General features: G+C 43.4%; 1 protein-coding gene across 5 annotated transcripts; it reads left to right on the top strand.

The window, feature by feature from the left end:
- Nucleotides 1-15132: 15132 nt before the first annotated feature.
- Nucleotides 15133-130860, top strand: RIPOR3 (RIPOR family member 3). Of its 5 annotated transcripts, none has more exons than XM_063146236.1 (24): nucleotides 15133-15390; nucleotides 49949-50055; nucleotides 52545-52632; nucleotides 66343-66470; nucleotides 75295-75441; nucleotides 81205-81283; nucleotides 83585-83608; nucleotides 84448-84501; nucleotides 85714-85863; nucleotides 86971-87034; nucleotides 90106-90149; nucleotides 91985-92110; nucleotides 98336-98481; nucleotides 107878-108007; nucleotides 110427-111029; nucleotides 114913-115052; nucleotides 116292-116430; nucleotides 120248-120383; nucleotides 121347-121508; nucleotides 123379-123537; nucleotides 124004-124206; nucleotides 125642-125725; nucleotides 127578-127668; nucleotides 129384-130860. In XM_063146236.1, the coding sequence occupies exons 4-24, from the start codon at nucleotides 66370-66372 to the stop codon at nucleotides 129482-129484; spliced, it is 2883 nt and encodes a 960-aa protein (XP_063002306.1). In that variant the 5' UTR covers nucleotides 15133-15390; nucleotides 49949-50055; nucleotides 52545-52632; nucleotides 66343-66369; the 3' UTR covers nucleotides 129485-130860. The 5 variants fall into 5 exon arrangements, with proteins under 5 accessions (XP_063002306.1, XP_063002314.1, XP_063002321.1 ...); XM_063146244.1 differs by having other exon boundaries at nucleotides 52545-52679; XM_063146251.1 differs by lacking the exon at nucleotides 52545-52632 and adding an exon at nucleotides 35196-35280.
- Nucleotides 130861-134200: the final 3340 nt, after the last annotated feature.

Below are 134200 nucleotides of genomic sequence, written 5' to 3'. Positions count from 1 at the left end.
AAGGCTGTTCTTATGTTCATATGCTCCTGCTGTCTGAATTGATGTATGAAACTGGTGTGTTAGTTCTTGTTCACTCTTGAATTTTGCTTGTGACCTGCAATTTGGGTATATCTACATTAAGGAAAAAACTCCACACCCTTACCAAGGTTTCTTCATCTGGAGTCTTTCCGTGTTTGCAACTCGCTCCTTTAAATGGTGACCGCATGATTTTGAATTGAAAACTTCCCCTCTCAGTAATGCTATTCTGTTAAATGAAACTGTGATCTCTTGTGGCAGAATTAAAGCAGAATGCCAGTTTTGCACACTGCCAATTTCATGCTGTTAAGGTTTATTTCACCTTATGTCTGAACTTTTTCAAAGTGGGATAATTGGGGGAAGCATAGGAGACATACTGGAGGTTTACAGTGTCATGTAAAGAACAAGAAAACTTTCATAAGTGGCCTATCATGAGTATGCAATAAATCACTCATGTACAGAAACTCTTTTTTTCTGGGCAATGTTGTCCATACACTTGTCTTTTTTTAAAAAGAAATTCCTTTGGTGATAAAATGTTAAACTGCACATAAGAGATACTGCCATTGACATTTTTCAGTAATCGTAACTTCCTCCCTCTTTCCCCAATAACCACAGTTTCTTCTCTTTCTTCTTATTGGTCTTCTAGTCTAGTGGTTTTTAGGAGCACCTTGCATTTTCTGGTATATAGTGCTTTTCAGACTGGTTCTGAATCACTGTTAAAAGAGCTCATATTTTTACTGTTGGGGAATTTCATATTTTCAAGATGGCATTAATGGCATCTGTTGGAACAGGAACAACAACATAATTTAGCTCCTACAAGAGCTAGGACAATAATTTGTGTGTATAATTGTAGGTTTGGGGGGCATAATGAGTCCTTTTCTGAAACCTTCCAAAATATGGAGTAACTCATTAAGCAAGAATGAAATATAGTTTGTAAAACGTATGATTAAATATCATGCTGTAAATGCTGTGATTCCAAGCCTTCCTGCCATGATGCAAGACAATAAAGAGGTCTACTGTGTAATTCACAAAGCTTTATTCTGCAAATAAATATCTCTTCACACCTGATAGGAGTGTGAATGCTAGGAGTTATCCTCTAAGCTTTGTTAGCCTAACAAAGCTAGGAAGTTGCTTTTCAACTAAAAAGGAGAGTTTCCCCGCAGTCCAAGTGGCACAATACCTCAGGGAGGGTTTTTTTGGAGAGATTTCTAGTGAGTGGCTACCCTAAGGGTCCACCACCCAACTCCAATTAACTCCGCCTGCTTGACCCTGTGGCGGACTCTAGGATCTGTCAACTCTGAAGTGGGAGGATGGTCTCTGAGCCTTCAGCATCTGTCTGATAAGCTCCTGGGAAGATTCATCTTTGACTCCTGAAGAGTCTTGGAGAATCTCCTCCCCATTTCCTGTTTTGGGTAGTATACTGTTCCTTCTTCAGATTCTGAATCCAATTCAGGCCCTGAAACCCCTTCCCCCACACTAGGAGAGCAAGCCTGATCCTGACAGTAAATGAGGTAAAATATTTAATAATCATATATTGAAAAGAAAGTAGTTGTTGGCAAATACACAGAAAGCAACCAATACAAAAATACCAAGAGAAACATCTGAGAAAAAAGGCAGGCTAACTGAGATACACCAAAGCAACATCTTCCACTCAGCCATAGCTGTTCAATTGCAGTTACAATTCACCATCTTCGAGACTTCATTTAGGGTGACCATATGGAAAGGAGGACCGGGCTCCTGCATCTTTAACAGTTGTATAGAAAAGGGAATTTCAGTAGGTGTTATTTGCATGCATGCAGCACCTGGTGAAATTCCCTCTTCATCACAAAAGTTAAAGCTGCAGGAGCCCTGCCCTCTTTTGTATGTGGTTACTCTAGCTATACTGGTCACTCTAGCTGATACAAAAGAGGGCAGGGCTCTGTGTTGAAGAGGGAATTTCACCAGGTGCTGCATGAATATAAATGACACCTGCTGAAATTCCCTTTTCTATACAACTGTTAAAGGTACAGAAGCCCTGTCCTCCTTTCCATATGGTCACCCTATTTCATTGCCTGCTGGTTCAGTCCTTGGTTGTATCAAAATAAGATTTTGTTTATCTCTCCCCTGCTCCATCCATATCAGGAGGAGCTTGGTTCAACACTACTCTTGAAATACATGATTGAGTGGGTGTCTTTTAACTTTTTCCAGGAAGGCAAATGAAGCTGGCAAAAAAGATGCCAGTATTAGTGCTGTACTGCTAGGACTGGATTATGGGCAGCAGTTTGAGGTGAGCTGGAAGCAGAATCCAGGAGCCATGGGACAATGCCATAGTCAATAATGAAGAGCAAGGCAGGAGCAAGCCAGAAATTAAGATGAGAGAATGGGTCAGGATCGACAAGCAAGCCAGAAACGTGGACCAAAGGAAAACCAAAGGATACAGAAACACACCAGAGCACAAGACACTCTTGTTGCTCATGCAGGGATTAACTGAAACAGGAAGTGCTTTTATAGTTCTTCCTTCCCAGAAGGATCCATTGGCCAGCCTGGGTATACTAAACTGCCTATGAAGAAACTCTGTTTTCATCTTTTTGCTTACATTTTGTTAAGTTTATATACTTTGTGTGACCTCTGTGATGTTATAATGTGACTGAGTAGGCCAGAGGCCTAGCTTTGTACCGTGTAGTCAGCCTAAAGCAGTTGTGGTTGACTTTGGTTACAGTAGCTCATGAAGAGAAGCTTCAGGCTGAGTTTAAAATGTCTAGGAGGAGGAGGAGATACCCTTTGTTTAGATTGGTCAAGTGGCTCAACAAAGGTGATTGTCAGTTAGGAGTTCCATAAATAACAGGATTGGCCAGAAGAATTGAAAACTTCACTTTACTTCAGACTTATTGGTCTTGACTTTGCTTCAGTACATTCACCAATAATTTCTTTCATACTGGCATTAATCTCCCCAATGCTAGGTTTCAGACCTTTAGTACTTTGACAATTATCATTTTTCTAGGACCGTAGAATCACAACTTACCAAAGTAGAAAGCACAGAACAATGACCTGGTTTGCACGTAATAACAATTCAGAGTTCAGGTTGAGTATGGGTTGTTGTTGAAACATGGGTTGTGGTTACATGCAAACCCTGCAGTATGGTTTTGGTATGGGTTGTTAACCACAACCCAGAGTTCACAACCCAACAGCAAAACATGGGTTCTCTTCCTGAGTTGGCAATAACAACCCACAGTTCAATGATAACACATACTCAGGGTTGTCATTATATGAGAACCAGGCCAATGGTTTTATTCTTCATTGTTCATAGGCCAATATTGATAACTGATTGTTGAAATTTGAACCTCCTAAGTCCGAATATATGAAAACCACAGTAAGCTGCTATGCACCACTCTCTGCAATGTTAGAGCCAAAGTCTGCTTTTGGTTGCCAGACTGTTCCCACAGCCAAACTATGATTCCTTCCATCTATCTTCCTACCCAGCCCATAATTTACCAGCCCTCCCCCCCCACTTTGGCTATGTCTGGATTGTGCTGCTGTCACCACTAAGTTATCCAGATATATCCTGTTATGTTGCTCGGGTAAAGAGAGAGAGGCCAGGTCTCTGGTCACTGGCGCTCATACACAAGGAATGCCTTTTAATTCCTTTCCACATGCCTTTCAGCATTTCTTCTAACCTGCTTTTGTAGCTCGGAATGACTCCTGAACTGTTCAGAACCATGCGTGAGAGCTGGTGATGGTGTAGCCTAGTTGTTAACTGTGGGCCTGTTCAAACAACACGCTAAGCCATGGTTAGGCCGCTAACCCCCTTGCAGAAAATAGTTAGTGAGCGTGTTTAAATCATGGTTATGTAGCCACCATGGTTAGGAATGGATCACACGACACACTTATTTATTTTATTATTTTATTTAAAACATTTATATCCCACCCTATATCATTAAGATCTCAAAGCAGCATACAGATAAAAACATATAGTATAAAACAATAAATATGCACAGTTAAAAACAAATCAAACCACTTAGACATGGTTCACACGACATGCTAAGCCATAATGCTTAGTTCAAAATGCTTAACCACTGTGGCTCAGTGTGTCATCTGAACAGGGTCTATGAACTAGGAAAACCCTGGTTCAGGTCTTCAGCAGCAAAGTTAGACAGCCTTTCTGTGATCCTATAGGCCATGGAAAGTTAAAGTACACTGATATCTGTATAGGAAAGGGGTAATTTGCTTGGCTCAGCATGCACCCAGCCAGGACTGCCTCCCTGTCTGGTGGTGGGTTTTTTTTTTGTTTGTTTTTTGCTTTTGGGGCTCTTTCTAACTCAATAGACTCCCCAGGCAGGCTAACCTTGGGGTGGCAGCAGCACACTGATGGAACCGTCATTTTCATTTCCCATGATGCCCTGGAGCAATGGAATGCTGGGACAGTGTAGGAAATTTAAACAGCTTTCAACCGTCTGCGTGCCAGAAAGAAACTGATTTCAAAACTGCTTTAATTGAAAATAAATAACGGGGCTCCTGCTGGGGTTTGGCATCTGCTGGTGCCTGAAGGGGCCATTTGCTGATGCCATGCCAGCACCCAGCTCACAATGGTTTGAATTTCAGGTGCTTTTGTGTATATGCTCCGGTTCCGCAGTGGTGCAGCTAAGATTAAAATATGTCCGTCTCTCCTTAATTGAACTCTTCTGTGCCTGAGCTAGGGTATACCTGATACGAGCTTCCACAGGCGATTAAAGATGGAATGCGTTTTGTCTCGTGTCAGCCACAGGCTTGCGATTTTAAATGCCTCCCAGAGATGCGAAGCCAAAACTTTCTGGAAAGAATCATTCTGCTTCTAAACCTACCTTGAGATTTAGTGCAAAGTTTGGATTCCTTGCTACAGATGAAACTTGGCAGGAAGTTATTTAACAATAATACAAAACAACATAGAAAATTAAAGCAAAAATCCAGCAGAGGGTGCTATGTATTTTACACAAGCCTTCTGGAATTTTTAAACAGATTTACTAGGATGAAATCATTCAAGCAATAAATTCAAGCATGAATCTTAAATAATGTCGGATTATGTAGGTAGTTATTGTGCCAGATGTTGAATGTCACCCATTTCCTCTGCAATAATAGCATTAATCTACACAAAACTTACAAATCTCATAGTACGTTCACTAACTGCTGTATAAAGCCTGCTGCTGTTTAAAGCAGAAGGCAATAAATTTTTGAGCTTACGTAAAAAAAAAAAAATGCAAGTTAATACTTTCACAGTTCAAATTTACTACTTGGGGGAGAGACTGTGTCTTACTACATTTTATAAAGAGACAGCAGAGGGTTACACCCATCATTTTCCAACAAGGAATGTGAAATATTAAGGCACAAGGAACTTAAAAAAAAAGAAAGGGGGGGGACTTCAGGTATTGTCCTAACTTATTCTTGGTAGATTTTCAGTTCTTTCCAAATCCATAGCCTTCAAATATTGAGTTTGTTCTGACTCTATACTGTTAGCTTCACCCTACCCGGTGCCTGTTTACACTTCCCTGTGCCTGTTTGCATTCTCCTTCCCTCTTTATTGTTTACTACAACTTATTAGATTGTAAGCCTATGCGGCAGGGTCTTGTTATTTACTGTGTTATCTGTACAGCACCATGTACATTGATGGTGCTATATAAATAATAATAATAATAATAATAATAATAATAATAATAATAATAATAATAATTCTAATATTATATGGTGATAATGCTTGATTCATTTGCCAAGTTGGCTTGGATTTGAATTCCAAGTTCCATGAGCAGTGTTTGTTAATTTTAACTAGTTAATACTTGCTTGGATGCCATGGACTAGGGTGACCATATGAAAAGGAGGACAGGGCTCCTGTATCTTTAACAGTTGCATAGAAAAGGGAATTTCAGCAGGTGTCATTTGTATATATGGAGAACTTGGTGAAATTCCCTCTTCATCACCACAGTTAAAGCTGCAGGAGCTATACTAGAGTGACCAGATTTAAAAGAGGGCAGAGCACCTGCAGCTTTAATTGTTGTGATCAAGAAGAAATTTCCCCAGATTCCCCATATATACAAATGACACCTGCTGAAATTTCCTTTTCAATACTACAGTTAAAGATACAGGAGCTCTGTCCTCCTTTTCATCATATGGTCACCTACCATGGACATTTGGAAATTGCAGATTACTTGAATAGTACTGGAGCTTTTTCATGGAAATAGTTGCTGTTGTATGTACTTATTTATGAAAAACAACAACATAGAATCCCCACAAAACTATGCTTCCAACTTTATTTATGTATTTATTTATTTTCTATACTGCCCAATAGCTGAAGCTCTCTGGTTGGTTCATAAAAAATTACAAATAGGACTGTTGTTTTCATCTTTCTTATGAGTGGCACATCTCAAGTGGGTACTGGAAGACTCACTGGCTCATCAATACATTACTTATTTTGTCCTCTATCTCAGCCGCGAAAATAAGCCTACAGAAATTGCTAGCCTGCAGAAAAAAATACTAGATTGTTGAGGGCTGGCAGAGCAAGGACAAAGATCTTTGTCCATCCTGCATTTCTACACCCACCATGGATTAGGGTGCTTCTGCTTTTATGTTTCTGATGGTTTTTTAAATCTTGTATACTTTTTAATGTTTACTATTTTTAACTGTTGTAAACCGCCCAGAGAGCTTCGGCTGTGGGGCGGCATATAAATGTAATAAATAAATAAATAAATAAATAAATATTTCTAACCTGGCTGGGTGCGGAGTAGGGACAAAGCAGTCCATTCTTCTTCCACTAGCCCATTCATCATTCACCTGTATAGAATTCCATATACTCACCTGCATCAAATTCCTTGTCACCTACTAGATTAGTGCTTAAATCAGGGTGTGTGTTTTAGGAAAACTGTGGGCCTGCAGATGATGTTAGGTTCCAATTCCCATCAGGCTCAGCCATTTAGTGATGGGAGTTGGAGTCCCAACAACCTCTAGAGGGCCACAGCTTTCCCACCCCTGTTTAAATACTATTTATTTATTTATTTATTTATTTATTGCATTTCTATACCGCCCAATAGCTGGAGCTCTCTGGGCGGTTCACAAAATACAAGGGTGCTCTATATAGGAATGGGGGGGGAGGGCTAGATAGAGGGGTTTATTCGATTTTGGTTTCTTCTTCTCCAGAATTGCACAATTCTGGAAGTCCAACAGTTCACTGATGGTTTCCCCCCTCAAGATTCCACATGTACTCGACAGGGTGGAGTGTTTTTAAAAAGTAAGTACTCATTCACTTTTTTAAAAATCCTTTGGAGGGGAGGGGATTTCAGGGGGAAAACTGTGGTGTGGGGGAGGGAAGGTTGAACCCTCTCCTCCCGGAATGCCATGGTCTTGATCCAAATCAGGGCCACATGTGCTTACACCGGAGTAAACATGCAACAGCAAACCTTTTGACTTTCGGAATTGCACGATTCCAGAGAAAAAGAAACTAAACAAAAAACACCTTGGTATAAATGTTACTAGTTGCCTCACATGTACACCACCCTTCATTTTGTTGCTAAAACAGACGCTCATTTGGGGTTTTGTGGGAAGGGGGGATGAAGGAAAGAGCAGCAGCAGCACAGAGAGAGGTGTAATTGGCTTCCTGAGTGAGGGGAAAACGCAATTGTCTGGCCAGCCTAAAGCCATAAAACATGCTCCCAGCAACATCACCTTATATGTCACACAGCCACATCTCTGCAAAACACCACAAGCTCCTGAAATCAAGCAGCCAGACCACTGGGTTATTTTTTGTTTTGCTGAACATGGTGCACCAGAAAATAATTAATTGATTTTCTCATTGTGAGAAAGAACTAGAGAAGCAGGGTGGGGGATGGGGGATGGGGGACGACATAGGATCACTTCAGGAGACTAACTGTTTTGGGGGCAGCCACCAAGATTCTGCAAACAATTCATGCTGATAGCACTTTAACCCCCTGGCAGAATCTTATTGGAAGGTGGCAGGCCAGAACAGTCAATCATACAGAGATGCAGTACAAAGCCCCCCTCTATATTTAGATGCTTTAATCTTACAGGAGGCTTTCTTTCTTCCCTTTTGTTCTTTTTCTTTAGACCACAAACAAAACAAAACCTAAGACTGAGAACCAAAGAATCACAGGCATAACCAAAGTGTTCTTTGTGCTTAGAAGGGTTGCTAACTTTCCCTTTTTGTAGCAGTCACATATAGTACACAGAATGATACTTTGGACAGCCCGCCCCGACCTTTGGGTGTAGTTTTTCAGTGGTGGTGTTCCAGGGGACTGCCCCTGGAAAGAGGCTGAAAACATCCCATACCCATTCAATCCTTGGTTGATCTTGGCCCAGGTGTGCATAGAGATCTGGAACATGAGCATCAGTGACTGTGCTGCAGGATAACATACTTCTGTATAGTGCAGTGGTGGTTACAGTGGCCACAGCTAGACCAAAGTTTATCCCTGGATTGTCCAGGAGTCAAACCATCTAGGTGACACACAGGGGATCCAGTGCTCAGGCAGGGGCACCCTGGATGATCCCAGGATAAACCTTAAGTCTAGCTGTGGCCAGTGACTGTGTGCCTTGCATGCATAGGATTCGCCTGCTGGATTGTAGGCATAGCCTATAACTTAACAGTGACTTGTGCTTTCTTGCAAAAATGAGTGAATTTTAGTGAAGTTCTTTGAGAGAGTTGGATGAATCAACTTTGCTCTATATAAGTGCACCCTGATATATAACAGGATTAAAGTATTTCTTTTCAGTGTAAGAATCTTAAAGATTCTAAAAAAGCATCTCAATGATGAAGTGTTCAGTGCTTGTTCATAACCCAAGAAAACTAAACATATGCAGCCTTTTAAAAGCAGATTCCAAATAGGCGAAATCAGCCAGGAACGATAAATTGCAGCTTCACGGCCTTTTCTTTTCCAAAACATCCATTGGATCATGGAATTCCTTTCCAATGCCCTATGAGTACCTAATTAAGGGATTTGAGCACCAGCTTGAATTTGGATGATTTAAGGCTGAGCGTATTATTAGAGTTTGTGGGAAGAGCATGAACACACACCCCACCCCACCCAATAATGCAGGGAGGCCATTAAAATAATGAAAACCAATAACAGGCATCAGACATATGCCAAAGGAAGATACAGCTCCAAGTTGTACATCATAAACAGATACGTCTTGATGAGTGCAAGAATACCATACAAGGCCAATGTCTCACCATGAAGAATAGGAAGTTCTCGTCTACACATTCTGAGAACCCAGACACATATTATTGAAAGAAGGGTTGATAGTTCCTTTTGTTTACTAAGAGCAGGAAATGGCCCAGTACAGGGCCAAATAGATGTGTGGGGCAACCGTATGAATGTTAATCGTATATATGCTCCATTCACATGTAAATTAGGGGTGAGTGAGAGCATTTTCTCTACCCTTTGCATCAAAAGACATGTACTAAGAGGGGGGAAGCAAAATGGAGCCCCCTTCCTAACACCACTGAGCTCTACTGCTTTTAAGTAACTTTCCCCAGACTGCATCTAATACCATTAATAAGGTGGGCAAGGAGAAAAATACTTGAAGCTGCAAAACACTGGTAAGGCGAGAAAAGAACCAAAACAACTGAGACCTTTTCTACATGAGGCATTGATTATGCACTCATGATTCCTTATTCATGGTTGTATATGGTTCTTTAGGCCTACGCAGTCAAATTTTAAGATGTCTGGCTGTTATTTCAATAATGTATTAGTTTTATATGTTTTTAATCAGTTTTATGTATTTTATAGTATTTTTGTATTTGATGTTATCTCCGCCTCGATCCAGAGGGAGAGGTGGGTAAGAAATAAATATATTATACATTATTATTATTATCATCATCATTATCATCATAATTTTTATTATCCTCAGTTTCCCTTCTGATTTTTCAGAGCGCTTTGGATATTATTTCTGAAAGCACTTTTTAACTGACGTATCTGCACTCTTCAACGAAGAGTTATTCCGCCCCGCACACTCAGGTCCTCTTGTGAAGAATTTACTCCAGCCAACAAAAACAAGGCTGACAACTATTACCCAGAGGACCTTTTCTTCTGCCGCTCCCAGTTTGTGGAATGGCTTGCCGGGAGGGATTTGTCAACTTAATAGTCTTCCAGAATTTAAGGAAGCCATAAAGACTGATCTCTTCCGGCAGGCCTACCCATCTGAATTTTAAATTTGCTTTTTAATAATATGCTGCTTTTAGTGATGTATTGGTTTAAAATGTTTTAATTAGTTGTATGATGTTGCATTTGTGTTGTGTCCTGCCTCGATCTAAAGGGAGAGGCGGGTTATTATTATTATTATTATTATTATTATTATTATCATTATCATTATCATTATCATTATCATTATCATTATTATTATTCCACATCTGGGGACCAGATCTAGATTGCAGGTCCCCAATTAGTCTACCATTTCTGTCAAGCAGTAAAGGAAGAGGACCAGTAGGAACACTTTGTAACAATTCCATAAGATTTGTTTTATCCCCTCTGTATTGTAATGACACTTTTAAAAAAGATTGACTATGCAGAAGCTCTCATGTTTTACATGCCACATGCAGTGCAATTCCAGACTCAGAACTGTTTGAGACACATCCTCTGCCCTAATGTCATATGCAGTGTAATTTGATGAACTCCATCAAGCAGCACATGTACAAACAGGGTTGCCAACTGACCTGAAAAAAATGGGCTAGTGTGCTCTTGGACCTTTTACAACAGCTTGATCTATAAAAAGTGTCTGGTGAAATTTTTCACTGCATGGAGATAATTATTATTACAATGCTTATCTAGTATCTGCAGGTCAAGTTGCTTTTAACGAAACAGGACACGGGCCTGGTTAATAGTTGGTAACTCTCTATACAAAATGATAAATAACTGCACCTTTTGATAGAGGAAGACCTCAGCAGAAAGGCAATGGAGGTTGCGTTTTTCAAACAAATTAGGTAATTTATGTCAGAGGCAGATTGTGACAAATGCTAGCTTTTTTGTTTTTGTTTGTATTTTCAAAGGGGGGGGAGGGCTTCATTGCTATTCTGTCCCAGCATATCTCTGTATAACCTAAGTTTTTGTTTTTTTATAGGTATAGGTCAAACCTAATTAGTCTTCACAGGGCTTTGTCCATTAAAATCTTAAGGATGACACAGTTCTTAATACTAAACTCTTCAAAAACCTTTTGTCTCCCACCACTTCTTTTTTTTAAACAAAAATCACATCCAGAAGAGTACTGTGTAACTTGAAAGCAAACTACACTGTACATTTTGTTTGATCCTAAATATTGTGTTTACTACCCTACTAATAAAAACGTAATTACATATTGCTGCCAATGGGTGGCAGCAATGGGTTCCGTTGAATTAACAAATGGTCCGTACAGTTAGGGGAAACTTCTTAACAAGAAAATCAAAACGTAAGATGTTTAGATGATATAAAGAAGCATAGGAAGTACATAGGGAGAAATTATGAATGGAATGTAAATGGTTTAAGATAGAACAAAGTGTGCACTAAAAGGGGGAAATGGGAAAAGAAGTGGAGAGGGAGTCAATTGACTTATAGTTAAGACGATTCAAGAAGAGGCATTGCCCCATCCTCTGAAATGTGACATTTCTGTATAAATAAACATTTACGCCCAACAATTTAGTGCATTCATCATCATCATCGTCGTCATCATACAATTGGGTTAAAGATTTGTTTGTCTAATATAATTACAGTGAATATTCAAAATGCTAAGATTGTAGAGCAGAAATCACAAGGTGACATATTTGTCGACCCCATCAAATATGATGAATGGAAGTTCTTATGGAATTATACACAATTAGTGATAGTGGTGGGAGGGATGGTCAACTTTCCTGCCTTTCATGAGCATCCCAGTCTTTGAAACTAGCCAAAGGAGGGGCTGCTGGATCTTATCTCTTAAAGCAGTGGAGCAAATGGGATACTGGAGCTTCAGGAGCAGAGAGTTGGCGTTGTTCGGCATGTGCTGGAATTTCACGTCCAGAAGAGTACTGTGTGACTTGAAAACACACTACACTGTACATTTTGGTTGCTCCTAAATATTGTGTTTGTTTACTACCCCACTAATAAAAATGTAATTACATCATAAAAAGATAATTACATAATTACACACCCTGTCAAGGGCAACTCAGGCCATAGCTAGACCTAAGGTTTATCCCAGGATCATCCCGGGTTCATCTCTGCCTGAGCGCTAGATGCCCTGTATGGCACTTAGATGAACAGGTTTGACCCCAGGACAATCCTGGGATAAACCTTAGGTCTAGCTATGGCCTCACTGCCAATGTTCAGAGCTCCTGACCCTTTTACTCATTGTTCTCACTGTCTATTCACCTGCTCTCTCCAAATGTGTGAGCAGCAACTGGAGCAAAGAAAATGAGCAGCAGCCTCCACTCACCTTGCTCTCTGCCTCTTGGCCAGGAGCAGGCAAGGAGCCACAATGCAAGCCTTTCTTGGCACCTGTCAAGGTGTCCTCCCTCTCCCTCCCTCCCTCCCTCTTTTTAAAAATAAAAACACTGATACATTTTCTAACAGGCCACTGGGATTACTGTAAAATAGATTTCTGTTGGTGCTGAGAACTGTGGCTTCAAAGGGTTTTTTGAGCATATAGGTACAGTGCAAGCAAAATGGGAAGCTCTAACAGTGATCAGGAGGCAATGGGGTTCAGAGAGCCTCCCCACCCCACTGTATTTTGCTCAACACACACACCAAAAGCTCCATCACACTCAGGGTTAACACGCTCCCTACCTTTGCTTCTCCACCAGTGTTTTCATTCCTCAATTATTTCCTCTTTTCAAAAGAGGAAGTACGCAACGAGCATGAGGCCCATTGAGTCTGCTGTTCTAATGGCGCTGCTTACCCTGCACACAGCAGGAGAGCGTATCAATTCCAAGTTTAAAAAAACATCGGGATTTTTTGTCGCGCAAGGAAGCCCAGAATGAGTGAGTGCCCAGTAACGAGCGTGCAATAAAATGCTCTTCGGATGGAGCTTACACACACCCCGCCCCAAACCTGGAGCAGACCCTGTACAGACAACATAGAATCATGGAATAGTAGAGTTTGAAGGGACCTATAAGGCCATCGAGTCCATGCCCTTGCTCAATGCAGAAATGCTAAGTCATGGTGGTTAAGCATTTTGAGCTAAATATTATGGCTTAGCATATTGTGTGAATCATGACTTAGCGTGTCATGTGTACCATTTCTAACCATGGTGGCTGCATAACCACAGTTTAAAGACACTCAGTAATCAGTTGCTGCAAAATGGTTAGAGGCCTAGCGATTGCTTAGTGCAGTGGTTCTTAACCTTTTTGGTGTCACACCTCCCTTGTGAAAAATCTTATGAACCACGCCTCCCATGTGTTAACGGCCCAAAATTTAGGCTTAGGCAGGACGAGTTTGCATTTTTTACTTCTCTCTCTGGACTAAAAAAATGCATATTCAATGAAATGAACACAAGCAGTGAACAGTTTTGTGGAAATAAAACCTGTATTTAAAGAAAGTATTTCTAATAGCTACACACATAAAAGAAGGATAATTTCAAAATAACTTCAATGTGATCGCTGTTGCTGTTTGTGCTCAGCAAGAGTAGTTATTCGAGGGACAATGTTACACAATGCTAGGTGCATATCATCTCTGGCATCCAACCGATTTCTAGCTTTGGTTTTTATGCTGACAAGAGTTGAAAATCCAGATTCACACAGATAGGTGGTTGGAAGTGGAATTAATGATGAAATAGCTTTCTTTGCCAGAACAGGATATGCAGCCATTTGAGAGCACCAAAATTCATCAAGATTTTGAATGAAGAAATTTTGCTTGAACAAGGCTTTGCTCTGCAACTCAATAAGGTCATCTTTTTGTATATCAGCATCATCCATAATGTCCAAATTAAATGTGAAAGGATTTCAAACCCACAATAGCTTCGGCTATTGGGCGGTATAGAAATGCATTTTTTAAAAAACTTTTTGCAATAAACCGGAAAAAAGTGACTTAGAACAAAGCAGTCCCTTACCTTGAAAGATTGATCGTTCTTCATGAACGCTAACGCATGTATAGCATTGAACGATAACTACGGTAATGCACGTGGTGTACAAATGAGCTACATCGTAGCTCGCAAGATTAGTAGAAAGAAATAAGGTTGGTCCAAGCTGCACTGCTATGTACTTGTAAAATAAACTATATATAGTTGAGAGGCTACTCTCACACCTCCCCTGGATTCAGTCCAAACCTCCCCTGGGGAGGCGTACCCCACCCGTTAAGAACCCCTGGCTTAGTGTGTCATCTGAACAGCCACCCTTGGGAAAACTGATTTGAATTGTTACTGAAGCTGAAATGGTTTTGAATAGTGTCTTTAAATGTGATTTTTAATATTTACATGTGAACTGCTTAGAGATGTTATTGTATGAAGTATTGTATACGTATTGTATGCGTTAATAATAAAGAATAAATAAAAGAAAGCAGAAGGGTGAGTCCACACCTGCGTGCTCACAAAGTGATGACTGCAACCTCAAGTGAAGGGTCGCCACAGATGGAACATTGCTTCTTTCCTGTATGCACGTGTGAACCCGATGAGTGAATGAATGAATCCCGTGTCTATTCGCTTCTCTCTTGTACCCAAACTTTTTTTTTTAATCTTGCCCCACTCACTTCTAGCCCCAACTTTGCAAGGTTGTGCTTGCCGTTTTAGGTGGCTAGTAGAAAAACGTGATCCCCCCCCCCCCCATGATAAACTGGCAAGGGGACCGAAAGAGGTTGGGGATGCCCCCCGAGAAATAATAGAAAGGCCGGGCCCGTGACCGCAGAATAGCTCGGTATGTCCTGGAGCCTCCCTTCCCCCCCACCGAGCCCCCCCCCGCCCGCGGGCACGGGAGGGGGGTCGCGGTGGAAGGAGGGAGGGAAGGAGAAACAGCAGCAACAGGGAAGGGAACCCGGGACAGGAGGCAGGGAGGGAGGAGGGAGGCCGCCAGGCGGGAGGGGAGGGGAGAGGACCGACCTTCCTCCTCCAAGGCAGCGCTGCACGCGTCTTCCTGGAAGAGGCGCCCAGTTTGCGTGACAGGCGGCAGCGGCGATAAGGCGTCCCCTATCGGGACCTTGCAGGCACCGGTTGTAGCGAGCAGCGGTAGCCGAGAGAGGCTGAACGCCGTGCAAAGCGCGGCGAGGAGGCGCTGCCGGGGGAGGCGAGCAGCGGAAGCATCCCCGGAGCCTGGAAGGAGGCAGGCGACGAGGGAGGCAGGCGTAAGAGTCCGTGGCTCCCTCCAGCCGCGTTAGAAGCGGGTCGAAGGTTCGACGACGCGGCCGGCCGGGCGGGGGGCGTTGACGGACCCCGCGGCGGGAGAGAAGTCCTCTCCCCTACCCACGTGTGACTTCTGGAGGAGATGTAGCAAAGGTAGGTGGTGGAGGGATGGGGACGATGGGCGTGGGGCACGGGAAGAAGACCGCGGATTTGGGCAGAAAGAAGTGGGCATCTAGGGAGGAGGGCGGAAAGGATTGGAGAAGGTTAAAGGGTTAAGACTCGCTGGAGCCATCCTTTCTGACCTGGGGGAGGGTGAATAGACACCTATACCGAGAAAGGTGCCGCAAACCCTGGAGAGCTAGACGCAGTTATAGCAGTTCGTTTAAAGGAGATGTGCAATGCAAGGAGGCGAAATAGTTCTTATTTTTACGGATTTCCAAGGCATGTTTTGAGGACCGTTTTTCTGCCCGATTAAGAGTCCAGTGTGACTCGAAAGTTTGCACGTGGTCCGGCAAAAGCTTTCTTGCATGTTTTCTGGCTCTCTCTGGAACGGAGCCCTAAAAACACATCCTAATCAGCAAGCCCTGATGTGAACACTGCGGGTATAAGTTACTTCCCAGTAAATGTGCGTAAGATTGCGCTACACATGTTTTGGCCCGCTCTCCCCAGGCTTAGCTGAAGGTGTGCTGACTTCCGGGCGTGCGGAGGAATGTACCGATTCCGGGAAAATATCGCAGCAATCATCATAATAATAATTATTATGTTTACAATATGCAGAGTGCTTTATAGTTTTTATCCTGTTTGAGCTCAACAAACAGGTCGGTTAAATTAGTATTCCCCGATTTTTAAATTGGGGAAATGATGTTAAAAGGTAGCTAAGTGAGTTGCCCAAGGGTGTATAGCAAGTCTGTGGCACTGTAGGGATTTCAACTAGAGCTGCGTGCAAATGGCCTCTCAAAATTCTCCACCTTATTCGTGGGCAGAGAACTTGGAGGGACCATTTCATCGAATTTCTCCAAGGGGAATGAGAAATTCTCCAACAGTTTCTCAGGGGTTCAGCTCACCATTAAGAAGTGGTTGTACATAGCTTCTCTGTCTGTATTTTTCCTAGGACTTTTGTTTTTGTTTTCTTCTTCCACTGCAAGTGACATACTACTGCTACTGGCCCCCGTTTTGCATCCTCCACAATGCCCCGTGCCTAGCGTCATTCTGGGACATTTCAGGAGTGTGCTTGCATGTGTGTATGAAGGGGGACAGAAATGAGAAGGTGGACAATACCAAAAAATAAACAAATCCCTAAGACAGCCTTCCTCAACCTGGGGCGCTCCAGATGTGTTGGACTACAACTCCCAGAATGCCCCAGCCAGCTGGCTGGGGCATTCTGGGAGATGCAGTCCAACACATCTGGAGCGCCCCAGGTTGAGGAAGGCTGCCCTAAGAGGTGTGTAACTGGTGTGCAAATGGATGGTGGGAGCCGTAGTATGACCAGCTCTGGAGAAGAGGTAGAGCTACTGCTTTAGCAAAATCTGTCCTCAAGTTTCCTAAAAACTTTCTTACCCCATGAAAGAGGTTTCTGTTTTTCTGCCTCATCCTTAAGGCACTTTTGAGTTTCTTTAGAATTTGGTTTGGTGGTGTCTTTGAGCTACCTTATCACTGTGAGTTGGATGGTATGTGTCTTTTTTCTTTCTATTACACTTGTCTCCATCACTCTGCAGTCTCCTTGGCTTCCCACAAGCTACCTGGCCTGAAAAAAAGCCCCATGGAGAAGGAGTTATTTTTTAAAAAATATTATTATTTATTACATGTATATACTGTCCCCGTAGCCGAAGCTCTCTGGGCGGTTTACAAAGATTAAAGACAGTGAACATTAAAAACAAATATACAAAATTTAAAACCATAAAAAGCATGAAAACAGACAATATTCATTTAAAAATAACTATTCTGGGGTCAGTTAAGTAAAACAACTCAGCATATGCTGTTAAATGCCTAGGAGAACAGAAAAGTCTTGACCTGGCGCAAAAAGATAACAATGTTGGTGCCAGGCGAGCCTTGTCGGGGAGGTCGCTCCATAATTGGGGGGCCACCACTGAAAAAGCCCTCTCTCTTGTTGCCATCCTCTGAGCCTCCATCCGAATAGGTACGCAGAAGAGGACCTTAGATGTTGAGTGCAGTGTACGGGTAGGTTCATGTTGAGAGAGGCGTTCTGTCAGGTATTGTGGTCCCAAGCCATGTAAGGCTTCATAGGTTAAAACCAGTACCCTGAATCGGGTTCGGAAAAGTACAGGCAGCCAAAAGTACAGGCAGCCAACTCAAGCGGGCCAGAGTTGGTCTTATATGTTCAAACCTTCTGGTTCTGGTTATCAATCTGGTTGCTGCATTTTGCAGAAGCTGCAGCTTCCGAACCGTCTTCAAAGGCAGCCCCACATAGAGTGCATTGCGCATTACCACATGGCATTCTTCCCTTGGGCTTTAACTGAATTGTGGGAAGTTGGGGGCGATACAAGCTACCAGAGAGATGATTGTACAGTGAAAGACAGGACACTCTCACACACTCATAAGTAAGCCACTTCATAAGTAAGGTAAGCAAAAGAGCCTCCAAGCGCATTTCTTTTCTATCAAATTGAATGAGAATAATCGGAAATGAATAATTTTTCAGCACAGCACTAATTCCAACCTAGTTGTCTTTATAACAGGGTTTTGAGCAGTGAAATATACCTGATGATCATCCAAATCTCCATCCAAAGAGCATTTTATTGCACGCTCATTACTGGGCACTCTCAGAGTTTGCTCAGGTCCCTCACATGACGTCGTCTGCCTCCCAAGCGCCTTTCGCAACTTTTGGCCTTCCTTGCATGACAAAAAACCCTCATTCAGTCTGATTTTTTTTTTAATCTTGGAATTGCTGCTCTCTGCTGCTTTGTACATGAGACGCAGCGCCATTAGAATAGCAGACTCAATGGGCTTCGTGCTGGTTCTGTACTTCCTCTTTTGAAAAGAGGAAGTAACTGAGGAACAAAAACACGGGCGGAGAAGTGAAGGTAGGGAACGTGTTAATCCCGGTGTGATGGAGCTTTTAGTTTAGTTTCCCCCTAGAAGGCAGAGACCTTCCAATATAATCCAACATCCATGATTGACTTTTAACTGGATTGACTTTTAACAGCCATCATGACAAATGGGAACAATGGATATTGTAATCCGACACATCTAGGGGGCACCTGGTTGGAGAAGACTGCTGTAGAGACAGGTCCCGATACAAGAAACCAGGTGTAAAGGAACGGCAGATGTACAGGCCTGATAACAGCACAGCAGTAGTTCTCAAACTGCGGGGAAGGTCCTCTGGGGGTGGAACATAAATCACCTGAAGGGAGAGACCTGAACTTTCAGGGAGGAAGGTGAGATCCTGCCACAGGCGGAAGCAGATCATTGCTCTAAAGCAGAAGGAGTTTAGCACTTCAGCCACCCAAATTGATATGCTAAGCATGGAAGTTGCAGAGAGGCAGGAAAGGTATGGGAGCGCCTTCTTGAAATGGTTTTGGGGAGGGGTTTTAAGGACTGAACCACAGGTCACATGGGAAGAGAGGACTATAATAGGGCATGTAGTGTTCTGAGTAGATTTTCCGTGGGAGATCCGTAAACTAGGCTTATTTATACAAATTTATTTTTCATATCAATAAGTTAACATGTTTAATATAATGCATTGAAAGGACAGTACATTTTAATGAAGCACTGATAATGTCCTGGGACCTGGGGGATGTCCTCACAGTGCTGGCTTGGTGCCGCATCCCTTGAAAACCCCATGCTTTCCCTCCTTCGGGGTGGCGTCGGGTAATCCTAGAGCATCATCACACGGGGAAATCGCGTTTGCTTACCCTTGCTTCTCTGCCCTCTTGTTTGTCCCTCATTACTTCCTCTTTTGAAAGAGGAAGTAAACAACCTGCTGTTCTGACCCCCCTGCTTCTCCAGAACACAGCAGGAGATAGCGGCTACTTCCATCTTTAAAAATAAGTCAGACTTACCAGGGTGGGTTTTTTGTGGCACGAAGAAGGGGCAGGAGATGCGCAGGAGGCAGACGACATTGTGAGCGGGAACTGTGAAAATCCATGAGTGCCCAGTAATAAGCGTGTAATAAAACGCTCATCTGATGGAGCTCCTAATGCCGAGGAGAGCGTGTGGGGTTTCTGGGCAGACAACTGGGGACCGGAGCTGACCCTGCCCTCTTCCTGGTGGAAGGTGACCAATCGCAGGTCGCCTTATTTATTTATTTATTTATTACATTTATATACTGCCCCATAGTCAAAGCTCTCTGGATGGTTTACAAAAGTTAAAAACAGTAAACATTAAGAAAGTATACAAAATTTTAAAAACATCAGAAACATAAAAACAACAGTATAAAAACAACATTCATTTAAAAACAACGGTTCTGGGGTCCGTTAGAAAACAAACTTAGCGTTGTTAAATGCTGTTAAATGCCTGGGAGAAGAGAAAAGCCTGGCGCCTGAAAGATAACAGTGTTGGTGCCAGGCGAGCCTCATCAGGGAGATCATTCCACAGTCGGGGGGGGCCACCACCGAAAAGGCCCTCTCCCTTGTTGCCATCCTCCACCTTCCACAATGCACTGCCTGGCCATGCCTCTGCTGTGACTCTAGAGGGAGGCTTTGGGGCTGTGATGATGCTGGTTTGTGCGTCCTTGCCTCATTCTGGAGAAAAAAGTTGTGGTAAGTCCCTGACTTTTTCTCTGCAGCTTTGGCGGAAAGCCCCGGGGTGAATGTGCGATTGCAACGGTGTCATAATTGATGACGCGCCACTGCGCACCCACCCCTAGGCTTTCCAAGCGTTTAGACGTCCCCATGTACAGTTTTTAATGGTTATTTTCTTGTGGACTGTCATTTTCTTACCATCTCACAATGTGAGCTTTTTAGGTGGAAACCTTAGTGTGAATTGCAATATTATTCTGATAATAGCAGTGGTGGGAGGCTGCAGGGAGGAGGAGGGGAGGTCTAACTCTTCCACCCCCTTTCAGCTGCTACTACCTGCGGAGAGAAAACATACAAGCACAATATGGGAATCTGGTACTGGCATGGAGGGGTGTGTAGATTTGGATCTGGAACCCCCATAACGTGGTTGAGGAAATAGTTAGATCTCTCTTGCATCACCTCCTCAATTGAAGTCTCATTGCAGCTGGTTTTATAAGAAAGTTATGGTAGGCAAGCCAATCTCAGAATCCCTCTATAATATAAAATGCACCTTATAACCCCCCTTTTTTGCTTCAATGTATTTTTTTTTATTCAAAATCAATTTTCTGCCAATTTAAGGGATTAATCTGCAGTTGTACACACCAGCCTTTCACCAACCTTGAACCCCCATTTATTGTTGGATTATAATTCCTATTATCCCCAGCCAGCATGCCCATTTGTAGTGGGGAGTTGTAGTCCAACAACATCTGGGGACAAAAGGTTAGGGAACACCTTGTAGTAAGTCCCATTGAATTTAATGAGACTTACTTCTGGGTAGACATGCATAGGATTGAGATGTAAAACTGATAGAATGAAGGCACAATCCTATGCATGTTTAGATGGAAAAAGGCATATAACTCCCAGCATGATCCTGCTAGCATGGCTGGTTGGGGCATGCTGGGAATTGTGAGTGAGCTTTTGGTGAGCCTTTGAGCTTTTCTACCCAAGGCATTTTCTACACAAGGCATTCCTTATTCACGGTTGTTCATGGATTCTTTAGATGCCGCTGTGATCCTCCAGTTTTGCTTTTGGTTTTTTTAAGGGCACTTTCCCATTTTCTTTGAAGTGGGTAAAATTGGGTATTATTTCTGAAAGCGAAAGAAAAGGTGTTTTCCTACTTGTAATTGCAATATTCCACTGTAGCACACTGCCACCTAGAGGTTATGGAAAAGTAGGAAAGGAAAAGATCTTTGTATCATGCTCGGATCTGAATTCTGCACTGAAACTGAAAGTAGATACAGCGATCAACAGCCTCGTGTAGAAAAGCTCTTTTTGACACAATCTAATTTTTATTGATGAAAAAAGTGGGTTGTCGTTGAACCGGTGGTTGTTGTTGAACTGTGGGTTATCGTATTTTCTGAACCCAGCTCCACAGCTCCACATGGATTGTTTGTTAACCACAAACAATCCATGGTGCCTATGATGCCTACACTAACATCAGCTGCCTAAAACTATGGAAAAGACTGTTTGTTTCAGTCCACCCATTGATTGGGAACAGTCTTTTTCCATCGTTTCAGGCATTTGATGTTATCATAGGCCTTCTCAGGACATACAGGAGAATTCCAACTCATGGAGCTGTTAGCTGTGAGAAGTAACAATCATTGTCACTTCTTCTCATACTGGCCCATTGTTCCACAATTTGACCACAGCTGCATCATCAGCATGCCTGTCTGAATCTTGGACCTGAGGCAGCAAAATCTTTCTGCTCTCAAGGAAAGACTGTTTGTGAACCAAAGTTTTACTCCCATTCCATTCCATTCCATGGCTTCCTTATAAGCCCTCTGTTCCCAGCACTTGAACCCCCAAAATGACCTGAGTAATACAAGCCACTTTGAAACTAGCAAGTCTAACAAACTAGCCAACAAACTACCATGGGTTGTTGTGTTGTGTGAACCTGGTTGATGTGCCTGCTCAGTCAGCTGCTAACTGTTGATGGGTAACATCAAGGGCCCTGCTCTTCTGGCTTCTTCTGGTTCTTTTCTTTATCTTTAAACTGGACTTGGCGTGGACAGTCCTTCAAATAGAGGACTGCCTTGTGATGATGGCCCTTCACATAGAGTTCTGGAAAGTAGTACACATGACCACCCTAATGGGGCGGTGGGGAAGGAGGCTTGGGGTGGTGATGATTGGACCACATTGTGCTTCTGATGCTGTCATCAGGCGCGTAGCAGCATCAGGATTTGGATTGGAACAAACAGAGTGATTTTCTGAGTTTTTTGGGGGGTAGGTGGGTGAAATCACTTGGGATTGCTGAGCCAATTCCAAAATGATCACTTGTAGTAGCTAAGGGAGCCATTTTTTTTCCTTACTTTGCAGTTGCCTCATTTTTTCTAGTCATGAAGATATTAGGACTTGAAACAATGTTTTAAATTACAGAAGGAATAGAATGACGCTAAATGTTAGGAAGAGCCTAGAGGGAAAAGTAAAGTAAAGTGCTGCAGGCTGGCAGCTGGGCCTGGGTGGCAGGGACTGGAAAGACTTCATTTTTTAAAAGGAGATGGATGGATGGAAATGCTGGGAGTAGACTGTGAGATGTGGGTTTCAGACATAGTGATCTCTGGCTCTGAAAATCCCCTGCCAGAACACTCATCATGTGCTTCCTTGGGGGATCATACCTTCGCCAATTCTTCAAGGGCTGATATTAGGCAAGGAATCAGCAACAGAAAAATGACCCTTTGAAGGCAATTAATCAAGTGTTGCTTTTGGAGGAATGGCATATAGGAAGGATTGGAAGAAGACCTGTATATACAGTAGAGTTGTTTATACTGTGTATGTAGTCGTTACAAACGTGATTTTAGCCAAAAGCCAAGAGGAAGTGAGCTGGCAGAATGTAACTAATCAAGCTGTAATTTGGCCCATACTGAACTTTGGAATGAAAAGTAGCTGATGGTGACAGCCTAATATCCCACAGGGAACAACTCTTGTAATAAGCAAATTTCAGGCTAGCAAGTACAGGGCACAAGGATCTTGCTTTTAATCTATTTATGGAGATGGTGTACACAGTTCATTGAGCATTTCTTCTCCCGTGCCCAGTTGAAATGAATGGGGAGACAGGCAAGAGAGTACTTTGCTGATCTCCTTTTCAGTGGAATTGGATTACACTTGGAGCTTCAAGTAGCACAAGGACAGGCAAATCCATTTCTGATGTGCCATTTTTCCAAATTGATTTCTGTTGCCAACTAACTCTCTGCAAGCAGGCTTTTTTGTATTGGAAACTTTCAGTGTGGCTTCAGAGACAGAAGGCCCACAGTCATGATTTCTATGGCAACAATGAAAAAAGAAAAGAAATTCAGCTCAACCAGCCATTCAGGCTTGAGTTTAGTATGGTTAACAAATGATAGTTTAGATTTTGACACTTCGATTGGAAATGTTATAAAAACCCAAAGTTCTCCGTGCAGAGTGACAGAGACCATGCTAAGTGGTCTCTAACTTTTTCTTTTTATATTTAGTGAAAGAAGAGGAAGAGGAGGAGGAGGCACAGATTAGTTTTTAAAACTGTAATGTGATATAGGAATCCTTGTCCACCATTTTGAAGTCGTTCCATCTCAAGGCGGATAGAAGTCCAGAATTATATTTTGTATAGAAGTGACGAGGACAGGAGGTGCTTCCAGATGAGACTTTTATTGTGGCATCACCCTGCCTCATTCATGGAATTTTAGTGGTGTGTATGTGTGTCCTGATAATGCCATCTTCCACTTGCTGTCCTCCTGTCTTTTTGCACCACTTATGAGCATAAGAAGAACCATGCTGGATCAGACCAAGGGTCCAACTAGTCCAGCTGTTGACCAGGAACCCACATGGAGGGCATGGGTGCGATAGCACCCTCACACCCATGTTCCCCAGCAACTCGTGTATATAGGCTTACTTCTTCCATCTTTTTTCTTACTGCAGATAATCTGTTAAGGAAAGATGGAGTAGCTGCACAATCCTGGAGGAGGAAGGCTACTGGCTATGTGCTGCCTCCAGTATCAGAGGCCGTAAACCTGTATATACTAGTTGCTGGAGAACTTAGGTGGGAGGATACTGTTGCACCATGTCTTGCTTGAAGGCTCCTGATCGACAGCTGGTTGGCCACTGTGTGAACAGAGTGCTGGACTACATGAATCCTTGGTCTGATCCATCATGGCTCTTCTTATGTTCTTTCGGACTGTTAGTGCTAGGACTCCTCCGTCTGGAAGCACCCACAAGGTCCAGCAGTCTGCTATGGATAGGAAACTGGGTTCCCTTTTGTACAACTAGGAGGGTTGCTTGGGTGACTGCCATGTCCTCTCCATCACACACAAGATACTACAGTAGTTCTAGTAGCAATTTCCTGGAATCCCACACAATGCCCTGGCAGAGCCGTTACCTGAGCATGAGTTAGTCAAGGAGGCATGGTCTTATGCTGGCATGAGTGTTTCTGTGGGTGGGAGCAGTGCCAAGACAGCAGAGGGTAGGGACCCTGCACTTGCCCTGATGCTTGTGAAAAACATGGGACTGCCTACTGCAAGAAGCTGTGGAGAACAAGCTGTACAAGTTTGCTAAGTGTGTAGTTCTTTGGTCGTTTAAATACTATAGCGCAGCCTTCCCTAACCAGGAGCTCTATATTGGACTATAGCTCTTATCTCACTCACCCACCCACCATTATGGCTAGGGTTGATGGGAGTTGTAGTCCAACAGATCTGGGGGGTGCTAGGTTCGGAAAGGCTGCGGTAGTACTAAGGGAGGAGGTTTTCAGCCTGAGATGAAGGCCATATCAAGGAGCCTATAGGAGGGGCCTTAGTTACAGGAGGGGCTGTAGCACAGTGGTAGAGCACCTGCTTTGCATGCAGTATGTCTCAGGTTCAATCCCTGCCATCTCCAGGTACAATAAGGAAAGCATTTTTGCTTTCCAGCCATTGCCCTGGCAATTCTAGCTAGCTTGTGGATATGGCACTATGCTAGTTGGCCTTCCAAATTTAAATTAATTTAAATGTGTCCCTATGGTTGACCCTGCAGTAACATCTTCAGCCGCTAGGTGGAGACTTCTGTAACCAACACTAACCAAATATAGATGGACGCCAGGAGAGATGAGTAGGCCAAGGGACAGAGTTATTGCCTGCTCCTGCTCCCTTGCTATGGGGCAGCAAGGGAATGGAGTGGATAGACCCCTCTTTCAGGGGGCTATAGGGCTGCACCGTGGCAGGGAATCTACTTGAGTGTAAAGGCCCCAAGAGAAGGGTTTTTTATTGGCTCCATGGTGGGAGAGGTGGGCCGAGGGGTACATATTGGCAGTCAGATCCCCTTCGTGTCAGTACTCTGTGCATTTAGTTATAAAACAAACCTATCTCACACTATGTTTGCAGTATAAATATTTACATGGACTTTTCAGAAAGACAAGTGTGAATGCAAACTAGTTGGGGATGTGTGTGTGTGTGTGTGTGTGTGTGTGTGTGTGTGTGTGTAGGGGGGGTTGTGTACATCCTGTGATCAAGAAAAGATCCAGGCTTCTCTTTATTATTTCACAATGCAAGCATTTCTGTCATTATTTTAGTCGTAATGATGACAACAAGTTGTTTTAAGAACTAAACAACGCTTCAAAATCCCAAAGGCTGTTTTTAATTTTTAATTTTACATCAAAACAAGAGACTCAAAGGAGATATTCCATGCGGTTGTAGATCATTGATTTGGCGGTCATGCTTATTGTGGGGAAGAATTCTATCTGATCAGACATTTAGCTACAACTGTATCTCCATTATGTAGTTCACATTTTTCTTGCTGACAACGTCAACAACAAAACAATTTGCTAACTTTCAAGATGGTTCGCATCCTGGCCCAGAATTACATGACCAGATGTGTTACTGCAGAAACAAAAAAGCACTTTTCCCAATCTCCCCACCCCCATATTAGTCAATAGAAATGTTGCATTCATATTTCAGAGTTTTCTTTGTGTGTGTGTGTGTGTGTGAGAGAGAGAGAGAGAGAGAAAGAGAGTGAGAGAAGGAGAGAGTGAGAGAGAGTAGGAGGATTGCACTTTCCTACATCTGTTAACATTTTAAGGTTCCATACAGGACTGGAAATTGAAATATACTGTATTAGGGACATGATTTATGTGCCTCAGAGACAGTTTTATTAAATCCTGAGAAGGTTTTTGAAACATTTTTTTCCTAAAGAGTTGCGCATTTCTTAAGAGCTGATTTATTCCGACTCACTCCCAACAAGCTTACTGGCAAATGCAGAGAATGGTTGATTCTTTAAAAGCAAGAAAATATATTTGACATCTCCAAATTCTGATAGATTATGATGCTGACAAATATTAAGATATTTGTAAAAGGAAGTGAATTTAAATTGGGGGGAAATCTTTTTTTAAAAACTCTGTCATTTCAATTCAAGTCTGCTGTGGGAGAACTGCTAGTTTGCTACGAGGGATAAATAAATTGATGCCACTTTTATTTGGTAGCAAGCCTAGTGGGACTAATTTCCAAGTAAAGACTCATAGGACTGCACTGATCATCATTAAATGTACTTATATTAAATGCATGTGTTATAATTTATTAAGTAGATTTAGCACCTTTTCTTCCATCATGGAACTCAGGGTTGGTCATGTGGAGTTACCGGGTGGTCTCTCATCCAAGCATTGACCAGACTCAGACCTGCTTAGCTTCAGCAAATGTGCCTGCCTGATCATAAGAACATAAGAAATACCATGCTGGATCAGACCAAGGGTCCATCTAGTCCAGCACTCTGTTCACACAGTAGCCAACCAGCCGTCGGCCAGGGATGAACAAGAAGGACATGGTGCAAAAGCCTCATGTGCCCTCATATCATGCGCAAAGGACTTGTGGAGTCTGGTGAGCCGAAACTGCCCACCCACAGAGGAGCCTCAAGTTGAATCTTTATATGATAGATTACTTTGGCCTTGACACCTTCTAATCAGTTTCCATTGAGAGTGCCTAACAATGCCAGTTCTTTACCTTGGGTGTGATTGGATCATTCAATCACTCCCAATGCAGAGAGGAGGGGTGGAATGTGATTTGCTGTGAAGTGTGCTTAATCCTTCCTTCCCATCCTCCTCTGGAAACCCCCAGCTGATTTTTCTCATTTATAGTGAGGAATTGGTGCATAGGGGAAGGGTTAAGCACCTCCATCCCACATATTGATTCTCCTCTGCAAACCGTGGTGCTGTTAGGTATTTTTCAGTTGTTCCAGATGAGGATTTCATTTAGGGTGACCATATGAAAAGGAGGACAGGGCTCCTGTATCTTTAACAGTTGCACTGAAAAGGAAATTTCAGCAGGTATCATTTGTATATATGGGGAACCTGGTGAAATTTCCTCTTCATCACAATAGTTAAAGCTGCAAGTGCCCTGGCCTCTTTTAAATCTGGTCACTCTAGTATAGCTCCTGCACCTTTAACTGTTGTGATGAAGAGGGAATTTCACCAGATTCTCCATATATACAAATGACATCAGCTGAAATTTCCTTTTCTATGCAGCTGTTAAAGGTGCAGGAGCCCTGTCCTCCTTTTCATATGGTCACCCTATTTCATTGTGCTATTGGCCTGCATCATTCAAAGAATTTTACAAGGGATCAGCCAGACATTGTTGTCTTCTACACATAACTGTCCCATGTTTTCTCACCACTTCCTTTTTCCTACTACAGAAAATCCACTCAGGCAGAAATGGTGTAATAGCTGCAGAATGCCTTCTAATTTGTAAGGGCTAGGAGCCCTCCATCTGGAAGCATCCTTAGATACCAGATGTAATAGTCTTATAGGGCCACCAATGGAGGATTTCTTTAGCCCCTGCGTGTGTGTGTGTGTGTTGTGAATTTCAAAGAACAAGCAGCTGGGGAGGTGAGGTTCAAACTCCCAAACCTGTACGCAGTGGTTCCAATTTGGATGGGGGCCTGCATAGGTTACTTGTGAGGGTGGTCAGCTGCACACTATATATTTAACGTGTAGTTGACCATGAGTCTGGTGACTACAAGGAATCACTAATAAATAACACCTTCTCTTTGTGGTAATGTTGTCTATCCTTTCTGGCATGTCAGTATTCATGGTGTACATAATAGAAATAGAAATAGTATGTCGCATTAGGTTAGAGGATTTAAGAAGCAAGAATGTTAGTTGTTAGGTTCTTAGCTCTGACTTGAAATGACTCTTAATGTAGGAGGCTGGACTTGACTGGAAACCATCAGCAGTAGAATAAATCTCAGTGGGAATGTTAGTGGTTATTTTCAGGTTACAGTTGTTGTTAAACAGCTTCCTCCTCCAAGCTGATGCTCAAGTCGTCCAGGAAATATTTCCTCCCTGAAGCCTTAAAAAAATTACATAGAAAGCGTTTAATTTCTGGTGGGGAAAATAGCAGACTTTCTTGGTAAGGGTAAGCGGAACACCTTTAGCTTTCTACTAAAGGGCACAACATCAATAGTGTTGCTGCTAGCGTTGTGTTTTGCCCTGGTGCAAAATGCAGTCTTGCTCCTATATGAAGGGAATCTGTATGATGGACTGTAATTAGTTTCTTCCATTGAAGTTTGTGGAAGCCACTGACATTTCTGGGAGACAGTCGGATATGCTGCAATTGGGACATAGCTGAAATCAGAGCAAAAGCTGTCACCTCATCTCAGTCCGGGGCTCAGTTTAGATCAAGGATGGACAACTTGTGGCCCTCCAAGTGTTTTGGCCTAGAACTCCCATCATCCCTTCTCATAGGCTGAGTAGGGCTGACAAGAGTTGTAGGCCAAAACATCTGGAGGCCCAAACATGTCCAAGGTTTGGCGGATTGAAAATGAGCCTTGTGGGCTTATATGTCCCTATCCTCCTTCTCACTCATGTGCAGCTTTAGTGTCAATTTACACTTTAGTGCAAACCATGATTTGCTGTGACATCTGGGTTGGCAAAACAAGAAGCGAAAACTATGGTTTGAAGAGGGTTTCTAGGTCTAGTTTGGACAACGTGTGTTCCTGTGATTTGGAGGATTGCCTGCATCAAACCCTAGATAGAAGAGCACTGCTCCAAGTGGCAAAATTTACTCCCTTGCCCTTGACATTGGGGTTACCACTTTTGCTTCTAATCTCAGGACCTTGCTAGACCTACCTTTAAATCCCAGTGTGTGGAGGGGCCAGCCCACGGTAGAAGTAGCGCGGGCTGTCGCTCCTGTCCAGACGTAACGTGTGATGGGGTAAAGGAAAGCCCCGTTGTGTCAGCCATTTTTTCCCCAGCTTAAAGGGGCCATGTGCACAGGAGCACACCAATGATAAGGTAGGCTTTTTTTATAAAAAGGGTTCCCTGCCCCCGATGTCCCCCGCCCGTGATCTCTGATTCCCCCTATCTCCCCTGGGCTGCGATTCCCCCCCCCATGTCCCCTTGCTCCGCTTTTCTCCCCATCTCTCCTGCTGGGTCCGCTCTTCCCCCCCTGGCCCCCATCTCTCCCTGCCGCGATTCCCCCCCCTGGCCCGATAGACACAGCGCTGTGCCCAGTGCGCCGCTCTCCCAGCTACTCATGGGTAAGCCATGTAGCCAGAAAAACACATGTACATCCTAATTACCCACATGTTTAGTTTTTAATCGGTTTTTAATGCTTTATGTGTGTATGTACTGTGTTTTATAGTTTTAAATTTTGTATACTTGTTTTTACCTCAATTTTAGAATTTCTGTAAACCGCCCAGAGAGCCCTGGCTATGGGAGCGGTATATAAGTGAAATAAATAAATAAAAAGCCGTGGAACAGGCTCAGCCCGGGGCTGCGGAAATACCGGGCCACAACTGGTGCCGGTTATCCCAGGCCAAGGGAGGGTTTAGCCCGGGCTGACCCCGGGATCCCCTGTGCGTCATCTGGACGCACGGGTGAGCCCGGGTATCAGCCCGGGCTAAACCCTCGTCTAGCAATGGCCTCAGAAATGCCCTGAGCTGAGTGCTCTGCCTCCTCTCGCAGAACTGAATGGTTGTTGCTTGCAGAGCCAGTCCAACACATTTTGCTGCCTAAGGCAAAGAACAGGAGAGTGTCCCCTCCTATTCTATGTATAAAAGCAAACTAGTCTGGCAGCTGAATCTTTATTCAACACTGGCAATAGGACACCATCTTCCACTCCATCTCAAGGCAGCAGGCTAGCTTAGAGAGCACAGGGCAGGCTGTATGGCACACAGCTCTCTCCTCCAACACCTTGCTGCCACCTCCCAACATCTGCGGCCTGAGGCAACTACCTCACTTTGCCTGATGACAGGTCCAGCCCTGGTCACTGTCTTCTTGGTTGTAAGTAAAATGGTTGTTCTCAGAGACACAGTTTTTGTGGGTGGTCAAACTTGCCCACTCTTCAGTGCAGCTCCAGGTTTTATAAGCCCTTCAACAAGATGCCTTTGGGTAGTGGGTAGACTCTTTGACTAGGAGTCTCATCAGATGGGGGGAAATCGCATTTCCCTACTGTTACTTTGCCTCCTGCTTCTTTCCCGCAATAGGGATGAAGGGGGAGGCAACTCCGGTGCTCAAAAGAAGGAAGAAAATGTATTGTGCTCTACGCGTTTCAGAGAAGAAGTCTCCTTCAGGAGCTGTTTTTAGTTCTTTTGCAATTCCTTAACTATAAGAACGACAATATTTTCTTCTTTTTAAATGCTTGTGTACACATGCTCAAAAAACAGAATATACAAGCATCTAAAAAGAAAATATTGTCATTCTTGTAGTTAAGAAATTTCAAAACAACTAAACAGCTCTTGAAGAAGGAGACTTCGGCCTTAGCTAGACTGGGCAAAATCCCGGGTGAGCCCTGTGATGATGCACAGGGGATCCCAGGATCAGGGAGGGATGATCCCTCTCTTGCCCCGGGATCTTGCCCTACACTTTAGGCCCGCTTTTTCCGCAGTCTCGGGATGATCCTGAGAACGCGGAATGTGTGGGCAGGCATTGCGGGTTGTCCTGGTTCCTCATGGTTCCTCGTGAGGAGCTGGGACCCGTGCGCGGGGCGCAGAGCTCGTCAGAAGCTCTGCACCCATCGGGGGTGGGGTGGGGGGAGGGGAAAAATTAAGTTTAAATTAAAAAACCCTACCTTTCTGCGCACGAGCATTCATGTGCTCTTCTTCTTTAAGAAAAATAAAAAATGGTGGCCACGATGTCCTCGCCTTCTGACGTCGTCATACGCCTTGTGTAAACAGAGGGGGAGATCTCACGATAAAAATATCACCGCTATTCTAGCTGCAGCCTTCGTCTCCAAAATGTGTAGAGCACAATAAATTTTCTTTCTTCAAAATATGTTTTTTTCTGCCTCCTTTGTCATTAGTTTACAGTGCCTTTCCCTCCAAATTCATGCCACAATAGGAACAAACAGCTTCCTCTTTCCTCACACAGGGAAGCAAGAGGAAGCAAGCAACAACCACGTGACCCATTCAGGGGGCGTTTTTATCGTGCTGCTTCTCCTGCACACAGCAGGAAGAAGAAGATTTTCCGGGTTTTATTTTTTGATGGAAAAAAGAGCAGAAGGAGTGGGAGACTCACGGGAGGAGGCATCAAAAGGACCTGCAAACATCCGTGAGTGGCCAGTAATGAGCGTGCTTTAAAATGCTCATCTGATGACGCTCTAGATCCTACTCCTCTTTGTCGCTACTTGCCCAATTTGCACAACAGCTCCCTGCCCCCCCCCCGGTATCTCCTGACTCTTTTCATTACTTGCATGCTCAGAAAGGGCAGAGGAATAGGCTGTGTTAGCAAGGAGGAGGAACAGCAGCGCTTCCTGTTGTAGCCCCCCTGTAGGGATGTGGGCCCTGGCCAATGGCCAACAGTTCCGACCACTGATGCTGGTCCAGGCCACTGTTCTAGATACTGGGCTCAGGAAAGAATTAATATTTTCAAAGATTGAGAAAAGGAAGAAATCAGAGGGGTTTTCTGTGGGGTGGTTGTGTTTAAGAGCGTGAAACTGTTGGTAACAATTGGAGAGCCAGCGTGGTGTAGTGGCTAAGGTGTCGGACTGGGAGTCAGGAGACCCTGGTTCTAGTCCCCACTTGGCCATGGAAAGCCACTGGGTGACTTTGGGCCAGTCACAGACTCTCAGCCCAACCTACCTCACAGGGTTGTTGTTGTGGGGATAAAAATGGAGAGGAGGAGGATTATGTACGTCGCCTTGGATTCCTTGGAGGGAAAAAAAGGTGGGATATAAATGTAATAAATAAATAATAATTTATCAGTTGGACGCATATTGGAGCCTATTTACATTGTTCCAAGCATATTTTGTGTTTATGTTTGGTTCTTTGTGGCCATCGGAATTACACCCTTTAACATGGACTGACTGTGGTGTTACTCTCACTGAATCTCCCAGATGTTCCTCAAGGATGAGGAAAACGTTTTCATTCTGAAATTCCCTGTGCAATCTCCATGTCCCCAACATTTTATTGCTAAAAATATCTTGGGCTTGGTGTCAACTGAAAAGTTAAACATTTTTGGAAAGTTTAAACAGCCCGCTGTGCTATTTTTGGATTATTCGAGTGCATTTAGATGGATATTTTCCATGTACCGTTCTCCACCACTACACACACATATTTCTTTTTGTACTCATGTAACCTCTTTGACTTATTGTTTAAATCATTGCACACTTCACAGTCTCACACACACACTCCTTCTAGCTTGGACGGAAGGGACCAAGAGGCAGAGTTTAGCTGCGAAGCTCCGTGGTGCTAAAGGATTTATGCTTATAGCTTTTGTGTTTACATGACACTGTTTGCATTTTCAGCCTGCAGGTGAAACACCGTACAAATAATATTTAGCTAGCTATGCAGCACACTACCGCAGCAGTATTTGCACTAGAAGTTTCTATCCTTTTGAAAGCATCTTATGTGCAAGGCAGTAAACCTGTGTGCACCAGTTGCTGGTTAACATGGGTGGGAGGGTGCTCTTGCACCATGTCCTGCTTGTGGGTCCCTGGAAGACAGCTGGTTGGCCGCTGTGCTGGCTGGGGCATCCTGGGAGTTGTAGGACCTTTTTCCTGTCTGAATATGCATAGGATTGCTCCCTAAGGGACTGAACTATGGACTAGGAAACCCCCAATTTAAATTTCACCTTTGGTATAATCTAGATTGGGATGGCAACACATGGCCCATAGGCTGCATGCAGCCTCCACGGCCCTCTGGTGTGGCTCCCACCAACCCCGTTGCCCCCAGTTTAAAAACAGCAACAATAAAAATGGCCCCTGTAGTAGCTATGGAGCACCCAAAGGGTTAAATTTAGCTTGAAAACAAGCTAAATTTAACCATTGTAGTGATATGGAGTGGTTTGCTGATGAATTTTGGGCCTCAGCTAGACCTACCAGGTCTAGCGCGACAGAGGGGTGAGGATCTCGCGACATTTTTATCGCAAGATCTCTTCCTCTGTTTACACGTGGCATGTGATGACCTCGGAGGGAGAGGACGTCACGCCCGCCATTTTGTTTGTTTTTTGTTAAAGGAGCAGAAGGTAATTTTTTAAATTGTAAATTATTTGTCCCTCTACCCCCACCCCACCTCTGATGGGCACAGATCTCCTGAGAAGTTCTACGCCCCGCGTGAGGAGCCAGGACAAACCGCTACGCCCATCCACACGTTCTGTGGTCTCAGGATCAGTCCAAGACCATGGAAAAAGTGGTCTCAAAGGGTAGGTCGAGATCCCGGGGAAAAGGAGGGATCATCCCTCCCTGATCCCGTGATCCCCTGTGGATGCACAGGGCCGATCCCGGGCATCACCCCGGGGTATCACCCCATCTAGCTATGGCCCAGGTGGCAAAGCAGTGATAGCGTCCCATGGACTGTGTGTATCCTGCAGTACAACCACAGAGTGCGGTGCTGTGAGGGGAGGAATGGTCCTTGGACCTCCTGCAGTTGTCACCCTTGATCTAGATTGTGGCATTCTGTGGCCCAGATATGGCACTACTTCTCAGCCTTCCACCTGCAATATAGGGGTAATGATACAAACCTCAACAAGGCTGTTGTTAGGATTACTGGATTATGGTTAGGAGACTGGAAGTATACTGCAGGCTTGTGCATTTCCTATTCAAATAACAAGGCATCCCCTCTGTCTTAACCAGCCTTACCCAGCCTGGTGCCCACCAGATAGTTTCGACTACAACTCCAAGGCAAACCTAATTAATGTTAACTATGGTTAGCACCAATTCAGAAGAAATGCTATACTATGGGCCTGTTCAAACAACACACTAAGCCATGGTTAGCCCACTAACCCTTTTGCAGCAAATGACTAGTGAGCGTGTTTAAACCATGATTAAGTTGTCACCATGGTTAGGAATGGTTCACATAACACACTGAGTCATGGTTCACATGACATGCTAAGCCGTAATGCTTAGCTCAAAATGCTTAACCACTGTGTCTTAGCGTGTCATCTGAACAGGGTCCATGTTTAAACAAAGAGGGGAATTCATGCAGGAAAGGGGAGGATAAGGCAACATGTAAGACCATAACGCACTCCCAATTTCCTGACTGTGGCCAGGAGACTGGGAAAGTTATGTGGTGATGTACTGTATGTGAAGTGTTTTGAACACCCTCTGAGTTTACTCAAAAGTAAGTCGCACTGCGATCAATTTAGCTTACACCCCAGTAAGTGTTTGGGATTGCAACCTAAATTCTTAGTAGCAGCAGTAGTAAAAGACATTATTTGTTTCTCAGCCAGTTTAAAATTGATGCAAAATCACCGTGTGAAACTCTTTTGTGTGAGGAAGGAACTATTTTTGTCCATTTGGAACATAAATAGTGGGCTAGGTCATTGTGACTATTGCCCGGTGCTAAATTTCTAAAATGGGAACTGTCATTACTCCAACGGTTGTGAAATCAGGCCGTCAGCCCTGAAATACCTTTTCCCTAATGTGCAAGCATCTGTTATGTTTCCGTAGTAGAGCAGGGCTATAACTAGTGCTTCATACGGCCAGTGCAGCTCCTAACTCTTCCCCCCTCCATTGAGAAGGTACCGCTGGAGTGTCCCTTTTGGAGTGTGGTTGATAAAAGCTAGGTAAAGTCACACGTCTTCAGCTTTAATTTTCCCTCTTCCACTGACAGTATTCTCTGGCTGAATATGCTTTACTGTGTTAGGCTTGGAGGAGCTTAAAAACTCTTAGAATGTCACTCTGGCTGGCTAGTTGCCCTCACTAAGTCCCTAAGCAAGTTGATACCTGGCTTCTTGCCTGTCTCTTTGAAAGCCTGTCTAAATATTTCAAGCTGAAAAGAAAATACAACATAATGTAATGTTATTTTAATAACTAGCTCTATATTATATCACCTTTGATACCTATTTCGCATCTGTTTCAGGTTGTGTCTGGGGCAGTTATCCCTCACTGTGTTACTGCAGTAGTGACAGAAAGGTTCTTCCCTGTACAAGTTGTACAGCTACTTGGTAAATGTATGATTGTGCAGTAAGTGTTGGGGGAGACGGCCATTTTCAATTTGAATAATCCTTTGCAATGTGGCTTTTTAATTGGAAGCATCTGGTTGCATTTTCTTGTTCTTGGGAACAGATGCAGAGTTACAGATGTGCATAACTGCTTACAAATCAACACAGGGAAACAACGTTTTGGTGGTGGCAAGATTTGAGTCTCTCTCACACAAAGGAATAAACGGTGGGCATGCCATTTCTAAGAGCACAGAAGTGAGCAATATGTGTGTGTGTTTTTTTAAATGATTTACATAACCTTGAGAAAGCAGACAGAGTTTGCTTGCTTGCCCGGGTAAAGTTGTAAAGGAAAAGCAGTTCAATAGTAGAGCATATACTTTAAGAACGTGAGAAGTGACATGCTGGATCAGACTAAGGGACCATTCAGTCCAGCACTCTGTTCACACAGTGGCCAACCAGCTGTCGACCAGGAACCCACAAACAGGACACAGGTGCAACAGCACCCTCCCACCCATGTTCCCCAGCAACTGGTGCACCCAGGCTTACTGCCTCAAATACTGGAGATAGCACACAACCATCAGGGCTAGTAGCCATTGATAGCCTTTGCCTCCAGGAATTTATGTTAAAGATACAGGAGCCCAGTCCTCCTTTCCATATCTTAACCCTATCTATGGACCTATTTCCAGATCTTCTGAGATATTGCCGTGTTTTTCAAAATTCATGCTTTCTTGGGAGACAATAACGAGGCTTGCTAAGTAATCTACAAAGCTTTATTCAAGTAATAAACATCTCTTCTTACTTGAAGAGAGTCTAATCTCTAGGATCTTTCTCTTAGGCAAAACTATGCAAACTAAGCGAGATAATTGTCTTTTCAAGAAGACCGGAAAGCTCTTTTTTAAGACATGTTAACTTCAGAGAGACTAGTTCTGAGGCAGCTTCTGATGGGATGTGAGCCGGACCAACTTTCTCTTGCCTTCCTTTAGCTCCGCCTGTTTTAGTCTGCGGCGTACTCTAGGATTGGCTAACCTCTCTGTGCTCTCCCCCTCGGAAGAGTATTGGCTTCCCACTGACTGTGTATTGTTTGCCCTTGATGAGTTAAGCTCTAGAGAGGGTTTACTTCCAGCTGGTGAAGAGCTCGTGAGAGCTTTCTCCCCCACTGGTACAGGCTGGCCCGTTTCTGGTGCCGACTCCTCTACTTCAGAGTCTGATTTTGATTGATCACCTGAAACATCTTCTTCCAACTCAGGGGGAGCAGGGCTAGACATGACAGATATTAGCTGGAGCCCAGCAGAAGCACCATTCAAAGCAAGCACCATTCTGACAGTGAGCAGTTGGCTCAGGCCCTTCCCTAGAACATAGAGAGTGTGCTTGTGCAGTCAAAACTAGGACTTGTAGTTTGAGGGGCAGATTGTGCTTTCCTACATGACATGCTTTCTCAAGAACTAGCAGTTCCAGAGTTTCTTGTCCATTGGCAGGAGGGAGTGACAGCTGGTGGGAAGGGAAAAAGCAGTATAACCGTCAAGTTTCAAAGGTGTTGCTGTGTTATTCATTTCCAGCAAAAATAACAATGAAGAGTCTTGCGGCACTTTAAATATATCTAACAAATATATCTAGCATAAACGTTTGTGGATTAGAGTCCACTTCATCAGATGCATTAGGTGTAATCCTTAGCTGGCAGGTATGAGGCTGATGGATTTCTACTCCATTCGTCTAAATCTGGTGCCCATCCATCATGACAATTTCCAGCGGGGCAGGGCTGTGTTAGTTCCCAAGGCTACGGGAGTCAATGCTGCTGGGAGGATTTTATTAGGGTAACCATACAGAAAGGAGGACAGGGCTCCTGCATCTTTAACAGTTGTATTGAAAAGGAAATTTCAGTAGATGTCCTTTGTATGCATGCAGCACCTGCTGAAATTCCCTCCTTGTCACAACGGTTAAAGCTACAGGGACCCTTGTCACTCTAGTATAGCTCCTGCAGCTTTAACTGTTGTGATGAAGAGGGAATTTCACCAGGTGCTGCATGCATCCTGTATACAGCAAGGGTTGGACTCAATAGCCTTATAGGCCCCTTTTAACTCTACTATTCTATGATTCCATGCATACAAATAACATCTGCTGAAATTTCCTTTTCTATACAAACTGTTAAAGATATAGGAGCCCTGTCCTCCTTTTCAAATGGTCACCCTAATTTAAGGACCCCAAATATATGTGAGTTTCTCTGGTTTCACGCATGCAAGCGCATGTGCACAAACACATACACAGAAGCACAGATGTGTTACACTACCATGGTTAGGGCATGGTAGAAAATGCCCAGTATGACTTTTTACTTTGCTGCAATGTTGGCTGTTTGTGCATTTGTCAGTGGTGGCTACAGTTTGGAGTAAGAGAATGAGCGTAGTTAGGTGCAGGAATACAGAACAGGGGGTGGGGTCCATGTGAGTGTTTAGTAATGGCTGCCATAGCGACATTAAAGTCTCATTCTGGAATGAAAGTAAGGACAGTTATTATGTATAATGAATAAATTCAATGAACTGTAGCAGCACAGATGCGGAGCTGCAGGCTTTCAAAGCTACAATGTTGCGCAGAGTTGCCAGAAAACAAACAAACAAAAGGTTTGAGTGGTTTTCGGTCACTTGATATTTGCTGCCTGTTACGGCCATCTGACAATGGCACTGCGAATTTTCCTGGCTGGAGAGCCCACACTTTCTCCTGCCATGTAACTCATCAACGTTGCTTCGCAGCAGCAGCGTTGCAGGTTTTGGGGAGAATCAATTGGTAAAGCAGTGCCGTATAGTACCCCCTAAATCACTAGTGAGGAAGATACTATTTAATCATCATTTTTAGTAGAAGTACATTGTTGTTTAGTATAACCTTAACACATATTCCAAGTTGTAGGTTCCTTTAGAAGGTAGGTACAGACTAAGCAATTATTCTGCATTGTTTTCAGGTTAATAGTCATTCAAAAATGGGATGCTAATGTGGTCATTTTAGTACTAAAGCATAATGAACTTGTGAAGTCATTCAGGAGATGAATCAGCTCCCTGTTCAATTAACCGTGATATTTTTCTCATGATATGCCAGAATTACCACCACCAAACAGGCATTTAAACTGTACTAATAAGACATTTTATTCTTCTGGTTAGTTTGCTTCATCAATAGACAACAACATTAACAAAACACGCACATGGATTTTTGAATGATAACTAGTTCAGTTTTTAGATGAATATAAAGTTCTTTAAAAAAATAAATAGAATTTAGGCAGTTCCAAAGACAGCAGGTACAGAATCAAAATATTCCTAAATGAGGTCTCTTTTACGGCCTGCTACTTCCATGCTAGCTATTTCCCAGTGGCGGATACATGCAGCTGAAAGTTTTGTCAGGAGTCAGGACTGCATGAATATATTCTGTTCACGTTTGGTTTTGCTTTCTAGATCTGTCCCCTGTCCCTTGCATTTATATCCAGACTTTTTCTCCTTGTTGAGATCTACTTCGTCTCCCCAAATTCTCTATTTATTGACCTTCTCTAACTTAGCACTAAGAGAGGGAGAGAGAGAAAGAACATGCATGCCTGTTCTAGAGTGACCAGATTTAAAAGAGGGCAGGGCACCTTCAGCTTTAACTGTTGTGATGAAGAGGAAATTTCCCCAGATTCCCCATATATACAAATGACACCTGCTGAAATTCCCTTTTCTATGCAACTGTTAAAGATACAGGAGCCCTCTCCTCCTTGTCATATGGTCACCCTACCTGTACACCACCTGCAATGTAGAGCAGGACTGATTAAGCTGTCTCTCATCTGCATAAATGGCTGTTAACATATTCATAGGATTTAATTAGAACTTGTATAGTTTATTTATTTATTTCATTTCATTTTTATACCGCCCAATAGCCGAAGCTCTCTGGGTGGTTCACAAAATTAATATTCATGATGATATCTTTGACCTAGGCTCTTTCCCCAAAAAATATTTCAAAATTTGATTTAAATAATAAAAAACCCCGAATTTAAATAAATAAAAATTCGGTGATGAAATAATCATACTGGATTGCATAGTAAAGAGACCAGTAATTCTCCTTTTTGTGATGCACAGAGAGAATAATTTTCAGGATTAATTTGACAGATTCAACACACCTTTTTTCAATCTGCCTACTGGTTTGGATCACACCCCTAACAATAACAGATCTTTTAGGACACGAATGCAAACAAAATACCAAACAGATTACTGTCCTGTGAATATATTTGATCGCAGCCTGAGCCTTTCAACTTGACAGGGCTCCCAGCCTGAGTGAGCTGGCTCCTCCCTTTGTACATATTACATACTGGATATCCTTTTATTCAGTAGATATGCAGACTTAAACTGTGTTTAAATTTGAGGTGTTTGGATAGGGATGGATTCTTTGGTGTTAAAAAGTTGGGGAGGGGGAGGAGAAAGAGAGAGGCAAGTGCCAGGTAAAAAACCCTGAAAGACACAAGCCTCAAACTGGTCCTGAAGGGTACATTTATTCTTGCGAAATAAAAGCCACGAGAAGCCCAACATGTTTTGATTTAAAATCTTCCTTGGGGGCAATAGAGCCTGCGAAGTTATTTTCCTTCAAAGAGAATTCTCTTGGGATCCTTCTGCAAGAATTAACTTGGTCTCTTTCCATAAGAAGAAGTTTTCCATCTCAGTACCAGCTTGAGGCTTCCTACTTTTTTCATGTCTGCTGGATGCAAGCAGTGGCTCTGATCCACAGACATCCCTGAACAAAAATAATAAAAAATAATATATACTGTGCATTGCTAGGAACACATGCAATACTATCCATGTCTGTTGAGGCTAGATTGAGATGAGCAATTCCTTCTCAAAAGATAGCTTCGTAGGGCCTTTTCCTACACGTTGTAGTGAAAATGGAGATTGCTGCATTGAATTGGATGCACATCTGCATGGGGTTTCCATCTCCATCTGTGAAACATTGCATGCACTGTCCCTGATCCAACTTCAAGAACTGCATGTACTGATCCAACCAGACTACCCATGCACATAAAGATTTGGGTCATTGTATATTTTCTGGAAGTGCTCACTGTCCGCCCGGGCAGGGGGCAGGGCCAGCCACCAGAAACCCTGCACTTTCACTGCTGCGTCGGGATTAGCTGCTGCCACCCTGGCTTAGCAAAAGCTTGGGGTTTTGCTTATTGTGGCAGCCCCCCCAGTATAGGCAGTCTCCCAGTTTGCTGCCCTCAGGTGTAGTGGAGGGTGCTGTCTAATCAGCAGTATTGGAGTAAGATTCAACTGGTGGGCTACTCTACTTGAAGTGGGGAAGCGCCATCTCGACCTCCACCTCAGACAACAATCTGCTCCGGGTTTCAGTCAGAACGCTGAAGAACTGTAAAGTTCCTGACTGGAACCCGGAGCGGATTCACCGCCCCAGTGACATGGAGTCACCAGCCTCCACTGGTAGGGTGGCCAACACCAGTTTTAAAATCTCTCCACTGGCTGCCATTTAGTTTCCGGGCAAAGTATAAAGTGTTGGTTATCACCTTTAAAGCCCTACATGGTTTGGGTCCAGGCTACCTGCGGGATCACCTTCTCTTGTACGATCCGCCCCACACACTCAGGTCCTCTGGGAAGAATTTCCTTCAGGCAGCCAAAATTAGTCTGACAGGTATTACCCAGAGGACCTTCTCTTCTGCCGCTCCCAGACTGTGGAATGGCCTGCCAGAGGAGACTCGTCAACTTAACAGTCTTTTAGTATTTAAGAAAGCTTTAAAGACTTATCTCTTCCGGCAGGCCTATCTAGTGGAATTTTAGGGTGCTTTTAGGATTTTTTAAAGGAAATTTTAACAATGTATACTATGTTTTTAATCAGTATTTTATGTATTTTATATTTACTGTTGTTCACTGCCTCAATCAAAATGGAGAGGAAGGTAAGAAATTAAATTGTTGTTATTATTATTGTGATGATGATGATGATGATGATGATGATGTGTCCTACTTTATAGAGGACAGTTCTCTATTTGAAGGGCTGTCCCATCCAAGTCTGGCTTAAAGGGCTGTCCAGCCCAACAGCTTAAAGACCATCAACCAAGAAGGGAGAGCAGGAGCTTTGAAGTTGCCCATTGACGGTCAACAGACTCGCCAGGGACACAGGTCACCTGGTCAGGTTTCCCCACTATAGTGAGATGCATTGTATTTCTATTCAAAGTGCAGTTCTTATTTCTAGATTTGCATGTATACATATGAATCAGCATATTGAAATTGGTGCCCTTTCATCCTCTTTTTTAGTGTTGCATTTCTCATTTTTAGCAATACTTAAATGGCCACCCTAAGTTATGGACTCTGATAGGAACATAGGAAGCTGCCTTAAACTGAGCCAGACCATTGGTCTATCTAGCCCAGCATTGTCCACACTGACTGGCAGCAGCTCTCCAAGGTTCCAGGCAGGATTCTTTCCTCGCCCTACCTGGAGAGCCCAGGGACCGAACATGGGAGCGTGTTCATACAAAGCATGTGTTCTATCGCACTAAGCTATGGCCCCTCACTTCCGTAGGGCTAGCTTCATAGCCAGTACTAGTGGCTGGGCAGGTTGTGCTGCTGCGGCTATGCCCAGGGTTATACACATATGGCCTTGCCTGCCAGCTAAAGCCGGGATGGGAGGCCCTTGTCCAGGTGCCCCTGCTATCCTGCCAGAGGTTAGACAGGTGTTGCCTTAGGAGAGGACAACATATATTATGATAGGGTGACTATATGGAAAGGAGGCCAGGGCTCCTGTATCTTTAACAGTTGTATTGAAAAGGGAATTTCAACAGATGTTATTTGTATGCATTAAGCACTTGGTGAAATTCCCTCCTCATCACAGCAGTTAAAGCTTCATTACAACAGTCACAGTGACCAGATACCAAAGAGAGCAGGGCTCCTGCAGCTTTAACTGTTGTGATGAAGAGGGAATTTCACCAGGCGCTACGTGCATACAAATGACACCTGCTGAAATTCCCTTTTTCTATGCAACTGTTAAAGATACAGGAGCCTTGTCCTCCTTTCCATATGGTCACCCTATATTATGGTGGCACTTCAACTTTGAAATGCTCTCCCCAGGGCTGCTTACCAGGCATTTAGTCAAGTGAATTGTAGGTGCTAGGTCAAAAAGCAGAATAAATAAATAAATACACACTGATTTTTAATTTTCATTTTGGCCCCTAAGATGGCAGTTCAGTGTGCTGTGAATAATGAATTGCCATAGGTCCGGTACCATTTCATTTCTTCACTTTCTTTTCAGCCATCTCTTGTGTTTACATTTATTTATTTATTTATTTATTACATTTTTATACCGCCCAATAGCTGAAGCTCTCTGGGTGGTTCACAAAAATTAAAACCATAATAAAACAACCAACAGGTTAAAAGCACAAATACAATACATTCTCTCCTTAACTGGTGTCAGCCATGAGTTGTGCTAATAAATAAGAAGAAAAGTGCACTACTTCTGTGAATTTGTTATCTGTTACTGCAGCATACTCCTGCCAGGTTTTTTTTAAAGTACTGTTAAGTGCCACAGTCAGTACTTACTGCCACATATAATATCTTTATCCCATTTCCTCCTGAAGCCGATAAAGACCCTCTGAAATTTCATCTCTATTAATTCAATAGGACTAAGTTAAGTTGCTCTTATTTGCCTGGTGGTTTAGATAAAGCATCTTCTAGTAATCAAGGCACTTCAGAATCCACTAACTTAGCCCTAGATTGGTGCTTAAAATCTCCTTGCTTTGTTTAAGGGAAACCCTGCACATTTCAAACATTTTTAATAGGTTGGGCACAATCCTATGGATGATTAGACAGAAAAAAGCATGGCTGGCTGGGGAACGCTGGGAATTGTAGGACTTTTTTTTTGTCTAAACATGCATAGGATTGCACCATTAATTTATTAACCTGTGAGCCAGTGTGTTATAGTGGCTAAAGTGTTGGACTGGGAGTCGGGAAATCCGGGTTCTAGTCCCCACTTGGCCATGGAAACCCACTGGGTGACTTTTGGGCCAGTCACAGACTCTCAGCCCAACCTACCTCACAGGGTTGTTGTTGTGAGGATAAAAATGGAGAAGAGAAAGTTTAGGTATGCCTCCTTGGGTTCTTTGGAGGAAAAAAGGCAGGATGTAAATGTAATAATAAATTACATTTGCATATTGCAAAATCTCAGTGAAAGGCGCATCTTGCTGTTAGTCACACTGATAAATTGAGGAGCAAATGTTAATCGTTATTTACAGCTGACCATATTTTTACAAGCCACCGCTCTCATGTTTTTAACAGCAGCTTAGTCTGCTGACATTAATAGGTGATAATACTTTTCTCTGAATCGCTGTGATGCTTTACCTTGTGGTTTTCGCGGATGAAGTTGACCTTAAAGGCACAGGAGCTGGTTAAGTTATTTTTTCTGGTCAGTTTGGCAACCCTCTCTATGGTTAAGTTATTAGTTGATTATTCACTCTAGAATAGGGTGACCTATATGGAAAGGAGGAACAGCGATCCTGTATCTTTAACAGCTTTATTGGAAAAGGAATTTCAGCAGTTGTCATTTGTATGTAGACAACACCTGGTGAAATTCCCTCTTCATCACAACAGTTAAAGGTGCAGGAACCCTGCCCGCTTGATGAGATACAGAAGAGGGCAGGGCTTCTGCATCTTTAACTGTTGTGATGAAGAGGGAATTCCACCAGGTGAGTATGCATACAAATGTCACCTGCTGAAATTTCCTTTTCTATACAACTGTTAAAGATACAGGTGCCCAGTCCTCCTTTCCATATGGTCACCCTATTTTAGAGGGAGAAAGCCTAAGTGAGTGGGGGGCAGGGAGAGAAACAGTCCAATGGGAGTCCAATTTGGAGAAACAGTCCAAATTGGAGACGGGAGCAGGAATGGAATATCACTGGGAAAGTGCAGGGCTGACTGGCTGGCCGAAACGCTGAATAGGAGCACTCCACCCTGCAACATTTTGTTGCAGGTCCTGCTTGTCAATAAATACATGCATTTATGGCCACATTTCCACACACATTCCACTATTGGGTGGGTGTCTTGCTAGTTTTTTATAAAACTGCTTATTTTGCTGCATAATTGTATGGCAAGGAAGGGGAAGCCAAGAGTACACACAAACCAGTCCTGAGGCTTAGGTTGAGAAGGAAGACCTGATTATCATCTTCTGCGTGATTTCTTTTCCATCCCTATGGCTTGTTTTTAAAGAACCAAAGCGTTGGACTCTCTGGTTCTTATGCTATGAAGGAGCGAGCAGATGGTATTTCTCACCGTGATATAAGGCCATAATAGAAATAATAGAAGAGAACAGGTCAGTAAATATGAAACCTTCAAAATAGGAAAAATTCTGACGTCGCTTTCCTATAGAAAGCCTTAACTAATGCATTTTTCCATCATTCATGCCAAATCGTGAATACAGACCCTCCCTCCGAAACTATTGCATTTGTTGGGATCAGGATTAGGCCAGAAGCAAGAATGGTGCCAATCTTATCACTATGTTTGCAGCAACAATTTCTCCTCCGTTGTGTCGGGGGCACAAACAGCCTCAGTGCTTGCCTAAGGTGCATTTACACAAGCCGTGCTCATTCCGGATGAGCATAAGCTGTGCTGCAATGCATCACACTGAAATCTGGCAAGGTATTATTGAATGTTGATGCAGTACACTGTTGCACTGTTTTTAATGCAGTAGCTGGCATAGTTCTTCGTGTTTTGGCCACAGTACAGCACAATGTGCTACAGGTCCAAGTCAAGTTGACCCAGGCAGAAAAGGATAATTATGAAAGCAAGCCACTGAATTTATCTGTTTTTTGTGATTCAAGTTCATTTTATTTTAGAGATGTAACCCTCTATCTTAGATGGATACACATTCATTTCACTCCAGACCTGCAAATGTGGGGGTGGGGTGGGGGTGGGAAGCTGCTATGAGGGTAAAAGACAGATACAGCATTTGAAAACCAAGAGGGTTTTTAAACACTATGTTTAGTCCAACCGTAGGTTTATTTTGACGGAATGAACCCACTACTACTACAAAACATAGTGAACGTGCTAGTCTTTTTATGCACACACAAAACAGGCTAAAAGAAAACTTACTTTGTGCCATCTGGCCAGCTGCCTGCTAGTTAACCCCCACCCCTACTTCGCCTATGACACCTATTTTTATCCAAAGCTCTTTGATTCATCCAGAGCTGTTAATTAGTCTGTGGGCTCCATCACACGTAATTCCCCCCCCCCCCCCGCTTTGCCTCCTCCTTTTTTTTTTTTACCTCCGATGCATAAACAGGTCAAGCTTATGGTCCCTTTCACCCGAATACACTGCTCTTTCGCTTGTTTACTCTTCCACTCCAGCCCACCCCTTCTCTTTCACTAAGTGCTTAAAAGACCCCAACAACAAATTAACCCTCAGTTTGCATCTTTGATGTGAACTCCTCCGTCCAACTATGCCCTGCTTGTGGAATTCTCTCCCCAAGGAGGCTTGCTTGGCACCTACTTTCTTGACCCGTTCACATGTCACAATAAGCCACCCTGAAAATAAGCCACAGTGGGTTGATTGTTCGCTTGCTAACCCACGTTACGCTCAATAGATCATTGGGCTTTCTGCAGCTTGCCATGGTTTGTTTCCTCCTTAGTCCTCCAGCCTGCTCACTGCAGTCCTTCCTGGCACAACCCTTCTTGTATAATTGGCCCTACTGAGGGAAACGTTTCTGGTTTTCTGCCCTGCGGTGATCGCTAGCCCTTTTCAGCATATTTCCCCCCCCCCCATTTGCAACCTTAATTTTCAGTGCTTCAGATGTACACAAATGCATTTGGGCTTTTTAAATGATTAATTTTTCTGTTGCTTGCAAGTGTGCAATTGCACATATTTGCTTGTCTGCTAAAAAAAAATCAATATCCGATCTGTACTTGTTGAAATCCCACTTGTCAATTTCACTGCATTATGATTTGAACTAACACTTATCAGTCTCTCCCCCTGCCCCTGCTTCAGTGCTTCCTTGAGTCCAAACTCTGAAAGTGGCAGTTAAACAAGACAAAGCTATTGGGACGGGCGGGTGTAATTGCTGCAGGAGTATGGGTGTGTATACATACTGTGAAAATGGGTTGTTTTTTTTAATTTTCATTTTCTGTTGTTCACAAGTACACGTTGAGTACATTCCCGAATACTATATTGGTGGAGAGGCAGACATACCTGATGAGGAAGGAGAGGAGCTGGAGGCAACACTAGCAAGATTGCAAGGAGGAGCCAGGCTTTTTGATACTCTTGCCAGGCAGCTCTGTAGCTTGTCTCAAGAAGCCACTGATAAGCCATGCTGCCAGGTTCACATGTTGCAACAAGCAATCCTGAGAACAAGCCACCCTCAACAGCCTAACAACAAGCCATGTTTTCTCAGGGTGGCTTGTGCATGGTTAACAAACTGCGCTGAATCATCCGCATCAGGTTTGGATGTCACATTAAGCCACGTTGACACAAACGAGGTTCACAATCCATCATGGCTTATCGTGACATGCAAAACCAGTCAGTGCTAGGCAAATACTTCCCCTCCCTCCTTGCAGGCTTTTTCAGTTTTATTTCTTAGAATATTTTAACTGCTGCTTTATTGCTGATTTTATTATGATTGATTTGTTTGGGTTTGGGTTGATTTTATTGCATCCATTTTATTGTAAACTTTAATGTGAGCCATTTGCTGAATGTTGGAAGACATAAACAAACAAACAAATTGAATTGGATTCTGCCCCGTGTGTGTGTGTGTGTGTGTGTGTGTGTGTCAACAGCAAGACTGCTTGCAATCTGCAAGCTATAAGTTGCCCTGCCTTTTTCTTTTCTAAGCTTTCCCCTTCCCTCAGTCTTTCACTGAAATTATGCCCTTACTTTTAAAGGGCTGATTCGAATTTAGCCAAGTGCAGTTCTGGCTCTTGCCAAGAGCAAGCAGACTACATGTCCAGCTAGACCCTGCTACATTCCAGAATCTGTGATTCAGGCATTTGAATTTGTCATCAGTTTGAAATTGAAACCAGAGGAGCAAGAGAGGGGCTCTTGGAACTTGTAAATCAGCCTTCAGTGGGGTGTCTTGTTCTGGGCCTTTTGACTGAGTGGAAAGAAAATCCCCCAGCAGGGTCCTTTGGCAAAGCCTGCCAATGCCTTCTGAGCAGTGACAAGATGCTGGAATGTGCATGGCAAGAGTGCAACTCTAGGGAAGTCTGGAGCCATGCTCAATTTTGCGCCAAATGGCTCCTCTTGTGGATGCACAAACCATGCCATGAGTTAAGGAGAAAGGGCATTGCTCGGAGCACATGCTTACATGCATCAAGGCCCCAGGCCGAGAACCCAGAGTACAGGTTAAGTATGGGGTTGTTGACTCATGGGTTTGTCATTACATGTGAACCCTGCACTATGCTTAAATTATGGATTGTTAAGCAAGAACAACCTAGAGTTCACAACCCAACTACAAACCATGGAGTCTCTTCCTGGATTGTTCATTGTTAACAATCTATAGTTAACTACAGTGCACAGTTTAGACATAACCTAACCCACAATTCAGCAGCGTGCATCAAGGCCCCAGTTTCCATTCCTGGCATCCCAGGTAGGGTTGGAAAAGACCCCTGTCTGGCAAACCCTGGAAAGCTGCTTCTAGTCAGGCCAGATAATACTGATCTAGGTAGATCAATGCTAGGTAGATCAAACTCAGTATAAAGCATAGGAGTGTAGGAATTTGCCTTGTACTGAGTCAAACCACTGCTCCATCTAGCCCATTATTGTTGAGACTGACTGGCAGCAATGGCTCTCCAAGTATTCAGGAAGGATATCAGCTCTACCCAGAGATGTTGGTAATTGAACCTGGACCTTCTGCAAGCAAAGCAGGTACTCTGCCACTGAACTATGGCCCAGGTTTCTTTGGTCCTTTAAAGCAGGGAATAAGACAATAGCCTGGATCTCACATAATGACAACCCAGAGTCTGAGTAGAGTGTGGCCTTCTTCAAATGTAATAACAACCCAGAGTATGAGTCAAATATGGATTGCTATTGAATCATGGGTTGCTGCTGAATTGTGGGTTAGGTTATGTCTGAACTTTGCACTGTAGTTTAACTATAGGTTGTTAACAATGAACAACCCAGGAAGAGACCCCATGGTTTGTAGTTGGGTTGTGAACTCTAGGCTGTTCTTGCTTAACAATCTATAATTTCATAGTGCAGGGTTCATATGTAATGACAAACCCATGATTCAACAACCCCATACTTATCCTGTACTCTAGGTTCTCATTACATGTGAACCAGATCTGTGGGATGAATATGGGTTGTCAATGGCTCATGAGTTGTCATTATGTGTAAAGCCTGTACTGTGGCTTCACTGTGAGTTCTTAACCAACAATCACGAACAACCCAGGAAGAGTTTTTCTGGTTTGTTGTTGGATTATGAACTCTGGGTTGTTCATGGTTAACAACCCATAGTTAAACCATAGCACAGGATTCACACATAATGACAACCCCACAATTCAACAACAACCCACAATTCATGATAACCCATACCCAATCCGTATTCTTGATTGTCGTTTTGTGTGAACCAGGGCAGTATACTATTTCCATGTGGTATAAATTTGTGTGTGTGTGTGTGTGTTGAATTGAAACATATATTGTTGGGAATAGCTTCAGCCCTATAGAACTAGTTCTGCAACTATTTCTTTCCTCCTACCTTGACTTTTCACATTTGTTATGGGGAGGAAGTTGAAGTCTGCCGTCCACTGCCTTACAAATAAAAGGGGTCTCCAGTGTAGCTCTTCCCTTGGTTAGAATAACTACCCAGAAAGTATATGAGCTGTCCACTCCAGTTTTGATCTTAGGTAGGCCTTCATCTCTCCAAAGACTACACCCCCAAGATTGTAGGAGAAGCAAGTTGATTTATTTTCCACATGTGACTGGAGGCTTCCAGAGGGCTAGCTCTGTTAGGTCTCCACTGGAGGCTGGAAGGCCACTATTCACTGGAGACTATTTCACTGCTTGCTACTTGTGGAAGTTCAGCTCTGGCCTAGAAGCAATGTTTCATAAGAACCTTCAGAACAACTTTATAAATTACCTTGTTGACTGATGATGTTGTTTATTTATACCCATATTCAGCTGAGTCCCATACGTACACCAGCAAGCACAGGGCTTCCTCCTTCCCTTCAATGGCACCAGCAGCTGCACACATCCTAGCAGCCTTTCCATGACTTTAGTGAGTGTGGGTAGCCTCTTCGCTTGGCAACGTCTTGCGCACACCCAAGCTTCTGCAGATTTTTGGGCTGGAACCCCATATTACAGTGACCAAGCCAAATATGTGCGCAAACCACTCGTGCATATGAGCCCATGGCAAACCCTGCCAAAGACATTTCGGAATATTGACTTTACTGTACAAATTTCCCTACAGCCAAGGAGGCACGTTAAAGAATTTAGAAGGCTTGAATCCATACATTGTAGAATGCACACAGCTCTGGTTATATATAACTTGCTAGCTGGGCTGCAGCTTGGTTTGGTGTGTGATGGCTGATGCAGTAATTGAATTTGGTGGGTGAGGCATAGACTACGAGTCCGAGGTGTTTTTTGTGTGTGCCCCCCCTCTTTTTTATTTTTTTTAAATGTATGCTTTTGGCTGTGTCATTCCGTTTTTGTTGTGCATTTTCTATTATTTGTTCTGTTCTCTTTCTCTCTGCAGTGATGGCGCCACCCTTCCCAGGCTGAAAACTTGGACAAGCTACCTAACATGTCCAGTCACTGGGCTAGCCACTAGATCGATGCCAAGGAAGCTATCTGTTTGGCAAGGTGTGTGTGTGTGTAGACAGGTAGATGAGAGAGCAGGAGACTCTCAGTCCTCTGTAGCCACTGAGCATGCGCATTCCTCGTTGGGCTGTTTTTGGAGGGTTGCCTCCTTAGATTTTTAAAAATAATAATTTCCTCCTCCCGCCTTTCTATAAACCTTGGGTTTTCTCCAAGTCTGCTAATACCACACTCTTTTTTGTCATTAACCTCCTTTTGGCTGCATAGCTCTCATAACTCAGCATCTGAGTGTCCCCCGTCTCTCTGAGACTTTCTACATGAGACATTTATTGTGCGCTTGTCATTCCTCACTCACAGTAGTTTATGGGTGCTTTACATGATGTCACCCTCCAGGCCCTCTTTCGTGCTTTGTAACCATGATTGCAGGGTGTGTTTTTTCCTAGCGAGGAAAGTCTGGTATTTTTGTTAATGACAGCATGAAATCCTGGAGCATTTGTGCAATTCTGCTACATCACATCACCATGTAGAGGTAATAGAACATATAGAAAAGCAGAGAAAAAAAAACCCCAGAAAGAAAAAAAACATGGGTAGAAGAGCGGATCTTAATCACACAAAGAATCTGGAAGCAGAAGCCTTGGTAAAATGTCGGGTTTTATTTATTTATTTATATTTATTTATTACATTTATATACTGCCCCACAGCCGAAGCTCTCTGGGCGGTTCACAACAGTTAAAAATGGTAAACATTAAAAAGTATACAAAATTTAAAAACCATCAAAAATATAAAAACAACAGTATAAGAACAACAGTTAAAAGCCTCATGTAGAAAAGCCCCCCTCTAAATAAATAAATAATCTAGAGTGCACACATATAATAAATGTGTATGCATTGCTACAACAGGCTAACATACTGTACTGCCCCCCCCCCAGCACACATTAGTTTATTACCTAAAAAACAACAAAGAGTCTTGAGGCATCATCTTAAAGACAAACACATTTGTTCTAGCATAAGCTTTTGTGGGCTATTGTATGCTTCATCAGATGCACAGAGGATTATAGAGTTGTAGGTTTTTTTGTATGGTATGTACGTGTGCGTGTGAGCATGTATTGCAGTGGTGGTGGGGAGTATTATATACAGTGAGGGACTTCGAAGGAAATTAAATACAGAAAGTACAGATGGTGACAATTACCTCTGGCGATACGATTAAACCTGTTGATGACTTCTAACTCAGCAGAAGATGCCATATTCTTTCAGCAATGCCTTTCTGCAATCTCTGTGGAAAGGAATAAATAGTCACAGGATCTGGCATCAGAAATGGCACTATTTAGAAACCCATGGGGAACACTCCAGCCTCCCAGGACAATCTGTCACTGGCCTTAACGTGGCTATTGTAGAGCAAAGGAACTTCAAAGGAAGATCACAGTGAGAGACCACTGAATTAGAATTAAGGATGTCATGAGTGCCCAGTTTGGTCAGGGAGTCCGATGGACGTCCCCGTGCCCAGCTGCCTGTCACCATCTGAACTTTTGGCATTGAATTTCCTTCTAACCTCACTTTACAATTCTTTCCCTGCCCCTCCCCTGCTACCAAGTAGACTTTATGAAAAAGCTGAAACTCTCCATAATACTCCATGCATCTGAAGAAGCGGACTACAGATCGCTGAGAAGTTATGCCATCATACATTTGTTCATCATTAAGGTGCCACAAGACACGTTGTTGTTGTTTTTACTGTTTTCTTATGTCATATATCTCCTGGCCACCCTAGTATTCAGTTCTAGAGCTGTAAAATATAATAACCTTTACATTACAACTAAACAATACGAGGGTGTACGAAGTCACCTTTCTAGATGGCAAAAATAAGATTTTTTTCCAGCACATACCAATCAAGTATAAGCAGTGCACTCACTGTCCTGTCAGAACACAACGGAGGGGGTGTTGTTAGACAGGGAGAGGATAAACTTTCTGTGGGTTTTCTACTTAAAATACAGTAATGAGTCAGATGTGTTCCAGCACTGAAGAGGGAATTAAATAATGAGGATTAATAAAATGACAGGGCATTACCACAGGTGAGTTGGGCAAGATTCCTGTTGTTTTCCAAGTTTATTTATTTATTTATTTTACTTCTGAACAAGAGTTCTCCCATGCTAGGGGTCCATAGTGGCAAATACTCATGCTTCTAAAGAAGTCCTTCGCAAATGTTATAAAACAGGAGTGTGTCTCTTGTCCTCAGTGATGGCACAGGCACTAGCCAGAAGGTGCTAGTGACTGACTCAAATGACCCCAAACTGCAATTAATCTGTTGCTAGTGTGTGTGTGTGTGTGTGAAATAAATGGCATTTCCCCAGTGACCAAAATACATTATCACTGCTGAGCAAAATATAATTTCCTCACCACTGAAGCAATCTGGGAAAATACATCCAGATTTCTTACAACCAATGAGTAACAGCTGCACTTTTATTGTATGATAAAACAATCCTCTAGATAACATATGGGTGAAGATGAATCTAATGTGCCTTTCTATAATTGTGTTTACAGGTGGTCTGTAGCCATAGGGATATGGATTCCTGGGAATTTTACTACTTATATTTTTGAACAAGAGCTTTCTGGGCTTTATGATTTGAAGGTAAAACTTTAAGACTGAGAAAGAGAGATGCAAAACGGTTAGAAATGGTGCGTATGCTTGGTGTGTGTGTTTGTGCAACAAGTACAGCATTCAGTTTATAAATTTATAGATCTAAAAAATTAAAATATAGATTATACACACACACACACACACAGATTTTAAAATCTGAAATGTTTCAGTATAAAACAGCAGCTGTAGCGCTGGTGTTTTATACCAAAGCGTTTCACATTTTAATATATACTAGCTGTACCTGGCATAACATATGCCATTGTAGCATATCTTAAAGTTTATTAATTAAATATCATCGGGGGGCACGGGCTGCTTGGAGGCCGCCGATACAGCGCTGTCTGGCAGACCCGGGGGGCAGAGAGGTCGGGGGGAGGGGGAGCAGGTGTCCCCCTCTCCCCGGGGTTCCTGTCAGCCTTGGGCCGCCCACCCAGCTCGCATGAGATTAGGCCAGGGCCTGGGCTCGCAGCAGGCGAGCGGCCTCCCACCCGGCCACCAAAAGTCCTGGCCGTGCCTCGCTCATGTTCTGGACCGTGGCGCTGCCCCCTTTGTGTGTGTGTGGGGGAGCGAAGAGGCAGAAAGGTGGGGGTAGGATTACCTTGGAAAGTCCGGAGGAGTCGGGTGAGGGGCTTAGCAACCTGTATAAGCTGACCTTACACGTTGTTACTGTTGCTTAGCAACTTGTATCAGCTGAAGCCTTTACGGAAACATACCTAAGCGTGTATTAAATCTGTACATTTAAAATGTTTAAATCTATAGCTTTATAAACTGGATGCATTACTGATGGTCATTTGTTTTGTTTTGGAGTGCTGTGTCATGCACATTGCATCACCTACGTATCAGTTGAAACACAAATAATTGGACATGTGTGAGCTTTCAAACTCCTCCTATTTCTCCCGCAATTAGAACGCTATGCTTTGGTGTGTGGCGCTTGACCACATTACAAACACTCTATCCCCAGATTAATGATTATATTTTGAAAAAATACTGCCACAGCGGTACCTTGTACACAAAAGGAGCTCTAAGCATATATTCCACCCCAAGTCAGGGATTTCCTGCATCACATCTCTTTTGACCACATGCCTTTTTTTGAAGTGGGGGGGAATTGCTATTAAAAAGAAGCTGATTCTTCTTCGTTTCTCTACCTCTTGCATATACTGACATCCCCACAGATGTTCACAATTTTCAGTGCTGAGGTTTTAAGGAAAAAGACCACTAGTTTTGGCAGCTTTTAAGATTTAAGGAAAGGATTATGGATAGGATTTTCCAGAGTCCTCCGCACTGACCTTGGCACATAGCACTTCGGGGGGTGGGGGGAATCCCATCCTAGCATACTTCAGCTCTTGAGTGAATTTTTTTTATCCAAACAAGAGAAAAATGAAACAATTAAAAAGATACATGTTGCAAAGTTTAGAAACTGGTTCCTTCCCCACTAAGGGAAGCAATAGTTACGAATGACCCAATTCTCCAAGCACTGAGAATTTCCAGGGGTGCAGCACCTACCTGGGTTTGGTCCCCTTTGGAATGAGGTCACTAGAGCTTATGCCTTTTGCAATATTTGCATTTATTTACAAGCCTCGTGTGGCGCAGAGCAGTAAAGCAGCAGTTTCTGCAGCTGAAACTCTCCCCACTGCTTGAGTTCGATCCCAGCAGAAGCTGGTTTCAGGCAGCCAGCTCGGGTCGACTCAGCCTTCAATCCTCCCGAGGTCGGTAAAATGAGTACCCAGTTAGCTGGGGGAAAGGTAATAACGGCCGGGGAAGGCAACGGCAAACCACCCCGCTATAAGGCCTGTCAAGAAAACGTCAGCGAAAGCTGGCGTCCCTCCAAGAGTCAGTAATGACTCAGTGCTTGCACGAGAGGTTCCTTTCCTTTCCTTCCTTACAAGTGTACAAGTTGAGCATAAGTGGAGGTTCATAGACTTTAACATTCCAACAGACACTCTGAAGTCCACTACATCTACATTACTTCCTCTTTCTTTACACGGAGAAGAAAGAGGAAGTAAACAATCACCACTTGGCCCATTCAGTGGACGTTTTTATCCCACTGCTTCTCCTGCACACAGCAGGAAATGGCAGCACGTTTCGCTACAGCTGAACAAAGTTGAATTTTCCAGGACTTTTTTTGTAATGGGAAAACAAGCAGAAGGGGCGGGAGACACGTGGGAGGTAGACGGCGTCATCAAATGACCCATGAAAAACCATGAGTGGGAAGCAACAAGTGTGTGATAAAACACTTGTCTGATGACGCTCATTGCCTGAAGCCAACCCACACTGATAGTTCCTCACATAACTCTGGTAAAGGAACCCATATCAATACAAAATGACCCCCACCCCTAGCCACCCCAATTTATCTTTCAGTTACATCTTGTTGTTGTTGTAGAGTCTGTGCATCCTTCAGGGCCAAACTAGATGTAGTGGGCCAGGGGTTATTGTGCCATGCCAGATGCCCATGCCATGTGTTGTCATGAGAACCCAGGCGGCATGGCTTTTTAGGAATGGGCAGCAACCCAACAACAGCCCATTGGTTGTTTGAGAGTTGTTGGCCACTCTGACAAGCCAGCACGCACAAACACACACACACACACACACACACACACACACACACAGCACCACCATTCAAGACACCCCAAGGAGGACTTTTTGTACTAGAATTAAAAAGAAGAAGTATATGTGTGTCTGCAGGGCTCATCTTGGCCTCTAAAGAATAGCTAAGTTACTGCAATTTAATTTTAGCTCCAATAGCATCACTACAGTGCCAACAACCGGGTAATCTTACAGATTAAGGATGCTGATTCTGAATATCATAGTTTTGGAATGTTTATAAAGTGAAGTTTCTTATTAAGATGACATTGCAACTGAGGTCGATGGTCTTTCTAAAGAATGCTTAAGAGCAGAGGTTAAATACAGAGTTTATTTTCCCAGTAGATTTAACACTGCACAGAAAGTTAAGAACTGAAACTTAATTAGCCCTGGTATTAGGTACTTTGATAATAATGGTGACCCAGTTCTGGAGTTTTTGTGCTTGTCTTTTCCATACCATTTTACGAGCTTTAACTCTTACCTCTTTGTTGTGAAGAGGTTATGGGCAAAATCGGTCAGTATGTTCTCTCCCATGCAAACTGCTTTCAAATGTATGGGGACTTATTTATTTATTTTAGAATATTGATATACTATTTCCTATTATATACCCCTGAAGCAGTTTACAGCAATTTATAAAACAATACATCATTATAATAACACAACTACAATTAGACTAGTTACTGATTGGGGAAAGCCAGGGTAAACAAGGAAGTTTTTTTTAAAATAATAATTGAATGCACATGATGGTCAGTGCTTGACATATCGCAGAGGAGAGGTCATTCTAGAGGAAGGGGACCACCGCAGAGAAGGCCCATTGCTGTGTTGTTCTCAGATGAGACTCTACAGGTTGTGGCATGGACAGCAAGGCCTCCCCTGAGGATCGTCGTGGTCTAATGTGTCTATGTAAGAGGAGACTTATCATTCTGTTCCTAAGTCGTTTCCGGCTTTATATGTCAATAATAATACCTTAAGAAGAGCCATGCTGGATCAGATCAAGGGTCCATCTAGTCCAGCACTCTGTTCACACACTGGTCAACCAGCTGTTGACCCACAAGCAGGACACAGTGCAACAGCACCTTCCCACCCAAGTTCCCAGCAACTGCTGTAGATGGGCTTACAGTCTCTGATACTGTACTAGTAACCATTGATAGCCTTCTCCTCCATGGATTTGTCTAATCCCCTTTCAAAGCCATCCAAATTGGGGACCGTCACTACCTTGAACCTGGCTTGGTAGCAAACTGGCAGTCGGTGTAGGCCTTTCAGCACAGGTGTTACATACATATAGGCCTCAGCAGCCTTGCTGAAGCATTCTGCACTGGCTGCATCTTCCGAACCAGCCTCAAGGGCAGCTCCAGGTAAAGAGCGTATTAAAGATTTAGTAAGGTACAAGATTAATATGAACACTTCAATTAATGAGTAGGTGGATCTTTAAAGAGAGAAATAGAAATAGAGAGATTAAGAGGAAGGCTCGCTGCTCCCCTGAGGCAAGGCCTGCTGCTACAGATGGCTGCAATCCAGGGATGAGTTACCAGCACTTAGGCCCCAATGAAATCAGTGAATGTGCTGCCTCTAGATGGAGGATGAAGGCTATCCTCTGCTCTGGACAAAGTAGTTCCTGTTCTTCCCAGGTCAGGCCTGGACATCTGGCAACCCTAGCACCTTTGGGGAATGTGTTAATATTTTTTTTCTGCACAGAGGTAGTTTACCGAACTTAAGTAAATATTATTTGAACCCATAACTAAAAGAAAAAAAATCACCTAAAAATGAGAGCCGAGACAAGTGCGTCATCTTTTCCCTTATAAACACTTTTGAATGCATTGAGCCCAGAAATAACCAATTAAATTACGAGTGTTGTGGAAAAGTAGGCATAAACATATACAGCAGCTAGAGGGGAAGTTATATGTTGTTATTATTATTATTGTGTCGTCTCACATGGCTCTTACAGGGCCCTACTTTGAGAGGCTAAAGTTGCAAATTTCAGCCCAGAGGGAAAAGAATGGAAGATTATACATTATTTCAGTTACATGTTTTTAGGGTGGGGATGTATCTGAGGCGTTTGACCCAAGCCCCAAAATAGGTTCAGCACCTTGGATAGCTCCTTTACAGTCCCGATTGGTTTTGACTGAAACCCGGAGTGGATTTATCGCTCTACCGACGTTGGAGCCACCAGCCTCCTCTGGAACCTGAGATCTTCTGCATGTGAAGCATGTACTCTTTCCCACATAAACTGTGGGTAGAAATTGAATGTGTTGGCTTGCTATGTATGGTCCATTGCTCTGAAAGTTCTACTTGTCCATTCTGACTTTGGGTTCCCTAAGAGCTCCAGCAAATTTGCTCCATTGATTGTTTTCATGCTCTACTTATAAAATCTTATCCACTGTTCTCTCCAAAATTTCTAGATTCCCCCTCCATTCAGTTACACCATTTTTATTGTAAAACCCCTCATTTGTTTCACAATTCCTTCTATGAAACATTCTTTTGTCAGAGCTGTATTCATTGTTTTACTCATATTATTGTTAAGTTGTGTGTTTCTTCCTTTAATATTCACTCTCTTGTTGCCTACGGTGGTAACAGCAGCAGAGCTGTTTTTCGTGGGTGCGTCTGGTGGCCACCATGTTATTTACCCACAATGCCTTGGTTGTTGCATTGTTCTGGGAGACTGTGGGGGGAAATGGTGGCCAGCAGTTGGGATCTTCATTTGTTGTGCCACCTGTTACTTACTTCTACAGTGCCCTGGAATTATACAATGTCCGGGGCATTGTGGATAAAATAACAGGTCAACTTCCAGGAATACCTGCCAAAGATAGGTTTGCTGTCACCATTGAAATGAAGTAAGCCTGCCCTGCTCCCTCCTCTAAATGAGCATGAATGGGAGTTCTAAATGTTTCTCTGTGCATAAATTCTGGTACAAATGAAAATTGAACTGAATATCCACTGTTCAGTCCAGGTTTTCATTTGTTCTGAAATGACTGCACGCCCCTAGTGGAGGGCAATGATTAAATACTTTGAGAACTGAGTTCAACCTGCCCAGGCCAAGTGAACTTTGCAGATGGATTTCAGCATCGCATCGTTGGAGGTCTTCTTCTGATCTCCTCCTTGGGAGGGAGAAATGCAGTTGAACGGAGGCCAGATTCTTATTTAATTAGGAGCAGTTGTAATATGTTTCTGCATTTCTTTGGGGAAGGGCAATTCGATCCTCCCAAACAGGCCTGAATTAGAGCATCGTGGTCACGCTCACAGGTTCCACAACGGCACACGGACACGCGCATGCCAAAAGTAGCCCCAGCTGGGATCCTCAGAACTGTATAGGTACAGCTCCAATTTCCCACTCTCTGTACAAGCATAAATTTTCTACTTTGGCAGTGGAAGCCCAGGGAACAGGGTAAGGGAAAGAATGGCAGAGAAGCCTACAAATAGGTCGGGTCCTTTTTCTTGTTAAAAGTGTATTGCAACGGTGTTGAAGCTGACGCTGGAGCAGAAATGTTCATTACTTCCATTATTATTATTATTAGCTAGGGATATATGGATTTGGTAAAGTCCTTTCTGTTTGCATTTCACAGATTGTCAGGTGCCTTTCCTTCTGTTGTCTGCTCATTGGCAGAATTGGTGGTTTTCTCCCCCAATTTCCCAAATTTGCACAAATTTGCGTTTGTGCAGATTTGCGCTTGAGAAAATGCAGAAATCCCCCAAATGCTCAAATCCCCCCCCCAAATGCGCATTTTCATTCTTTATCCAATGGGGGCAGGAAATGGAAAAATGGCCTGCAGGCCCGTGGAATCCATGCAACTTGGGGAAAAACTGGGTTGGATTCATAGAAATCCAAACTCATTTGATTCCGTTGCTGATTTTTCCAGCATCCCTAGCTGCAGGCTATATTCCTTTGGCTTCCTCCGCAAGTGCCTTATGTCAAAGTTTAGCGATACACATATGGTCAGGTGGATTTGCTGTTCTGCCCCTGTCCTGCTGCCCACACCGTCTATGGGATACTAGTGCCAGGACACCCATTCCAGCCAGCCTGGAGGACTGATTTGGCAGTGTGTAAAGCTGAAGGCAGACAACATTTTTTACGATTGTCAAAAATAGAGCAGTTATAATTAGGAGCAGTTGTGTCTCATCACTACCCACGGTGTGCACACACATTTATTTTCCCCTCCCCCCACTCTTGCCTGTGGTCTAACAGGCTCTGCAGGTTTTGGAAACAATACAAAACTTGCCAAATCTATTTACCAACCAACCAACTATTGCCTATTTCCATCCTAGTAGAATCCTTGGCCAGTGGACCTCCAATGTGCTCCTTTTGTTTGGTGCTGAAACTTAGGCCTCATCTACACCAAGCAGGATATTGCACTATGAAAATGGTATGAAAGCGGTGTATAAAAAGCAGGAGCCACACTACTGTTTTATAGTGGTATTGATGTGCACTGACAACTGTTGGGGTCCATTGACACATACCATATACTGCTTTCATTCTGCTATATCCTACTTGGTGTGGCTCCTGCCTTTTATATACGACTTTCATAGTGCATGCAATATCCTGCTTGGTGTAGATGAGGTGTCAGACTCAACAGAGCATGGTGTTCCTATGTGGATGTGTGCTGATTTTCTGGGTGCACCAGAAGTGGCCTGAAACAATTCTTTTGAGCATCAGCAAGGGGTACTGCCCCTTATTCCCTTCCTCTACACTCTTACAGAGGCAGGAAACGTACCACAGGAACTTTCTAATGTTTGCATTACTATTGTTATTAACATTTCCAGGCCAGGGAATAAAAGAGAGGCCTCGGGAATTCGTCACTTCTTCATACATCTGGAGTCATGGGGGCAATAACCACAAGGCCAAGCCTTTTATTATTTCTTCTTTTAATTGCTTGTTATGCAAGGGCCGTTTCTTTTATTAAGTGGTTTGTTTACTTCAGCTCTAACAAGCACGATGGAATGATTTTTCATCATATTGCACCAAGCTGTGTTGCAGGCCCCATGGGAATGTCCTGGTAGCTGGGTTGGAGCAGTGGGCCACCAGTTCCATGATCTATTGATCAGGCTGAGCTATGGAGAGCATTACCATTTCCCCCATGACACTGGTGAAGCAACTGAGTGGTGTTGGGGCAGACTGCACATTAAGCACAAATGTGTGTAACAATGCACCAACAGTTTTAAAAATAATGTTTAATGAAAAGCAGCCTCAGGAGGCTGCGAATTTGATCAGAGGTGTGGCAATGTGAAGGGATGCTTAGCCCTTTCTGCTCAAAATTGCTTTCCTCAACCTGCTTTTCTCCCTTCAGAAATATAGGTGGGAGAGGCCATTTTGATTGCAATTTTTTTAAAATGCCAGCGGCTTTGCATGTAACTTGTAGGCTGCACCCAAGAACAGCCAGTTTGTAAACCTATATAATGTGAACAATGGCCAAGATCTCCATAGCTCAACACAGGGCTCCTCTAAACAAGTGATTTATTGCATGCTCATGGTTGGCCACTAATGGATGTTTTCAGGTCGAGTTCATGGTGTCGACAACAACCAGGACGTTTCTTGCTGAATCCTCCAGAAATCCTGGGATAAAAAGAACCATTTTTAAAGTGGTCATAGCTGGGAAACAGCAGGATCTTCCTCCACTAGATGGCACTGCCTGAATAGAACTCAATGGAATTGAATGGAGGGGAAGTATTCAATTCAAACCCTTTGTCACCCCTCTCCTCCCTTGTAATGCAGCCCATAGCAATCTCACCAAACAGTCAAGAAGTACAAAAGCCCTGGGTAAACAATATGATTTCCCTTAATGTAGAGTAGGGTGACCATATGAAAAGGAGGACAGGGCTCCTGTATCTTTAACAGTTGCATAGAAAAGGGAATTTCAGCAGGTGTCATTTGTATATATGGGGAACCTGGTGAAATTCCCTCTTCATCACCACAGTTAAAGCTGCAGGAGCTATACTAGAGTGACCAGATTTAAAAGAGGGCAAGGCACCTGCAGCTTTAGCTGTGGTGATGAAGAGGCAGGTTCTTCATATGTACAAATGACACCTGCTGAAATTCCCTTTTCAATACAACTGTTAAAGATACAGGAGCTCTGTCCTCCTTTTCATATGGTCACCCTATAAATCACTTTCTGTTGAGAGCTAGGAGTTGTTGGATGATTGTTGAATAAAAACAGCAATAAGGAACTGCAAAGTATATAAACCCCACCACCTGGAAATTTGCAGAAAGTTCCAAAAGGATTAGACACTTGTTTTTTTTTTTATTTTGTTTTCTTATAATGCATAGTACTTATGCACATCCCTGAATCCAAAGAGATCCCCTCTTCCTTGGCTTTAAAATAATTTATCTGTTTCCCCCAAAATTCGGTTCTCTTCTGGATAGGCCTCCCTGCACCGGCAATTGAGAAAATAAAGCCATGCACCCAACAGCAAAACTATGCAGTTAAGCTCATGTATAGTTTGTCCCCAATCGTGGTAGTGGTGTGGGTTGAGTGTCTCTTTGTGTATATGTGTATTTGGTGTGTGTGTGGAGGGGGGAGAGTTTGGTAGTCCTTCACACCCTTTGTCCCACAAATTTGTTCCTATTCCCTGCTTTATATTTGATCAGCAGCAACTCGTGTTCTAAGCCCAAATCTTATTCTGGTGTTGAAAAATCTCCATTCTTTTATTTGTAAGTGTAGCCTGGTGGCATCATGTGTTTTAGCACAGTGCGCAAAGCCAACTCTTCAATGATGGAGCATGCTGGTGCATCTCAAAAGCAACAGTCTTCCGGTCATGGAGATGTATGATACAGAGGAGCCCAAAATTTATTTTGGGGTCATTCAGGCTGCTTCAGTAGCTCTTAGCAATTGTATGTATGTTCTTTGAAAGCGTCAGTTTGAAGGCAACAATGGGAGGGGAGCTGCCATCCCGATTTAAATAGCAGACAATGATTTGTACTGTAATAAGGGGTGGGGTGGGGAAGGATTAAATCCCTTTATCCCTTTGCCAGAATCCTAATCTGGATTGAACTCCTGTACCAGCTAATTACTCCTATATCGCGCAATTGCTAATTGCATGAATGGAGTCACATCTACTTTGGCATAGGAAGGAAGATATTAGGTGGCCGTGTGTCATCCTATACTAGAAGGGCTGTCAGAGGACTGTTCTCTATTTAAAGGTGTCCTCTCTTTGCACTTAAGAAGGCTATCCAGTCCAAGTCCAGTTGAAGGATAAGGTACCATAAGATCAGGGGCCTTGAAGTTGGCCATCAACAGTTATAACCTGGGCAGTAGATTGAGCAGGCACATAGGTCACCTGGTCATAGTCTTCACCACTATGGTGGGATGTATAGTATATGTAAACTATAATAATTATTTCTACATTTTCCTTTATACAAACAAATTAAGATATGCAACTGTTATGCAAATAGGTGTCTTCTCTTGTCCTCTTTTTTTGGCAATGGATAAGTGGTCACCCTGGGAGGCTTATGCATGAATGAGTGGCAGGATATGGCTTCTCCTTCTTTCTTTTTCAAGACAAACTTTAGATCTGGTGTTTACATTAGTGCTGCTTGGTTGCGTGTGTGCGTGTGAGGATTTTTCATTGCCTTCCATTCGCTGTTGATACTGAATTTATCTCTCTCTTGCATTTTATGAGATAGTAGCCCTGTGGTCTAAATTCTGTGCACACTCAGCAGTGGAAAAGCAAATTCCCCCAAGGAACAAAAGGGCCTGAGTGATGATAGGAAACAGAAAAAGAAGCCAAATGAAACTGAGTGACTTAGGGGAAGTCAACATGACCTGAGTTATTAATGAGAGACAATGTTATGCTTTTGGAGCAAAATGCTGCCAGTGACCAAGTTCTTGATCCTGGTGTGGTAAAGGTATGTATCGGACAACGTCTGGAAAAATAAACAAGAGTCCTGTGTAATTTTAGTGGCAGTCTGTACAAGCCTGTTTGTGTGGATCCAGTTACAGAATTATGCAAAGCACTGCCAGGATGATGGGGGCAGGGGCAGTGTGGGGTGGATGAATGGTCTGACTTCATCTCTTTCTTCCCTTGACAGCTAGACCATTGATTGAAAACTGTAAGAGAGGCAGGCACTCCTGTTTAGCTAGGGATGCTAGCTTGTAGCAGCTGAATATTTGCCAAGAAATTAGACTAGTTCCAAGACTGGTGTGTGTATGTGTATGCTTATATGCATGCATAAGTGGGTGGCTGTTTTGGTGGTAGTATTAGCTGCTTAGTGTTGTGTTGTGTTACAAGCAAATGTGTTACATAAAACCGTAGCTTGTTGTGTCGTTCGGAGAACACGGGAAGCTGCAGTTGTGTCTTGAGAATTCAAAATGGCTGCCTGCCCGTGTCGCAGGCCACCATGGCTTAAATAAGCCACGGTGGGCTGTTTGATGTCCGAACGGGCCCTCTGCCTGTGTGCCTTGCTCAGTCGGCTGTCTAGGTGCTGTAGATGGGCAACTTTAAGGCCCATCTCTTCCTTGTGATGGTCAAATAAGCCACGGCGAGCCATGGCAATCATGCAAACTTGGTCAGTGTCTTCCACACTGTGGTGAGATGTACTGTATTTCTATTGAAATCATAATAATTAGTTCTAAATTTGTACATATACATACAAATTAGCATATGCAAATTTTATGCAAATCAACTATCCGACATGTTGTCAGGAGGCTTATGTGCACCGCCTTATGCTCCTTGGAGGAAAGGTGGGATAGACATGTAATAAAAAAATAAAATTATTCAGAGGAACAACTTTGAGAGAGAATCTATTTCACCAAATGTTTCTCACTGGTTTCACAAATGTTTAGTGGAATCGCTGTTGCTCACCAACCCTAGTCTAAAGCAGCTTCTTATGCTGATATGTCGCCATTGTATGGGGCATTTGTACACTAAGACCAGGCATTCCTACTGCTGACTGGCAGTGACATAGAAACTCTACACTAGGGATAGACAATGTGGTGCCTTTCAGATGTTGTGGGCTACACCTCTATCACGTCTCCCATTACTCGCCTTTTTTCCCAAGCTGAACATTCCCAGGGAGACCCAGATTTCAATGCCCACTCAGCCACAGAGCTCCATGGGTGACCTTAGGCCTGTCACCATCCATCAACCTCACCTACCCCAGCAGAGTTGTGCATATAAAATGGCAGGAGCAGGCTAAAAATGTAATTTTTAAATTTACTGTTTTACTCTGTACAGCACCATGTACATTGATGGTGCTATATTAATAAATAATAATAATAATAATAATAATAATAATAAATAAATAAATTTGCTCCTTGGCCCATGTCTATAGGCTTAATTAAATTCACACACACAATACCAGAGTTTCCTTGTAATGGGGCAGGGGGGCAGAGTAAGGAACAGTACAATTACAGCTTGCAAAAGAGATTAGCCAACACAGTCACTGATAAATTGGAGGATGTATCAATGGGTTATTTGTTCTGGGGAAAGTCTGTGCTGCAGAAAATGTATTTAGCAGGCAGCTCTCTTCTTATAGGAGAACTCTGGTAAACCTGGAGGGAGTGCAATTGCTGCACGAATCAAAGACTTCCCCCAATCTTTTCACAATACTCCCTGCAGGTCTCTTTTTTAAAAATGATAGTAGAATCATATCATGTCCTCTGTGTAATCAATGGAGACAAGAGGTAGCTTTTCTGTAGGGGGTAACGGCCCTGCTACTTGTTTCCCTTCAAAAACACTCGTCTCTGTCTGCATCAGCTCGGGGAAGGTGGGTGGGGAGGTAAGAGTGCACAGCCTCTAAAGAGCTTAAACAGTCCTCCACTGACAAGGTTTTAATAAAATAAAAGGGATTTTGAGGGAGGGATAATGTTGTTGAGGTTTGCCATTTAAACATATGTCTAGATGAACGTTTACACTCTGGTGAGGTATTGAAAGGGAGCACACAGTCTCCATTCACTGTTTGTTTGTTTTAGTTTTTTTTAAAGCCCTTTCAAAAGTTTGCGGAATGGTGGGTCTGGGTGTGTTTCTCAGTGCCAATGTTACCAAAATATCCAGTAGGAACCTGTAATATTTGTGCAAACACATTCCCTACAGCAATCACAGTGGCCGCAAACGGGGTCTCTCGAAGGTGTGCTTTTCAAGATACAAAATTTTGGATGGGAAATTCAACAACAACAACAACAACAAAAAGCAAAATAATTTTACGTTTTGTTGTATAAGAGCATAAGAAGAGTCATGCTGGATCAAATCAAGTGTCCATCCAGTCCAGCACTCTGTTTACACAATGGCCAACCAGCTGTTGACCAAGGACACACAAGCAGGACATGGTGCAACAGCACCCTCCCACCCATGTTCCCCTGCAACTGGTGTATACAGACTTATTGCTCTGATACTGGAGGTAGCATGTAGCTATCAGGACTAGTAGCTATTCTAAAAGCTATTCCCTCTTGTAAACACAGTGGCCACAAATGGGGTCTCTTGAAGGTGTATTTTTCAAGATAGAAAATTTTGGATGGGAAATTCAACAACTTGAGAGAAATCGTGTGCCACAAAAAGAGAACAACCCCCCCGCCCCAAAGCAAAAGCAAATGATTGGGTAGGGGGCTGGGTAGCTCAGCCACAGAGTGCATGCTCAGTGGGCAGGGATGCTTTGTAGTTCCTGGCATTTTCTGATAAAGTCATCTCAGGTAGCAAGTGCTGGAGAAGGCCCTGCCAGAGACCTAGAAGAAGTCAGAAAAGACAGCTGAGCTGGATGGGCCTTTGGTTTTGATCTGAAGTTTTAAGGCGCAATCCCACGCATGTTTAGACTGGGGAAAAAAGTCAACAACTCCCAGCTTGCCCTGCCTACCATTAGGCAAAGTGAGGTGGTTGCTTCAGGTAGCAGATGCTGGGAGGTGGCAACAACGTGTTGGAGGAGAGAGCGGTCTGTGCCTCGCGGCCTGATCTAGGCCCCCTAAGCTAGCCTGCTGCCTTCAGGTGTGCTGAAAGACATTCTTCCACTGCTATCATTGTAGACAGATTGAATTGCCAGTTGTTGTACATTGACCAGGAAAGCGCGCCATCTTGTCTTTCGCCTCAAGCAACAAAATGTGTTGCGCCAGCCCTGTTCAGGGACACAGGTTCTGGATATATAATCAAGTGTTTTCTCTGCTTCCTGTCTGATCCTTTAAAGCATCTGTTTTTTCTTTTAATTTCTAGAGGCAGCAGACCTGTTAACCAGGAATCATGTCGGTGAAATTGACGTTTGTGTCCCCTGCCGAGGGGGGAAGAATCAACAGGAGCTGCTCCTTTGCCGGATTCAGCAGCGCACACAGCCGAAAGTTAGCGTAAGTGGCACAGTTACAAGCGACGTGTTCCTCTCCAACTTCTGCTCCATCACCTGATCTGTTTCGTGCAATGCCTAGATGAGGCCTTGCAAATCCATGGTCAGATCTCCCATTTGTTTAATTTTTTAAACAGTAGCGGCTAGGAGAGGGATTTAATCCTTTTTGCTGATGTGAATTTCCCCCTCACAAGCTACATTCCCTCTTAGATAGCGAAAACATAAGAGTATACAAACTTCGTACCTAGGCTAAGGCAGGAACTAGGCAGGACAGAAGACCAGGTCCTGCTGTCACAAACAGAAGTCCTCAGTTTCCTCTTCTGTACTTCAAAACATGAGATGTACCATTATTATTCTTAGTGTTTCCCCGCTCCTTCCCCTACTTCATTTGCTGATGCTTGTAGTGGCATGAAACTTGTAGAATAATGACATCACATCATGCCTTCTATGGTGCACAGTAGTTGGAAAGAGGAGGAGACACAAGGCTGCTGTTTTTCGCAGCAGCCACGCGTCTTCTTGTTCTGATGGATGCAATTACAGCATTGCAAGCATCAAAACTGGAATAAATGGTTTGCATGTTTTAGATGCACAACCCCATCCAATGCAGGATTGCTCAGATATTGGTCCAATAGGACATTTACAGGAAAGTATTTGTAGGATTTAGGGTGACCATATGAAAAGGACAGGGCTCCTGTATCTTTAACAGTTGTATTGAAAAGAGAATTTCAGCAGGTGTCATTTGTGTGCATGCGGCACGTGATGAAAATTCTCTCTTCATCACAACAATTAAAGCTGCAGGAGCCCTGCCTAGCATAACCAGATACAAAAGAGGGGATTTTCATCATGTAACGAATGCATGCAAATGACACCTGCCGAAATTCCCTTTTCAATACAACTGTTAAAGATACAGGAGCCCTGTCCTCTTTTTCATATGGTCATCCTATAGGATTGTGGCCTCAGTCTGCTAAGCTTCTGGGATGCAAAACTGCATGTATCAAAGGGGTGGGGAAGCTCTTTTACTCCAAGGGCAGATTTCCTTTTTGGAGATGGTCTCAGGGGCTGCAGTCCAGCAGTGGGCGGGGCCAAAGGCAAAAAGGGTGGGGCAAAAATAACAGCATATTGTAGCTTAAAGATCTTACTTCCAGTAGCTATGCCTTAGGAGAGGCATTTCAACCTTTTAGTATGAGGAAAAAACTGCAGAAAAGCCAAGAAAACACCAAATGCTTGCTGCTGGGGGAAAGGGGGTGGAGCCAGAGGAAGGGGGTGTGGCCCTCTGGGGTTAAAAACCCCCAAGCTGTACAATAATTTGTCCCCCACTTCATTAACTCCCTTGTAAAAATCACAGCACAGATCCTTTGTGACCCCCAACCCCCATCTGCCTGAGCATGAATGGAGATACTCACCAATCTTCTAGTGTACTAAAAAAAATTCAACCTTTAATTTAAAGACAACCCTTTAAAAACTGCTCTGGCTAGTGGTGTGAAGAGAGGAGGAGGAGGAGAAGTGTGTTACTCATCATGGGTACCATATAATAGGACAGTGACATCAAAACATATACATCTATTACAACAGCTGTCAACATGATTACAGACTACATGATTACGGATTTCCAGGATACTCCTGCTTGACATACTATAAAAACCCATCAAACCAATTTCACGTGATTTTACATTAGGACTCACAAATAATGAGCATGTCTAGGACATCTCTGCAAAACCACTTTTGGGTCTCCAGGAAGCTATTGTCTTGAATTCGGCGTTGCTTGTTACTTTCCTCAAATATATGGGATGTCACAGCCTTGACAACTGGCAGTGACCCAGACCCAGAGGATGAAGGGCCTGCAGCTTAGGGGCTGTCTTTACGGCGGTGGGTTGCCATTGCGATGATCCAAAACCCTGCACTTTCGCTGCTGCTGGGCAGCGGTGGCTAATCTTGATGCCACAGGGAAAGTGTGGGGTTTCTGGAGCCGGTCACGTCCACTGTCCTCTGCCTGGGCAGGCAGCGACCAGTCAGGGGCTGCCATCTGTCAGGGATGCTTTAGGGTGGATTCCTGCATTGAGCAGGGGGTTGGACTCGATGGCCTTGTAGGCCCCTTCCAACTCTGCTATTCTATGATTCTATGATCAGGAAAAACTTCCTGACTGTTAGAGCAGTACGACAATGGAATCAGTTACCTAGGGAGGTTGTGGGCTCTCCCACACTAGAGGCATTCAAGAGGCAGCTGGACAGCCATCTGTCAGGGATGCTTTAGGGTGGATTCCTGCATTGAGCAGGGGGTTGGACTCGATGGCCTTGTAGGCCCCTTCCAACTCTGCTATTCTACGATTCTATGATTCTATGATCTGCCTGGCCACACTTCTGCTTCGACTCCGGAGTGAGGCTTAGGGTCTGTCTTGACGTCGTCTTGCACATCCTAACCTTGCTCTGTGGAAAACAGTTGGGGTAAGTCCCCAACTTTTTCTCTCTGCAGTTTTGGCGGAAAGCCCCGGGGGTGGTTAAGCGATTGCTGCTGCATCGTATTATTGGTGCCACGCAGCCACCCCGGGCTTTACGAATGTTTAGACAGCCCCTCAGACTGGGATGGCACAGAGCCCGTGTCCCAATGCTGAGACGGACTCCAGACATTAGGTGCCCTTGAGTCCTTTGAGGAGCCAGCAGCTGCACTACTAAGGGCCTGATGCTCCACTGAACCCACTCACCATTGTGGCATGAAATCATGAAGAGGTAATTGACTGCCAAACTCTATGCCACAGTGCTGCCCCTTTAAGGCTCTGCATGCCTCAGCAAGGGGGAGGAGCCTGAGCAGAGCAGGACGTATAAAAGGGTTCTGCCTAGCTTGAGCTGATCAAGTCATCTACTTACTGGGTTCCGAAAGTCCTAACTCCACCTACCATGGTTTTCTGGAAATCTTGGTCCAGGACTGAACTCTGCCTGTCCGTTTCTGGAAGAGCCCTCTCCCTCTGGCTGCTTGCCAGACATACATTCTTCTGACCTGTCCATTAGCTTTGCCTTGCTAAGACCGGATGTAGAATTGAATGGAGTTGAAAAAAATACATATAAGATAAATGCATTTATTCCCCATCCCATCACCTTTGCACCTCCAATTCTGCCAACTTGTAACTCTGCCAACTTGAGGTCCCCCGTTCCTGTAAATTGGTCCACCTTTTATGTTCATCCAAAATTCTTGCATGTCTTCTGTAGGGTGATCATATGAAAAGGAGGACAGGGCTCCTGTATCTTTAACAGTAATGTAGAAAAGGAAATTTCAGCAGGTGTCAATTGAAGAGGGTGAAATTCACTCTTCATCACAACAGTTAAAGCGGCAGAAGCCCTGCCCTCTTTTGTATCTGGCCACTCTGCTATAGCTAGTGTAGCTTTAACTGTTGTGATGAAGAGGGAATTTCACCTTCTTTAATTGACACCTGCTGAAATGCCTTTTTATACATTACTGTTAAAGATACAGGAGCCCTGTCCTCCTTTCCATATGGTCACCCTATCTTCTGTGAAGAATTTGGCTTTACATTACTAACTAGCCAGGCCCCCATAGCAGCCATTATGTGAGTAGCTACATCCTCCATGGGAGCCATTTTGTGGTGGCACCCACAACAGTTTCTCAAATTAAAAAGTTTTCATCTGGGGGCTTAAAGAAAACAAAGCACCAGGCAAATCATCCGGAGGAAGAAGTCCCATCATCAGTGGCCACTGCCTGCCTTACTTCTCATGCTGGGAAGCACAGACTAGGGCCTCTGAAGCGGATCTCAACTGCTGGGCGGGTTCATGTGGGAGGCGGTCTCTTGGGTCTCACACACCCCAAAATACATCTATGTATGTCCACGGATTTCCACATCCATTATCGGACCTGAACAATATCCAACTAGCCTACTGCCAGAAAGACATTTAAGTGATGTGGTGGTAGACCTAACTCTGAAAGAGGAAAAAAGAAATCAAGCAGTCAATTGAATAAACAGATTGGAGTCTTAAGTACATAGTGGGAGTTCTTAAGGGGAAAGACAGGACCAGGAAAAGGAGTCAAACAGCTGTTTCTAGGACCAAAGCACCTCCAGCAGGGTAAGAATGCTCTGAAAGAAGCGAGTTTACATTTCCCTGAAGGTTATTCAGTTACTTTCAGCTGTAAAGCATTTAAAAAACAACAATCAGGTCTTTATTACTTTTAGGGAGGTGGAAAGATTGCAACATTCAAGTACCATTTAACTAGGAAAGCAGCTTGGTTTGCGCTAGGATTAGGGATTCAGTGCTTCTAGAAAACAGATGCTGTTGTTATGATTTGTGCATCGCTTTTAGGCAATGTTTATTATAAGAATGTCAGATTCCATGGGTTTTGAGCTTGGAGTTCTTGCAAGAGATACAGGCCACAGTACAACATAGCATTAAACACGCATAAGCCAATTGAAATCAATAAGCTTAATGTGCTGTTGGATTGTGGCCATAGTCTTTTTATTTCTTGGATTAATTGCCCTCATATGAAGAGCTCAAAATACATGGACTCTGATCCAGCTTAAGTTGAATACCAAAGGGTAATCAATATCTCCATTCACAAATGCAGTATCTCCATCCACAAGGAACCGGTTCAGTGAGCCAGGAAGAGCATTGCCATGTTGATGCACATAAGCATCCAGCTCTTTCCATGCATGGATGTGATTTGCTGCTCTTATAGTAAAAGGTGAAGATAGATACAGGGCCTGTTCAGATGTGTATGGTGGATGTGTTGGTGGGTAGGGGAACTACGCAGAGGGGAGGGATAATGGAACCATGGCACGTGGGCCTGCCACACGAATGGCAAACCACGCTGCTTCCCTCTATAGCTTGGACACTTAACTCCATGTGGTTTAACTGTACACCCCGCCATCTTCTGCACCTGGAGCGGGTGGCCGGCAGCTGCTCCATTGATGAAAAAATGACCATCAGCCACAGAGAATGATCACCACGGCAAGAGCATCATTGGAAATGGTGGTCATTCTTGCCAGTGAGCTCTATAGTTACCACCATCTTTTCTTGATTCTTGCTATTTTGGGACCAAAACCCCACAGAGTTCCCATCAAACAACATGGGAACCACCGTAGATACTTGCTAACCATCTTGCAGAAGATGGTTAGCAGGCATGGGTACTTGGGGAGGGAATTCTCCTGCCACATGACATGCTAACCCACCATTTTTGAGTGATCCATGGTGGGTTAAACATGTTATAAGGAATGCCAACAGGCACACAACTGCATAACAGTTTTAACAATTAAATCAGACAGTAATAATATAAAGAGTCAAAATAATGACTTCTATGCAATTCAATTGAATTGTCAATGACTGTACCTTTCGCCTGCAGGGGATTGCAACACTGTGATCTCAGCATGTTTCACTGAGTTCAATAACCTTAAGTCTTAAAGTTAAAGTTAAGTAACTGTAGGGCAACATCCTATGCTTGTTTTGACAAAAAAAGTCCTACAACTCCCAGCATCCCTCCAACCAGCTGTCCTGGCTGGGGCATTCTGGGAATTGTAGGACTTTTCCCCCTATCTAAACTTGCATAGGATTGCACCTTTAACCTCTTAAGTAAGTAACTATGTATATAATATAACTGCAGCTTTAATTATCAGAACTCCTAATCCTTTCACCAATCAATCTTCAGTAATTCCATCCTGGAGATAGCAAATTGTATGTACACTTTAGCTGCTCCATGCAACTGAGGCTGCAATCCTAAACCTACTACTCTACTAGTGGGACTTACTTCTGAGTAAGCATGACTTGGATTGGGCTATGAGGCCAGGTGTGTTTACTGTTGCTTTTTTTTTTTTGAATGGGTGGGGTAGAAATCCATGTGATTACAATAAAATAACAGATTGCCTTTAAGGAGGGAAGAATTTACCTAGATAGACTTTCTGAACAGTAAATACATGGTTAAAGAAGGGAGATAGTAAAAGTCAGGTACAAATAATTGTGGGGGAGGAGTTTAGTATAGCCTAGCCAGGAAACTGTCAACGAGACAAGTTTTGATAGAAATTGTAAGGACTTCCCTTGGCTGTCTTTACTCATCTTATATAGGTGAGCAATACTCAGTGGTGCAATTGTTCCCTATGTTTACACAGTGAGTACAGTGCTGTGAGGGATACTTACTGGATTTTTTCTCTTCCAAATGGGACTTCAGAATCACTTTTAAATTAATGTTCTGTCCTGTGTTTTGAACAGGAAAATAAATAAATTGGTTTAGCAGGGAGAGCAGAAATTTAAAGACCTATGTTGTTGTTTTTAAAAAAATATTATAAAGGCAGAAGATGTCCAAGTGTTTAAATAGACTATTTAAATAGGCAATTGACTATTTCTTCTTTTTAAAAAGCTTTTTAAAAAGAGGGAAATAGGCTGTTAAGCAAGATTTATATCTTTAAGAAAGAAGTGATTCCTCTAAGTATATTTTACAGCCTAATACTACTGGCTTTAATTGGAAGCAGATCCTACAGTCTTCACTGGGGCTTATTCCCCAGAAACTGTGCATCAATAATGTGTGCATCACATGCATTATCTGCGTAATCTTTACAACAACACTGCAAAGTGGGTTGGTATTATTAGAGACATATTGTAGATAGGACACTGACCAATAATAGTTTGCCTAATGCCAGCAAGTGAACTCACGGCAAAGATGAGACTTTGAACAAGGGACTTTCTCTGCTTATATCTCAGACTCTGAGCCACTGCACTAGGTTTGTATAGCCTTAGTCAAGGGTCAGGAGTGCAATTACTCAAAAGTAAATCTCAGTATAAGCAAATGCCTGTGCTCATAAGTATGCTTGGAATTGATCCCTTAATGTTGTGATCCTTAACTTTTTATGGTGAGAGAGCTAGCATAGTTTTGTGGATAGTGCATAAAAAAAGGATTTTACCTTTTTTATTAAAGCATGAACTTGGTGGATGGCCTGGAGTAATCCATTCTGTTTCAGCCTCTTTCCAAATTTGCAACCAATGGAAAACTAACGTATTGTCTCACAGGGTTAAGGAAGAAAGGGAGGAACCTACCTCCATGGTAGAGTAACTGATCTGTATACAGAAGGTTCTGGATTCAGCTCTTGGCATCCCCAGAGTACATAATATCGGGCTAGATGGACCAATGGTCTGATTCAATATGAGGCAGCTTCATAAGTTGTTATTAGAACAACAAAGAACTTTGTTTACTTGCATGATCTTAACTGGGAATAAGGAACAATAAACTCACTGGGACTTGCATCCAGTTAAACATGCTTAGGATCATGTTCCATGAATGGTATAGAAATAATAATAATAAACTTATTTCTTACCCGCCTCTCCATTTTGATTGAGGCGGGGAATAATAATAAAAAATAATAGTGGGTGCTGTATTTAAAAAGTAGTCTACAACAGTGTATCTAAAACTATTTATTCAAGATAATCACATTGCATTTCATGGCCTCTCTGGTGTAAGTGACTTAATGACTGTTAATATGCGCCATATATGCTAATCTAATGCTGCTGGTTTTGGCAACAGTTTTTATTTTTTAACTGTTGCGTGGTGAGTATAAAGTTCCAAGCCTTCATACCTATGGAAAGTTTGTCTTGTATGCAGAAGTATTTACAATATCAGGTCCATGGATAGATTATACAAATATCAAAGAGGACAAATACTGTCATGCTAGACACCTCTACCCACAAGGAAGGAAGTATTTCAGTGACATTTTAAGCATGATTCCAAGCATATTTACTCACAAGCTAATGCCACTCAGCCTTGCTCCCAAGTAAGTTTGCATAAGGTTGTAGTTTACTTCCACAGCTGCATGTCTGGTTTTAGTGGCCTTAGTTCCTTCTTGCCATCCTGTTAAGTTAATGCGTAGATGTTAATTTCTATTGCTTTGCCCAGCACTGTAGCCTTGGTGGGTGGTTGTACCTAGCCTTTTCATTCTCCCACGATGCCTCTGGGGTTATGCTGTAGCCTGAGAGGCATTGTGAAGGAATTAAAATGGGTGAAACATCATTCTGGTTACCCTAGACACCCCTCACACTTAAGGCTGCAATCCAATGGGTGTTTATTGTCCGATCCTAAGCATTTTGACTAAGAAGCCCCATCAAATTCATTTGGACTTTTAAATAAGGGTGATTAAGAGTGTGAGACAATCTTACAAGACAAACACGGGTTCCCTGGAGCTCTGATGTGAGAGTAGTGGGCTTTTTGGCTGTCTCTTTGAGTATTTAAAGTGCCTCTGCCTAGGGTCAGACTGGATATTTGTAAATAAATGCAAATACTACAAAATACCAATATTTTTCCAGTGACCTCAGTCTGAAGAAAACCAAACTTGGGTAATTGCTATGCTCCTAGAATGTCTCACCTAGGTTGACCATGTGGAAAGGAGTACAGGTCTAACTGTTTTGATGCAGAGAGAATTTCACCAGGTGCTGCATGCATACAAATGGCACTTGCTGGAATTCCCTTTTCTGCACAACTGTTAAAGATACAAGAGCCCTGTCCTCTTTTTAATATGGTCACCCTAGTCTTACTTCTGCAAAGGTAGTAAGTAGTTTCACCTTTAGAATGCAATCCAATAAACACTTGTGAGAAAGCTCCATTGCATTTGGTGGGACTTAATGTCTGAGTAAACATGCAGACGATCAGGTTTTGGAATTCAATTCATTTTATAGGATTGTATCCACAGTTAGTCATACTTGGAGTAGATCCATTGAAATGAACCAGACTTTAATTATACTAACATTAGATATAAACCACAATCTGTTGCATCCATGGGTGCTGAAACCAAAGCGATTGATGTTCTTGGTTTGCTTTATTGTGGTTCTTTATTTATTTATTGCCCTTTTTACAGAAAATCTCTCAGCAAAGGTTCTACGAGGTCCAAAATGTCTCTGAAATCTGCCAAGTTGTACCCTTCTCTCCAGAAAGGCACAGTCATCTGGGATCCCAAGCCGCAACAAGTGAAGAAGGTTTTTGAAGCTTTGAAGAAAGGACTAAAGTAAGGATCCCACCCACCCTGGCGTACATTAAGTTGTTGGAGGCTCACTTTTATCTTTTAGTGTAATACTCATTTAGCTCCACCACTGTGCTATGTTTCCCCCCTCTCTCATAATACTAGAACCCAGGAAGTACTTCTTCACACAGTGCATAGTTTAACTACGGAATTCACTTCCACAACACAGTGATTGCCACCAATTTGGATGGCTTTAAAAGGGGAATAGACAAATTCCTGGAGGAGAAGGCTATCAATAGCTACCAGTCTTGATGGCTCTGTGTTACCTCCATGATCATAGACAGCATGCCCATGTTACACAAGTTCCTGGGGAACATGGGTAGGAGGGTGCTGTTGCTCTCATGTCCTGCTTGTGGGTTTCCCATGTTGGCTGCTGTGTGAACAGAATGCTGGACTAAGTGGCCCTTGATCTGATCCAGTATGACTCTTCTTATGTCCTTAAGAGTGGGGTGCAGAACCTCTTTCATCCTGAGCGCCAAATTCCATTTTGGAGAAATTCTGGGATGTGCACTTCTGGGGTGGTCAGGACCAAAGGCAAAAGGGGCCAGGACCAAAATGTCCCAAAATACCACCATATTTTAGCTTAAAGCTTAGGAGAGGCATTTCAATCTTTTAGAATGGGAAAAGAAACTACAGAAAAGCCAGGAAATCAGCAAATGATTGGTAGTTTGGGAGAAAGGGGTGGAGGCATGGGAATGGGTGTGGCCCTCTAGGGAGCCTCAAAGGGCCAGATTAGGACCGCAGGAGGGCTAATTTGGCCCCCGGGCCTGAGGTTCTGCAACCCTGTTGTAGAGAATAAAGAAATAATTCAGCTCAAAGGGCCTACATCTCAAAAGATGTATTGTTATGATGAGGTCTGAGCTGTTGGTGACTCCCTGGGAAAGGGGTCTTGGGGTTGTAGTGGGGATTATTAGGACAGGAATCAAAACTAAAACATGCCAGTATCAGAATGCCTTTGTACAAATCTATGGTATGGCTATGCTTGGAATACTGTGTACAGTTGTGGTCACTAAACCTGAAAATTATTATTTGTAGGGACGGAAAAGTTGTAGAAATAGGCAGCAAAAATTATCGAAACACTGGAGCAAATCCCCTATAAAAGCAGGTTATATTTGGGTCTTTTTAGTTTGGGGCAGGGGGAAAGGCAAGTAAGGGGAAGGATGATAGAAATGTATAAAATTATGCAGGGTGTAGAGGAAGAGGATAGGGAGAAGTGTTTTTTCCCTCTCTCAGAATACTGGAACCCAGGGTCATCCCACGAAGCTGTTTGGATAAAAGGAAATAATTCTTTACACAGCATGTATTTGAACTATGGATTGGCTACTGCAAGATGTAGTGATGGTTGCCAACTTGTTATAAAAATAAGGATGAAACAAATTCATGGAGGATATGGCTATGGCTAGCAATGGCTTTCAGTGGAACACAAGCAGGAGGATGCTGTTGCACTCATGTCCTGCTTTTGGGCTTCTCCAAGATGTGGTGGGAACACAATGGTGGACCAGGAAGGCCTTTGGTGACTTGGTGTTCTTATAAACATCAAGTAAAGGAGATGACCTTTTCTCCAGACTTTGTTTTAGCTAATTGTTAATGATGTTTCCCCAACCAGCACTGATGGCTGGAAGATGCTTGCTTAAATAGGCGTTGATGGCTGGTGTGTACTTCACTTAGGGTCTGGAGAGAAACCGTTTTCAGTTGAGATCATCAGCAGTGGAGACAAAGACTCAGTTCAGACAACACGTTTCTCCACGCAGTGGGAAAACTCCACTCAACGGTTGTGTTTTTAGGAGGTACTCATCACACAACATGTTCTAACTCCACCGTTGTGTGACTGTGGGCTCCCATGGAGTTGAGTAAAAGGCAATGTGGTGTTTGATTGACAGTTCCTCTACCCTCTCGCCTCCCCTAGTCCTCCTGATGGTATCTCATCAGCCATTGCTGCAAAAAACCAATCCTGGCAGCTCTCCTAGAACGGCACTTGCTTCTTTTGCCACTCTTGCCAGAGAACTCTGTAGCCAATGGGAAAAGTCAACTCAACGCAGCGGAAAGGTCTACAGAGCCCTCTGCACACAACACAATGGTTGTGCAGGAACTCTCCTCTGCACAGCATGGATATTCAGCAGAGAATGTTTTCTTTAAAAACTCCACTGTGGGGTGGAGTTTTCCCTCCAGACAACTCCACTGTGGAATTCTACAACCACCAATGAGAAATGTGTTGCTTGAACTGAGCCAAAGTTTATGAAGTTGTGCTGTTGGCTAAAAAGAAAGTCCCTTGAGGTGTTCTGTGTAACTGAAAAACTTGCTGGTGATTTCTATTCAACCACGTAAAGCATGTCGAGGAGATAGTACCCATCATCCACCAATGTTGGCTTAAGCAAGAATCTTCTAACCACACCACCGAGGAAACATCTTTAATGCTAATAAAGTTAGTGCTACCCTGATCCAGAGGTTCCCATTTCTTCCACTGTTGCAGGAGTTAACCCACAAATACATGTCAAGATCTCTTGCAATCCTAAATAAATCACTAGAAGATTTCTTTTGTCTCTGGAATAGCATCCCAGGCTAATAAATTATTTCAATGCAGGTAGCTACTTATTTTGAGTTGTCTTCATCTGGCATGGGGATTTATGGCACTAAGAGCAAGGAAACCTTTTAGTTCAGTAGGTTTTCAAGCAGCTGCATTTTAAAGGTTTGGGTGCAGAAATATTTAAACTAGCCTTGGAGACCACTGTATTGTGTTACTGGCAAGTGATGAAATGGATGAATTTCGGAGGAACCGTGTCTCGGATGGATGGGTGGGGCTGTCTTTGCAATGGTTAGAGACCTCCCCTCTCAACCCCAAAGTAAGTTGGAAAAAGCACAGGCTGTTTAACATAAACACATTGACCTGTTTAGGTTCTGCATCTTGTAAAGCAGCACTGACTGCATCGTTTCTAAATACAAGGGGAGAAAACTGAGTTATTCATGATGTCTGGTCTGAATTAGCTCAGAAACTAAGAAGAATGTGAGCTGAGGAGGTTTGCCCCCTGGGAGCTAACATGGAGTTCAGTCTGCAGCTATTACATATTCTCTGTTTTGGGCGTCCCACTGGGCCCTAGTAGGCGTAAAGAGGCCAGAACCTTGCAGGCTAAGGCTCCACTGCAAAAGAAAGGGGGGGAGAAACAGATTCCCCTCTCCCACCAAATCTTCCTTTTCAGAACATGAAGTGCTTCTGTTGAGTTGAGACACTCCATTTTGTTCAGTGGAAACATTGATAGAATAGTCAATGCAGAGGAAAATGTAAAAAGACAGACTGCATGTTGCTATTCCTGGCTGCCCCAGACGGGCAGCAGCCAAAAAGGGGGCGGGGAAGGGTCCGCTGATGTTGCTGCACAGAGGACTAGCAGCCTGCGCAGGCCAATGATGTAACACTCCATCAGACGAGCGTTTTATTGCCTGTTCATTACTGGGCACTCACGGATTTTCGCAGGTCCCTCTCACGATGCCATCTGCCTCCCGTGCACCTCCCTTCCCCTTCTTGCCTTCTTCGCGCCACAAAGAAACACCCCAGTAACTCCCACATATTTTTTGAGATGGAACTTGCCGCTATCTCCTGCTGTGTGTTATCAATATGGCCCACTGAATGGGCCAGGTGCAAGTTGTTTACTTCCTCTTTCAAAAGAGGAAGTAATGAGGGAAACGTGCAGGTGGAGAAGCGACAGTAAGGAAATGTGATTTTTCCTCTGTGTGATGATGCTCGTAATCTTCTCACACTAGTTAGAAGCAAGCATCAGTCTCTTTTTCCTTCTTGCTTGCTGTTCTGCAGTGGTGGTCTTCATCCCCTACCCCATCGCTGCTTGGCAATATGGCCAAGAATAGCAATGTCCACTGCCATGTGGTTAGCTGGTTGAAAGTTCTCTTGAGCCAACCCTGCGTATGTGTGAGGATGGAGGTAGCAGCAATGACTGATTCCCAAAGCTGAATTACGGAGCAAGAGAATAAGTAGGTCCGGGGCTGTAAATGAAGGCTCCATCACCTAGGGCTTCAGAAAGCTTTCATCAGGCTCTCTCAAGATTGTTGAAGACACTACATGTTGCTGAAAAAGCAACATTGCATAACAATAACCATATGTAATTGGGATGGTGGTGGGTATAAGAATATTAGAACATCAAATATTAGAGCATTATTTTCTGAGTGTTTGAAATATAGGGAAACTGTGCAGTAACTATGGAGGGGGGAAGGGCAATGGATCCAATGCAAGCAGGCCCACATGGTTCCTCTACTCCCCTGTGCTTACTGCACATACCTCTGTGTGGTTCAGTTATGCATCCCGGTGTCCTCTGCTTCACAAATGAGCTCCCAGAGACCGCTCTGTCAAAATAAGTGAAAAAAATGCCAACAGAGAGAAGGTCCGCAGTCACAAGAGCATTGCTGGAAGTGATGGTCACTCTTGCCAGTGGACTTTAGGGTCACTGCCATTCCCCCACCTCCAGCACGGACCTATCTAACCACGATGTTCTTATCACATGACAAGGGGAACATCGTGGAAGCCCCTTGATCCCACCGCAGCAGGTGGGTAGCAGGTGTAGGTAGTTTAACCATCCTAGTGGTGGGGAAACACCCTCCTCACAACACGTTAAGCCACTGCAGATCAAGTTTTTGAGCTATTCACAGTGGCTTAGTGTGATGTCTGAACAGGGCCTTGATCTTCCATCACAAATTTGAACATCTAGAAACTAAGTTTTATGTAAATGTGCTTAGTACTGTTGTCTTCTTCCCTTGTTTTTTATAGGTCATGAACTGGTCAGGTTGGTTCATTTACCTAAACATGCTTCTCCGTCCCATTTTAAATTAGTGAGACCTAATAGAATCATAGAATAGTAGAGTTGGAAGGGGCCTATAGGCCATCGAGTCCAACCCCCTGCTCAATGCAGGAATCCACCTTAAAGCAAACCTGACAGATGGTTGTTCAACTGCCTTTTGAATGCCTCTAGTGTGGGAGAGCCCACAACCTCCCTAGGGAATTGGTTCCATTGTTGTACTGCTCTAACTGTCAGGAAGTTTTTCCTGATGTCCAGCTGGAATCTGGCTTCCTGTAACTTGAGCCCATTATTCCATGTCCTGCACTCTGGGATGATTAAGAAGAGATCCTGGCCCTCCTCTGTGTGACAATCTTTCAAGTATTTGAAGAGTGCTATCATGCTGCCCCTTACGCCTGGAACACTCTTCCAGAACATTTGAGAACTACAAGTTCAACCACAGCTTTTAAAGCTCAACTAAAAACTTTTCTTTTTCCTAAAGCTTTAAAACTTGATGCTGTGCAGACTTCTACTGTTACTTTCTACTGTTAGTTTTTCCCTACCCTGTGCCTGCTTACCCTACCCTGTACCTGTTTGCATTCTCTTCCCCTCCTTATTGTTTTACTATGATTTTATTAGATTGTAAGCCTATGCGGCAGGGTCTTGCTATTTACTGTTTTACTCTGTACAGCACCATGTACATTGATGGTGCTATATAAATAAATAAATAATAATAATAATAATAATAATAATAATAATAATAATAATAATAATAATGTCTCTCCTCAGTCTTCTCTTCTTCAGACTAAACATGCTCAGTTCTTTCAGTCTCTCCTCATAGGGCTTTGTTTCCAGACCCCTGATCATCCTTGTTGCCCTCCTCTGAATGTGCTTAGCATGCTTATGATGGTTCTAGAAATCTGTTCCTGAGATACATCCTAAGGCTCCCATCAAATGCATCTCTTCCTTTTAGTGAATATCTGGAAATGCATCAAGCGGAGTTTGATTATCTGTCCGAGCGCCACAAAGATACAAGAAGGAATTCCCGACTGGTAAGGAGGTTTCACTTTCTCTCATCAGTTCTAATGGATAGCTGGTCATTGCTGCAAACCAAAGGCACAATATGAAGTTAAGCATATTTAAGGTGCAATCCTATGCATGCTCCCCCCCACCATCCAAACATGCATAGGATTGCAGCTGTAAAGTCCCATTGAGTTAAGCGGAGAAACTTCTTGTGGGGAAACCAATGGAATTTCAATGTTGTACTTTATGCTAAGCATACTTTATGCTCACTTGGCTTCAATATTCAGAACTCCCCATAATGCTCCTGTAGCTCAGGCATGGGAAAACTTCAAGCTTGCAGAATTTACTATGGTTTTTAATTGAATTCCCAAATCCACCAACATGGTGCCTGGTCCAAAAGACATGCATTTAGAATCGAAGAATTCTGAGCCCAGGAATTTGTTGTGAATACCAGAACTGAACACAGCTGTCAGTCCTTCCACACAAAAATCCATTCCATTTTACCCTAAGTTTTCTTCATTGCAGCAATATAATTTAGGGAGCCATTTTGTTGCTGCTGTTAAACCAACTAGCGGGGGCTGTATATACGCAAGGAAAGCCCTGTGGTGGGTGCACGGTGGCACTGCGTCGATTGTACGATGCAGCAGCCATTTGGCGCCCACCCTGGTGCTTTCCTGAAGCTGCGAAGGAAAAAAGTTGGTGACTTAACCTGGCCTTTTTCTCCGGAGTGAGGCGACTATGGCACATCCACCATCTATCCTTACTCTGGAGTCGTGGCAGAGGCATGGCCAGGCGGATGGCAATCCCTAGTTGATCGCCATCCGCCCGGGCAGACAGCAGGGGGTGGGCCCATCTGCCGGAAACCCCATGCTTTTTCTGCTGCCTCGGGATTAGCTGCCACCACACCAAAGCAGCAAAAGCACAGTGTTTTATTTATCGCGGCGGCAACCCCTGGGAGTCGGAGTCCTTGACGATCTACTGCAAATCATCCAGAGAGCTACCAGTGGATCCAAATCTAACTGTTGTCCACTCCTGCTGAAGGTGAAACTTAACTCAGACTACCTTTTTACCAGGCTTTGCAAAACAGTTTCAGACGGAACCATGGCTAGTACTTGCACAGCTTCAGATAGTCAGTGGGTGCAAATGGTGCAAAATCTGAGGCCCAAATGAGATGTGACAGTGTCAGACCTGTTTTATTTGTGGGCATGGGGAGGGCCAAGCATTCCCGACTTGCATGCACCATTTGCTCTAAAAACAGAATCGCCACCTTCTACTGTATTGGGGCAGACCTAGATGTAAACAAAAATGTGTCTGTTGTTGTCCCATCCAGTTTAGCCCTAAACCACAGGGCAAAATGTGTTTCTGCAAAGACCAGTCTTCCTCCCCCAAGTGCTAGTAAAAGCAGTTTGTTGTGTTACTGAGCCTGTGTAATCATGCCTTCAAAAACTTGACAGTCCTTTAGACACTTTTATACACAACTGGTCGTCTCTGTTCCCTACAAAGGAGCAGCTGAGCTCAGGCAGGCTGCGAAGGCAGGGTTCCCTGGGAACATTTTTCAGACCACAAGGGTGAGCCCTATAGTCCTTGGCCTGTAGACCCAGGGTTCTTCTTTGGTGTGGTGGCAAAATTGTCATTCAAGCCAACCATATCACTGCTAATAAAAGCACAGGAGCTCCATTACAGTTGAGATGCTGAGAACTCTAAGAACACACATCCACGAAGCCTGCACACCTGGATTTCTTTCTCTCCTCCCTGTCCCCCCCACCCCAGCCCCCAGTGCTAAACTCAGTATCTGCAACGCATACAAGCCCAGCAATGTAAAACATTTGGCACAGAACCAAACTAGTGTTTGGATTACCATTCTATGCTCTTGCTGTCCCCCCATTCATATTATGGCACTGGCGGGACCCACTGCTAGCACAATGGGGTTAGCACTTTCATAGAATTCATAGAATAATAGTGTTGGAATGGGCCTATAAGGCCATCGAGTCCACCCCCGCCCCTCGCTCAATGCAGGAATCAATCTGGGGTCCCTTTGTAAAGGGACCCTGGAAATGCTAGTTTCCAGATTGGGACAGCTCCTTCTGCTTCCTTCTGCAAGCATTGCTGACCTTCCCCATTCTGAAAACAAGCACGTCTGTTAGTTTCTGGGATTCCTTTATGAATGACTAACTCGCTGTTGCACTAGCAATGGGTTCTGTTGGTGCGTGGACTTCCCCAAATATTGGAACAATATAACTCTCTTTCATAAATATGCCCTTGAGCAACTGATATAGCAATAGATTAGATGCATTGGTTGTATTTACTAATTTTGCACATTTCTGTTTCAGGCTTTCTACTATGATTTGGACAAGGTAAGAAATTATCAGGATTCCATGGTGGATTTCATGATATATTTCGTGTAGCCAGATTGATTTTCAGTCATTGGTGGTCCTCCAATTGTGGTCCTCCCCACATCTTGCCATACTTAACATTGAGTATGAGAGTGGCCACTGTTGTGGATGGTTTTGGATCTTGTAGTATTCATTCTCTTATCGAAATTGGTCAGGAAAGCATTTGATCTTTGGTGAATGCAGGGTTGTGCCCTCTTCCTTGCAACCAACCAAATATAGCTTGGGATCAAAGTATCTACAATATCACCTTCTTCTGAACCATCCTGTGTGCTGAGTTTATCTTCTGAGGATGACTCCAATTTGGGAGTTAGTTGTGTAGTTATTAGAGTGGCACCCTAATTGTGGAATTCCCTCCCTAGACATATTCACTTGACTGCTATTCTTTAGGCAATAGGTTAAATTTGTCCTGTTCTCTCAAGCATTTGATAATAAAAACTACTGATCTGCTTATTTTCCCTATATTTCACTGGTTTTTAAGTTTTATTACTCTAGTTGTTAAATTGAGTTGTTGGGTTCTAGGAAGGCCAATATGGTGGAAAGGCAATGTAGATTTTTAAATCATCATCACCATTATCATTATCTTCTTCTTCTTCATCATCATCATCTTCTCACTTGGTATATGCTGTGCTAGTGGCTATATAAATAGACATAGTTATAGATATATGACAACACTAGTTGATAATGGACCTCTTAAAACAATAACTCATGTTTAGGCAAATGTATCATGGTAACAAATTCTATGCTGCCATGCCGGGAACTGTAGAAATGACTTTTTATACATCTTTTCTTCCTCTTAAAAGCAAATCCGCTCTGTCGAAAGATATATCAGGAAACTGGAATTCCATATAAGCAAGGTAAGGGCTTATATTCTCTGCTTGTCAGGTTTATACTGTGGTAGAAACAAATCTCAACACAGAATATTTTTTACCAAGGCTTGTTTGAAGGGAAATTGCATTAGGTGCTTTCCCAAAGCCTCAATTTCTTTCTTTGCAAAAGGAGGAGACTTTTTTGTTTCAATAACTCCATTCAGAGTGATTACTGAGCACAGCTGAAATGCAGCCTGTAGAACCAGTTTTTAGACCGTGCCAGCATATTTGGAAGGGGGAAAGAGCTGCTTGTGGTAAGAGAGAAGGGAAGGAAGAAGCCAGAACTACAATGGTGACAGCTAAAATAAGGTAGCAGACCACCTGCCCAGCTCTCTGGTGCCTGAAGATTCCCGGAGTACAGAAATAACTTTTTTCTGTATATACGGCTGGATCTGTGTTCGCGAGGACTAATCTAATTCAAGAGATGGCTCCTTTCCTATTGCGTCCAGCCCAGAATAAATTGATAACATTGTCTCATATCATCCTTCACTATGCAGTTAACACCAGAAACAATCTCTGTTGAATCCTCTAGTTGAACTATTTTATTCCCTTTTCATGTAAACATAGTATAGTCTTTTGGCTCTTCTTGGCCGCATTGGCTCTGGTGATATAATTTGAGAAAGGGAAGAGCCCTATGGAGGCATTCAAAGAACTTACTTGGCTATAAAGCATGGAATGGGTTCCAGAGGATACATGCCAGCATTGCCTCCAGTGTTCTCACATGCGCTGGCTCTTCCCCCAACCTTCCCAGGGATTTGAAAGACCACCTTCTCCCATATGAGCCTGCCTGAGTTTTAAGTCTTTTGGGAGAGGCCCTCCTCTCAGTTTCATGAGTATCAGAGGCACATTTGGTGGGGATGCAAGAGAAGGGCCTTCTTGGTGGCTGCTCCCAGGCTCTGTAAGTCCCTGTCGAGGGAAGACAGGTTGCCGCCCTCTTTGTTTTGTCCTTCTGCCTGCAGGCAAAGATGTTTTTATTCAGGCAGGTATACTGGTTTGTTGTTAAAGGTTTTTTTTAAAAAACTGGATTTTTAAAATTTCTTTTTATGATTGTGTTTTTAATTAATTTTTTTCATGTCTGAATCATGATTCTGTTTTTATCTGTAGTTTATTATCGTTAGCTGCCTTGAATGCCATTTTTGGAGAATGCCATTTTAATTGGAACATGTCCTGACTTTTTTCTTTCTATCTTTTTTTTTTAAGGTAGAAGAATTATATGAAGCTTATAGCATCCAGTGCAGACTGCGCGACGGGGCTTCAAATATGAAACATGCGTTTTCCTTGTCCCCTTCCACTAAAGCCTCAAGAGAGAGCCTGGTAGAACTATATAAGAATCTCCAAGAATGTACAGAGGTATATTTGCTTTTGCGTCTCACAGTTCCAATTTTTTAAAATCTATGATTAAAAAAGAAAGAATATTGACATGGACTGTTGTTCCTGTGGAATCTCCCTGGATAATGACTATCACATTTCTGTTCCGTACCACCTACTGAGGATGCTCTGGTGTGCATGCTTGCAACACTCACATTGCTTTAATGCCAGCGAATTTGCAATGTGTTCAGCATTAACCTGGGTTAGGGGAATCCAAAATGAAGATGTTTATCTGCTTTACACATTTATATTGGCTTCATACTGCTTCACTGCCATTTTATTTTTTGTTACCTTTATATCTCACCTTTTTTCCTCATTAAGGAACCCAAGGTGGCATACATAATCCACCTCCTCTCTATTTTTATCGTCACAACAACAACCCTGTGAGGTAGGTTGAACTGAGAGTCTCTGACTGGCCCAAAGTCATCCTGTGAGCTTCCATGGTGGAGTGGGGACTAGAACCCAGATCTCCCAACTCCCAGTCCAATGTTCTAACCATTACACCACACTGGCTCTAACCACTACACTGGTTGGCCCCCATATTATCCTGGGAGTTGTATTTTGGTAAAGGTGCTGTCAATTGTGTTAGAGATCTCTAGTCTGTCCTCCTTACAAAACTGCAATTCCCAGGGTTCTCTTGGGAGACAGAATTACTATTTAATAAGTCTGAATTTGTGGTGCTGCTCTGCTCTTCAATGGGATTTGGGTCCCCTTCCCAAATCCTGTCTGTCACAATTAGACAAAACACAGGAGGGATTTCTGTAGCTGTTAAAGAGGAACAGAAACAAAGGAGTTATAGGGTTACCTGAAGAAATTCTCTTTTAAAACTTCCAGGATTTTTTAAAAAACCAATTGTTTCTTTGCATGGCTTCCTGTGCGGTGTGTGAAATGGTAACGAAGTTGCTCAACTACTTCCATGAAAGGGGGCTTCTTTGCAAGCTTGTTTTTAGATTGTAAATCTCTCTATTTTCCATGCTTGTGCTGGGGATGAGTCACACAAGTCCTATCGGTAAATAATGAAGGCAGAACACGCTGGCCATTTTAATGCCACAGTGTATTCAGTGCTATTGTCCCGTATCTGTCTTTCAGGATATGTGTCTGATTGAAGGGACACTCGAAGTGCATTTGGGAGAGTTTCACTTAAAGATGAAAGGTAAGGGGAACTTTTCTAGAAAGGCTTGGTGTGTGTGTGTGTGTGTGTGTGTAATCACAAGGCATGAAGAGTAAATCCTGAATACAAAAACAGAATGGCTATATCCGTCCCCGCTCCAAAAGAATAAAATGGTGGTTCTCAAACAAGACCTCAACTTTCACTGCAGATCTGCCTGAAGAATATGCATCGTAGCTGTCTTCAGGCCTCCCTTAGCCACACCATTTCTCCACTGAGTGCTCTGCTGATTTCAGATCTTTCCAATTTTCCTTCCTGTGCAGCTCAGTGTTTTTAAATGCTGAAGCTGTTGAAATAACATTTAAGAAAAAGCTTAATTCTGTCACTTGTGGCTTGAATAGAAATGGTGAATAGAAAAAAAATCACATGAAAAGTATTAATTTATCAATGCCAGGATGTTTATTATTTATTTATTTACGTTTATATACCACCTTATCTGCTAAAAAGCCATCAAGGCAGTGTTCCACAATTTTAAACAATAAAAGCTTTAAATCATGAAAACAAGAACATTAACCACACACATTAAAACATTCAAAGTATTTATTATTTATTATTTATGTATTGCATTTCTATACCACCCAATAGCTGAAGCTTTCTGGGAAGTTTACAAAAATTAAAACCATAAAGTACAACTTAAGTATAAAACTTAATCTTGTAGGTGCCAGGCAAACCTCTCTACGGAGTTCATTTAGCAGCCAGGGTGCCACAACAGAAAAGGCCCTCCTATACATTTTGAAAATCAAAATCAAATTCACACCCTTCCTAAAGGCCAAGTGAGTAGGGATCGATGAAAAAATGTGAGCCAAACTCTGGTGCTATGAAATAATCCTTCTCTTTAATCAAAGAAATCGAAGAAATCATTAAAGATCAAAGAAATCAGTAAAGATTAAAGTAAAAGATTGTTTCATAGCACCAGAGCTTGGCTTTCATTTTTTCATCGGTTCGGTGGTGGTCTTTTCCCTTGTAAAAGTGGGTAGGGGCCAATCGTATTTCTTGAGGGAGCCTATTTCATAGCTTGTGGGCCACACAGGAGAAAGCCCTTTCACATGTATGGACACAGGTATCTTCATCAACATCATTTTGCTGAATGATTTTCAGAGGGGTAACTCTGTACATTGTTTTTGTGCAAAAGCCTGAGTGTCTTCTGGCCTCTTAAAGACTTAACACGTTTATTCTGGCATAAGCTTTCGTGGACACTGTCCACTTCATCATATGTCAACTTTATGCATCTGCTGAAGTGGGCCAAAGTCCACGAAAGCTTAAGCCAGAATAAAATGGCTATTCTTTACGGTGCCACAAGACTCTTTGTTGACTTTACTGAATGATCACTGTAAGTATTTTACATATATCTAAGTTTTAACATAATTTATATTTAATGTATATTTCATATTTCTTGCACTTCGTTCCCCCCTGGCCTTACTGGTAACCTTTTTCTTCTTGTGTATGTGTGTGCATATATATCAACTCCAGATCACATTTCGTGCATCTGAAGAAGTGGGCTGTGGTCCACAAAAGGTTAAGCCATAATAAATGTGCTAGTCTATAAGCTGCCCCAAGAATTTTTGTTGTTTTTCAACAATGTGAATACATGAAAAACAATGCACAGGTTGCCATGCTGTCTACTCTCAAACTGCCTGTGGAATCTACCATTATTTCTCCTATCCTTGAAATGTCTGCTGGAACGTCTAGCAGTAGCTTGATAGTACTTCGAGTCTGAGGGCAAATCCTATTTTAGTGGCTTAAGGAGTAAATTGCTACTCACCATCGCAGTGAAAATGCTTCATGTTTATACAGTGGTGTTCAAAGAAGCTATATATTGTTATCCTCCTATTGCAGATGGGACTGGGATGGTGAGAAACTGAAAGTGGGTTGCTGACAGTGCCGGCCCTATCATTAGGCAGAGTGAAGCAGTTGCCTCAGGCAGCAGATGCTGGGAGGTGGCAGCAGGGTGTTGGGGGAGAGAGCTGTGAGCCCTGCACCCCCTAGATTCCCCTGCTGCTTTCAAGTGCAATGGAAGATGCTGTCCCATCATCAGTGTTGAAGACATGTTCATCTTCTAACCCACTTGGCTTTTGTGCACAGCATGTGAGGGGGGCACATCTTGTTCTTTGCATAAGAACATAAGAAGAGCCCTGCTGGATCACACCAAGGGTCCATCTAGTCCAGCACTCTGTTCACACAGTGGCCAAGCAGCCATCGGCCAGGGATGAACAAGCAGGACATGGTCCAAAGCACCCTCGCAACCATGTTCCCCAGCAAGTTACTGCCTCGAATACTGGAGATAGCACACAACCATCAGGGCTAGTAGCCATTGATAGCCTTTGCCTCCAGGAATTTATCCAACCCCCTTTTAAAGCCATCCAAATTGGTGGCTACATCACTACATCTTGCATCAGGCAGCAAAACGTCTTGGGCTGGCCCTTGTTGCTGAAGACTATCAAGGGAAGGCCACAGTACAGAGAGATCCATGTAACTTTCCCCTGCCTTTTTTAAAAAAATGGAAAGCAGCCTGTAGAGAAAAGCAGGCAACCCAGAGAAAGGGAAGGCTGGGTCAGGAGGGGGTGTTCAAAAATCACTCCCCCAAATTGCTTGTCTCCTTCTTAGGAGGGGAGAGCAATTTTCAAGAGGCAAAAGGCTGGCAGGAAAAGGGTTAAGCACACATTCCCCACCTGCTTGCAGCCTGCAGTGGCTGCTTCTCACATCAGGGAACATTATGTGGAACTGTCTGTAATGTCTGGTTTGACCCTTATAGTCTTAGACAGGCTCAGTTTTCTTGCATGCTGTGCCATAGCTTGGACCGTTACTTTGCATAAGGAAGTAGTTGATCTGTGCTGTTCTCTGGAGCATTTATATACTGGAGGTTTATTTAAAAGCAAATTTGCCACACACACACACATCCCAAATGATTTGCTTGCCCATAAATCCTCCTTGTGGCATTTACTTGACGGGATGGTAACCAGAACTATTCTGAGATCCCCAACAATTTATGTTAATGGTTTCTTTCCTCAAAGTCTATGAATGTTACAAATTCCTTCTTTGTTTTGTGTCGTTTCCAGGGTTAGTGGGCTATGCGCGACTCTGCCCTGGAGACCAGTATGAGGTATAGTATTTAGCAACCTTATTGCAAGAAGAAGTTGCTTGAAGATGGGGGGAGGATAGTAGCTAGGTGGTAGAGCAGATGCTTTGCTCACCAAAGATCCCAGGTTAAATCCCCATTATCTCTTGGTGGAGCTGGAAAAGACTCCTGGCTAAAAGTTTGGATTGCTGCTGCCAGTCACTGTAGGCCGATCTTCTCCAACCTTGTGTCCTCCAGATGTGTAGGACTACAACTCCCACCAGCCGCAGCTAGCATGGCCAATAGATGGGGATGATCCAATGGATGGGGATGATCCAGAGGACACCAGATTGGAGGAGGCAATATTGACCTGGGTGGACCCATGGTCTGACTTTGTAGAAGACAGTGTCCTGTGTTCAAACATAAGAGGAGTCATGCTGGATCAGACTAAGGGTCTATCTAGTCCAGCACGCTGTTCACACAGTGGCCAACCAGCTGTCGACCAGGAACCCACAAACAGGACACAGGTGCAACATCACCCTACCGCCCATGTTCCCCAGAAACTAGTACATATAAGCTTATTGCCTTTGATACTGGAGGTAGCTCATAGCCATCAGGACTAGTAGACCTTGATAGCCTTCTCCTCCAGGAATTTATCCAACCCCCCTTTTAAACCCATCCAATTTGGTGCCCATCACTGCATCTTGTGGTAGCAAATTCCATAGTTTAACTCTGTGTTGTTCCTATAAAGACAAATGCAAACAGAGGATTCTGTTACTACATTTGCCATTAGAAATCTGAATCCAGTCATTGCTCCTCATGGGTACGAAGAGAGAAGTCATGCCAAACAGGGCCGGCCCTATCGTGAGCCAGCCTGATGAGGGGGGATCAGCCGGCAGAAAGGGAAGAATGGCTCATTGCACCGTTCCTCTCTCTTACACTCACAACTGTCAATGGGCCCTCCTGCTTCTTGTTGCTACCTCCGCTAGTTGCCTCCTTAGCCAGTTGACTGGCTGCTAAGCCCTGCCTATGTGGCCACTGCTCCCACCTTGTCTCACAGTTGCAGGGCTCCTGGGGGAGGTTGACCGAACTGTTGCGAGAGATCCCTCAAGGTGGGAGTGGCAGCTGGGCAGGCAGGTATGAGCAGCCAGCTGGATTACCTGGCCAGGTAGTTGGCCAGGTAAGCACTTAGAAATGGTGTGTGTTTGTTGGGTGGTGACAGAGGCCAGAAAAAATGGGGCAGCAGCACTGCCCCCTTGCTTCGGGCAGCAACATGCCTCAGGCCAAGCCTGATGCCAAACATACCATGGGCATAGCTGATTTGCATATAATACTAGTTAAAATGGTTTATTTGGCACGCTAGTTAAGCCCCACCTCTTACTTGACTAGAAATATCTCCTTTGTCCTACCCCATCTGATGTGATTTGTGAGCCAAACTAAATGATATATCCAATGTGTGCATGCATTTAATACCCTAGTTTGCATAGAAAGCTAAGTCGTATTACGTTCTCTTGCAATCCGGCTTGTCGTTATGTCTGAACCCATCCCTACAAGCAAGCCATGGTTTGTTAACCAGCTACATACCACAAAAAGAAGCCATAGTTTGTTGATCAAGAGCATGAGGTGTGGTGAGGGGTTTAACCCTTTCTCTGCACACTGTAGGGCCTCCTGGGCCAAACAGCAGGATTGAACACCCATCAATCTTGATGTTTGGCCCAGGAGGGAGGCTGCCATTACAGCACAGCTCCAATAATATGCCGGGCCCAAGAATCCACTGAATTTTTTAAAACTTCCAGAAATCAAACAGAAATAAGTGCCCCTCTCACTGAAACCCTGTTGTGCCTTTGTAACAGTCATTCTCCCACTGTATATTTCTTTAGGTGTTTATACGGCTAGGGCGCCAGAAGTGGAAACTGAAAGGCAAGATTCTGACAGATGACAGTCAAACATGGGATGAAGAGGAAAAAGGTTTCATACCCAACCTCCATGAGAAGTTTGAAATCAAGGTAGTAACATGTATTGATTGGAGGCCTTTCCTTGCTGGCAGAGCCAGTTCCTTGCACCACGTTTCTCCCAGTATCTTTGTGCAAAAAATGGTCCTAATGTTTAGCTCATTTGGACCATCTGTTGCTTTTTCTACTCTCCTTTCCTTGACATTTTATCAAATTGTGGTGCTTAGTGAACTGGCAAGAGACATTGGCCATAGCTAGACGGGGCAATATCCCGGGGCGATCCCCGGGAGCGTCCCTGTGTGTCCTCATGATGCACAGGGGATCCCGGGAGCAGGGAGGGATAATCCCTCCCTTTCCCCAGGATATGGCCCTACCCGTTCAGCCCGCTTTTTTCCATGGTCTCAGGATGATCCCGAGACTGTGGAACGTGTGGGCGTGCGTCGCGGTTTGTCCTGGCTCCTTGCAGTTACTCGTGAGGAGCTGGAAACTGTGCACAGGGCGCAGACCACCTCAGGAGTTCTGTGCCCATTGGGGGTGGGATGGGGGTGGGAGCGGGGAAATTAATTTTTTTTTTAAAAAAACACCCGTATCTTTGAGTGCACAAGTGCTCGTGCACTGCTTCTGTTTCTTTAAAAAAAAACACCACAAAATGGCGGGCACGACGTCCTGTTTGACTGAGGCCATCACACACCATGTGTAAACAGAGGGGGAAGTCTCGTGATAAAAATGTCGTGAGATCCTCACCCCTCCATTGTGCTAGACCCGTAGGTCTAGCTGAGGCCTATATCCTGACGCTCTAATATTCTGTCTTATATTTTGGCAAATCGTAACTTGCAAAATGTTCCTGGTTGAGAACCTTTTAGTAGGATTCAGAGCCTCCAAGAACTAATTGCCAACATAATTTGCTAGTAACAGCAACCATGAGGACTAGAAGTGAATCTTTAATACGATGGAAGTAATGAATTGTATACTTGCAGATATATGTAGCCCTTTGTGTAGTAGATCATGTGGATACTGTTCAGGACTGTGCCCTAACCAGCTCACTTTCTCCAGGATATGGAGGAATAAAGCTTTACCCTGCTATTATCTGTGTTGTGCATCTGTGTGCTCCACATACACAAAGAACAGCACAGGTATTCCTTGCAATTATTTATTTATTTTATTTATTTATTACATTTTTATACCGCCCAATAGCCGAAGCTCTCTGGGTGGTTCACAAAAATTAAGCACCTTTTCTGCCTAGCGAGGATGAGGAATGTTGCCAGGGAAGTGATTATCTTCTTAATGAAGCATTCATTTTCTCAGTCAACAAACCTAGGGACTATTTTCAAGGCGGCAAGTTGGTGACGCATTTCCCCCAAACCCTGCATTTTTGCTCCTGTGGGGTTATGCCAGATAAGCCCCATGCCATGGAGCAAGCGCAGGGTTTATGGCAGTCATCCGCTCCTTCCCCCATCCCTCCCTGAGTCTAGGGCAAGGAGGAGGACTCCGGAGCAAGGACAGGCCATCGGAAGAGCTGGGCTGCCCTTGCTCTGGCTGGAAAAGTTGGGGTAAGTCCTTGACTTTTCAGCCGCACATCTTCTGCTCTTTGCCCTGGGGTGGCTTCAAATCTGCGGCTGCGTCATCTAACTGATGCCGTGCAGATCCGGAGCCACCCCATGGCAAAGAAGACATCAAGACAGCCCCCCAGGAGCAAAGCCCTACTTTGGGATGAAATTAGCTCCTGGTGTTCCCAGGAAACATCCTGTGGAAATACAGCTGGAGTGGATGTGCTTTTAGGAATTTGCTCTCTTTTGGGTAACCAACACAGGAGCCATTATCCATTAAGCTTGACTCGAGGTTGATTTTGCACATGGCTACTTGTCACTTGATTTCTTTACGTTCGATGAGTGAATGCGTGAACTGATCCCATTGGAGAAACATTGTGCTTGAAATGATGCAAGATAATACAAAAGTTCTGCCTGTGGTGCTGGATTAGCACCTATCAGTCACAACTTGTTCTTAACGTTCATCAGTTAATGAGCAGCTCTAAGTGATGGCAGTACTGGGTTCTTTGATTGCATTGGTGAGCAGTGGCCGATGCCACAGAGCAATCTGATCGCCTGCCTGGAACTCTAGCAATCTTGTTGGAAGCTGAGTGCAAAAGTCATGGAAGTTCTTTGCCTATTGATGACCGAGCTGACAATCCATCATGCAGTGAATTTATCTGAGTGCCTGATTTATTGGTGGAAGTCTTAATTTGTGTGTTCTTAAAGAACAAGGCTAGAGACAATTCTGTCATAGTAGAGAACAAAAATATGAATTAGTTTATTCTTAGAACAAATATGAAACATTAATAGATAACACTAGGAGAAGAGAGATAACCTAATGCTATCAAGACCTCTTGGAGACTTCTTACTAACTGTCATCAGAAAATCATAATTGTCACAGAGAGAGCAGTTAGAACCAGGAAGAAAGCCTGAGAATCGCATTATGGGACACCCATAGTATTTTCAGTTAAAGGGATATTAACCTGTCAAAATAAACAACACAAATATGTCTCTAACTGATTAACTATCTGATTCTCTGCTGTACTCCTCCCTTATAGCAGGCTGAATTTCTTGCATACTCGATATTGATTACATCTAACACGATTGACCAAGCCAAATTGTTTTGAAACATGCTCCCCCCACCCTCCACCCCCCAAACTGCAAAAGGTTGTGTGAATTGGCTCTTGCTGACATGCACCATTCTATGAAATGACAGCCTGCTTGGAGCTTTCAAACTCTGTAAGCAACTGTTGCAACACTCTTTACTTTCTGGCAGTGTGTGTGTGTGTGTGTTGGGGGTGGGCAGGTCTACACTGGAAAGTATTCCTGATCCTTATCCAGCAGATATTTTGGAAATGTGCTCAAAATGTTCCTTTTTTTCACCCCTGCTCCCCCATCACTACATGGTGAGAGGTTAATTGAGATGCACTGTACAAATATTGTGAGAAAACATGCAAGCGTTGCATTATGCCAATGAAGATGAGTCATCTCCTCCAAATATAAAGAAGGAGCGATAGAATTGGCTTTTGTGTTGTTGGCACTCCTAAGCCCTGCATGCCAGACGCTCTGCTTTTAATTATATTGGGATGAGTTCACATGAGCATTCTCCTTAGTCAAAGACCATAGTATCAGGTGATGACTTGCATGTGTGAAGTGGCCATCATAAATAGAGATTTCATTGTGCCTCAAACACAGCTTGCATTAGTAGAAGGATGCCTGTTAAAGCTGTAGAACATCTTTGAGCAATGAAGAGCATGTGTGAAGCAGCCCCAAGGACCAACTTGCAGGTTAAAATAGTGGAGAAAGTAAATTAGCATGTGGGGATATTTTCTCTATATGCAATCTGAAAAAACCTCAAGTTAACTATTCAAGCCCAATACCTAAAGCCCCGATCCGAGGCCACACAACCATGTATTTGCTTCTGTGTCACTTTCCGTGTTCTCCTCCCAAATTTCTGCTACTAAGGCATAACATGAATGCAACACAAAGCAACACAAATCCATGTGGTCACTGGCAACCGGAAGTCCAAGTGCGAGAAGTATTGGGATTAGCAGTTACATTTCCAAACATAAATTAACCTACTTGGTTCTCCTGTTGCTCTGTATTGTAGCTCTTATCGATGACATTGGGCTCATCTACACCAAGCAGGATATTCCACTATGAAAGCAGTATATAAAAGGCAGGAGTCACACTACTGCTTTATAGTGGTACTGAAGTGCACTGACAACTGTTGGTGCCCATTGACACATGCCATATATCGCTTTCATACCTCTTTCATAGTGTTATATCCTGCTTGGTGTAGATGTGTCAATGGGCCCCAACAGTTGTCAGTGCACTTCAGTACCGCTATAAAGCAGTAGTGTGGCTCCTGCCTTTTATATGCCGCTTTCATAGCACTTTCATAATGGAATATCCTGCTTGGTGTAGATGAGCCCATTGTGTGTACTGTTAATGCAATTGCCCAGTCCTTCATGCCAATCCAGGGGTGATATTCTGGAGGCATGTATGCATGCTCACCCAAGTTGCTTCGAGGGTGTGTGTGCTTTCTAACCCCCGTTCTGACTCCCTCTTGCTATTTTTCTGCAAGGGCAGGCAGCTGTAAACCTACCCCACCTACAGATACTTAGTACCCTACTTAAAGGAATGGATGCTGCTTTGCCATAAGCTAAACAAGATGTACTTCTCTTAGAATGATGCTTTGCAGTATAAGGAACTGCTAGCTGTTCACAGTATAAGGAACAGCACTGAAGGTGCTGTTGCATTCATGTCCTGCTCGTGGGTTTCCTGTAGGCAGCTGGCTGGCCACTGTGTGAACAGAATGCTGGGCTAGATGGAGCCTTGGTCTGATCTAGCAGGGCTCTTCTTATGTTCTTTCCACAGTGAACAAAAGAAGAGCCATGCTGAATAAGACCAAAGGCCTAGCTAGTCCAACCAGCTGCCTGTGAAAAGTCCATAAACAGGACATGAGTGCAATAGCACTACCCTATTTGTGTTCCCCAGAAATTGGTATTCAGAGGGCACACTGCCTCTGATACTGGAGGTAATATATAGCCAACATGACCAGTAACCATTGATAGCCTTAACTTCAATGAAAGCCAGCTCATAATTTCTTCCTTGTAATTCTTAACCTTGGCACTTATATTTATGTGTCTCGATGTCACGCTCAGGGATACCTGACAGTTTTTCGGTCTACTCAATTCAGCACTGAATGCTTTTGTTTTAGGGGGCAAGTACAGAATAACTCAGTTGCTTGAAATGTTTCCTGTTTGAAAGTTTGCAATAAAACACAACACTGCTTGTTCTGTATGCCTTGCACTAAGACAGATGTCAAACATCTTCGTGGGATATGGCAACAAACAGTATATTTACATTACAAACTCCTGTAACAATTTATTTCCCATAGTTTGCTGAAACTGCTAGCCCTAGCTCCCTTCATAGAACTACAGATCCCAGGAACTCCTGGGGAGAGGAAGTGACTAGTTTAAATTTGTAGTGTACTCTATGTCAGGGGGTGCAGAACCTCCAGGCCAAGTTGCCTCCAGTGGGCAGGGCATGCCTGCAAGAATCCCACCCAAAGGCATCCCCACTGTTATCTCTGATCCAAGATTGGAGATAACACTGTGGATGTGGATAGCAGGGACTTGGGCTGGGGAGACTTGCTGCCAGAGTAGCTTTGCACAGTGCTTGGGGCTCATGGAGGTGCAGAGCCAGGAGGAGCCTCTGCTCCCTCCTGGTGCTGGTTGAATTCTTTGCTGGCAAGAGACCTCTGCACAGAGAAGGAAAAAAGGTGGGAGATGATAATATCGGTGGGCATGGCCACACTCACTGACATTGCATCAGTAGAGGGGTATGTCCAGAGATGACATCTGGTCTGTGGTGGGCCTGGTGAAGAGTAATCTGGGCCCCCACCTCAAAAAGTTTCTGTATCCTGCTCTCCATGAAGCTTTCAACCCGCCCCTTTCCTGAGGCTTCTGCTTCTGGATTATTTGTGGGATTAAGATTGGTTCCTTTTCGTGTGTTTTTTCTGGATTTTTTCTTTCTCCACCTTTCTATATGTTTTATTACAGAACCACTAGATGGCGATGTGATATAGCAGAATTGCGCAATTACACAAGGATCTCGTTCCTCCAATTCTAAATAGTGCCACTGTTTCCTTGATCTAAAAAACAGCTGGGGAAATGGTTGCAAAGAATGGGAGAGGTCCTGAGGATGATGACATTTGTGAACCACCCAGAAAGCTTCAGCTATTGGGTGATATAGAAATGAAATGAAATGAAATTAATTAATGATCCACAAACTACCGTGAATGAGCAATCATGAGTGCACAATAAAAGCCTTGTGTGGAAAGCCTCTTAATCTCCAACAATACAGATTATAGGTGCTGTATCTGTGTTTCTCACTGCATGTACAAGCTCTTTGATTTGTACTGAGTCTATTTGGTCTGTGACTGTGGAATCCAAAAGTCCTATTATACTGAGTATTGAAGTCCGTATTATTTTGTAACAAAAGTATCTATTTAGGATATTGTCAATGCTAACATGTGCTTGGAGGTGCACATGAAAAACATCTTAATATTTCAAAATGCCATGGGCAGAACATCCTCTACATCACTATCATACTGTAGAAGTAATTTTTGTGTAACATAATTCATGGTGTACCTATTTCCTCCGCCAAATGTTTGAGGTGGTTCTATGTTAATGTCTGCCCTTGAGGTAGCTCCCTTGGCTTATACCATCATGTATTTTTGCAGGTTACAGAACTGCGGGGATTGAGTAGCCTCTTAGTTGGCATGGTGACATGTGACACCGTAGATTTCTTCACGACTAGGCCTCAAACCATCATTGTGGATATAACTGAGCTAGGTACCATCAAACTACAACTGGAAGTCCTCTGGAAGTAAGTACACTGATTGGCATGCCAGTTGCCAGGTCACAAAATCTTTTGCATAGAAGGAGTTGCCAGCTGGCAGTACCAAAATACGTTTTAGTTGGCCCTGGGTGATTATACCAAAATGGAGTCAAAATGCCCATTGTTTCACTTGTTAAGGAAAAGAAAAGCATTTTTAAGGTTTTTGTGAGGGCCAAACTAAATTGGGATTTTGACACTCTGTGATAACCTCCCCCGCACCTGATATTTTTGTCCTGAAATTCCCCACCCCCTTCATGGGGATGTTAAAAAAAGAAAAACTCTCCATTGGAGTTAGTGGAAGCTTTTATTGTTCATTAACACCCCCCACTTCTAAGGCGGTGGAATTTTGGAATGAAAATGGTGGTTGGGGAAAGATTTAACCCCCCTTCCCCCGTGCACTATGGTCCTGATCCAAATTGGGATAATGCAAACTTACTCAGGAGTAAAGAAAACAATCATGCATAGCTCCACTATTTGTGATTAGAAGAACGGTTAGTTTGGCCCTGAGTGACACACATCGAAAGAGACACAGAGAGAGAGAGAGAGAGAGAGAGATTGTGTGTCAGTGTGAATTTTAATGTTACGTTTCCTTGGGGCATTTTGGTGTTTTTTTAATGTCCCAGCATGACTCAGTTTGATTATATTATTATTTATTTATTTATTTATTTATTTATTTATATAGCACCATCAATGTACATGGTGCTGTACAGAGTAAAACAATAAATAGCAAGACCCTGCCGCATAGGCTTACATTCTAATAAAATCATAATAAAACAATAAGGAGGGGAAGAGAATCCTGATGTCCAGTCCAAGTGCGATTGAAGGCAAGTTAACATGGCAACCGAGTGAAATCAGGAAGGAATGGTGGTGACCTGTGAAAGCTTTGTGGGCTGGGTTGGGGAGTGAGATTAAGCCCACAGATTAAGCCCATGGGATTAAGCCCATGACTGTACATGGCGTATGTATGTTTGTGTGCCATAAACATAGCAGCCCTTAAACTCACACAAGTTGTCTGTCTGTGTTGTGTGGTGAATCTAGTGCTCTGGAAATGGGCAGGGAGGTCAAACTATATTAGCAGTGTTCAATACCATACGCCTCTCTTCTTATCTGCAGATCAAGCTCAGTTTAGGTAATGGCAGCTGCCTTCCCTCAGCTTTATAAATCCTCCCTCTGGAAGGACGGATATTTGGCAGGAGAAGCTAGAGTCCCAGCCATGTTGCTTTTCTCGTTTCTCTTTTTAAAATTCCGATCCCCACTGTTGGTGGTAATTCTGGCCTCCATTTTAAAATGAATTGCTCTGGGTGGAATTGATGCTCACTTCCTTGCTCTCTAGTCATGTCTATACAAATAATGAAGAATGGACTCTGAAGATGAAACGAAAGCTTTTAAAACAACATAATAAACATTTGGCTGGCGTCAAGGATAAAAGGAAGGGAAGAACACCACTGAAACAAACTGTTTATTTATGTTTATCAGCTTTCCCATATTGAATCTTAACACAATGACCCTACATGTGTTGTGCATGGTTGCGTCAAGCTCCTACTCAACCATTCCAGTGTAATAACTTGGCTTCCACTTCCAAAGTTCATCAACACAGACTGTGACTAGTTGCCTCACTTTTAATCTTTTTAGATCTTTTTTTTTTTTTTTGGTAAAACTTTTGTGGTAAATGGTTTGCTATTAAAACAGGCTTGAAATGCTGGAGTTGTCTTATGAGTACTGCTATGTAAGGCACATGAGGAGACCTTTTCCTCCATGGGAAAAAGAGCTTCTTGAATAGAAAGATGGCCTGAAAGAAATAGTTTTTGGACAGCGACATGCCTCAGGAAGAAATAGTTCTTGGACACGTTCTGTTGTCTCCTTTCCAGCGTTAGTTAAAATCTTAGTCTTTTTATTAGTGTTAGTCTTTTTTTATCCTACATATTGTACAACCAGAAACCGCAATATAAACTCTGCTGGGTGTCTGCCTCCTCACTCTTTACCTTTCTGGATGTTTACAATGGGATGTTCGTTTCTCTTCAGTGCAGAGTAAATATATATATCACCAAGGAACACCTAGACAGGTTCTCAGACCAGTGCTTGAATTATGGGAGAAATGATAGAGGGGCCCTTAATGAAACCCACAAGTGCCATTTCTGAACACAATCACTGCTTTCTAAAAGTAGCTGCCGTGTGTGTGTGTGTGTGTGTGTGTGTGTGTGTGTAGATGCCATGGCTATATTGGCTATCTCCAGTATGCATCTTGCATGTCAGCTACTGGATAAATCAGGATCAACTTGGGAATGACTATGTTGTAAACCTATGGTGCAGGCACACCTCTTGTCTGCTGGCAGGAGCACTGTACGGGTAGCCAAGAGCAGCGAAAGTTTTAATTGATTCCGATGCTCCCGTTTTTGTGCCAAAAAGTTTCCACAGCGTTCTTTGCAGCAATTCCTGGTTCACTTGGAGCTTGCCAATCCTTCCCTGCTGTTAGCTCTTTAAATCCAGAAGCGCATGTGCCAGCTCTCCTATAGCTCTGGATTCTTTTCCTCACTTAGGGAGGGAATGTTTCCACTCTAAGTTTAAGTGGGGCCATCTTGTGGTGACTTTGGCAATCCTTTTGTACAATTATAAGTGGATCTCTTCAGCTGCATGCGAAGCAACTGCACATTTAGACATCACATGTGGACGAGGGGAAGAATGAGTTGGCATTTATCATCTGTGATGATACCCCAGATGTCTGTGATATCATTTGGGAGCCTGCCTGCCTCCTGAACTGCAGCTGCCAGCGGAGGTACTGTATAACATTGAGAAGGGAGTGAAAGAGATTGTATTTGGGGTCACTTGCGGCTTTTTCCAGCTGTGACGGAGCCCTCGCAAAGGCTCCTTCTTCCTAGAAAAAGCGGTAAGGAAAAAGCTCACTCGGTGCAGATTTCAGCCAGTGCTCTCCCTCTGCTCTACTCTCTACTTGTATGTTTGGAATGATATGGCCACCGCTACAACCAATGTACAGGTTATCTGTCCCGCTACAACTTCTTGAAGCAATCGGGCAAGCGGCAGCTGTTGCATTTTTGCCCATCTCTGCAGTTTTTAAAGTTATGTGAGCCATGTTGCAACAAAGCTAAGATGCAGCAGCTGCAAAGGGGGGGGAAGTTGGCAGAAACCTATGGTGTTTCCAGGTGAGGTTTTTTTTATCATGCAATTGCTCTGCTTCATTCATGGAATTTTATGGGTGCTGGTGTCCATACAATGACATCTTCCTCCTGTGTTCCTCTTGTATTTTCCCGTTGCTTCTCTTTTCCTTTTCGCAAACAATCTGCAAAAAGGCAGAATAGCTGCACCTGGTAGCGCTAGGAGCCCTCCAGCTCTAACCGACACCAGGAAAAGTGAGTTGGGGCTAGTACTTGCCCACCTCAGCTATATGACCACACTTCCTTATAGCATCTTGCAATGCTATTTATCTGCATGTAGTTTTTCGTTTATCAGTTTGCACCCCGTTTTTCATTTGGAGCAGTTTGATTAACATTTTCCAAGTAGCTTCCACCCAAGCATTGCTCTGGCCCATATTCTCACAGAGTGGTTTACATAATAATATTGAAACAACAAACGTCAACTAAAAATTATACAATAAAAAAGAAATCGCAAACAATGTGGGGGTGGAAATATGGAAAGCACGATCTTTTCATTCTTGAGGCAGATTCTCTCATCTCCCTTGAGGACAAGACTGTTTTTTAAAGCCACTTTTTTATGATTCTGATGGGCACACACACGCACACATACCCCATGGTGCACTGGAAATTGTAGTGGTTTTTTTGAGGTGTGTGTTTTGGGATTGCAGGAAACTACATACCATTTGGCCTAACTTCTATCCTAGGTAAATTATGTGTGTGGAAATATGTTCAGATGATATATTGGATCTGTTATAAATTTTAAAAAAACCAGAAAAATTCCTATTATGTCATTTATTATGGGAAATTTGTATTTTTATTTTTCTCCAAGGGAAAAAAACGTTTTAAGGATGCAAACATGTTTTCTGGGAAACCCTTAATTAATAGCATGTGAGCTAATTCTTCATAGGAAATCTAAAACAATTTTGTAATGTTTTTACTCAACGTGTTGCCCAAGTGGATTGTCAAGGGACATGTACAAAATTCCCCCAATGCATTCCTTTCTTCTTCTTCTTCTTCTTCTTCTTCTTCTTCTTCTTCTTCTTCTTCTTCTTCTTCTTCTTCTTCTTCTTCTTCTTCTTCCTGGCAGGCTGTTTGCTTCTTTGCTCTTACCCATGGAAATGTTTTTAGTGTGACAAGACAAAGTTATCTTTTGTTTTCAGTAGATACCTTTTTGATATAAAATCACTTACTTGCAAAGCAGCTATTGCTGTCTCTCTCTCTCTCTCTCTCTCTGTGTGTGTGTGTGTGTGTTTTAAAGAACATAAGAAGAGTCATGCTGGATCAGACCAAAGATCTATCCAGACCATAATTCTGTTCACACAGGGGCCAACCAGTTGCCTGTGGAAACCTCATAAGTAGCACATGAGTGCAATAGCACCCTCCCACTCATGTGCCCAAACAACTGTTTTGCAGAGTCACACTACCTCTGATTAGAAGTCACATATAGCCATCAAGACTAGTAGCCATTGATAGCCTTCTCTTCCGTGAATTTGGCTAATCCCCTTTTAAAGCTACCCAGGTTGGTGGCCATCACTACATCTTGTGGTAGCAAAGACAATAGGTAACTGTGTGCTGTGTAAGGGAGTACTTTTATCTGTCCTGAATTTCCCACTGTTCACCTTCATGGGTTCTAGTTTTATGAGATTGTTTCAAACCACCCCAAGGGCTTTTGCCAGTTGGGTGATAGATAGATTTAATTAATAACTAAACCCACCTCCCTGTTCACTTTCTCCACACCATGCATAATTTTGTCCCGCCTTACATGTGTCGCCCTCCACCTAAACTAAACAGTCCTAGATGTTATAACCTTTCCTTATAGGGAAGTTGCTCTAGTCCCTTGATCATTCTGATTACCCTTTTCTGCATCTTTGCAACTCTGCAGTATTCTTTCTGAGACTCTCAACACAATAAATCTATTTGTCTTGGAGCGTGTTTCGGCCTTTTTTGGTATTTGCCATCACAGACTAAGAGCGTCATTAGATGAGCATTTTATAGCACGCTCATTACTGGGCACTCAAGGATTTGCATGGGTCCTTTTCACAATGCCACCCACCTCCCATGCATCTCCCGCTCCTTCTGCTCATTTTCCCTTTGCAAAAGAAGACCCAGAAAATCCGACTTTGTTCAGCTGTAGCAAAACGTGTCGCCATTTCCTGCTGAGTGCAGAAGAAGCATCGGGATCAAAACACCCACTGAATGGGCCATGTGGTTGTTGTTTGCTTCCTCTTTCTTCCCCATGTGAAGAAAGAGGAAGCTGCTCATTCCTACTGTGGCACAGAAAAACAACGGAAGGGAAATGCAATTTCCCCCCAATTTCCCAAATGGCTTTTCCCAACCTGGTGCCCTCCATAGGTGTTAGACTACAATTGGCCGTGCTGGAAGGGAATTAAGGGAGTTGACGTCCAACACCTCCAGAAGGTTGGGGAAGGCTGCCAAGGCTGACCGCGTCATTAGGCGGAATGAAGCAGTTGCTTCACAAGGCAGATGTTGGGAAGTGGCAGCAAGGTGCTGAAGGAGAGACCTGTAGGCCGTGCAGCCTTTTCTGTTAGCAGGCTGTCTGCAAGTGCAGTGGAGGAAGCGGCCTCATCATGAGTGCTGAAGAGAGATTAATTTACCTGTCCAGGTGCACATGGACAGGGAGAAGGTGCCATCTTGTTCTTTGCCTCAGCAGCAGAATGTCTTGGGCTGGCCCTGCTTCTAATGGTGAAAATATATTTATCAATGTGTTGCATATTAATAACAAAATAAAGTGTAGGTCTTGTAACTATCAGTGCAGTTTTGTGGCGTTGTAAGTAATGGCTTTGGACGGGAGCCTCTCTGTCATTTAGAGTGCTTGTGTTAATTTGCTACAAAGTGAGAAAAAACAGATGGGCTGCTAATCTGCCTTTGTGACATGGGCTTACTTTGACAAATCCCAGCTGCGTGACACTGTCTAACACAGCCAATTAACCTGTGGATGCATTGCCTCCATGGTGGTCATCACAGCAGCACCTTTGGGGTGAAGAGCACTGCTGAGACTTGTCTGTGTTTAGGCTGCCTTCAAACTGGGCCAGAGATTCCATATGCGGAAGGAAATCCAAATGAAATGAATGGGACAGTGGGAGACATCTTGTTGAAAACACTCTCTCCTGTAGCTGGCTCTTAATTAGAGATTGTATAGGTTATGGTTCTCCCCCCCACACCCCACGGTTCTAATTTGTTTAATGCCCATTTGTTTTGAACAAGTCTTAAGATCAGCCCCCCCCCCCGAATGCTTTCAGCATTCTGCACCTCTGATCTAAAGTGGCAAGTGAGAGAAAGGAACAGCAATTGCAAAATCCAGTGCTCTGGGCAAATTAAGTAAATATATGCAAATTAATTTGGAAATTAAGCAAATGTATGCAAGTTATTTTGAGGTATAATTTATTAAAGTCATAGATTTTGTCTGTCAATCAATCACAGATAGATAGATAGATAGGCTGCTTTTCAGCCCTGCCTCTCAGAGTAGCTTACAGATAAAAACATAAAGTACAGTAAAATCAATTAAAGAGACAAACTACAATAGGCAGTTGAAAACTAGCACAAAAGAAAACAATGTCCGTGTATGATTAAAAGGAAATGTAAGTTACTTTTTAACAGAATTTGAATTATTTTGGCATGAAGTACAATTTATGAAGTTCATCCTTCTGGAGGTGGTATGGTAGCATTTCTCCCATCTGAGTTCTTGGGATAGCTTGCTTACTCTCCTTTCCCTACTGATTTTCCTGTGTCATGTGCAATCAGCCACAGGAGAGTGCTGGATGTTTTCTAGGTCACACACTCTTCTCAGTGTGGGCAAAAGTCCCTAGAAGGAACAACCAAGATAAAGCATGCTCTCAGAATTCATAGGACTTCAATAGCATAAATGCACTCCCTAGTATCCCCTCGTCCCAGGCCCCGCCAACTTCCATGGGGATGTGCCGGAGGTGCTGAAAGTAGTGCAGCTCCAGCCACCTGGTACTCCCAAGCCCAGCATTGAGAGGAGAGCTGAGTGAAGCAGCTGAAGACGCCATCTTGGTTATCGCCAAGTTATACCCCAAGATATACTGCTTCACAGCACTGGGCTATTTAAGGGAAACTGCCATGAGCTGCAATGGTCCTTCTTGGGCCGAAGGGCTTCAGAATCCCCTCCCACCCTGCTACATATTGATGCTTGGTCTGCAGAGGTTCCTTGTGGACAACCAGCATGGAAAGGGTTCCTTCAAGATAGAAAGTCTGAAAACCACTGAGCTAAATAAATGCTTCCTTCGAGTTCTCAGCCTCTAAAGTGTTAAAAATAAAATCTTGAGTTCATGCCATGGCATGGCCATGGCCGGATGAGGACACATGACAATCATTTATTTCATCCCAGTTTTTAATAAGACTGTTATCAATGTGGCTGACAATTTAAAAACAGTAGATGATGTCATTAAAAAGCACAACACATACAATAATAACAATTAAGGCAAGGGTTGTAAACTGGATTTAAAAAAAAAAAAAAACCCTCATAAAACAGCCATTAGATAAAAACAACACAATATCCTGTATTAAAAGGATTTGAGCAAATAAAACTGTTTTGATCTGACATCTAAAACTCATAAAAGTGGGTACGATGTCATGAGTGTTAGCAGGAGTGGTTGAATAAAGCAGACTGAATTCAGAAAGTAAAAGTTGCTGGTTTTGACCTATAAAGCCTTACACGGCTTGGGACCACAATACCTGACGGAACGCCTCTCCCGACGTGAATATACCCGGTCACTACATTCAATATCTAAGGTCCTCCTCTGGGTGCCTACTCCAAGAGAGGCTTGGAGTGTGGCAACTAGGGACAGGGCCTTTTCGGTGGTGGCACCCAGACTATGGAATGATCTCCCTGACGAGGCTCTCCTGGCACCAACGCTGCTATCTTTCCGGCGCCAGGTTAAGACTTTCCTCTTTGCCCAGGCATATGGCAGCACATCTTAATCACCCACATGTTTAGTTTTTTAACGGTTTTTAATGCTTTATGTGTGTATGTTCTGTGTTTTAGAATTTAAAATTTTGTATACTCATTTTTATCTTAATTTTAGAATTTCTGTAAACCGCTCAGAGAGCTCTGGCTATGGGAGTGGTATATAAGTGCAATAAATAAATAAACAAACAAATAAATGTAACTGAATCAAAATAAAACTGTAACAATAAGACTGCTTAACTATTCATTTACAGGCAGAGCCATCTGGCTAAGCAAATCAGAGAATGAAACCACCACCACTAATACTAAAGAACATACTGAACATACTAGTCTTTTTATATACAAAACATCCAGGCTAAAAAGGGAAATTATTTGGCTCCAAGGCAACATCCCCCCCTTCCTTGTGACCCCTGTTTGTATCCAAGGCTCTTGGATGCATCCAGAGCTGTTAATTAGTGGTCTTTGTGACCTTTGCTATTGAACCTAATAACTGCTTTAAGAACAAATTAACCTTTAGCTTGCCCCTTTATCTGGCGTGATCTCCTGCCAATGACACTCCAACAAAGGTTTTGTCTATCAGGTGCTCATTACAGTCATATAACTATATTCCATATTCATGGTTGCGACAGATGTCAGCTGGGTGAAAAAAATGCATTTTTCCAGTGAGAAATATTGGTGGGTTGGGTTTTTGTTTTTTCCAGCTGAGGAAATTCAATATCTTGCAACAGCAATTATACATTGAAGTAAGATCTCTGTATCCTTTGCTGTAGAGAAGTAACAATTGCATGTTTATTGCAGAGTGGTGTAAAAGAACATACCTTGGAAAGGCCAGTTTTTGTGGTTTTGCTTTTAGAGATGTATGACAATTCTTCAGTGCTGTGTCACAATAATAATAATAATAATAATAATTCTTACCCACCTCTTCCATTGGATCGAAGCAGAGAACAACATTTGTGCAACAATACAGTATAAATCAAATTCATAAAATTAATTAAAAAGCATATAAAATCAATACAATATGAAAATAACAATCAAGAGATTTTAAAAATTTTGGTTTAAAATTCAGCTGGGTAGGCTTGCCGGAAGAGGCAGGTCTTTATAGTTGTCTTAAACTCAGAGAGAGTTAAGTTGACAACTCTCCTCCAGCAGGCCATTCCACAGTCTGGGGGCTGTGGAAGAAAAAGCCCTCTGGGTAATAGTTGTCAACCTAGTTTTGACTTATAAGCTTATGTTGGCATTCTAATCTTCGAATTAGAATTCTGAGTGAATTGTGCTTCTTGTCCATAGCCCCTTTGACAGTGAGAACCTCATTTTCTCTCCTGGATCCACCACCAAGTTTTCTGTGGGGAGTAGAAAAAACTCCATATACAGCTGGACTCCACCAAGCACTCCCAGCTTCCGAGAAAAATATTACCTTGTAAGTATGTTTGGGATGGGAAGTACTTCTCTTCCCAAGCCCTAATTTGCAAATTCTTTACAATAATAGATATTATTGAAACCTAAGTTTGAAGTACATCAGCCTTCCCCAACCTGGGGGCTGTCTATGGCACTGGGTTGGGGCTGCCTCTCTCTAAAACCCCGTGTTTTCACTCTCCTGGGGTGTCGTTGGGTAATCCTGACGCCGAGGAGGGAGCACAGGGTTTCTGGGTGGCCATCCGGTTCATGGAGCTGCCTGCCCCCTCCCTCTTCCTGGTGGAAGGCAACCAATTGCAGGCTGTGCCCCTGGGTTGACCCCGGAGTGACATCACATGGCGGAAATACTGTGTTGACATCGCTCCATTTGGAAAAGTCGGTAAATCCCAACTTTTTCAAAACACAGCATCGCGGGGAAGCTCCCTGGTGGCTGCACAGCTGCGCTTATGTTGTCTAACTGACGTGGCGCAGATCCACGGGGCTTTCCCTGTGTAGAGGCATCCCTCTGGTATCCTCCCATGTGTTGGACTGCAATTCCCTTGGTGCCAGGTTGGGGAAGGATGAAGTACGCTGCCAGTCCACGTTAGTGCTGCGTTGCTGGATCAAAATTTCTAAATGAAGGAAATCCAAACAGCTGTGCCTATTACATAGAATACAAAGCAGCTGGACAAAAGAGATCCACTCCTGTGGGGGTAAGCAACCGGTGGCCATATGAGGCTCTTGGCTTAATTTCATGCACCCCTCTGGACTAGTTCAAAAGCACTGTGGAGGTGATCAAACCGCTGGTAAGAGTCATCAGTCCTTCCCTTGGCGGGAACGGAAAGAGAGAGAGAGATGGGGAGGGGGAGACAGGGGGAAAAGGGTGATCCTGTCCACTTCTGGCTTTGGATCAAAAGGTTTTTTTTGTTTTGTTTTTAAAAAACTTAAGTAAATTTTTGCACAGGAAGTAAAATCCAAGTTACAGCAAGGATTCCTGTATTTGATGCTAGCTCCTGTACTCTTCACCCTGTCTCAGCTGTAGGCTCGGGTAACATGCACATGCCAGGGACACACTGCAACATTTTGTTGCAGGGTCTTGCTTGTATATATTTATAGTGAACTCATTACCTGTGTATCGATCCATATAACCCAAATGTCACCATCCACTCAGAGAGGTATCAGCAGGCTTGTACTTTTGCAGAAGTGCTTTTGCAAAAATCCCTAAATGGGGAGAAGCCCCAAACTCAGGGCTTCTGAACATGCTGAGTGGCCTTGGCATGCTGACTGCTGGGCAGGAGAGGAGGAAGAAATGGAAAATGGAAGTGGGGTGGGGGAATTGAGTGGAGTATCCTGGGAAAGGACATAGCTTCCTGGCTGGCTGGAATCTAGAAGGGGAGCACTTTACACTTCACATTTTGTTTCAGGTCCCCCTTTTTGAAATGTATTTGGTAAAGGAACACATGCCTGACTAATTTAGCAGCTCCTTCTGAATATATGTCCACTCCACTATATACAAATTGTATTTCCCAGCTCTCTTTAAACTGAAAGTTTTGCCACGTGGAACTATTGATCATTAATGAAGTGAAGACCTAGTAAAGCCCTAAGTATCTTCAAGCAATTGGATAAGGTTCCCCCAGGGGTGGAGAATCTGGAAATAATGTGCTAGATAGAGGAGTACTTTTGCAACTGATGGTACAGCGGGGAATGCTCTGTCACTAGAATGCCTTCCCTTATGCCACATTTCTGTATGTATTGGATGGGGATGATGGTAGTTGTAGTACAACACATCTGGAGGGCTTCAGGTTGGGGAAGGCTGCTCTGGAAAATTAAAATTAAAATTAATCTAGAGGTCACAAAATGGCATGGCATTTCATAATTTATAATGGGACATGGACAAGGGGAGGAAGGAAAGATATCTTAAGATCATTATGCAAATTAGCCTGTATAAAGGAAAAGAAAATTATACAGCTAAAACTATGAGCTTTTCTACACAAGGATGTTAATTGCTGCATCTACTTTTGGTTTTGTCGCAGAATTGTGATCTGAGCTCCACACAAAAAGCTTTTCCTTTCCTGCTTTTCCACTACATAACCTCTAGGTCGTGCTGTGTTATAGCAGACTAGTGCAAATACACCAGTAGAAACAGCGTTTTCAGAAATAATACGCCATTTTCCCCACGCTAAAAACAAAACAAAACAGGTTCCCTCAGGGGTGGAGAATCTGGAAATAATGTGCTAGATAGATGACAGAACAGGAGTGAAACTGGAGGATCATGACACTGTCTAGAGCCTGTAGACATCTGTGAGTAAGGAATCAGGAGAGCACAATAAATGCCTTGTGTAGAAAACACAATATTGTCATTTAGGGCTTGAGCTTATATGCTAGGAAAGGCATTACCAAATAAATACTGCACTTCCCTTTCTACCTATCTGTCTTTGCTTCAGTCTGTCTTGCAGCAAGGGAAAAAACAAGTAGATATCCGGGACGAGGCCCAAGATCCCTGCATTCTGAGCTACTTGGCCGACTGTGATTTTAACATGAGTCTGAGGAGTACAAGCCTTACTGAGACGACAGAAGGAAGCTCATTCAGTTCTGAGGACCAGAAAGGGGCAGACAGCAGGAATGCGACTCCGCCTTCGAATCAAAGGACGGCGCCGTTGTCTATCCTACAGGATGGTTGTGTGGATGGAGAGCAGAAAGAGTGTTTGCCCTGCCAGCCTCTCAGCTGCCGAACTCTGGACATCCTGCAAGAGACGCCCCATGCGGACATTGCTCTAACCACCCCAGCATGTCCATTGGATCAGGAGAAAGGTGAGAGCAAATCCATTGCCCGGGACTGGAGCCACCCTTCGGGGCAACAAAGAAAAATCCTCTCTGCTGGTCAAAGAGGCTTGAAAGGTGATGCTGGGGCCAAACCTGATGGAAATAACAGATCGATTGAGATGCTCTTGCAAGAAGTGTTACGTTTACTGAACTCACAGCATCCAGGTCCCATCCAACTGGAGGAATTAGAATACCAGGTTTTCTGTATCCGGGGCAAATTAAAGGTACAGATTTGTTGCCATTTTCAGTGCTTGCTATTCTTTCTTTATTTCTTGCTTGGGCCATAGGCCATTCACATCCCTTCTTGCTACTCGTCATTTTCCTTCCTAGATTCCCAAAGGTCAAAGACTTCAAGCATGTTTTCACAGAGAAATGGATTATGCTCAGACATGGGGAGGGAGGGAAGACCCATAGAGAAATACACCTTTGAAGGCTAACTAATCCATTGCAGCATGAGCTTTCGTAGGCAGAAACTTCATCAGCACCACGTGCGCAGGAAGGTGTTGTCAAGCACCAATTTTGCCAGTTGCATAAAACGGACATTGAACGTGTGCGTGTGTATGGATCCAGTGGGAGAAAATACTGTTATGCCAAATTAGGTTGCAAATGAGGGAATGCATGCTGAAATCAGTAAGATCATACACAAGTTAATCCACTGAAGAAATCGTGATTCACTCACAAGGGAACAAGAAGTCCAGGTACAAACAATGATTGGAACTGCATGATCTCACATAAGCTTATCTTTTATTTATCGTTACATTTATATCCTGCCTTTTTTCTTCTTGCAAGGAATCCAAAGTGGCTAACAATTTGTATATCAATTTTTTTTAATGTTTTCACCTTTTGTAAACTGCCCAGAGAGCTTCAGTATAGACATGTAAAAAGTGAAGCAGAAGTTGAGGGGGCAGGATTGCAGTTTGAGATTGATAAACAAATGGTCAAAGAACACCTAATTTCCTTGAATGAGTTCAAATCTCCAGGGCCCGATGAACTGCATCCAAGAGTAATGAAGGAGCTAGCGGAAGAACTCCCAGAACCTTTGTCTATTATCTTTGCAAAATCATGGAAGACGGATGAGGTGCCGGATGACTGGAGGAGGGCTAACGTTGTCCCTATCTTCAAAAAGGGCAAAAAGGAGGAACCTGGGAACTACAGACCAGTCAGTCTGACATCCATCCCTGGGAAAATTCTGGAGCAGATTATAAAGTAGTCAATCTGTAAACACCTTGAAATCAATGCAGTGATTACTAGAAGCCAACATGGATTTGTCAGGAACAAATCCTGTCAGACTAATTTGATCTCATTTTTTGATAAGGTAACCTCCCTTGTGGACTGTGGGAATGCTGTGGATGTCATATATCTTGACTTCAGCAAAGCTTTTGACAAAGTACCACATGACATTCTGATTAACAAACTATCTAAAAGTGGGCTAGATGGAACAACTATTAGGTGGATCCACAGTTGGCTACAGAATCGGACTCAAAGAGTACTTATCAATGGAACCTTCTCAAACTGGGGAGAGGCAACGAGTGGGGTGCCACAGGGCTCAGTCCTGGGCCCAGTGCTCTTCAACATTTTTATTAATGATTTGGACGAGGAGGTGCAGGGAACGCTGATCAAATTTGCAGATGACACAAAATTGGGTGGGATAGCTAATACTCTGGAAGACAGAAACAAACTTCAAAGTGATCTTGATAGGCTGGAGTGCTGGGCTGAAAACAACAGAATGAAATTTAATAGGGATAAATGCCAAGTTCTACATTTAGGGAATAGAAACCAAATGCACAGTTACAAGATGGGGGACACTTGGCTCAGCAATACTACAAACGAGAAGGATCTTGGAATTGTTGTAGATCGCAAGCTGAATATGAGCCAACAGTGTGATATGGCTGCAAGAAAGGCCAATGCTATTTTGGGCTGCATTAATAGAAGTATAGCTTCCAAATCACGTGAGGTACTGGTTCCTCTCTATTCGGCCCTGGTTAGGCCTCATCTAGAGTATTGCGTCCAGTTCTGGGCTCCACAATTCAAGAAGGACGCAGACAAGCTGGAGCGTGTTCAGAAGAGGGCAACCAGGATGATCAGAGGTCTAGAAACAAAGCCCTATGAAGAGAGACTGAAAGAACTGGGAATGTTTAGCCTGGAGAAGAGAAGATTGAGGGGAGACATGATAGCACTCTTCAGATACTTAAAAGGTTGTCACACAGAGGAGGGCCAGGATCTCTTCTCGATCCTCCCAGAGTGCAGGACACGGAATAACGGGCTCAAGTTAAAGGAAGCCAGATTCCGGCTGGACATCAGGAAAAACTTCCTGACTGTTAGAGCAGTGCGACAATGGAATCAGCTACCTAGGGAGGTTGTGGGCTCTCCCACACTAGAGGCATTCAAGAGGCAGCTGGACAACCATCTGTCAGGGATGCTTTAGGGTGGATTCCTGCATTGAGCAGGGGGTTGGACTCGATGGCCTTGTAGGCCCCTTCCAACTCTGCTATTCTATGATTCTATGATTCTATGATTCGAGATAGAATCGTGGAGTTGGAAGGACCTCTAATCTGACCCAGCTTTAAAAGGGGATTAGACAAATTGATGGAGGATAAAGCTACCCTGCAGTCATGGTGGCTGTATTTTGCCTCCAGTATGCCTCTCAATAACAGTTGATTGGGGAACATGAGCATGAAGGTGATGTCATGCTGTTATTTATTTATTTATTTATTTATTTTATTTAAAATATCTCTAGGGCAGAAGTCCTCCCAAGGCCTCTGTGTCCAGCTTGTGAGCTTCCCATCAGAGCTGGGCTACATAGGCCTTTGGTCTGATCCAGCACCCTCTCTCGTGCAAGCACTGAGTCATTACTGACTCTTGGAGGGATGCCAGCTTTCGCGGACGTTTTCTTGGCAGGCCTTATAGCGGGGTGGTTTGCCGTTGCCTTCCCCGGCCGTTATTACCTTTCCCCCAGCTAACTGGGTACTCATTTTACCGACCTCGGGAGGATGGAAGGCTGAGTCGACCCGAGCCAGCTGCCTGAAACCAGCTTCCGTTGGGATCGAACTCAGGCCGTGGGGAGAGTTTCAGCTGCAGAAACTGCTGCTTTACCGCTCTGCGCCACACGAGGCTTTTTCTGATCCAGCACAGCTCCTCTTATTTTTATATTATTTATTTTTTTCTGATTATTTTTTAATTGTATTTGTATCGAACTGTAATTATTGCTTATTGAATTGTTTATTGTTCTTACATTACAGACATGTTATTGTTTTTGATATTTTGTTGATGTGCATATGAACTGAAATGTTATTTCTATTTTTTTTTAAAAAAAAAAAATTTCTGTGAGCTCAAGTTTTTGAGCTCAACTTTGTTGTTAGAAAAGCAGTATACAACTACTAAATTGAACCAAATGGAGGAAATAGATTAAACCTTTCTTCTCCAGGTACCACAGTCTTCATCCAAATCATACACCCACGGCTCCCATTAATCTTTGAAATACCATGGGAGATCTAATAAATGGCTCTCCCACATCACCTCTCGTTTTGGCCATAAAAAGATGATCCTAGTTGTTTGGACTAATTCATATGAGATATGTAGGCCTCAAACCAAGAACAAGCATAATGAGCACATCTTTGGAACCATCTCAGTTGCAGGAAGGTTAGACTGCAAGATTAGATCGCACAACACGCTGCAATTCCTGGGTTGTTTAATCCAGAAATTGCTGGGGAGAATTTATTTATTCATTTCATTTTATCTCTATACCACCCAATAGTGGAAGCTGTCTGACAGGTGAAGTAACGAGCATTCTGCCTCCACGCACTCATCATTTCCACTTTCTATTAACAACCCAAAAATGCCCCATTGATGAAACTAGAATTTCTGTGTTGTTCATGGATTAAACAACCCAGAATTAGCCCAACAATTGTCCATGAAATTGAAAGTAGAAAGGCCAAGCATGGGGCAGGAAGCACGTTCATCACTTCACTCACCCTGGCAATTTGAGTTCAAGAGAAAACAGAATAACCTTTTTTCTCTCCACTTCTGAAATGTCCGGTGATAGAAATGCTCAGGGTAAAAGGAATTTCTATTTACAAGGAAATATAGCTTACTTTGTGTTCCTGGCAGCCCCGAAAGTACCATTCAAAACATTCCTCTGTGGAGAGCCTGATGGTGGAGACGGTGCTGGAAAGTTTTGACTTCCTCAATGCTGACTGCAGTGCTGATGAACTCTCTTCCTTTGGGAGCGTAAGGACCCGCAGTGTCAGGTAGGTGCTCCCGTATAAACTGGTGGATTACCTGCTGATAGTAATGCCATATTATCACTCCACCCAACCCTCCCTGCCGCCCGTGCACTCCTGCAGAATCACAGGATGCGCACAGCCCTGACAATAGCAAATTGGAGGACTATGACGAAGAAGAAGGGTGATCCAACAGGACTGGATTCACTTTTATTTATTTATAACATTCCTTGGCCACCTTTCAGGGGAGAGGCCCCTCACAAGGCAGCTTACAACAATAAAATATTAAAAGCAATAAAATATTAAAACAAATAAAAACATGTTCACAATAAAATAGCAATTAAAAAAATTAAACTAGCAGGAACAACCATGGAAGGCCATGGTAAAATAAAGGCCTTCTTGAAAGCCTGCAAGGATGGTGCATGGCGGACCTCTGATAGGAGTTTGTTCCAAAGGTTTGGGGCCACTGCAGAGAAGGCCCTCCCCTGTGTGGACACTGCCTAATTCCTCTCACAGGTGGGCAAATGGGAAGGGCCTCTCTTTCTGATATGAGCAGGCTGATATGAGTGAAGGCGGTCCTTCAAGTAACTAGATCTCAAAACTGTTTAGAACTTTAAGGGTCAAAACCAGCAGTTTGAATTGGGCTCAGGAATGTACTGGTAACCAGTGCAGGTGGCACAATATAGGCATTACATGATCATTATGCCCCTGCCCAATGTAGCTCTAGAACTGGTGCATTGACCCCATGTGCCTGATCATTCTGCTGGAATTTCTGGATGTCCACAAGATGAGGAGATGGCTTCTAAGCTTAGATGGCTTTAAAAAAAGGGTCAGACAGATTCATGGGGGATCGATTTATCAACGGCCCTTAGCCACAACAGCTATATAAGATCACATATTCAAAAGAAGTAGGCTGCTGAATACTGTTTACTGGGCGGCAGCAGCAGCAGGAGAGAGCTGTTGCCTTTAAGCCCTGCTTATGGGTTTCTTGGAAGCACCTGGTTGGTCACTGCAGGAACCTGGATGCTGGATTAGAGGGGGCTTTGGTTTGATCCAGCAGGGCTCTTTTGATGTTCTCATCTTTCGTTCCTTGTATTGGTTTCCTGAGCCAGTCGCATTAAACCTGATCCCCCATCAAAATCACAAGGGGAGAAGTGACTGTATTCGTTATTGGAAACCACAGTAAAATGTCAGTTGAATCCCTGCACCCCAGACTGGTTTTCTTTTCTTCTATTAATTATTTGCTTCCCCCCTCATTGTCATTAGCACCAGCACCTACAACGACGCCACACTTCCATCCTTGTGCTATGAAACCAAAGCAGAAAAGAAAGAGTTAACAACAGGCAGTGATGACCTAGACACACTTCTGGAAGTTCATCTGCAATTCTGCAGAGTTCTTCTACAGGTGGGGCATTGTGTTTGAATGACCTTCTTTTTAGCAGATTGGAGTCTTATTACCATGTTTTGTCCCACAAAATGGGAGACCTAGCGCGGGCTCAAATTACACTCGCCGTTGGAGAGAGTCTAGTGGTTCAATAAGCGCATTCTGCCAACACTGGAATCATACCAGGTTCTTTGTCATGAGTAAGTACATAAGAATATAAGAAGAGCCTTGCTAGATTAGATCAAAGACTTACATAGCCCAGTATCCTGTGTCCCACAGTGATTAACCAAATGCCTCTGGGAAGCCCACAAGCAAGACATGAGAATGTTAACCTTCCCCTGCTTGCCTTGCCTGGCAAGGTGTGTGCACACGTGATGCTTCCATTACGCATGGTGCACTATGCATGCACACACAAAAGCTTTTTTAAAAAAAATAAAGACATTTATTGGTAAGCTGAATTTCCCCCCTCCTGCATCTCGCAGTGATGGGACCATACACCTCCAAAGCAGACAGGACCAGTATTTTTCAGGCTAGCTGGAAACCCTGTCCCTTCCTCTTTTGAATACATGAAGCTGCCGTAGTCACATTCATCTGGTTGGCAGCAGCTCTTCAAGGTTTTGGGCACCTACTACATGATGCTATTAACTGTTGCAGCCTTCCCCACCATGGTACACTACAAATGTTTTGAAATACAGTCCCCATCATTCCTGACCACAGCCTATGCTGGTTGGGGCTGACGGGAATTGTAGTTGAAATATCTGGATGGCATCAGGTTGAGAAAGGTTGACCTGGAGGTTCTGGGGATTGAACCTGGGGCCTGCAGCTTGCAGTGCATGTGCTCTTCCACTGAGGTCTTCCATTGAGCTAGGGGCTGTTGATACACTCTGGGAGGCCCAGGATGGCTCAGAATCTACGCTATGTAGGTTATATGACACAGCCACTGATTTGGAGCCACTCCAGGGCAAAGAGCCGAAGACCCGCAGCAGAAAAGTTGGGGACGTACCTCAATTTTTCCTGCCTGAGCGAGGGCAGCGCAACTCTTCCCTGTCTGTTTTTGCTTGGGCACTACACCGGGGAGGGGGGGGCGTTCCTGGGCAGAAGGTGACCTTTCACTGGTCACCAGAAACTGCAGGAGGGGTTGGGGTTGGGCCCAGCAAGCCTAATGGCTACCGGAAAGCCACGCTGTCTCCCTCCATGTAAATAACTTGCTACCACCCCGCACCAGTGATACCATGGTGTTTGGCAGCAGAGTGGCGCAATCTCAGCCCCCTAATCCAACACATCTGGAGGGCATCAAGTTGGGGTTAGCCTAGGTAGTTCTTCCATTCCATTCCTTCCTGCTTCTTCTCTCTTCCTTCACCAGTCGCATTGATTGTATTCATTACTGTGTCTGCGACCTTGACCATTTCTTGCTCCTTTCTCCAGTTGGTTCTGCTCATACAATAGGAGTGATCGGCAGTGGGAAGACCGCAATTGACGTCTGCCTGGTGGGAGTCCAGAATGCTGAGTCAGCATGATGGTTACCCACAGATGCACCACAGTCCCCATGGGAGACCATTTTCTGGAAGAGGCATGGTGTTTAGACTCCTGACGGTGCTATCCCTGCTTATTCACGAACAGATCCTCTGATTAAGAGCACTTCCCAGTCGGCGTGTTCTCAGTATTTTCAACTAGACTCCTGAGCAAACTTAGCAGTCATGGGATAAGAGGAGAAGTTACCTCTTTTGGATTTGTTACCCCTGGATAAAGAAGAGAGTAGGCATCAATGGCTAGTTCTCACAATGGAGGGTTGTAAGCAGTGACATCTCCTAAAGATCTGTATTGGGATGGTGCTTATTAACGTGTTCATAAACGATCTGGGTTAGAGTTGACCCAGTGAGGTGGTAATGTTTGCTAATAACACCAATCTAGTTTATGTAATTGGAACAAAAAGGGACAGCAAAGCACTCCAAAAGGATCTCTCCAAACCAGGGGAATAGACGTTAAAATGGCAAACATGGTTCAATGTAAGCAAGTAAAAGGTGATGGGGATTATTAGGAAAAGAATTGTTGATAAGGCTTGCGATGTCACAATGCCTTGCCCTCTGTACAAATCTGCAGTGCAGCCATACTCAGAATAGTGTGTTCAGTTCTGGTCTGCACCTTAAAAAGGACATTGTAGAACTGGAAAAAGAAAAGGGCAAGCAGACTGATCAAGGGGATTGAGTTACTCCCCTACGGTAAAGATTGCAGTGTTTGGGGTTTGTTAGCAGAAGATGAAGAAGCTTCTGCCTGTGTCCCTGGAGACTTGTTGCCAGCCAGAGCAGACAATACTGGGCTAGTTAGACAAATAACCTGATTTGTAGGCTGCTTCCTATATGCTTATGTGTAGTTGACATACCGAATAAGCTGCTCCCTGAGATATTCTGGACACAGATTGTTTAGGGCAGGGATAGGCAACCTGGTGCTCTCTGGATATTTTGGACTAGAACTCAGACAATCCCTGCTCATGGAGAATGCTAGGTTGTCTACCCTTGGTTTAGGGCTTTAAAGATCAAAGCCAGCGCCTTGAATTGTTACTTTAGATCAGCCTTTCCCAACCTGATGTTCTGCAGATGTGTTGGACTACAACTCTCAGCATGCTGGATGGGGATGCTGGGAGTTATAGTCCAATACATCTGGAGGGCACCAGGTTGGGGAAGGTTGCTTTAGACAATGATTCACACATTAGGCCTCTTAGAATCATTCAAATTCATACTGTTTTCCGTTGACCGGTTAAAATTCCCCTGTCATGCAAAGCATTTGTTTTCTTGCACAGATGATGTTTATGTGGGTCACCCTCAGTTTAGAAAGTTTTAATCTGCCAGGGCTCTTTCCATGTTTACACTTGTTCTTTTATTTCTCTTCCATTTGTTTTTAATTGTTGTAAGCTGTCCTGAACAATGCAAATGTTGGCGGAATGGCTTTTGAAATACATAAATATGACTAACAATTATATGGGGGGGGGAGAATGGTGCTGGCCCTATCCCTGCCATTGCAACCATGTGGGCTCCATCACCCATGTGCTTGAGGGCACATTTGTAGAGGGGAGCATGCGCTGTGGGCATAAACTTCCTCTTCTGACGTGGAACCTTTACCATGAAAGGTTCCATATCTCAGGCAAAGTCTACACATTTAGACCAGGCTTCCTTTTACAGATGTGACCCCAATGTATGGAAGGTGGGACAGGGCCATGATGCTGGGGGCAGAGGTAATGGGGCAGTTGCTATTAGGACTGGTAATCATGTGGGATGCCCAAATAGAGCTACAATGGCTAATCCATTTCATCACTAGTGTAGAAATGCTAGTGTAGAAATTGCTTGGGAGCTGCAACCAATCTTCAATGAGTGCATCTTCATAGTTTGCACATTTGCAACAACAAAAAAGGCTTGTTACCAATTTATGGATTCCATGTGAGTTGATGCTGCACATAAGTCCTTTTTGGTAGTGTTCACGTAGGAACCATCATGTTTGAACCTGCCTTGGAGTGCAATGCGAGAGCGGCCACGTTGTAAGAGTCACCTTTGCGCATGTCTCTCTGTGTTCCATAATGCTGGCAGCTGCTTATCAGCATGTAATACAACATAGCAATTTCAAAAGGAAGGAAGTGGCTTTATTCTCATTCAGGGTCAACAGAGCGCAATTAGCTCACAGCTGTTGAGTTGCATTTGACAGTGTGTGTCCCATCCGAGAGACGGGAGGCAGGTGTTCTCCCTGATGGTCCTGGGGAACTTTTGGATTGTGTCCAGCTGAATTTGGCTGGTAGAGTGCTTAATCTAAGACACTGAACAGAAGTGCTCTTCTCCCTGCTTTGTTTCAGAAACTTGTCATGCCAAACTTAGCTCCAATTGTCCAGGAGAACCTTTTGGAAGAGGTGTCACAGCAGAAACACGTTCTGGAAATAATCTCTGCTCTGGCTGCTCCTGTGCTGCGGAACTTAACTTCTGTTGAAGAGAGTAAGTTATGAGACATCCGAAATCTCCCATCCAATCCATTCCACACACTCAGGTCCTGAGTCAGCCAAAACTAGGCTGACAACCATTACCCAGAGGACCTTCTCTTCTGCCGCCCACAGACCGTGGAATGGCCTGCCGGGAGAGATGCGCCAGCTTGATAGTCTTTCTGAATTTTTTAAAAAGCTATAGAGACGGATCTCTTCTGCCAGGCCTACCCAGTCAAATTTTAAGATGTCTTAAAAGATTTTAAGCTTTTAATAATGTATTGGTTTTATGTTTTAAATCAGTTTTATGTGTTTTATATTTTTGTATTCAGTGTTGTTCCTTGCCTCGATCCAGAGGGAGAGGCGGGTAAGATATTAATATTAATAATAATAATAATAATAAATCCATGACTTTCTTTTTTGGTTTGCACACCAGTGAAAGTGGGGAGGCTGTTAGAGGTGGGAGACCCATTTGTAAGAGTTGGGCAGGACTACATAGGACAGTTTCAACAGCCAAAACCATTATTTTAGCTTGCACTCTGTGTTACTACATGTAGAAAAAGTATTTTGAGTTCTGCAGTGCCTGAAGCTAGCTTATGTTTAGGGACCATGTGGCTTGTGCAATCACAGTCATTTTCATAATGAGCAGATTTGGAGAGGGAGCATGTTGGCTAGTTTTCCTATTGCCTGGCAGAAGTCCTGAAGAATGTTTCCCTTCTTCCCTTGTCATACAGTCATTTGAGCTTCTGTCTCACAAGAAGGCAGAGACTGATCCAGGGGTCTTTTACTGAGATGAGTAAATTGTTAGTGGCATAATTTGGTAACATATACATCCATTTATACATTCTTGTCTATCTGTGTGCATTTGCATGTGTACAGAACTGCACTTGGCTCATCTCAGGCACACCATCTGGCATTTCACTTTCAGCTGAAAACGAGTTCCAGCTCCTTTCTGACATTCAAAATCTACCCTTTGCAGTTATTCAAAAAGCTAAACAACAGAAGCATTGCCTGAAGATCTGGAGCAAGTGCACTGAACAGGGAAGCATTTTATTCTGTCCGGCGGAGAGATTTTGGAACCCTTTGAAATATATATTGATGTTCAAAACTAAAGAGAAATATCAAGGACATCTAGAAAAAGGTAGCTTTCTTTTCCCGGCATTTAGGATGCAGGCTGCCTTTTTGGATTGAGATTGCCCCTTTATATTTAAGACGGCTTCCAGAAGGAGAGCTCATAGCGCTCCCAGCCAAAAGGCACTATTGAGCAGTGTCGGGTCCACGTTTCTGAAGTCCCTTGGGCAAAAGACACCCTCAGTGCCCCTCCCTCCATCACTGAGTCTCTACCTTCTCGCCACCATTGCCACCAGCAGCTCTTGCTCCTCATCCTCTTCCTCATCATTGCTCCCACTGGATTGCTTGACAGGCGGAGAGCCAGGGAGCCAGAAAGGCCGGTGTGTAATGGAGGTGTGTAAGCTGGTCTGTAAAGATCAAGTCTCCCCGGGACCCGATGCCGCTGTGGGTGGTGCAGATACCTCAGGTGGCTAGGAGTGCCCTCTATCAGCTCGGTCTGATTTGGCAGCTGAGACCCTGGGCATGTCTACACCAGGGGAGGATCTCATGATATGCTGATCGCGAGATCCTCCCCCTGGGTTCGCATGCAGTGCGCGATGTCCAGGAAGGATACAGGATGTTGTGGCAGCTTTTTCTTTTTTTACAAAGCCAGGAGCTGGAGCGCTCCAGCAAAAATGTAAGGTTAAAAAAAGAAGAAGCCCCGACCCCACTCCCCACCCCCACCCCCGATGGCCCTGCACTCCCCCCGTCCCCTTCCCTCTGATGACCCCCGCTACTTGCAGGGAGTAGGGAAGAAGCTGAGATGGCTGCCCACAATACCCACGGTCCTCGGGATCGTCCTGGGACCACGGGAAAAAAAGAACAAAAGGGACTGCCGATATCTCAGGAAATGGAGGGATCATTCTTCCCTGCTCCCAGCATCCCCTGTGCATCATGTGGACGTACAGGGATGATCCCGGGACGATCCCTGGGATAGTCTGGTGTAGACATGCCCCCATCTAGAGAAAGTGGAACTTGCCAGAGTCATACTGTACATATACTGGTTATATCAAGACTAGACTACTGTAACACACTATATAGGGGACAATGTGGGAGCTTCCATTGGAAGTCCATGTTACACCTCTTTGAATCAGCTGCCTTGACTGCCAGTTTGTTTCCAGAACCAATTTAAAGGGGTGTTGATGGCTTCCAGAAGGAGAGCTCATAGCGCTCCCAGCCAAAAGGCACTATTGAGCAGTGTCGGGTCCACGTTTCTGAAGTCCCTTGGGGTGTTCGTTTTAAGGCCCTTAATGATTTGAGAACAAGTTATTTGAAGGACTGCCTGCACCAGTACGAGCATGCCCAGGTTCTAAAATCAACCTCCACCAAGCGCTAGATTGGTGGGCACTAGAGACAAGGCCATTTCAGTGTTGGCCCCATGCCTTTGGAATCCCCTCCCTAGACAGGTACCCATGGCCCCTACATGGATGTCTTTTAAACGGGCTTTGGAGACTTATTTATTCCAGGCTGCTTCTAATTGACATTTATTAAATTGATTTAATTACTCTTTTAAACATTGATGTTAGTATTTTTTTTATCAACTGATTGTTTTACCCTGCTGATATTTTCTCAGCTGCTGCTATAATAGTTTTAAATGTATTAGTTTGTTTTAGTATATGATTTTATGATTTGTAATATGTTGTTATGAATTGCTTTAGTACGTTGGGAACAGCCTTGAGAAGGGTAACCCTTAAAGTCAATCTATGCATTCAGCAATAAGTAATTCATAGAATCATAGGATAGTAGAGTTGGAAGGGGCCTATAAGGCCATCGAGTCCAACCCCCTGCTCAATGCAGGAATCATTAATTAATTTTGGTTTACCTCCCCCCCACAACAAACTCAAGAAACACACAACTTGTGAGCAAAGTCTCACTCCTTGTTTCCCTGCATTCCCATTCAGTTTTGCAGATGTTCCTGGAACAGATAGTTGGAGGCAGCCTATTACTTCTCCCGGAAGATCTCCCGGCTGAATCAGTGACATTATTCCAATTTTACAGCTACCTCGAGAAGCACCATGTGAACAACTTGGAAAAACATTTGGCCAGATTCACTAAAGAAGGTAAAAGAGTGTCTGAAGAGGGAGGTCCCAGTGAATTATGGCTTTGGGAGCCTCCCAAGCACACCATAGACCCTTGTGTTGAAATGAGAGATTGATATAGATATTCCATAGCAATTCTGAGAATACAGTGGAGTTTCCTATTCAGTGTTGCTAGGATCTTAGGTTATCTGATTTTACTCAAGTACAAAACTAAAGATTTCTAGAAAAACTATTTTTGAGGTCAATTGCATATTTGTTGCCATTGTCCTTCCTCTTATTACTGAATTAGTGGGCAATCTTTCTACAGAAAACAACCTGAACTCAAGGCAAGCAGGCTCACAGCTAGCATGCAGCACCCTCAGATGGCTGTGCCAGAACCCCCACCCACCCTTAACACCCCCCTCCAGCACTCTGATTAGCACCAGGCTGGGGTTGGAGTTTTCAGCATCAGATCTCTCCGTTAATGGCTGCATTCCTCTCTCTTCAGTGATATTAATTGAAGACCTTCAGCATCCTGGGAGAATGAAGAAAATAAAGAAACTGAAAGGGAAGCGGCTGAACCAGCTGCAACCCCTGCCACAGACGTTAAAGCTCCTCGCAGTCCTGCAGTTTGATGAAAATCACCGTGTAGGGAAAGCAGCCACATCGTGTCTTTCTCGTGCAACAGCCAATAGGAATTTCAGGAGAAAGGTACTAGCTTTTCCTCTTCTCTGGCATTCACTTATTTATGGCATCCAGAAAATATATGCAGAAATATGGAGTGTGGCGGTAGCTTATTGGGAGCACATCTGCTTTGCATACAGAATGTCTCAGGTTCAATCCCTGAGTTTGGGCAGGTTCGCACGGTCACAAAGGGAAAATAAGCTACAGTGGCTTATTTTCCCATCCTGTGGTGCTGTTCACACAACATGTCAACCCACACTCAATGGTTAAGTGCGGGTTGTTTTGAAACATGGGCTGTTTGTTGAACCATGGGTTAGCATGTCTGGATGCAGCCAGGAGGGCTTGTTAACCATGCAGTGTGGCTTGTTAACCACCCTGAACATCACAACAACAAACTATGGGACCTCAAGGTGGCTTGTTTGAGAAAATAAGCCACACTGCTTGGTTATCAAGCCAGCCTGGCTGCATTCAGACAACATGATTACCCATGGTTCAAAACAACCCACACTGAACCACTGATTGTAAATTAGCATGTTGTGTGAACAGTCCCAGTCATGAACTGCCTCATTACCATAATTATCCTCACTGGGTGCAGGTTATCATGACATCCAGACCCACCGAGGATGGCTGGCTGGGGTAGTTTACAAACCACCCAGTAATCCTAGAACAAGCCATGGTTTTCAGGGTGGTTTGTAAACCTCCCCTGCCACCCACCTTCAGCAGGTTTGAACGTCACAACAACTTGTGCCCGGCGAGGGTAATTATGCTAATTAGGTGGCTCACAACTGTCATGTGCAGGTAGGGAAAATAAGACACCGTGGCTTATTTTCGCTCTGTGAGCATGCGAATCTGGTCAGAGTTAAAAGGTTCAGGTAGTGGACGATTCTGTTTCTCGTTCATATTTATTTCTATTCAGATTTATTTGAATAGCAGTTGATTTGAATTGAACTACTTCTTGTAATTTGAGAAAAGAAACAGTGTTGCAAAAGTTCTCCATTCACTTTAACAGGGCTGGGAATGGCTGGAACAGGGTTGAAGCCAAGGGTCCTTGCTGGGGTGGGGGGTGGGAGGCGGTGTTTCCCCACAACCAGCCAATTTTGGGGCAGCAGCCTTTTCCCACTCCTATGCAATTGGATGGAGATGGAGTTCTATTGAAATGAGTTTCCAGAACGGGAACTAAAATTTGAAACACAACATGACTAAATATGAATTAACTAAATACCAATTAACATGTTACAAAAGATTGAAATTACAAAAATAATGTTTAATTCATGAAACAAAAGGAAATAAATATGACTCCACATCCATATTAGATGGAGAAATAGTCTGAGCTGGTATAAGGCTCCTTCTTGTGTTCCATAAACAAGGGGGTATTAATTGGCAGTATTTCAGAACATCTATAATAGGGAATTTTTGAAATAAAAAGGTTAACAGTAATTGAATATTCCATTGTATTTTCCAGGCTCTTCTTTTTTACACAGATATGTTAAATAACGATGATGTAAAATTACAGCAAGCCGCATGCCTGGCTCTCAAAAACCTCAGAGTGAGTGCTTTTACATTCTTTCTAGTGCGTCATTAGAGAGAGATGACCATGCACCCACATTTCTTTCACAGGCAGCCAGCAGAGGGGGCAAGAGCCACATTTGGAACATAGTGATGGTATTTAAAAACTAATCAAAACAAAAAGCACCATTAAGACAAAGGCTCAGTTCAGACAACACATTTCTCAATGGTGGTTTTAGAACTCCACGGTGGAGTTTTTACACCAATGTGTTGTCTGGTGGGAAAACATGCAACCGTGGAGGTGGTTTTTTTTTAAAAAAAACATTCCATGCAGAATATCCACACTGTGCAGAGGAGAGTTCCTGCACAACTGTTGTGTTGTGTGTTGTGCTCCGTGGAGTTTTCCATTGCCTTGAGTTGACTTCCTCCACTGGCTACAGAGTTCCCTGGCAAGAGTGGCAGAAAGAGAGAGTGCCGCTCTAGGATTGCTGCCAGGATTCTTTTTCTGCAGCAATGGCTGATGGAATATGATTGGAAGGACCAGGGGAGGAGAGAGGGTGGAGGACTGACAATCAAACATCGCAATGGATTTTACTCAACTCCACGGTAGCCCACAGTCACACAACGGTGGAGTTAGAACATGTTGTGTAGAGAGTATCCCCAAAAACTCAATCGTTGAGTGGAGTTTTCACACGGCATTGACTAACGTGTTGTCTGACCTGAGCCAAAATGTGGTGTCCCAGGATCAAATTAGATTATATGTAATGTATCTAAGTTTTGTTATGCACACAGCATGGTGGGGGTCGGAGGAGGGGAAATCAGTGTCAGAGCTGTATCACAATGGGGTTTAATCCTTCCCCCCTCTTCCATGGTCCCACATACACACTCCAGGTAGTATTAGCCATGAAATGGAGCTGGGTGTGTTATAGCAGCCTGCATGGGGGTGAGGGGGAATTTTTTCCAAGGGAAAGGGTTAACTCCCCACCCCCCATCCGATATGGCACAATTTTGATCTCCTCCTTGCAGTTGCTATTTAATCAGAAATTAGATACATTAAATCAGATATGGGTACGTTCTGGAGCTCCAAGGACTATTTTCACCCCTGGACACCCCCATGCCCCCCATTACAAAAAAATGGTGGCATTAGTGCTACAGAGCACTATATGGGTCAAATTTAGATTCAAAACAAGTTAAATTCAGCCCATACATATAATTAATGCAGCATCTAGTTAGGCCTCCATTTTCTGATTCCGTGTTTATGGTGTTAACTGCAGTGAGTGGACAGTAGCCTGTGGATGTGGTAAGGCATTTGAACCGCCTGTAAATCAGTGAATGAATCTTGATACTGTTGCTTTGAAATGAGAAACAATCAAGAAATGAACAAAATGGTGCAGTGTGGCATGTTCTTGTTGAGGGTTCCAGCTAGTTTTATTTGCTTGGAATCCTTATTTTGAGGGGTGAATTTTGCTGCTGTGTTCATTGAGCCTGGTGTGTGTTGGTGTGTGTGTGTTTGATATAGTGGGAAGGCCGTTCTCTTGCGGCTGCTTTCCAGAGTGGCCACCTGCCTGTGCCTTACTCAGAGTGAGGATAACCCACTTTGAGAGGCATAAGGCAGCAGTGGCATTGGAACCTATGGCCCTCCTGGTGGTGGGACATGTGGGATCTGTTACTCTTCCAGATCCGCCACCTGAGGTGGGGGATTCACCCTCCTGCCTCATGGGAGGGCCGGCCCTGCCAGTCTGTGGAGCTTCCTTCTCCTCCCAAAGAGTGCCACCAATCTCCATTAACTATGCCACAGATTAGCTATCCATGAATTAATGCATTGATGCTAAGAGAGGGGAACAGTTTGAAATGCTTAAACAGCTGTTGCTATTGCTTCTTTTACAACACAGGGCATTGAAAGCATAGAGCAAATTGCCAGACTGTGTCTATCAGAGACAGAGGAAGTGCGGAACGTTGCCAGAGAAACGACTCTTTCATTTGGTAAATGCTTTAATGATTTTCTCCTGATGGATATTGAATGCACGCGAGTAGCACATTAAAGAGCAGAAGCCTCGGAGTTGCTTTTCTTAGGGTTCTTGCACTGAGATGCCACACTGCTTGCTCTCATACCTCCTTCCTGCCTTTTGGATGGCCCCTCCTGGGGCTCATGCAACTGGGGATCATTAGCCATTGTGGGGGGCAATCCTCAGCACCGTTCTGGCAAGTTTACTGAGCAAATGTCCTGTCTGAATGGTGTTCCCAAGAGAAGTGCACATTAATAGAAACAGTGGCTTCAGTTCCTTTCATCCCATACCTATTACCTACTATGCTGGTGGAATGGGGAACCTGTAGCCCTTCATATGTTATTGGGCTTCAACTTCATCAACCCCAACCAGCATGGCCAATGGATGGTGGTGATGGGAGCTGTAGTCCAGCAACATCCACAGAGGTTCCAGTTCCCCCATCTATGCTCTGGTCCAGCAGCTGCTGCCTGCAGCATTGGCTGACTCTGCCTCCTTCACAGACACAGAATGGCATTCCATGGTTCAGTGCCTACCACTGAGTAGGCCCTTTCCCTCTAGCCACCTGCTGCACCTCAGATGTCAGGGGCACCTGAAGAACAGCCTAGGATTCTGGTTACAGTAGGGCAAAGAATGAACCTTATCCCCCCCCCCCCCCCCAATATATATAATATAACCAGTTCTGCCAGGGAGATGCATGGATTTTTAACATTATATAGCAAGCAGAAGTCTCATATCCCACCCACCCTTTCTTTGGAATAGCCAGTGTTAGTATACACTCCATTCAGAATGAGGTAGGAAAATTCTGGACTGTGATCCCAGTCTACCCCAGTCTGGGGGTGGGTGAAAGTGACTTTTTTTTTTTTAAAAAAAAGTACAATTTTCTATCACAAACACATTTGACATTCCTCTCAAAGAGTTAGTTGCTGATGAAAATTGTTAATGTGGGGGTGGATTTTTTTTTAAAAAAGAGTAGATATCCCCTGCACCAGCTGTCTGACACAGTATTGACCAGAATTCTACCAACTCATCCTGCATGTGTAGATTGGTTCTCAGTATGTTGCAATGCGCAATGCGCAGACCACAAGTCATGCTGATCAAGCAAGTTTGAAGGCAAATGTGCTTAAATCCGAGTTGCAAACAAGCTTATGTTCCCAAGTTAAATGCATTTTTTTTTACTATATTCATTCAACTAGTACAGGCTATAAGCAAACCAGGATGAGTCTTTCAGAAAGGAAGAATCTGGTTCATGCTCCTACCCCCTGATAAATGTGTAAAGGAGGTGGGTAGGTTATACTGCAAGCTACCTGTTCTGTAGTCCAGCTGTGGAAGAGTAATTGAAATCATACTAAAATCTATGGAACTATTTAAGCAGCTTTCTCTTTGGATGGTAGCCCAAAGTACGATTATTGAATTCTTTGAAAAACCATCTGAACTCTGTAAGCCAGGTTCTGGAGCTCTGTAAAATGCTCCAGGTATTATAGCTGGCTTGTTTTTGGATTATTGCTGCAAACCATTAGGCATATCCTGAACCGACTTTCCACAAGGGATACTTCCCATGTGGTTGTGTAAATTGGTCAATAACACAGAAGAGTTAAGCTCCCCCAAAAGGAAGTGTTATGTATAAGGGATACTTTGCTTGGCAAACATTGATGTTTAACCCCTAGGGATGTCTATCTCTTTCTACGTCTGCAGGTGAAAAAGGAAGGCTGGCTTTTGAAAAAATGGACAAAATCTGTTGTGAACTGAGGGATACCATGCATCAAGAAGCTGAAATAGAAATTACAATATTTTGAATGGTATCTTCAAGTGAGGCCAGCTGTTCTGCTCATCCTGGGTTTGCTTTTATTAGCATGTAAACACCTAGAGTGCAGACCGAAGCATAAAAATTGAAAATCTACCTTAGCTGCATTTTAATATCAGAACCATCAGAGAAAGAACAGTTTTTTGGGGTTTTTAACACAGCTGGCAGGTGTAAAAAGGCTTGGTGACTCTGTTCTCATTACCAGTATGTACTCTGAACTATGAAGTATCCAAATTCCCCAATCTTCAGTATAACAACAAATGTTAAGCCTGCAGTGTATTTGGATTACGAAGGCACAGTGCACTGAAGTGAGTATCTCAGAAATTTATGGTGTTCATGCAGGAAAAACACAAACAAGAGAGATAAATCTGGGACTTCCGGGAGTGAACGGCATTAAAGAAAAGACCGCCATCTACAACTTCAAATCAAGACAAACATACACCTTTCTCTAGGCCCAGGAGGAGACGGAATATGGCATGTATTTATTCATTTAATCTTGTGGATCAAGACTTTCAACAACAGGTTTCTAAAATTATGAACTAGCTACAGCAACTTAACTTGCAGTCTTCTTTTGGGCACCTTATGTTGGTTAAAAAAAAACTTGGGGAGATTTGTGACTTCCTTATTCACCTCTGGCAGTTAAGCCGCCACACATCATAACCTTTATCCAAGATCACAGGGTAAATTCTACCCCGGTGCATTTTTTTAAAGTGCAAAATTTACACAGAAGTTGATGTAAAATGTAGTCCGCCTAAGGGATTGTCACCAGCATAGTAGTAAATATTGTCCCCAAATTTCAGCCTCTTACCATTTACAGGTTTCTTTCAATACACAAAATGCACCTGGGACAAAAAAATGTCATCCCCCAAAAAACAAATTGTTGGTAAGTGCACTTCTTTCTTAACTTTGTATATGGCTTTGTTTGGTGGCATTTTGCTATTCCAAGTTTCTTTGTTTTGTCCTTGAAGGTTAAAACACACACACCAATATCTAGCGTGAGATATGAAAGAAACTAGCTCCGCCCAGTTGTGTGCCTAATTCTGGGTTTACAACACTTGTTTAGATCAAAACAAAGAACTGTTTTAAAGTGGTCTATGACTATACTACTAAACTTATTTACTGAACTCTGAAACCTACTTCTGTGTAAACATGTTAGGGCTTTGATTGTATGAGTGTGTGTGTGCTTTTTCTATTGGTAATGAGAAATACTTCGTGTGTGTGCAGGCTCTCATCGTTGGATCGTGGCCCTTAGCTTTAATGTACATATTTTATACAGTACATTGTGTTTGTACTTTTCAGTATTTATTGCTGGGATTCGTTTACATATTCTGTTCCTTGAAAAAGTTTTAATAAAATGTTTGAAATGTCGTTTCATTTTTCTTCAATTTATTATTTACATTAAATACAAAACAATGGAACAAAACTATTCAGATCCGATAGCAGAACAAGGCAGGCAGGTGTTGTTTCTGGGTTGGTACTCAGCCCTGCTGGGTAAGAACAGTGGCTGACTAGATGAATATGGAAAGCCCCCAAACAGAACATAACAACAATAGTGGTTTAAAGTGTCTTCTGAACAGGGCCACTGTGTTTTCATGTATGCCGTGGATCATTTTCAGTTAATAAAATGCAGAGGCTACATACAAACCGCATGCATTTTTAAAAAAGATACTAGGAAAATGGCAATTAGACCACATCTAATGCAACACCACTGCTAATGGAAATTATGTTGCTCTAGCGCAAAGATGGGGAAACTCTTTCAGCCTTGGGTGCAAATACAGTTTCGGAGCAGCTCTTGGAGGCTACACTCCAGCACTGGGTGGGGCTGAGAGGATTGGGCCAGGCAAAAAGGGGTTAGGATCAAACCCACAAAAAAATACCAGCATATTTTAATTAAAGCTGTTGCTGACAGTAATGAAGGCCTTAGGAGAGGCAATTCAGCCTTTTAGAGCGGGAGAAGATCTGCACAAAAGCTGTGAAACCATGAAACGATTGGTGGTTGGAGGAAAGCGGTGGGGCCAGGGGATATGGCCATCTGGGGGGGTCCAGGGGAGGGGCAGATTAGGAGTCCACCCCTGTCCTAGCGGAAACAGCCTCCATCACAAGTGTTCCTTTACGTTTAGGCATCATAATTTGCATTGGATGCTGCCCATTATCTCCAGATCCTTCCACACCTTTCTCTGCTAGATCAGAAACTACTTGCATTCGCATATTATCAATCAACATAGCAAAGCCACCCAACAGGTTTTTTTTAAAGACCTAGACCAATTGATGGAAGATAGCTAATTGGTCTGTCAACAACTGTGATAAGCTAAAGGAGACCTCCATGTTCAGGGGTTGAATACCAGATGCTAGAGACGCACAGTTGCAGAGGGCTGTTTCTTTTGTGGGTTTTCTAGAGCCATCCAGCTGACCACAGGATACACAACGAAATGGACTTTTCATCTGCTCTAGCAAGCTTGCTCATATAAGTACAAAGAGTGAAGTTCCCAACAATACTCTTGTATCTTAAGAGCAGCACTTGGAAGCACAAGCACAGTCCTGACCAAAGATACTAACTCTGGCTGTTTGGTGTGATGTTAATTGAAAACAAGCTGATTTGCATATGGGGTGAGTCTGTCATACCTATTATTATTATTATTATTAATAATAATAATAATAACAGCAACAAACACCTCAAAATAGATTTCTCTTGGCGTTGTACAGTATAACAGAATTCACTTCAATAATGTTCTATTGCACTGATCTCTCCATCTCTGTCCGAAGACCAGAATCGTCTATTCCTTTGCAGTACTCCGCTCAGCCCTCTCTCTATATGTCAGCACTCCCCACTTGGGGTCCTCCAGGTGTGTTGGACTAGAACTCCTAGAATCACCCAGCCAGCAGCTTTGGCCTAACTCCAGATATGTGGCCATGTCATGCTGCTTCGTACGGATGTTTCTTGCTGCATCCTAACTCTCAAAGTTCAGTAGGCACACCCAGTCATATGCATTATTTCTCCATAGCAAATTCATACTCAGTGGATGGCAAAAAAAAAAGAGTAATTTCTTCTTCCCCTTAACCATTTCCCCTTATCCGTATCATTTTTGCTGATGTGAAGAAAACCCATAAAACAACATCCTAGACATTGTCCTATATGTTAGGGGAGCAGAAGAGACGTGATTAATTTTGGGGTTGGTGGTTTTGGTGCTAGCTGTGTAATTAAACATCGGGGGGGGGGTTCCTCCCTTAGACAACAGGCCCTTTTGGATACAACACTAAACCATAGCACTATGCAAACGAGATTTGGGCCCAGATACTCTGCCCCCCCAATCCTCTCCATGGCACTATTGAGATGAGATGAGAAGCATATGAAATCAGAACCTGGCTTACTGTCAAATTATAAACTAATAAGAGTTCATCAAGTTTGGATGTAACAGAGAACTCTAATTAGTTTAAAAGTGGAAGTTTTCAATCTTTTCCCTGCAACTCTGCCAGAGGATGGAGTGGGATGGGACAGAGCAGGCAAGCCTGAGGCCTGCTGAGTCTTATTCATTTCCTTTTCATGGGAAATTTGGAGTAAATTTAAAGGGAAGCTGCTTCCGAGCAACTCTCCACTAGCACCGATAATAATGTTAAAGAATTTCCCAGAAGATCTAAAGGGTAGATTATGTAAAATATTAAAAGAGAAAAATAAAATAAAATTAAAGGATTGGGTAAGAGATATTAAAACAAGAGAGGATATGGAAAATTTGTTAAAGGAGAAGAAGCTATCGTGGCTAGAATATGGTCAATTAGATCAATGGAATAAAAAGTGGATTAAAGATAACAGAATGTGCAGAAAGATGACGAGGTTTGAAGAATTAGTAGTAAGTAAGGAGAAAGGAAAAGGAGGTAGTATAGTTTTAAAAGGATTAATGAGTGAAATATATAAAATATTGTTAGAGAAGGAGTTTAGAGAGAATACAGAGAAAATGGTTTGGGAATCAGATTTGAAGATACAAATAGGGCGACAGAGCTGGGAGGGACTATGGAAACAAAGAGTGTTGAGAAGTTTATCAGTAAGAATAAAGGAGAATTATTTTAAAATTTTATGGAGGTGGTACCTAACCCCGGTTAGATTGAATAAGATAAGTGATCAACATTCAGCAAATTGTTGGAGAGGTTGTGGGGAAAAAGGAACGTATTTACATATGTGGTGGCAATGCAAATATGTACAAAGATTATGGAAGATGGTGTTCTCAGAAATTGAAGAAATAGTGGGAATGAAAATAGAACAAACACCAAAAATAGCATTGCTGTCACTATTTGAAGATATAAAGTGTGGAAAAGGAACTATAGAGCTGATATCGAGTTTGTTGGTTGCAGCACGACTGATGGTAGCTAGGAACTGGAAGATTCAAGGGGAATATTCTATTGAGGAATGGTATAAAGAAGTATGGGACATAGCCATTAATGATAAACTGACATGTAATATTAAGTGGAGAAAAGGCGTAACTAAAATAAATGAGTTCGAAGGAATCTGGAAACAGTTCCTAGTGTTTGTGTTTACTAAGGGAAGTGGGAAACCACCAGCAGAAGAAACGATTAGATTTTGGACTCAAGAATGATCCCGAGGTGGGGGGTGCACTTTTATGTTAAGAACGAAGATGTTGTAGTATGATAAGGTATATGTAATAGTTTTTGATATTTGTACTCAACAATTATTCAATATGTATGTAGCAGATGTTTG

This window comes from Elgaria multicarinata, chromosome 1 (assembly GCF_023053635.1).
Source record: "Elgaria multicarinata webbii isolate HBS135686 ecotype San Diego chromosome 1, rElgMul1.1.pri, whole genome shotgun sequence".
In the NCBI taxonomy this organism is placed as follows: domain Eukaryota; kingdom Metazoa; phylum Chordata; class Lepidosauria; order Squamata; family Anguidae; genus Elgaria; species Elgaria multicarinata.
The sequence above is the reverse complement of the archived record's forward strand: the minus strand, read 5'-3'. Positions and strand labels throughout refer to the sequence as shown.

Excerpts from the sequence above, each read along its gene's own strand:
- RIPOR3 (XM_063146228.1), top strand. The coding sequence starts at position 66,370 with ATGTCGGTGAAATTGACGTTTGTGTCCCCTGCCGAGGGGGGAAGAATC. Across the intron at positions 87,035-90,105 it reads GTTTCACTTAAAGATGAAAG|GGTTAGTGGGCTATGCGCGA; the intron begins GTAAGGGGAACT and ends TGTCGTTTCCAG. Across the intron at positions 111,030-114,912 it reads GTATCCGGGGCAAATTAAAG|CCCCGAAAGTACCATTCAAA; the intron begins GTACAGATTTGT and ends TGTTCCTGGCAG.